The sequence below is a fragment of the Procambarus clarkii genome, chromosome 69, assembly GCF_040958095.1.
Source record: "Procambarus clarkii isolate CNS0578487 chromosome 69, FALCON_Pclarkii_2.0, whole genome shotgun sequence".
NCBI lineage: Eukaryota > Metazoa > Arthropoda > Malacostraca > Decapoda > Cambaridae > Procambarus > Procambarus clarkii.
In genome coordinates, this window is record NC_091218.1 from 23401599 (window position 1) to 23545777 (window position 144179).

General features: G+C 40.4%; 6 protein-coding genes and 1 long non-coding RNA gene across 10 annotated transcripts in view; 3 read left to right on the plus strand and 4 right to left on the minus strand.

Moving 5' to 3' along the window:
• Positions 1 to 10268, plus strand: part of LOC123772136 (uncharacterized) — a 29996-nt gene extending 19728 nt beyond the window's left edge. The window contains exon 2 of the mRNA XM_045765138.2: positions 6300 to 10268. Within this exon, the coding sequence (XP_045621094.1) occupies positions 6300 to 6374 (75 nt within the window). The 3' untranslated portion in view covers positions 6375 to 10268. The remainder of the gene's footprint in view (positions 1 to 6299) is intronic.
• Positions 1 to 14156, minus strand: part of LOC138355769 (uncharacterized) — a 98418-nt gene extending 84262 nt beyond the window's left edge. The window contains exon 1 of the long non-coding RNA XR_011224042.1: positions 13957 to 14156. This is a non-coding gene — a long non-coding RNA (uncharacterized lncRNA). The remainder of the gene's footprint in view (positions 1 to 13956) is intronic.
• A 9445-nt stretch (positions 14157 to 23601) lies between these two features.
• Positions 23602 to 24096, plus strand: LOC138355889 (mucin-1-like). The gene has a single exon (XM_069311440.1). It carries the CDS (start codon positions 23602 to 23604, stop codon positions 24094 to 24096), a length of 495 nt encoding a protein of 164 aa, XP_069167541.1.
• A 9241-nt stretch (positions 24097 to 33337) lies between these two features.
• Positions 33338 to 41023, minus strand: THG (tRNA-histidine guanylyltransferase). Of its 2 annotated transcripts, none has more exons than XM_045765140.2 (2): positions 40738 to 41023; positions 33338 to 35262 (listed from the first exon to the last, which is right to left on the minus strand). In XM_045765140.2, the coding sequence occupies exon 2, from the start codon at positions 35254 to 35256 to the stop codon at positions 33514 to 33516; it is 1743 nt and encodes a 580-aa protein (XP_045621096.2). In that variant the 5' UTR covers positions 35257 to 35262; positions 40738 to 41023; the 3' UTR covers positions 33338 to 33513. The 2 variants fall into 2 exon arrangements, with proteins under 2 accessions (XP_045621096.2, XP_045621095.2); XM_045765139.2 differs by having other exon boundaries at positions 40613 to 41022.
• Positions 41024 to 42962: 1939 nt separating this feature from the next.
• On the minus strand, positions 42963 to 43610 carry LOC138355890 (uncharacterized). The gene has a single exon (XM_069311441.1). It carries the CDS (start codon positions 43608 to 43610, stop codon positions 42963 to 42965), a length of 648 nt encoding a protein of 215 aa, XP_069167542.1.
• A 1713-nt stretch (positions 43611 to 45323) lies between these two features.
• On the plus strand, positions 45324 to 59001 carry LOC123772138 (uncharacterized). 2 transcript variants are annotated; one of them, XM_045765143.2, is made up of 6 exons: positions 45324 to 45463; positions 46910 to 46966; positions 47807 to 48130; positions 50387 to 54293; positions 54477 to 54730; positions 58070 to 59001. In XM_045765143.2, the coding sequence occupies exons 2-6, from the start codon at positions 46958 to 46960 to the stop codon at positions 58943 to 58945; spliced, it is 5370 nt and encodes a 1789-aa protein (XP_045621099.2). In that variant the 5' UTR covers positions 45324 to 45463; positions 46910 to 46957; the 3' UTR covers positions 58946 to 59001. The 2 variants fall into 2 exon arrangements, with proteins under 2 accessions (XP_045621099.2, XP_045621098.2); XM_045765142.2 differs by having other exon boundaries at positions 45332 to 45497.
• Positions 59002 to 59818: 817 nt separating this feature from the next.
• Positions 59819 to 98063, minus strand: LOC123772139 (damage-control phosphatase ARMT1). Of its 2 annotated transcripts, XM_045765145.2 has the most exons (10): positions 97915 to 98063; positions 94794 to 94899; positions 94524 to 94641; positions 89772 to 89907; positions 84288 to 84453; positions 80650 to 80821; positions 70074 to 70242; positions 67303 to 67480; positions 65245 to 65283; positions 64181 to 64314 (listed from the first exon to the last, which is right to left on the minus strand). In XM_045765145.2, the coding sequence occupies exons 1-9, from the start codon at positions 97950 to 97952 to the stop codon at positions 65272 to 65274; spliced, it is 1095 nt and encodes a 364-aa protein (XP_045621101.2). In that variant the 5' UTR covers positions 97953 to 98063; the 3' UTR covers positions 64181 to 64314; positions 65245 to 65271. The 2 variants fall into 2 exon arrangements, with proteins under 2 accessions (XP_045621100.2, XP_045621101.2); XM_045765144.2 differs by lacking the exon at positions 65245 to 65283 and having other exon boundaries at positions 59819 to 64314.
• Positions 98064 to 144179: the final 46116 nt, after the last annotated feature.

Here is a 144179-nt window from a genome sequence, read left to right on the forward strand (position 1 = left end):
ACACACACACACACACACACACGCACACGCACACGCACACGCACACGCACACACACACGCACACGCACACGCGCACGCGCACGCACACACACGCGCACGCACACACACGCGCACGCACACACACACTAGGCAGTGATGTGGTGGAGGCCGACTCCATACACAGTTTTAAATGTAGATATGATAGAGCCCAGTAGGCTCAGGAATCTGTACACCAGTTGATTGACAGTTGAGAGGCGGGACCAAACAACCAAAGCTCAACCCCCACAAGCACAGCCATGTGGGTACAACACACACACACACACACACACACTACCTAACAGGAAGGAGCCAAAGAGTTACGGTAAGGGGCGAGAAGTCGGACTGGCGAACAGTAACAAGTGGAGTACCACAAGGATCGGTGCTGGGACCAATTCTATTTCTTGTATATGTTAACGACATGTTTACAGGCGTAGAGTCCTACATGTCGATGTTTGCGGATGATGCAAAGTTGATGAGAAGAGTTGTGACAGATGAAGATTGCAGGATCCTCCAAGAGGACCTGAACAGATTGCAGAGATGGTCAGAGAAATGGCTACTAGAATTCAACACGAGCAAATGTAAAGTTATGGAAATGGGACTAGGAGATAGGAGACCAAAGGGACAGTACACAATGAAGGGGAACAGCCTACCTGTAACGACGCGTGAAAGAGACCTGGGGGTGGACGTAACACCTAATCTATCTCCTGAGGCACATATTAATAGGATAACGACAGCAGCGTACTCTACACTGGCAAAAGTTAGAACATCATTCAGAAACCTAAGTAAGGAGGCATTTAGGGCGCTTTACACTGCCTACGTAAGGCCAGTCTTAGAGTATGCCGCCTCATCATGGAGTCCCCATCTGAAGAAGCATATAATGAAACTGGAAAGGGTTCAGAGGTTTGCAACGAGACTCGTCCCAGAGCTACGAGGGATGGGGTATGAAGAGCGCCTGAGGGAACTGTGCCTTACGACACTAGAAAGAAGAAGGGAGAGGGGGGACATGATAGGAACGTATAAGATACTCAGAGGAATTGACAGAGTGGACATAGACGAAATGTTCACACGGAATAGTAACAGAACGAGAGGACATGGATGGAAGCTTGAAACTCAGATGAGTCACAGAGATGTTAGGAAGTTTTCTTTTAGCGTGAGAGTAGTGGGGAAATGGAATGCACTTCAGGAACAGGTTGTGGAAGCAAATACTATTCATAATTTTAAAACCAGGTATGATAGGGAAATAGGACAGGAGTCATTGCTGTAAACAACCGATGCTCGAAAGGCGGGATCCAAGAGTCAATGCTCGATCCTGCAGACACAACTAGGTGAGTACAACTAGGTGAGTACACACACGGGCGTCTGGTGGCTGAGTGGACAACACTCTAGATTTGCGTTCCTGTGGACCGGGGATCGATCCCCGGCGATGGCGAAAACAAATAGCAGAGTTTCTTTCAATCTGATGCCCCCTGTTACCTAGCAGTAAATAGGTACCTGTGAGTTGCTGTTATGGGCTGCTTCCTGTATGTGGGGGGGGTGTATTTATTGTTGTGATTTTATATACATTTTATTAATGCGGTTCTCAGTGCAGCGTTGAAGTACATCTGGTAACAACAGAGCCAATGATGCCACATATATTTGTTCATGCATTACTGGTGTGCGGATTTGTTCACGTCGCTATCTTGTTTGCTGAACGTTATTTTTGTTCAACTGAAATAACGCTACAATGATTTTGTGGGGGAGGGAGGAGAGGGAGGGGGTGTGAGGGAGGAGAGGGAGGGGGTGTGAGGGAGGAGAGGGAGGGGGTGTGAGGGAGGAGAGGGAGGGGGTGTGAGGGAGGAGAGGGAGGGGGGTGAGGGAGGAGAGGGAGCGAGTGTGAGGGAGTGAGAGGGAGCGAGTGTGAGGGAGGGGAGGGAGGGGGTGTGAGGGAGGAGAGGGAGCGAGTGTGAGGGAGGAGAGAGAGCGAGCGTGAGGGAGGAGAGGGAGCGAGTGTGAGGGAGGAGAGGGAGCGAGCGTGAGGGAGGAGAGGGAGGGGGTGTGAGGGAGGAGAGGGAGCGAGTGTGAGGGAGTGAGAGGGAGCGAGTGTGAGGGAGGGGAGGGAGGGGGTGTGAGGGAGGAGAGGGAGCGAGTGTGAGGGAGGAGAGAGAGCGAGCGTGAGGGAGGAGAGGGAGCGAGTGTGAGGGAGGAGAGGGAGCGAGTGTGAGGGAGGAGAGAGAGCGAGCGTGAGGGAGGAGAGGGAGCGAGTGTGAGGGAGTGAGTGTGAGGGAGTGAGAGGGAGCGAGTGTGAGGGAGTGAGAGGGAGCGAGCGTGAGGGAGTGAGAGGGGGGAAGAGTGAGAGGGGGGAAGAGTGAGAGGGGGAAGAGTGAGAGGGAGCGAGTGTGAGGGAGTGAGAGGGGGGGAGTGAGAAGGGGAGAGTGAAAGGGGGAGAGTGAGAGGGAGCGAGTGTGAGGGAGTGAGAGGGGGGAGTGAGAGGGGGGGAGAGTGAGGGAGTGAGTGCATCACAGCTGGGGACCGCTCTTACCATGATTACTGGGACACGTGGTACCAGAAGGGGGGGGGCAGCCACACATGGGGCGGGAAGACACACAGGCTGATAACTAAAGAGGAGACGTCACGGTGGAAAAGATACAGAAAGAGAATAAGAGACGAGAGATAAACAAGGAAAGAGAATAACGTGTGGATGACACACACTCAGATTAATAAGATGAGAGACACGAGTATAAAAAAATGGGAAGGATTGAAAGAGAGAGAGAGAGAGAGAGAGAGAGAGAGAGAGAGAGAGAGAGAGAGAGAGAGAGAGAGAGAGAGAGAGAGAGAGAGAGAGAGAGAGACAAAGGCTAGGGAGAGGACAGCATCTGGCTGGACGGTAACAGGTGGAGTGAGAGACCTTCTGCCTCCTCCTCCCCCCCCCCCCCCAACACACACATGGCTCAGCCACACACCTGGGTCCACCCCCCCCCTTCCACACACCTGGAACATGTTACCTAAGGCCAAAAACTGATATACAAAAAAATGGTAGCGGCTCGCGAAATTGACATAATAGCCCGTTTTCTGTTGGTGGGTCGTCTGGTTGGTTAGGTTAGGACACTTGAGTGCGGCAGTTCCTTGACGCTGGGAACGCTAGCGAGAACGGCGAGAGTCATCACCCGTTCCCACCCCTGAACCCGCCAACCTCTCAACCCCGAGGCCATTTTATTACCCCAAACAACTTAATTAACCTTTCAACGTAATACAAAATGAACAGTGTGCTGTCTGCCGTTATATTTTCTCCGGGGACTCAAGGATGACGTAAAACAACGTTAAATCGACGTACGATACACGTTTATCTTCACCATATTGTTCCTGTTGATATATGATGATTCGGATATAGGTTGGCAAGGTTTGGTTAACTATATGATTGCTATATCCAACTTGGATAACTCCTGGCTATCCTGTTTTCACTTGTATATAATTTACCTTGAGGCTACCTTGAGGCTACCTTGAGGTGCTTCCGGGGCTTAGTGTCCCCGCGGCCCGGTCGTCGACCAGGCCTCCTGGTTGCTGGACTGATCAACCAGGCTGTTAGACGCGGCTGCTCGCAGCCTGACGTATGACAAGACTTTTTTTTTGGGGGGGGGGAGGAGGGATTATGTCCAGGGGAGGGCGTAAATGATTTACATCTCGATCGCCATTAACAGCAGAGTCGTCTGGGCAGACAGAGTCGCCTCTCCCTTTTAATCTTCCTCATTTTGATACAGTTATGAAAACTGCAATAAGAAAATGAGCGGCTGAATTATTATTTTGGTACACAGAATAGGAGAGTTCCGACGGAGTAAGAGAGCACCGGAAGTGGAAGAGAGCGCCGGAACCGAGTGTAAAAGAGTAAGAGAGCGCCAGGAGAGCGGAAGAGAGCGCCAGGAGAGCGGAAGAGAGCACCAGGAGAGCGGAAGAGAGCACCGGAACCGAGTGTAAAAGAGTAAGAGAGCGCCAGGAGAGCGGAAGAGAGCACCAGGAGAGCGGAAGAGAGCACCGGAACCGAGTGTAAAAGAGTAAGAGAGCGCCAGGAGAGCGGAAGAGAGCACCGGAAGCGAGGGTAAAAGAGTGAGAGAGCGTAAGAGCGGCGGCAAGTGCGGAGCGTCCTGGGTCAACTATTGATCGGCATGGCTTCAGGCGACATTTTTCTGCCATCAACAACTTACTCGCGAAGTGAGAACTCACAATGCACCAGCTCGCAGGCGAGTTTCGTGTGGCGGCCAGCCTGTCAATGGCGTACAAACAACAAAATACCAGTAGGCAACAATGAAAATATTGCCTGTGAAATTAGCGACCGACTTGTTGAGAGACGTCAATACCATTTACTTTTGTAGTTCTGTAATTAACTTTGTATGAAAGTGTGAAACAAGTGGTGGCAGAGGGGAGGGGGGTGTAGGCAGTAGCGGAAGGCCGCCCCCCCCCCCCTCCTGTACCATCTGGTTGAAACAGCAGTTCGTCCACCACCCAAATGTTGGCTGTGTACCCAACATGTCAACCACACCCCAACACTTCTGCCAACCACTTCCCTCGACCAGCCCTCCTCGCAGTTAGCGTCAATTACCGCTCCAGACGTATCAGCATCATATTATCTTGACCATAAACGCCATTTTTGGTTGACAACTGTAATGGTTAGCCATGTGTGTGGTTGGATCAGTGGGCAGAGAAGGGTTGACAATTGTCGGGTTGGTAGGCTTGACTTTGCCAGGGGAGGTACGCGCCCGCCGCTATCCAGCACAGATGACTGACCACGCTGCAACGTGAGTTCCCACAGTCTCTAAAGTTTAGGGAACTCGTTAGTAGTGGCCACGTGTCCCTTCCCCCTCCCCTACCCACTACCTTGAGGTAGTGGGTAGGGGAATGCACAATCAGTGCAAACATCAGGTACTGGGTGAGGAACAACTGTTCAGTGCCAGTGTTGAAATGAGGCACTGGGTGAGGAACAACTGTTCAGTACCGGTATAGACATGAGAGAGCCACAAATCCACAAGAGCCGTGACGAGGATTCGAACCTGCGTCCGGGAGCATCCCAGACACTGCCTTAATCGACTGAGCTACGACAGGGTAAAATGAGTTGAAACCGAAGTTCTACTGAACTTATTTGTTCATTTGATGCATCACGTTAGTGTGATTACTGTGTGTAATGAGAGAGCCACCTACAGCGTGAGGCACAATTAATTTAATGCAGGTACAGACACGAGGTAACGAAATGTATTCACATTTAACCCTATTTTTTCCAAGCCTGTAGCCTATTCTCTCTCGTCAATTATTCCTGAATGTGATCCAGCTCTGGCAGTTTTCAAACCAGCGCCAGTATGACGACAGGCTACTTAGTAACGACATAATAACACCTTATTTACACCTGTACTCAGAATGTGTTACAAATTCGAAATTTATGAATGGTGGGCGTGTTTGCGTAGCCCGGAATTACCAACCATTCATCATGTGTGTACCAAGTGTTGCTTGTGGCTTCAGTTAGATAATTCTGAGCAATTTTTATATATAAAAATTAACTTGTTTAACTACTTACAACTAGAATGAATAAGCGCTAGCAATGGCACCTTTTAACAAAATAACTCATGTTGGCAAGCTTGGTGGGGGGGGGGGGGGGTAACTGTTCCCATTATCTGAGAGAATACCCATCCCAGTGTTGCCAAATTTACTTCCGCCGAAACAAAATGTTGTCACGGGTGACTGGTAATGCTGTGCGCCATATCGAGAGCAACCACTGACAGAAATGAACCAAATTAGGTTCATTGCATTATTGTAACGTGATGCGGATATAACCGCAGTCACAAGCTAAATTTATACCTATTGGGGCAATTATGGTTGATTGTCATGCAATTTGTATCAGTAACATTGAGTAAACCTATGTAGAGCTGTAGCAGAGATGCCAAGTCGGTGTTTAGCTCTTCCTGTACGGCTGCTTGTTATTGCTACTCTCACAAACGAACGCTATTTTTAGCGTAATATGTATTTCACAATACATAGTTCAATGATAGATATTAATTTGCGTATTGGACTCTTCGAACTAATTTATAATACATTAAGTGTTAGTCTAGCCAGTAGTTTCTGTTGTAGTTCACATGTCTTTGTGAAAATTAAGTAATATGTTATGTATCACAAGTAAATAAAGCGCTGTGGCTAGTTGCTACAGCTAAGATTTAACACCCTTTTACTTTTGTATATAACTGTACACAGCTATCTGCTTTTGTATACCTAACACCTGTTTTCCTTTGCATGATTAACATCAGTTTTCTTTTGCACTTTGACAGATGCGACGAGACGTGACCAAAACCAGCAGCAGAATGAACGGACCAATATCGCATACGCTGCCGGGGAGCACGTGAGTCCCGCAGCCTGCCTTGCTTACCTCAAGCCCTCGCCGCCCCCTGCACCACCGTCTGCCGCCTCGCCTCACCTCCCCCACGGGCGCCAGGGCCTCCCCCACGGGCGCCAGGGCCTCCCCCACGGGCGCCAGGGCCTCCCTGGGGCCCAGCAGCAACCATCTGGCAGAAGCGTCAGGGTACACGCCTCACCTGGCTTCGAGTACTACATACACAAATTCTGCCCTGCTGGTGGCGTGTTTGCCGAGGAAATTCCACAAAGTAGCCAGCATTGGGAGTGCAGTCATTTGGTTGACCATCCTCTCAATTGCCGTTTTAATGAACAATTCCAAGTTGTAAAGATATATTTTTACTTTTACGGTGTTACAAATATCCCCCCACCACCCCAAAATAAAGACAATGGATGATCTGGTCCTGGGAGGTGCAGAGCGACACAATCTCGTCTCGCCTGTTAATATATTGTTGTTAGACTTTTATGTTAGTAGCAATACGACACGGGCCGTGTGGGGACGCACTAAACCTGTCATCAATCTTGTATGTTCCTGTACTTCATTATTCCTGTTTCTTCATAATCTTGTACGCTTGTGTGCCACGATGATCTTTAAATACACACCATGAACCAAAATGTAATACACACAACCAAAACATGACTAAACAGGTTGTGTGCGAGTGGGTGGGTGAATGAGTGAGATGTATGAGGGTCCGTTTATTTGTTTCAACTTGGCAGAGCAGCTGACATGTCCTTTTGGAGGGAGGGAGGCATTCCACACTCTGAAAAATTCGCATTTCAGCAATGAAGATTAGCGACTGCCTTTCCGGTGTTGTTTTGTAAACTATCCAATCGAGAGAAGAAGCCTTGCTACACGGAAGTGTTAAGTGGCGAGGACATCTCTACCATGACTTTCTCAACATGATCAGGTCATGTGGGATAAGCCCCTTCTCCGTGCCTCCCTCCCCCAGGTCGTCTGGCTCTCCCCGGCCACATGGCCCACAACTGTCTCTTGCTGGTGCGAGGCAAAACAAGACTACAGTTGGGTGGACGGTGACACATGGATGCCGTCTGCTTCACCTACCGTTGGGGCCACATGGCCGGCTTCTACTTTTGTCTACATAGACACCTGCTGGTTCGCCTCTCTCGGCGTAAGAGGCACCCCCCGCTTCTTGCCCCTTCCTCGCTCCCTCTACAACATACGACAGTCATACATCAAACTTTAATCATTTTCCTTGATATTCTAGTGTATAGAACCAATCTTGTCACATCGATACCTGTTTTTCCTTTGTGTCAGCTTTTTCTGTCTATCAAGTCCCAACAGCTAAATAGCATAAGGTGGACCTGTTTCCATCGTCCACGTTATATATGGGAACTTGCTTTTCTTATCCCTCCAAGTACGACACATGGGGGACTAATAAACCATTGGGGAAGCCAGAGCCAGGAGGCCATATGGTTGCCAACTGGCGGACGCGAGGTGCTGCTGCCGCGGACCGGACAGATGGCTCTCCAGGGCGTCAGGTCCACAGGGAGGAGGTTCACTAAGGCGCTGCATGTGGCTCTCCTACCAACCCCCCTCTCCACCCTTCTGCCCTCAACCACCATCATCATACATCCCTAAAATAAAGTTCTCCACCCCTTAATTAAAAAACAATAACCGTAAAACGAATATTTTTATATGGAAGTTCTTGTAATTTGTTAATAGTGAACATATTGCCTCGCTACTAGCCATGACAGCACCAAATGACAATTCCGCCTCGCACTAACAGTTAGGGTGAACACATGGCCCAAGTCCACGTCTCATGCTATAACTGCAATGTGTGTATTTAAAGATCATTGTTTCCTAATTCTTTATGTCTTATATTACACCAAAGAACTCTATTGTAATGTTTTGTATTTAGACTTTTTTTTTACTTTTGCATTGTAAGGTATTATACAGTATCATATAAATGCAATGTGTGTATAGAGTGTATGATAACGTCAAAGACAGCTTTGACAGAGAGGTGTGTGTGCTGTTGATGTGCTGGCAGCGGTGTTGTTGCCTCTCCCAGCATCGTCAGCTGTTTGCAAGTGTTTAGGTCAGGTGTTCGGTAACGTCACAGCTGCCCCGTAAGGTGACACCTGTGAACCACAGCTGCGTCTCACAGCTTACAACACCACAATACCACTAAGTCTTGGGAACTTAGATTCGCCGAGTGTGATGTTTTTATTCAACAAACCGCATGTGACTTCGACATCAATGTTCATGATTCCCTCTCACAATCTCCCCTTACCAAGCCTTATAATATGGTTAAAATCATGACGATAATGGACATGATGGTTTAAAATCATGACGATAATGGACATGATGGTACACGATGACGGAGCTGCAGCAGCTCCGTCACCGTGTACCAGCCTTCATCATCCCCAAGCCTGACGGTGACTCTCGACGGTGACCCCAGCAGCTGTCGCCTATAACCCCCCTCAGTATAATCCTAGAATACCTGTGCACTGTACTAGTCTACCCGAGTGTCAGAAGGTCACGTATAGTTAGGTGACCCCTTCGTCGCCTCGTGAGGAGTGTTAATAAGCCACACAGGTGACCCGGTAACTTTAGGTCACCTTCAGTAAGTTGAAGGTGACGGGAAATTACAATTTAATTTACAATTAGCGCACGGCTAACATCACCCCCACCCCCTCTCCTACCCCCCTACCAACACCCCCCCCCCCCCCCCAACAGTAGTGATTAAGTGCACTAGGCATAATGCCTTTTATATAATATACATATACACAAACACATACACACCCACACTTATATCTATACATGTGTGTGTGGGTGTATACCGAATGAGGGCAAAGATGTGGCAGTCTTATGTATACTTATGACTGTACTACCATTAGACTGGTCAAACGTCGCAAGTGATAACACCATTAGCTCCTATGGACGGTAACACAATATATGAACTGTTGCCAAAGAGGGGTCCAAGTTTTGTACTTATTAATCTAGTAGAGGGCCCGAAAAAGATGGTAAACAACCAAACCTATCATTTCCTAGGCCTCATTATTTAGGCCTATGACAGCAGGTTCATGGTTAGTTTATTTCACTTTTGAAATTCTAAAGGTTAATACAATAGTACAAAACTAACTTGTTCAAGGTACAACAGTACATAATACAGGAACGTAGCATCATAAGAATTATGGAGACTGCAGAAGGCCTATATTGACCCGTAAAAGGCAGTTCTTATTTATATCCAATCAAACTCATTCATATATATGTCTAATGAACTAATCAGATGATACTATGTCAACGTAGGATTACCTACGTCAATTATAACAATAATTGTTATAACTGACGATAATCTGTTCCACAAACTTTGTATATTCCATCCAGAGCACTTGGATTGGTTGGTACAGCGACGGCCTTGCTTCATGCAGGTCGGCGTTTGATCCCCGATACTCCAAGTAGCTGGACACCGTTCATTCCCTCCATCCTATCACAGCTCCTTGGCCTCCTATCCCTTCCAAGAGCGATATAATCGTAAAGGCTAAGCGCTTTCTCCTGATAATTACCACCCATAGCAGCTATATGTTCTATCACTTCTAGATGATGGGTTGAACCATTCACCCCAACCACTGCTGATAACGTATAACGGCTCGTTGTCAAAACCCACCAATTATTTGACCCTTAAACGTGAATGAGTTTTAATGCTTTATTTAAACACTGTTTTACAAATTTCTCGTTAGGTGTTGCACTTTAAATCAACTATGTTTATTAAACAAATACGAAGTTATGCTTTTGTATATATATCCTTTATCTGTTTGAGGACTCTGTTGGTTATAATGTAAATATCTAAAGTTAGGAGCCACACCTCACGAGGCGTTAGTCTCTCATTAGTATATCATGTCTTGTAATAAAAGGTCTTTTTTAATTACCTAGTCTAATTTACCTTCTTATCACCACCTGCTTTTATTATAATTTCCCAAATTTTACGCATGAATTCAGTATTAGGTTTGGTGTTGGGCTTAAAAGCCTATCAACCTCCGTAGGCTTGTTCAGGCTATCATAATAACTTACTGACCCACTATAAAGTTTAATTTAGTTCTGAACATGATCCAGGATTAAAGTAAACTCAATGTGTATTTATATATACACAAAGAAATGTTTTGAGAAATACAACACTAGCCCCTGGAGTTAGTGTGGTATTGAATGAATCTATAACAATTGAATTATGCATAAATAGGTTTGCTGTACTCTATTAGAGATTTGAAACCAAAAACCTTACTAAGATCAGACCAGGAAGGTAACAATAGAATTCCTATGTTTATACCATGCCTGAAGTTGCAACATTGCGTTGCTGACATTGCAGGAATCCTAAATAAAAGCACTGTCCAGAAATAAAAGTTCGTCCCTAATACGGTGTTTAACTCCCTGAGGCAAACATGCTAGCGTGTGAACAGCAGTGCCAAAACAGACCTCGGATGAAGACATGACAGCCACCTTCAACATTCCAGAAAAATGCAAGTCAGACAATACATATTTTTTGTTTATACTTTTGTACGAACTAAAAAATTCTTATTGGCACAGATTTGATGCTTTGTTTAATGAAATATGTTTGCAGTTATTCCTGACACGAGTTAATGTTTTCCGCATGAGGATGATAGCAAGAGCCTTGAGCTGTAAATGATTTATCAAACAAAAATGCATTCAGAGACAAAAGTTCCGCTCAAATATAAATTGTATATAATAATTATACCACCAGCAAGTGCTAATTGCGCACTCTTAAATCTTGCTTAAAAAATGGTCTGCACACATTGTCACAAGTTAACGATTTTGTCTTTTTAGCGACGCGTATAGATAAACGATACATCTATAATGAACCTAAAACTATATCAGACAATCCAGTGCACAATAGGTCTGTGCCTAATAAGCCTGAATCCCAACAGTCCCATGCCAAATGGGCCTGTATCTAAAAGGTTAGTGCCCAATAAGCCTGTATCTGAAAGGTTAGTGCCCAATAAGCCTGTATCTGAAAGGTTAGTGCCCAATAGGCCTGTATCTAAAAGGTTAGTGCCTAATAGGCCTGTATCTAAAAGGTAGTGCCCAATAGGCCTGAATCTAAAAGGTTAGTGCCCAATAGGCCTGTATCTAAAAGGTAGTGCCCAATAGGCCTGTATCTAAAAGGTTAGTGCCCAATAGGCTTGTATCTAAAAGGTTAGTGCCCAATAGCCTTGTATCTAAAAGCATAGTGCCCAATAGGCTTGTATCTAAAAGGTTAGTGCCCAATAGCCCTGTATCTAAAAGCTTAGTGCCCAATAGGCCTGTATCTAAAAGGTTAGTGCCCAATAGGCCTGTATCTAAAAGGTTAGTGCTCAATAGGTCTGTATTTAAAAGGTTAGTGCCCTATAGGCCTGTATCTAAAAGGTTAGTACCCAATAGGCCTGTATCTAAAAGGTTAGTACCCAATAGGCCTGTATCTAAAAGGTTAGTGCCCAATAGCCCTGTATCTAAAAGGTTAGTACCCAATAGGCCTGCATCTAAAAGGTTAGTGCCCAATAGGCCTGTATCTAAAAGGTTAGTGCCCAATAGGCCTGCATTCAAACAATTCCGCGCCCAATAGGCCTGCATCCAAACAGTTCAGCGCCCAATACCCTCTATATATAATATCGCTATAATCCTTTGGTTTGTTTAGGATTCACTGGGAGAGATGTAAAAGAGGTGATTGTTAATGACAGTTTCAGGTCGTTTCTTTCTCCAAATCAGATTTAATTGAAAATAACTATACTATTCTAGCATATCCTAACTTGCCTAAACATATCAGCTAACATTCTAACCTATCCATATTAATCTAACCTAACCATACTAGCCTAGCATGATCTGACTTAACAAAGTCACTCGTATCCTTGCCAAACCTTCACATAACCAGATATAGTCTAACCTAATGTGGCCAGAAAGTCTAATCTATGACTTTAGTTCGTAAGTCTGCATTCCACAATAGCCGCCCAACTAGCAAGTATATATTTACCGCTATGTGAATGGAGACGCCAGATGTAAGAAAACGCTCCCAATATCCTGGGAATCATACAATAGAATTTTTGGTTTTCAAACCACTGCATTTCCACGCCGCAGAACGTAACTTAGAACGCAAGAAACCAAATAATCAATTTAAAAACCATGAACAAATACACGCAATGCTGATGATGCTTACAAGAAGATTAATAACAAACAGTCATACTGAAAACAATAAAATTATATATCCTAATAATAACTAATGAGTTCATCGGCGTCTAGAGAATTAAAATGAACATAAAATGTCAAAATATACATATAATGGTGCAAGTATTAATGACTAGTGCAGTGATCACGAGAATACTGATGCCTAGTGCAGTGATCACAAGAGTATTGATGCCTAGTGCAGTGATCTCGAGATTATTGATGCCTAGTGCAGTGATCACGAGAGTATTGATGCCTAGTGCAGTGATCACGACAACACTGATCCCTAGTGCAGTGATCACGAGAATACTGATGCCTAGTGCAGTGGTCACGAGAATACTGATGCCTAGTGCAGTGATCACGAGAATACTGATGCCTAGTGTAGTGATCACGAGAATACTGATCCCTAGTGTAGTGATCACGAGAATACTGATCCCTAGTGTAGTGATCACGAGAATACTGATCCCTAGTGTAGTGATCACGAGAATACCGATCCCTAGTGCAGTGATCACGAGAATACTGATCCCTAGTGCAGTGATCACGAGAGTATTGATGCCTAGTGTAGTGATCACGAGAATACTGATGCCTAGTGCAGTGATCACGAGAATACTGATGCCTAGTGCAGTGATCACGAGAATACTGATGCCTAGTCCAGTGATCAGGAGAATACTGATGCCTAGTGCAGTGATCAGGAGAATACTGATGCCTAGTGTAGTGATCACGAGAATACTGATGCCTAGTGCAATGATCACGAGAATAATGATGCCTAGTGCAGTGATCACGAGAATAATGATGCCTAGAGCAGTGATCACGAGAATACTGATGCCTAGTGCAATGATCACGAGAATAATGATGCCTAGTGCAGTAATCACGAGAATACTGATGCCTAGTGCAGTGATCACGAGAATAATGATGCCTAGTGCAGTAATCACGAGAATACTGATGCCTAGTGCAGTGATCTCGAGAATAATGATGCCTAGAGCAGTGATCACGAGAATACTGATGCCTAGTGCAGTGATCACGAGAGTATTGATGCCTAGTGCAGTGATCACGAGAATAATGATGCCTAGTGCAGTGATCACGAGAGTATTGATGACACACACAGGGTGTCAACACCCCCCCACCTCTCCCCCATCAGCTAGGGGTGTTGTAGCGGAAACAGTAATGACAGTGTATGGGGGCCGGACGAGAGGCCCAGCCCAGGACAGGTGATAATTACCTCTCAAAACATGGACACGGGTTCCAGGCCACCACGCCTCCCTTTATGGTAGCCAGTAATGATGACAGTCTAGGTGTTGACCTTATCATCACTGCGGATACATATATATACTAACAATTGTAACGAGGGAGAGCGTCCTCAGCATCCCTATCTGGTTACAATTCCGAAAACGTCAGTTTGCACTTACCTCATGGCCGTCTGACTTTGACACAACAGCAACGTTTCCTCGTGAAAATAGTCCTTTATTTATAATTGACTTGTACAATATGTTTTCTCGTATGTCCACAATACCGTCAAAAGTGTTTTTTGTAGGAAGTACATGCTTATATTCATTTACTGGTCACTGGAAGGGCTAAAATAAGAGGACCGCGATCACTATCCGCACCACACGACAAGAAAGTCAAAAAACAAGGCGCGCGACACATTATTGGAACTCTGTAGTGCTCACCTCTCCGTTTGAATTCCAACTCTCTTTAAGTAGTATTCTAGACCTCCAAAGGCGTTTTCATCAATTTTAACGTACTTTGTAATCAAAATCATAATTTTATCAAATATAAACTATTGCGTGTGAAGTTTAGCTAGATTAAGTTAGCTGCTTCTTTCTGTGGGCAAATAATTGTAGTATGTTCAACCTGTCCTCAAAGACACATTCATCAATGTTCACGTATTGTATATTAAAAAAAATATTTATTAGTATTGTTATATTAGAGCTCTGTGTTAAAACGTGTAAAATGTATATCTGTGTAAAATCCTGGTTTGTGCCTCGGAGAGGCTACGGGATCCAGTAAGTTCAATAGAACTTCGGTTTTAACTCTTTTTACCTTGTCGTAGCTCAGTCGATTAAGGCAGTGTCTGGGATGCTCCCGGACGCAGGTTCGAATCCTCGTCACGGCCCTTGTGGATTTGTTATATATACATGTACACATACTCATACATACATGTACATACATACACACACACATATATATATATTATATATTATATATATTATATTATATATATATATATATATATATATATATATATATATATATATATATATATATATATATATATATATATATACATATTAACACCATTTGAGGCATGTCATCAGCTGTTAAGCCTTCAACTCTCCCCATGCCCTGTGGTTGGGAGGACGGGGATCTATGAAAACCTGCCTCCCCCGAAGTGGCCCAGGGGAAGGGACAAAATAACATTAAATTCTGGCAAAATAACATGAAATATCTATATTAGAAAAGATTAGAAAAATAATAATAGGTAAAAAAAGGTTTAAACAAAAATAAACTCATTTCTGTTTGCGCCAGGGTTGCTAACATTAGTTTCTGGGTTGCGCTAAGTTGCCAACACTAGACGCTGGACTGCGCCAGGGCTGCCAACACTTGACTGCACCAAGGCTGCCAACACTCGACTGCACCAAGGCTGCCAACACTGGACTGCACCAAGGCTGCCAACACTCGACTGCACCAAGGCTGCCAACACTCGACTGCACCAAGGCTGCCAACACTGGACTGCACCAAGGCTGCCAACACTCGACTGCGCCAAGGCTGCCAACGGCTGACTGTAAAAGTGTAAGCATGTCCAAGTGTGAACATAAGTCAGTGGAAGTTGTGGAGCCTGATACCTGCAACTTAATAAATAACATTGATAAGGAGTTTCAGTGTTCATGAAAGCAAAGCGATGCACATTGGATGAACATAGTGCCAATGAAAATAAGTTGAGAAAATGGCCGTTAATGATTTGAAGTGAAGAAAGCGGTGTACTGACGTAATGAAACAACACTTCCAACAGAGTGACCATCTTTCATTGAGAGATTTAATTCGTTGGCGAGTCATATTATACAGAATATTACAAATGTTATGGTCACCATAGTTGAGGAATCATTCTGACAAACTAGGTTTTCGGATCTTCGATCAAGATAAGATACATTAGCTTATTCATTCTTAAAAGTAGAACATATCAAATTAAATATTATAAAATGGTTTAAGAAACTTGATTCATAAATAAATTTAAATATTATCCAATAAAACGTAGAGCGCAACCATGTGATTTTGAATGGTTTGTGATTTCGGCTGAATAAAGGGAAATATTTGTTCGTTAGCTGAGTGTAAATATATGGGATGGTTTACACGAAGAAGCACTTGAAAGTAAAGTTGTATATTCTGAAAACAGTTTTAACAAATATTTATCTTCAAATTGTGCCACTATAAAACCATCAGCAGCCTCATTTGGATCCAATGATTTTTTTTACTTCTTTTATAATCCAGATCTCTTCTGCTCCACATTTTCTCTGCTCCACACCCATGATCAACATTGTTATCTACACCTCCTTTGTTGACCAGACCACATACTAGAAAGTGAAGGGACGACGACGTTTCGGTCCGTCCTGGACCATTCTCAAGTCGATTGTTATTGTGCCATTTACAATCGACTTGAGAATGGCCCAGGACGGACCGAAACGTCGTCGTCCCTTCACTTTCTAGTGTGTGGTCTGGTCAACATACTTCAGCCACATTATTGTGACTCATCGCTTGCATACACCTCCTTTGCTGTACACTTCTGCTCCACAACTCTTCTCGATCTTACTCCGCCGTAGTCACTGATAGGTAAGCACTATATTTCTGCTTCACACATCTCTTCCCAACACCTCACATGTTACACGGGGGAAGTGGCTAATAACCTCAGGGAATACTACGTATTTAAATGCTGGAAACCCTCTCAATAGCTTACGGGCTCACCATAGCCCGTGCTACTTGGAACTTGTTCTGAGTAGCTTAATCTATAACAACAACTCTCAATAGCAGTTACAGCCCCGCTCCTGTGCCAGGTAAGTCCACTACGGGCTCACCATAGCCCGTGCTACTTTGTAACTTTTGTTGTAAGTAGCTGAATCTAAAACAACGACGACAACTCTCAATAGTTTTACGGGATATTCATGCCCGTGCCACTTCTTGGGGGTGGCTTAATCTGTATAAATCAATCAATCTCAATAGTCTAGAGTTTAATAGAACTCCTCCCTGGAAGGCACAGAAAGTGGCAGTGAGACTGTGCCTTCTCAAGATGAATTAAAAAGCCTCTGCACGACTCGAGACAACTACAGTGTTTGTATGGAGGAATGATATCTCGTTTACCAAGAGACAATCATTTACATGTATATTGTGACGAGTCTGTGGCGGAAGATGGCTAGGCAGGTGTGGTGTCCTGATAAGGGAATACAACTGCGTATGGAACTGTGAACAGGAAAATTGAATACAAACTTAGTAATTATACTTCTTACACGCGAGCTGAAATGAAGACCAGGCTGGTTGGAATGAAGTAACTCAAGGCGAAAAAGGTGTTTTCATGTGTCGATGGCCGAGGAGTACTTTATTCATTAAACAGTCGAAATCCAGTCTTCATATCCATAGTTGAGAATTGTAAGAAAAGGATGTAAGATCCTAAAAGGACACAAAGTGAAATTCATTTGGATTCCATCTCATGTTGGAATAACTAAGTGGCTAATAAGCTAGCCAAATGCACTACAACGAGACCACATATTGATACTAAATGTTTTAATCATAAAACAAATCAAAATCAAAATAAGAAATGCATTTATACTTATAGAATAATTTGTATATATGTTCTAGTGTTCTTGTTTTCTCATTCTTACTATCCCGTTTATTACACCTTACCTTCCCTACCTTTACCTTACCTTCTCTTCCTCTAAGATTTTCTCTTCACCTCTCTTCTGCCTGTTTATTGCCTTCTCCTGATTCATTCATCACAATGAACTCGAGAATGGTCCAGGACGGACCGAAACGTCGTCGTTCCTTCATTTTCTAGTGTGTGGTCTGGTCAACAAAATAAGAAATATGTAGGGGCGGGTGGAAGTGACTAGAAAAGGTATAATAAGAAAAGTCAAGCCATGAAACACTACATGTATGCGAGTCAAAACACCAATTTCACTAATGGAATAATGAAAAAATGCTTGGAGTGACTTTACACACGCGACTCATGCTTGGGTACAAATATTATTTTGATTATGGATCAGGTGCTAGTGATAATGAAACTAAGAGTAAATTTTGAGTTATGTTAGATTCTCGCAACCTCACTCATTATGTTCTTGATTGTCCGTTGATTATGAATATAGAAATAATGAGACAAGGACTGTTCCTAAACAGGAAATGTTCACAAAGATTCTAAAATTTTGTTGATGTGCCTGTCAGTTTGTAGCCTCTTTATTATTATTTATGTCATGCATTTATACTTAGTTATAGAATAATTTGTAGGTATTTGTGTGTACGTTTAGTATAATAGTTCATGTGTGCAGGAGAAAATTAATAAGTTTATCAACCAAAATGCTAAACTATATATTGATTGTTTATGTTATATATATATATATATATATATATATATATATATATATATATATATATATATATATATATATATATATATATATATATATATATATACACGTTGTACTGAACGGATTGAGAATAGCTTGAGCTACCTCATCCCTTTCTCTGTGCTTGCGGGGATTGAGCTCTGCTCTTTCGGCCCGCCTCTCAACTGTCAATCAATCAGCTGTTACTAATTACTAACTTTTTTTTCTCACACACACCCAGGAAGCAGCCCGTAACAGCTGTTTAGCTCCCAGGTACCTATTTACAGCTACGTAACAGGGGTATCAGGGTGAAAGAAACTCTGCCCATTTTTGTTTCCGCCGGCGCCGGGAATCGAACCCCAGATCACAAGATTACGTATCCAGCTTGCTATCCACTCAACCACCAGCACCCTTACCCACCATACCCACTGTGTGTACCGCAGTAAGATTTAAATTTCTTGCTCTACATCTCTGCGTCACGAGGCATCACACTCCTGCTCAATATCCTCACACCTCTGCACCACACAAGTTTGGCAACTAAACAACAAATTATATTTCGCACCCATAGTGTGCAGAAGACTTGGTAAGTTCTTGTCATGGCGAGCCTGGCCAAGTCCAACATTGCTACTAAGTACCACATGCAAGCCGGGTGGATTAGGAAGATATACCCCGCTTCTCGGTGTCTATACTGAGAGTTTAGTACACTTACTGGTGGGTCAGTATAGCTGGCGTGATGGACTCGATAACCCTTCCGCGGTTGATGGACCCAAAGGCAAATATCAAGCCAATGAGCCCCGAGAACACGGATGACCGCGTAGGTTAATATTTGCATTTTAGATATTCGAACTGGTCCTCACGGCGTGTTAAAACAGCGCAATATGTGTTATGGGAGATGTAGTGTTAGTACAGCTTGGTATGTGCTGATTCACGATAAGGCATGTTGACTTACTGTGAGTATATGGTGTACACACAGGGATGTCTGCACACAATGAAACAGCCTGACCAAACAATTTAATCTAGATTTGTACTGGTTTTAGAACTTTATATGGGTTCCACGCTCTGACTTTATACAAAATGCGCAGGCACATTGAGGGTGTGTGTGAGAATGCGTACGAACCTACGCAGTACCGGGCATAGCTGAAATAACGCTGTCCGGATGGTCACAGTCATGTCAAGATACTTCGCCATTGAATTATAATAATTCCATTGTATGCTTGCTTTAATTCAGTTATACTCGCGTATATGTGATAGTACTGGGAATTTGCTGCTGGTTTGTGATCATAACCTCGTTTAAATAAATGTCCTCTAGCGTATAATAGCCTCATCTAATTGCAGAAAGTTTGACTAGCCTAAACTCCCACTTGATCAGACTTGATCAGGTTCCCACGCTACCTGGCCATTCTGCTAATATATAACCCTGCAGCAGTTATTTCCTGGCCATCTCGAGGGTGTTGTCACGGTCAACCATGCTGGGGTGGGCGGTCAACCATAGAGAATGAGCGGTCAAGCGGTCACTCCACCAGCGTCCTCTCCCGCCATTACTGCCCTTGCAACGAAAATATAAATATTTGCTCCAACAACACCCACGGAAATTATATTTTTCCTACAACAGCCACACAGATCATTTTTGATGTTGTTAGTCCCACTTATTGCTTACGGCATACAACAAAAGGAGTATATTTCAAATATTCATGAAAATGGCGCCGAAGAAGGATATTGTAAGGATTAGAAGTTGAGAAGGGCTACCATCATCGGTCACCTGGGCAGCTGAATGAGAGTGAATCACTACCTCTACATTCTAGACTTTCATTGTGTATTCTACCATTGTTGAATCATTGTATCCTCAGGTGGGTTGTCCCATAAACTTTCGTCCACGGAGAGGCCACATTCAGGTAGCAAGAACGATAACATATGAATCGTGAGGTAAAATTATGGGCGGAAGCGTCACAGTGAAAGATTTTAGGCCCGCACCCGCCCTCGGACGCACCTGTCGCTATATGTTCATTTGTTGCTCCTCACTGTACACTTTCCTACTGCCAGCATCACATTTAAATCCTTGCTACTGAGGATGATAGCCAGGATATTGGCGATACTGTATTACTAATTCGAGTTCCACACATATTTTACACACTTGTTTGTTTATTTTTTTTTTTTTTATATTTTTTAAGGGTTATGATTTTACGGTTTCATTGTACACAGTCTTAATTGTTTGGCCCCAAGGCCGCATCAGCTCTTTGCATAACTCGACAAAAGCTTTTCATTCAGTATTTTTCATATGAATGAAGTTGCCTGATAATGCCAATCCGGAAACTGTACAATGGATTATGTTGGAGTCCAAAACATTTATATTTGCAGCACAGAGCCCACTTTAGCCTAACAAATGAAGACAAGTAAACAGATCAACTGGAACTTGAAAGGGCACTTTTCTAGATAATACATTAGTTTATCTCCTGAGCAACTATTTTTTTTTATTATTATTATTTTCTACCACAGACGTGGCCACACATTTACAATGCTAACTAGCATATATACATTTTCTTCTGTCCTCCATGGACAGGGTTAGAGATGTGTTAAACATATAGTTCAAGGGTTTATTGAACAATCAACCACAGAAGGTGATGTAAGAGTAGCGAGACAACAGCTACACAGGACGTAATTTCCATAAATAAACAAATTAGTAACAATACAGAAACGAGGAACCTAAGTTCCCATTTTTGCACAATGAAAATGGCAGCACAAATGTAAACACTAACGTGTAGTTAATTGTAAAAGCACGCCAATCACATTATGTGGTGGAGTACTCAATAACCCTATGGAGTGTAACTTCTCTAATCCCATCCATGGAGGGAATGCATAACTGTTGGATGACATTGTAACTAAATAACCACGTCTAAGTTAGAACTACTACATAAATTAATCAGTCATTAGCCTAATGATGTCATTTTTGTGGCCGGAAAGCCTGTGCGTGATTAGTGGCTTTTTACAAAAATATAAATACAGTCCATATACATAAAATTTATATTTTATACCCTCAAATATTTTTAAATCAAATATTATTACTGAGAAATCATTTGAGACAATGAGATGACTTGAACCAGCATTCAGGCGATTTTCAGACGCTTGTCATAACCCACTCGACCACACTAGGACAACAAATTAACAACCAGAACTACCTAATTCACTGGGAAGGTCTGGAGGCCCCAAACTAGCGCCACAACCCCGATTTATTGATTGATGAAGATTAAGCCACCCAAAAAGTGACACGGGCATGAATAGCCCGTGTCTATTCAACCACGGTTTTACATTTGTTTATTAGGCCCGGCTACACTTGCCTGTGGGTAATGGTGTTCACAACTTTACGCCCCCTCCTTCACAACACAAAGAAATCACAATGGCGTGATATACAAAGCCATTGTGATTTCTTTATTATTATTACTATTATCATTATTAGTAGTAGTAGTAGTAGTAATGGTAATGTATTCTCACAGACATAATAACATCGGATAAAAACCCGCACTTGTGTCTTTGTGAAATTTAAATAAGGAATTTAAACAAAGTCTTTCGCAATCTCCCGAGTGCTTTGTCAAGGTCTGAGAGTGTGATTAGGACGAGACTTACATCTCAACGACTAATGCCAATTTATTTTCACAAATATATAAGTGTGGGCTTTTATTATTGTCTGCGAGAAGACAGCACCATTACTTATTATTATTATTATTATTATTGAGAAACTGCCAATAATTGTTAGAAACTATTTATTATTGAGTGGTAGAGAAACTACCACTCACAGTATGGCGTGCACAATAAATATATTACCTCTGGTGCAAGTGTAAAGACTCATAGCCTCGGAGAAGAAAAGAGTACTCAGAGAAGACCTTGTGGATCCTCACTGAACACTGATATTTTCTTCTCCTACCACCCCCTATTCTTTTAGTGTGTGTGTATATATATCTAACTTTATTTTAAAATTTCATTACACAAAAAACGTTACAACATTGGTTACATGCAAGGTACAAGGCTACTTGTCACAAGTTGTAGAGCTCCTCCAGCTCCTCAGATGGTGGGCAGGAACCATGGATGCAGTGAGCATTTCCTCTCTGGGTCGCCACACTAAGGCGCTTATGCAAGGCCCGATTTGCCTAATAAGCCAGGTTTTCATGAATTTATATATTTTTCGATTTTTTTCTTGTGAAATGATAAAGCTATCTATTTCATTATGTATGAGTTAAGTTCTTTTGAGTTAAAACTTATGTAGATATATGACCGAACCTAACCAACCCTACCTAACGTAACCAACCCTACCTAACCTAACCTATCTTAACCTAACCCAAACTAACATAACTAAGTTAATAATTTATGTTCTTAATATAATAATAATATTTCAAACCAATTGGAAACAAAATTTTGAAAAGAAAGAAAAATCACTCGGCCTATTAAGCAAATCGGGCCTTGCATAGTAGGCCGAGAAGTGCGTTCTGGCTACTTGGTACGACATTATATATATAAATATATATATGTACGATGGTGTACACAGTTACAACAAGTACTATCTAAACAGGACGATGGATTGTTTAATGAGGTCAAATAGATACAATTGTTAACTGCTTTAGTGAGATCGAATAGGTCCAGTACGTTATTTTCTTACTGCTATATTGACGTCCAACCCCCCCAGCCCCCCATGTCACGCTGCCAGATGTGTGAGAACTGCACACATGGCGGTATTTACGGAGAGGCGCCAGGCGACCGTTCCAACTGCCCGCTGGCGTTGTCTCACGATTGTGTATTCCATCCCTGCCTCGTTACTCACATGGGATAACCAACGTTGCCATGGGATACCCGACGCTGCCATGGGACAACCAGCGTTCCAATGTTCCCCTGTGATAACTAGGGGAGCATTGGAACGCCTTGGCAGAGCCCAAGCGCCTTGATACACAACATGAAATTTTAATTTTTTTTATGTAAAGGCGGGAAACCGAGCTACATACCTGACACCTTGAGCCATCTCAAAACTCATTAGTTCTAATAAACCTTGTAAATAAGCTTATTCAGAGTTCAGTTGTTCTTTACAAACTTTGCGAGTTAAAACCTTAAATATCGATATCTGGATTTTTTATATATCTTATATACGATAGCCAACGCCAGCAAGACCAAGTCAAACAAGAGTTACATATATATTTTCGTAACATGCGTCCTTCGTGAGAATTATTGAGATATAATGGCAACCAAGAATTCCGTACAGGTGTTTACATAACCCATATGTGTAACTAGGCGTCCTCTACGAGCCACATATGTAACCAGACGTCCTCTACGAGCCACATATGTAACCAGACGTCCTCTACGAGCCACATATGTAACCAGACGTCCTCTACGAGCCACATATGTAACCAGACGTCCTCTACGAGCCACATATGTAACCAGACGTCCTCTACGAGCCACATATGTAACCAGACGTCCTCTGCGAGCCACATGCGCAACCAGACGTCCTCTGCGAGCCACATGCGCAACCAGGCGTCCTCTACGAGCCACATGCGCAACCAGGCGTCCTCTACGAGCCACATGCGCAACCAGGCGTCCTCTACGAGCCACATGCGCAACCAGGCGTCCTCTACGAGCCACATGCGCAACCAGGCGTCCTCTACGAGCCACATGCGCAACCAGGCGTCCTCTACGAGCCACATGCGCAACCAGGCGTCCTCTACGAGCCACATGCGCAACCAGGCGTCCTCTACGAGCCACATGCGCAACCAGGCGTCCTCTACGAGCCACATGCGCAACCAGGCGTCCTCTACGAGCCACATGCGCAACCAGGCGTCCTCTACGAGCCACATGCGCAACCAGACGTCCTCTACGAGCCACATGCGCAACCAGGCGTCCTCTACGAGCCACATGCGCAACCAGGCGTCCTCTACGAGCCACATGCGCAACCAGGCGTCCTCTACGAGCCACATGCGCAGCCAGTAGTCACACTGCCACTGAGGTGTTTCCGCAGCCAAGGTAAACAAAGCGTCTCCTTGTAACCAATACCACGTGACCTTGGTAAACACAGCTTACCTCTGGCTGTTGAGGTAAAGATTTGTTTTCGTTAGGCACAAATGTTTTAGACTCTGGGGAGGAGTTTTAGACTCTGGGGAGGAGGAGGAGGACGTATTGGGCAGTTGTGCTTGGTGGAATAGGCTCTCAAGAGCGTGGGAATGTGAGGAGCCCAGTGGGCGGCTGCATTGAAAAGCACACACCTGTCGTTGAGAGGCGGGTAATGTCCCCAGCACCACTGCACTGCCTGGCACCACAACACGGGGATATTGCTGCGTTCGTTTGTATGGAGACGAAGCAGATGAGGTTAGAAATACAGGTAATTACCTAAGTGTAGTTACAGGATGAGAGCTACGCTCGTGGTGTCCCGTCTTCCCAGCACTCTTTGTCATATAACGCTTTGAAACTACTGACGGTCTTGGCCTCCACCACCTTCTCACCTAACTTGTTCCAACCGTCTACCACTCTGTTTGCGAAAGTGAATTTTCTTATATTTCTTCGGCATATGTGTTTAGCTAGTTTAAATTTATGACCTCTGGTTCTTGAAGTTCCAGGTCTCAGGAAATCTTCCCTATCGATTTTATCAATTCTTGTTACTATTTTGTATGTAGTGATCATATCACCTCTTTTTCTTCTATCTTCTAGGCGTGCAGAGTTAGAGTACAAGTGTGAGTGTTGGTAGTATCAGCTGTTGATGAAGTTGTAGTAGTGAATGATGTGTGATTGTGTTGATGAGCACTCCGTGGTGGTGTCATGGTGGCTCCTTTGGGCATGCTAATTGTGGAACAGTTCGGGTATTATGGTTATTATGCGTCACTTTTGTATATATTAGCCTGTTCTTTATGTAATTGTTTGTATCACTCTGTAAACACACACACACACACACACACACACACACACACACACACACACACACACACACACAGGAGGAACTTCCGAAATAACAGAACACCAAAAAGCAGAGAAAGAGAGATACCAGAGAACCAGGAACGAGAGTGTGAGAAGAGAAGCTGAGAAAAAGTATGAAAACGATATAGCTAATAAAGCCAAGACTAAACTAAAGCTACTCCACAGTCACATCAGGAGGAAAACTACACACTTGGGCTGGTCGGTAGAGCGACGGTCTCGCACCATGCAGATCGGCGTTCAATCCCCGACCGTCCAAGTGGTTGGGCACCATTCCTCCCCTTCCCTGTCCCATCCCAAATCCTCATCCTGACCCCTACCAAGTGCTAGATAGTCGTAATGGCTTGGCGCTTTCCCTGATAATTCCTTCCTTTCTCTCAGAGGGTATAGACTCATTCCTCTCAATGTTTGCTGACGACGCCAAAATTATGAGAAGGATTAAGACAGAGGAGGACTGCTTGAGGCTTCAAGAAGACCTAGACAAGCTGAAGGAATGGTCGAACAAATGGTTGTTAGAGTTTAACCCAAGCAAATGCAATGTAATGAAGATAGGTGTAGGGAGCAGGAGACCAGATACAAAGTATCATTTGGGAGACGAAATACTTCAGGAGTCAGAGAGAAAGACCTGGGGGTTGATATCACGCCAGACCTGTCTCCCGAAGCCCATATCAAGAGGATAACATCAGCGGCATATGCCAGGTTGGCTAACTTAAGAACGGCATTTAGAAACTTGTGTAAGGAATCTTTCAGAACTTTGTATACCACATATGTCAGACCAATCCTGGAGTATGCGGCTCCAGCATGGAGTCCATATCTAAGCAAGCATAAGACTAAACTGGAAAAGGTTCAAAAGTTTGCCACCAGACTAGTACCCGAGCTCAGGGATATGAGTTATGAGGAGAGACTACGGGAATTAAATCTCACGTCACTGGAAGCAGAAGAGTTAGAGAGGACATAATCACCACATACAAGATTCTCAGAGGAATTGATAGAGTAGATAAAGACAGACTATTTAACACAAGGGGCACACGCACTAGGAGACACAGGTGGAAATTGAGTGCCCAAATGAGCCATAGAGATGTTAGAAAGAATTTTTTCAGTGTCAGAGTAGTAGACAAATGGAATGCATTAGGAAGTGATGTGGTGGAGGCTGACTCAATCAACACCAGTTGATTGACAATTGAGAGGCGGGACCAAAGAGCAGAGCTCAACCCCCGAAAGCACAACTAGGTAAACTGGGTAAATACACACACACACGAGGAGAGACTACGGGAACTAAACCCCACGTCGCTAGAAGAAAGAAGAGTTATGGAAGACATGATTAGTACATGCAAGATTCTCAGAGGAATTGATAGGGTAGAAAAAGACGGTTTATTTAACACAGGTGGTACACACACAAGGGGAACACAGGTGGAAATTGAGTAGTCAGATGAGCCATAGAGACATTAGAAAGAACTTTTTTTTTTTTAGTGCCAGAGTAGTTAACAAATGGAATGCACTAGGTAGTGATTTGGTGGAGGCTGACTCCATACACAGATTCAAATGTAAATATGATAGCGTCTAATAGGCTCAGAAATCTGTACACCAGTTGATTGATGGTTCCGCAACTTCCGCAAGCACAATTAGGTACGTACATACACGGCCGACCGGACAGCGCTCGGGGTTCGTAGTCCATATAACCTGGGTTCGATTCCCGGCCGATGCAAAAGCAAATGGGCAGAGTTTCTTTCACCTAATGTTCCTGTTCCCCCTAGCAGTCAGTAGGTACCGGGGAATTAGACAGCTGCTACGGGCTGCCTCCAGAGGTTGTGTGTGTGTATCTCTTGAGATGATTTGATTGATTGTATAAGAGAGAAATATATGTAGTAGATATGATAGAGGAAAATAAGCCTGGAGTCAGCACATTCAGACGTCCGAGGGTTAGAATGGTGGGGTCCAAGAGCTAACAGCTCAATCCTACAGGCGCAAAGAGTAAGCAAATAGTAAATAAAAATGATAGATTCGTACACGCGCATCCAAATAATAAATTAAAAGCCAAAGGGGAATCCGTGATTCAGTCAGGTATGTAAGGAAGAAAGGCTAATAAGTACAATGGTATGGAGAAACTATAGAAATAACAGAACACCAGAGAACATAGGGAGATACCAGAGGGCCAGAAAGGAGTACCTCAGTGTGAGAAGAGAAGCGGAGATACAATATGAAAACAACAGCAAATAAAGCCAACCACAACTGCTCCACATCCACACCAGGAGGAAAACACGAGTGAAAGAACAAATGATGCAACTGAGAAAGGGAGAAGACGGGTACAAGGAAGTGTGTGAAGAACTCAACAAGAGTTTCCGGGTCTTCGAAGTAAAGCAAGAAGATCCTGAACGAAGAGAGGTGGCCATAAACCAAGCAACTGTTGTGTTGTTGTTTAAGATTCAGCTACTGGGAACAACAAGTTCCAAGTAGCACGGGCTATGGTGAGCCCGTAGTGGATTTACCTGGCACAAGAGCGGGGTTGTGACAAACCAAGCAGCCTTGGAACGTTGTGAAATTGCCAGAGGTGAGGTGAGGCATATATGGTTCAATTGATTAAATTTACCCAGGGGCTACTATCACTTTACGGGCTCACCATAGCCCGTGCTACATGGACACTTCGTTCCGAGTAGTTAAATCTACAACAACAACGACACTATCACTCTAGTGTCCTTAACGAGGACAGGAAGCCGGCCGCTTGTCAAAAATCCCCCCCCCCATTTTTCCTTAGGATTTTTTCCAGCTGGATTTTGAAGTGCAGCAGCCGAGATTTTGTTCCTAACTAGATTTTGAAGTTTTAGATTTATAGCTTTGTCGGATAAACGGTTCTATGGGTATGTAACCCTACGGCTGAAAAAGCTTCTATTTTCTCACGGGAGACATCTCCCGTCACGCAGGGTGCAGTCGCACCTCCACAGATCTCCAGTATCATCTATTGATACTGGAAATGGCTCAAAAGGGCCACCACTTACGGGCTATTCATGCCCATGCCACCTTTTGGGTGGCTTAATCTTCTCTCTCTCTCTTCTATTTTCTGTCCTACATTGTGGCGTGTTGATCTTTAAGCTGTTTCCCCTTGTTTCTCGTTGTCCGGTACAGGACGCGTATAGTGTACTTTTAGAATTATATCGACGTTCCGCTGTAGGACAACGACTGAATCTTCCCAGGAGGCAACCAACCCACTTGCCTAAATGCTGCCCGAAACGCTTTACGTATTAGTGCCCTTATTAATTATACAAGAAATGTATATGTTTATCACTCGGAATGTTCGGTAATATGTTTATTGTTTGTAATGTGTGTCTATATATATATATATATATATATATATATATATATATATATATATATATATATATATATATATATATATATATATATATATATATATATTGAAGACGTCATAAAAAGAAAGGTGAAACGCCATGCAAACTCTGAAGAGTCAACTAAACCTATCAGACTGTTTTACAAGAACTTCCTTTCGGCGGCTCATAAAACGGAGGAAAGTGTCCTGAAAGATATTAATAGGAACGTAATCCCTACAGACAAAAATCAGAAGATACAATTGACAATTTACTACAAAAACAAGAAAACGGCCAACCTCCTCATGAAAAACTCTCCAGACACCAAACAGAACGCCCTGAAGGAGACCAACGTCGTCTATGCCTTCACATGCCCACTTGGGGACTGTCAGCCCGAAAGATCTCAGTATATAGGCAAGACAACAACGTCTCTTTCTAGGCGATTAACAGTGCACAAACAACAGGGCTCCGTCAAGGAACATATAATCTCCTCTCACAACAAGACCATCACCAGAGAAATCTTAACAAGCAACACAGAAATCATCGATAGATACAGTGATAGCATGCGACTCGACATCAGCGAGGCACTACACATCAAAAAGTCAACACCAGCAATCAACAGCCAATTAACACATAACTATATTCTACCCACTTCAAGACCCCGAACCAACATAGAAGCAGAAGAGAAAATACGGGCCAATAGGCCTTCTGTAGACTGTGTGTGTGTGTAATACACACAGTCATCCCTTTGCGTGCATTTTATACATCAATAAACATATTTAAATTTAATTAAATATGCATTGTAACAATTATTAAACAATGTATATTACTCTATTGCATATTTGTAAATAAAATAATAATAATAATAATTATTAATATTATTAAGTATGCTAACATATATCACGTTCATGGTGGGGGGGGGGGGGGTTGTAGAAATAGCCTAAGCTACTCTACCCCCTTTAAGATGTATTTTTTCTTGTCTCAATAAACATACTTGAACTTGACGTTCATTAAATAAATCAAATGATATACACTATTCAGGTGACAATGATGAAAGGCATAAGTATACACAATTTAGTATTAAATATAATAATTATATTCTATAGTTCATTTATTAACGAACTAATGAATCAATTATTATTATGTAACTCATACCCATATTGTAGGCGATAATGGAAAAGGTTACAGAGGCATAATTAATGAGTTCAGGAACTGAACCCCAATTTTTATCTATTTAAGCAAGATACAGTCTTGATACACTAGTCGCCCGAAACGCTATGCGTACTAGTGACTTTAGGTATTGTATGTACTACCTCTATCTTTAAATCAAACAGAATGTTTGTACTGTAACTCTGCAACTATGTACTTTTCCTAAATAAATTATTATTAGTTACACATTTTAATGAATATTTTAGTATAATGTTAACATTGGGTTCGAGAACGACAACAATAAGCCTCCAAGTTAAAGCAGGACGCAGTTTACATAGGCGGTGAGCTAGTTTATATTTCGGTTTATCATGCTCCCTCCCCCTTCCAATACACCGCAGTGGTATTAGATAATTTTGAATTAAATATTTACAAACACAAACATGTCTTGTGTTTGATGAGTGCGATGTATTATATATGTTAATTAGATATTTCTTATTTCTTGGTTTTTCTTTTAACTGGTGTAGAGAAGTACAGCTCTTATAATCTCCCTGGAAGGTTATTCCATAATTTAAGACACTTAATTAGCATAGTATATTACTCTGATTTGGTTGCGTCTCGCTCCGGAAACATCAAATATATTTGTTTCTCTCGTGGTTTCCCGTGGAGCCACTAGAGATGGTACCCCTCAGATCACTTAGTTCTGTGGTCCAGTGATATTCAAGGAGATAACAGCTGACTATATTGGAGATCATTAAGTAAATCATACAAATTTGTGTTACTTGATATACTTGCATTTTTTCAAGAATATTAATTTCTTCAAAAGGTCATACAAATCAAACAAGTAACAACGGTTTTAAGCTCAACAACCTACAATGTACGACTGAAAACAGGAGATACTTATTCGCCTTGTTTGTGATGTGTGTCTATGTATGTATTAACACGATGTACTGAACGGGGTGAGAATAGCTTGAGCTACCTCATCCCTTTGTGTGTATTTTACCTCAATAAACTTATTTCAATTTCAATTTCTTATTCGCCCACAGGGTTATGAACCCACGGAACCGCCTACCTGCCGAAACCGTAAATGCCAAAACCCTGCTAAACTTTAAAATTCAGCTAGACTAATTATCAAGACAAATTGGGAGACTTTTGACAAGCCGCCAAATTCCTATCCTCGTCGAGGCCACCGGAATGTTAGTGGCCCACAGGTAAATTTCAAGTAAATTTAGGGAAATATTGCCTTCAATTATGTTTACCATAAAATATTTCGACATCAACTTTCTAAAATATTATTAAAGAAAATAAATAATAGGGGATACTTAAATGTTTGTAGTGGCATGAAATGGTAATGGTCTTTATATTACCTGAGAGCCACTAACACTAGTACCATCGACGAGGACAGAAAGCCGGCGGCTTGTCGAAGGTATCTTCATTTGCCTTGATATTTACCTGAATTTATCTGGTCTGGACCCAACGTATCCCGATCTTCCATCACATTCCGACTCGGGGCATGGCCGCCCACCTCACAAGCCTGTAATGGAGAAGTCGTTTCATTTACCATGCATCATTGTTTTTTAAATTTTAGGCTCATACCACTTACCAGGGAAGCAAGGGAGGCCGAGCGCTGACCAGGGCAGAAAAGGGTGTGCCTTATGTTCGTTTCATTTTGCATTTCCAACGCCTGGAGAGGGGGGGGGGAGGCAACCCCCACCAGTTCCAAGGAATCCCACGTAAGCAACCTCATCACATGGCGAAACTCACGGGAGACGTCTCCCGTCACGCAGGGTGCAGTTGCACCTCCACAGATCTCCAGTATCAGCTCTTGATACTGGTAATGGCTCAAAAGGGCCACCACTTACGGGCTGTTCATGCCCGTGCCACCTTTTGGGTGGCTTAATCTTCATTAATCATGGCGAAACTCTTGAAGGGAATCACACACGTGGATTGCCTAAGATAGAGACAGGAGCGACCCCAGGGAGTTGAACGCAAGTCTCTCTTGAGGGGTGTAATGAAGCGAATTCCAGTCATTTACATATTTGAATCTGTCCTCTGTCAATATCAATATAACTAGATTTGAATTTATTTCATGTTATTTATTTATATACAAAAGGTACATTGGGTTTGTGAGAGTACAGTACAGGTTGGGCACATCTGATCCCTCGATTGTCGTTGCAACCAACAACAGTACAGGTTCAAAAAATTATTTCACTTAGTTAATTCAGCACTTCAAAGTGTGTCATCATTGTCTGGTGTAGTTTTGCTCATTTTGGGTGGCTGTTCCTGTTCATAAATTCTTATCCAGTACAAAATGCTGTCAAATACATTTACCTCACACCTCTCATCTAAACTTGTTTCTGGCCTAACTGATGAATTACCTAACATTGTTCTGCTGCTTCTCCAACTCTGTATTCCTCCGCTTCACTTATGTTTAATGTTAGTACCGCAGCAGCTTTTTATTTGATTTTATTTCCAAATGTTGTAGACAAGAGGTCTCCTTAGGCCTAGTTCTTTGTACCTTCTTAGAATACAACCCATAGCAGATGAACAAATCCACAAAGGCTGTGATGAGGGTTTGAACCTACGTCTGAGAGGATACCAGACACGCCTTAATCGACTGAGCTACAACATGGTAATAAGAATTGCAACCGGGAAATCAACTTGACCCATCACGGATCCTGCAGTCTCTCCGAGACACAAACCAGGGTTTTACACAATTCCCCCAGGCACCCAAGCTCTGCCAATAAGCTATTCTACCTCTTCGCCCTTATTTCATTGAACGATCCGTGGTAGGTCAAGTTGATTTCCCAGTTGCAATTCTTATTACCATGTCGTAGCTCAGTCGATTAAGGCGCATCTGGGATCTTCTTGGACGTAGATTCAAACCCTCGTCACGGCCCTTGTGGATGTGTTCATTTGATACATCACACTATTGTGATTTCTGTGTGTACAACCCATAACAATTGACTAACTTCTGGGTAAAAATTTAATGCTAGATGAAACATGCAAAAAATTGTCCTGCTTCAAGAACTGAACATTGGATCTTTTGGTTCCAATAGCTACAATGGCAATGTCCCTGCAGACCCTTTGTGTCTACTGCTAACTGACAACTGAACTCTACTCTCTCATTTCTCTGTTCCACAGATACATTGTGGAATAATGCCCTTAGATCTTCTCCACCATTACTTTACTGAATTACAGTGGGGCTATCATCTCTAGAGGTCTTGATGGGGGCAGGAAGCTGGCAGTTTGTTAAATGTTCACACCATTATTCCCAAGGATTTTATATATATATATATATATATATATATATATATATATATATATATATATATATATATATATATATATATATATATATATATATATATATATATATATATATATACATATACATACATACATACATACACAAGAGTTCTTACATTCTATATACTTGTACAACCACTAGCATGCATAGCGTTTCGGGCAAGTCCTTAATCGTATGTTCACCGGAATACGATCCCGCCAAATCGTTTAACAACCAGGTATCCATTTTACTGCTGGGTGAAAAAGAGGCTACAGTTAAGGATTTGCGCCCAGTAAATCTTCCCCGGCCAGGATACGAACCCAGGACAAAGCGCTCGTGAAACACTAGGTGGCGTCTACCACTACGCCACAGGGACTGTGGTGCATACCATAGTCTTTGTCTGAGGTGCATACAGATGAATGCACTTCATGTGTAATTTACCTAAACTGATTGCATTTGAAATTACTGTACAGTACTAAGTATTTATAAATAAGGGAAATAAGCAAAGCTATTCTTGGAGTTGTATTTACTGAGGTGATATATAAAAGCTAAAATTGCATGAAACATTCTTTGTACAGGTAACAACTGAAATATGGTATAAATCCTAATTTTAGTTAAAATTGGAATTAGTGTACCCCTGTATAATTCTTTTGTTTTATTTAGAAACAAAAAATACAGCCCTGATTATTAATTATCAAGATCATCCACAGTTTTGGTACAGCGCTCTGTACCCAGGATCCATGGCCGTTCTGTCCAAAACTGATCTCCAATTATATCTATGTGATCTCTAGAAACAGAACCTATGTCACTAATAGAATTTACTCTCTCCACCTCATCAGAGGAAGCTTGGGAAGATATTCTCATGTTACCATCAGCACTGGTGTGCCTTGTATTGTTTGTGGCCAGGTGATCTGATGTGGTGTCTCTTGCAAACTCCTGTCTAAACATTATGGTTCCTTTTCGGTAGAGTGAATCCTCTAAATCATACTCTTGCTTAAATTCATCCAGAAGAATGGCCCTCTTATCTTTAGAGAATGTACCTCGTAATCTCTCTTCTGCTTCCTGACGAGAATATTTACCATTCTGCACCAACATCCAAAAGCATGTGTTGTACATATTATTAATATGACAATCTGCCTGCCGCCAACTCAAGTAATCACGTAAACACGAATTATTTGGATACAGCACTACACGGGCATCAAATGCTGGGCTGTATTCTAATATAACATTTCCAAAGACACTATGCCAATTGTACACATACATAGCTGCAAACAAACTAACAATGCTGGACATTATTTTGTTTCCATTTCGCTCCATCATCTTTGAATATCTATCAATGACAAAAGAATATTCATCACTTTGGCCATACGACAAAATAACATCTGGGAATTGCTGCATTATTTCCAAAGCGGCTCTGTTCATTAGCTCTATTGATCTATTATCATTGGGCTTCACAAAATTATGCCGCTCTGAAAATTTGTGGAAACCTTTTCCATCAATTCGTACAACTATCCAAGTGTGTGGTAGCAATTTTTCTTTCTTTTCAAAGGCTTTCAAATAATTTGTTTTTGCATTTGTCTTTGTAGGCTGTTCAAGAATAAATATTTCTTTCCAAAAATTGTCCTTACTGAAATCTGTGTATGTATTGACAATGCAACTTTGGTTGCGAATATTTACCAGACCATCTGGAGCCGTTACTGGTGTTTGTTTCCAAGTGCGCAAAACAATAGATCCTTTTTTAAACACATCATTCTCATTATTGTAATTCATTTTGCACTTTGAGAAAAGTATTTCATTTTGCTCCCCTTCATTTGTTCCTTTCAGTGTGTTAGTTGCATCCTCGGGAGAGAGTCCAACTTTCAACACTAATGCCCAAAATACAGTATTATACAGGTTGTTATAATGACACGCAAGCTGACGCTGTGTCATGTAATCCCGTAATACCTGATCATCTGGAAGCAAATGAATTGTACCCTCAATTACTGGTGAAAAACGAAGTGATACAGATCCCAAATAATTTGTCCATTTGTGTACTAAAGATGATGCCATTAAACTGCACAAATTGGTTAAAAGTTTGGGACCTCTTCTTTTATACAATGTTGTATTTTTTGGAAATACAAAGCTAAACTCTCCTGCAAAACCATATCCCAACACCAGCTCCTTGAAATCTTCCATTACTGATTTTGCTGAAGCTTCCATGAGATGAATAAAGCGAAGATCATTAGGGTGTTCAAAGCCATGTTCTTCAGAAAGTCTATCATAGTTCTGACACTGTAGAGCAACAACAATCCAGTGTCTGGGATCAAGTTTATCTTCTGTTTCAAAGGACTTGACATACTCAAACTTGCTCTTTGCCATTTTTGATACACTAATTGGAAATGTTCTTGATAGGAGTCTTCTATGTAGGATTCGTCTCAGTGTGTAAATCATGTGAACCTGCAAAACAGACAAACAATATAAATATCATGTGCTTTTTTTAGCTTAACTACTACAAAATCATTATACAGCACAACAAATAAAATTAAGTATAGAGTATAAACATTGCACATTATTTTCAAATAAGCCTACACATATAATATTTTACAGTATGTAATAATCCTATTAACTTTTTAAACTAATACAAAATTTTGTGCAGTACAGTACTATACTTCAGTTATATCCAAAACTTCTGACATTAAGTCTCAAACATCTTGTGTTGATTAGCAAGATTGTATTTCTATGGCTGGGCAACATTACAGCAGCAAATTACATTCCTAGCAAAATAAAAAATGTGAAATATTTAATATTCAGTATTCAAAAGAAGTATCAAGAAACAACCTGTCTCATTATGATCTTCAATTTTTTTCTCTCATTGCATATATTACTGTACAGTATATACAGGATCTATCTTAGCCAAATGGCTGGCCAAAATGCTTTGCATGGTAGTGGCTTCATTTATGTGTAACTCCTCTCCCTACAATTGTCCCTTCCTCTTATGTTCTTCATAAGAACATTCTTAAGAGCAAAAAATATTTATTATTTATTTATAAATAAACTGCACTATTTATTTATAAATAAATAAATGGAATGCAATTTAGTAATAAATGTGAATGCACTGGTAATGAATGCATAGTGAATGCACTGGTAATAAATGATTTATAAATAAATAAACTGCATTTTATTGTCTTAAAATTACTACAGGTATTTGCTCTTTAAATTAATTTTGTCCAACAACTAAATGTTTTAACTGTAACTAATCAAGAGAGGTATACCTAGGCAAGCATATCTAAGGATATGTACAGAGTAGTTAATAAATACCGGGGATGCATTGATCACATGAAATATGATGAGTTTAACCCTTAAACTGCTGTCATTGTCAAATGATAGACTCATGGTGCTCCTACCATCTGTGAATAATTTAATGTGCCTCTGAATATTGAAAGTTTCTAAATAACAAAAAACTTATGGGGCAAGAAGATATTTCTAAATATCTTCCTTCCCCTGTAATAGAAATCTATTACAAATAGTTTACTTGAAAATACATTTTCAGAACATGATGTCATCAACACTTTTTCCTCTCACTATGGCCAAAACAGTCTCCGTGGTGTAGTGGTAAGACACTCGCCTGGCGTTCCGCGAGCGCTATGTCATGGGTTCGTATCCTGGCCGGGGAGGATTTACTGGGCGCAATTCCTTAACTGTAGCCTCTGTTTAACGCAACAGTAAAATGTGTACTTGGATGAAAAAACGATTCTTCGCGCTAGGGGATCGTATTCCAGGGACTTGCCCGAAACGCTACGCGTACTAGTGGCTGTACAAGAATGTAACAACTCTTGTATATATCTAAAAAAAAAAAAAAAAAAAAAAAAAAAAAAAAAAATTATTTTTTTGTTTATTTTTCCCAACATCAGAAATAAATGTTTTATGATATAAAAAGGAGAAAGAATAAAAAAAAATGATGCACACCTAGAAAGACACCTAAAATACAAAGTGCAGTTCAAGGATTAAGCTGGAATAATGAGGGCAGGCTGGTGTAAAGGTGTAGGAGGATGAGCAGGTAGAGGTAGGTGGTAGTGGTACTAAAGTATAATGACCTGCCAGACATTACAACTATGACTGTTCCTTGCCAATATCCACCCATCACAATGCCTAGAATGAACAGACACTGTGGTAATTCTTATTGGTCTATGGCCTTCCAATACCAAAGATTCCTAAAATTGACTAGGGTTAGCCAATATGGGTGAAATTAATAAACAGGCTTTATATCAGCATCAGGAGAAAATCTACTCCTCTCCTCCCTGAGTACCCTAGTGCCTCATGCCCAGCTATGGCTTCATCTCAAATTTCTTACCACTCCATAATTTATTAAGAATATATTGTACTGTAATATGTGTTGTTGAATACCATGCCTTCTAGTACAGTATTTATTTATATACAAGAAGGTACATTGGGGGTTAAGAGAGTACATAGCAATTATGATTTTACATTCTTGTAAAGCCACTAGCATGCGTAACATTTCAGGCATGTCCTTAACCCCCTCAACTGCGCCGGCCAACAAATGTCGTTTTCAGAGTTGTAAATTTTTTTAATTAGGCTATATTTTAATGTTTTTTAATGTATTCATTACTCTTTGTGTTTTGAAATGAAAATAGTTTAGTTTGGAAACATTTTGACATCAACTTTACCTGAACATTTATAAAAACAACAAAAATATGTCCTTAACAATTGCACTTTGAAGTTTTTGCCAAAAACAGGTGCTCAGTGCAATGGTTTATCTAATAGATAATTTTATGTAGGTAATTTCCAGAAAAATTTACAAAAATGTTTACAAGTACATTGTAAGAATATTTGACACAATACACAAAGATCAGATTTATACACAATAATGACAATACACAATACAGTAATGACAAAGATTAGTAGGTACATTAGGGTAAAATTTGAATGTGATCAACTGGTTCATTGTAGCACAATTTGAGGATCATTTCAAGGAATAATGCAGTAAAATATGCACTCAATATAACAACCATGATATACAATGATAGCAATGATGACAAAGGTAAAGATTGTATGGCTTAGGTACATATACAGTATTGGGGAATTGGGATGCAATAGATACAGTGTGAGTATAAAGCACTAGGTAGGAAACTATGAAATGAAATTATTGGTTTTATATTTGAATGAGACAAAAGTTGGACAGCTTTTAAATTTGTTAGGGAGTGAGTTTCACAGACAAGGGCCCTCTATTTGTATAGTGTTTACACAAATTAAGTTTGACTCTGGGGATATCAAAGAGGTATTTATTTCTGGTATGGTGATAATGGTTCTATTACATGTGTCCAGGAAGTTTTAGAACAGGGTTTTGAAAATGAAAGAGATACAAATGTAAATGAAGATGTAATGAGGTGCAAATTTATAAATGAAAGAAAGAGGATTGAGTATCCTCTCAATCACATACACACAATTACTAAAAGTGGTATAATAATGTTAAAAGTAGTAGTTTATCTAGTGCTAGTATTGGTAATGATGCTGGTAAGTAGCATTCATCATTGGCAATGATGAATGCATTGGTATTGGTAGGAGTGTTTACCTATCAGTGACTAAAGGAAAGCGTGGTCTAGCTTTTTATGCCCTGCTTTTTATCCTTTTGTACCTGATGTGTTATCAAAATTCCTGCTTTTGAGTTGTCATTTTTCCTGTTGAGAAACATGACAACATTACTAGGTTAGTAATGTATAGATTATACATTACTAACTATTGGGTACCAATTTGCTGTTAGGTGAGCAGGCCCATTAGGTGATAGGAAAAGCTCCTAATCATTTCTGTCCCACAGGATTCAAACTCAGAATTCCTAATTGCAACTCAAGGACAAACCCGACAGGGACTTTTAAAGACTTTTTGGGACTTTTAGAGACTAATGAATACATCACACATTCTTAATGTATTCATAGTTATCTTTATAGTATGGGTATACAAAACTGTTAAAAATATTAAATATACCACTTTTAAATTCACATTTAAGAATGAAACTATGAAGATATGCCTGTGTGATGATTGATGGTAGCAACATATATCTGACAGTTCACACAGGGATTTTCAGACCTACCTTACCTTGAGGTTACCTTGAGGTGCTTCCGGGGCTTAGCGTCCCCGTGGCCCGGTCGTCGACCAGGCCTCCTGGTTGCGGGACTGATCAACCAGGCTGCTGGACGTGGCTGCTCGCAGCCTGACGTACAGCCTAACTCAAGATATAAATTACAAATCTATAAACTATATTGTGTAGTGTCATACTGATAACAGATGCAAAATACACAGGTAGTACAGTACTGTATAATGAAATTCATATATATACCATGTACAAAATTCTCTACTCCATGTGTTTAATGTAATAGGGTTAAAAAAAGGACCAAGAATTGTCACGATCTCAACACTACTCATTAAACATCTAAAATTAAAATCTTATCTTGATCTTATCTTAACCTACTGGGTAACAAAAATTAATTATTTTTGTTATTATACAGTGTTTTATTATATAGGTTACCAACATAGTTCAGTTACATCCTGGGAATCGGCTTTGCTCTCAACTTACAATTGGGAATCCAGGGTTTCCCAATTGAACAGAAATAGTTGGGCACATTTCCCTTCACCTAATGCCTCAGTTCATCTAGCAGTAAATAGGTACCTGGGAATTTAGCAATTGTTGTAGAGTTGCATTTTAAGTAAGGGCCAGTAGTTTGATCTTGGGGGCGACCTTGATACAAGCCTAATATACCAGTATATAAATACACATGCTACCTGTCCTCTGACAAAACAAATTATTATTTATTTTTTTTAGATATACAGTATACAAGAGTTCTTACATTCTTGTACAGCCACTAGTACGCGTAGCGTTTCGGGCAGGTTCCTGGAATATGATCCCTGCCGCGAAGAATCGTTTTTTCATCCAAGTACACATTTTACTGTTGAGTTAAACAGAGGCTACAGTTAAGGATTTGCGCCCAGTAAATCCTCCCTGGCCAGGATACGAACTCATGACAAAGTGCTCGCGGAACGCCAGGCAAGTGTCTTACCAATACACCACGGAGACTGCTTAAAGTTGACTTTAAGTATTATTTATTTATATACAAGTAAGTACATTGGGTTCATTAGAGTACAGAGACCGGTCCGTCTAATTACCGCAAGCTACCACAAGCTACACAAGCTTCACAAAGCTTCCTGGCAATACGTTAGTAATGAATAAATATGATATATTTACTCATTATAATGTTGGTGCTGAATGTACAACAAGAAAAAACAATTTTAATCTGAAACAATATCTTTTAATAAAGAAATTAGATGAAAATAAAAAGCTGGTGACGCCAAATCAAGTCGACGATCCAAGCGTCGGTTAGGTTAGGTTAGGTCAGCCTAACCTATCATATTTATTCATTACTAACGTATTGTCAGGAAGCTTTGTGAAGCTTGTGTAGCTTGTGGTATCTTGCGGTAATTAGATGGACCCACAGAGACCTGACGTTTTACATTCTTGTAAAGCCATTAGAACTTTATATATTAAATGTGGGTCATATTCCGAGGAAAATTAGGATTAAGGACCTGCCCGAAACGCTATGCGTGCAAGTGACTTTACAAGAATATAAGAACTCTTGTACAGTATATATAAATAACATAAATGTGGGTGATTATTGTTGAGAACCATTTATTAGCTATTTTTGTAAATTCTTTTCATTTACCACATCTAGGAAATCTTGAGGCATATATATTAGCATAAATATTTACATATCATTAACATAATATAAGGGAGACTTACTTTGAAAGAAAAAGTAAATGTTGTTGCTGATTTAGGGATGTAAAAAGTAAATAAAAGGACGTCTGGTCCAAGATGTTTGTTGTTGTTGATAAGTTAGGGGCAGCTAGAGCACTGACTATATGTACCCTGTCAATCCAAGCGTAGCTGGAGACTCCCGATGCTTCAGCTGGGAGTCTTATGGACCCCAGTTGTACTATTTACACACGTGTATGTGCTGGCTGCATGAAGAGGAATATCAGAAGCAGGGCGTCTTAACGCGAGACCTCGTGCAGGTCATGGTGGCCGTTGATGAGAATGGGAAGCTTGTGGCGGGAATTTTGGATGTGGAACCTCGCAGCGGAGACATGTCTGAACGGCGCGGGACAGTGGACAGCGCTGCACGAAATGTTCCACTATTTCTTCCTGACCCGGACACCATTGGCTGTCCGGTGAGTTCAGAAGATCTCTGCAGGCGGTGAAGATGAGCAGCGAGTCTTATATACACCAACTAATAGGGGTCTGACGGCTGGTTACACAGCGCTCGGGGTTCGTAGTCCTAAGGGTCCGGGTTCGATTCCCGGGCGAGGCGAAAACAAGTGGGCAGTTTCTTTCACATCAGGGACTTTCACCCTGATGCCCTTGTTCATCTAGCAGTAAATACAGGAACCTGGAAGCTTGACAGCTGCTACGGGCTGCTTCCTGGGGATGTGTGTAATTACCTAAGTAATTATACCTAAGTGTTGTTACAGGATGAAAGCTACGCTCGTGGTGTCCCGTCTTCCCAGCACTTTTTGTTATATAACGAAAGGAAGTCTTGATTAATCTGGGCTGAAGCTGGAGACAGACCGTCAGGACTCCGGCGGTCGTCCCCACAACCTGGCCATGACTTCCTGATGTGAAGGAACGATGCCCAATCATTAGACTATTCAGGATCGAACATCGACCTGTAGGAAGGCATGGCTCCAATGTACCTACCAGCCTAAGTGAACACCTTTAAATGAAGATTTACCAACTTCAGTGGAATTGACCTGGAGACCGTCATGACTCGGGCGGTCGTCTCCACAATCTGGCCATGACCCTATCTATAAAAAAAAGCGCCAAGCCATTACGACTTTATAGCACTTGGAAGGAGGGGGGGGGGGTGGCAGGATAAGGATTTGGGATGGGACGACGGGGAAGGAATGGTGCTCAACTATATGGACGGTCGGGGATTTAACGCTGACCTGCATGAAAGGAGACTGTCGTTCTACCGTCCAGTCAAAGTGACTGGCTTTGTATGTGTGTGTGTGAAAATTAGGATTAAAGACTTGCCCGAAACTCTATGCTTGTTAGTGGCTGTACAAAAAATGCAAGAACTTTTTATATATAAAAATAATAACTCAACAGCCAAATGAAACCCGAAACGCTTTGCGTAATAGTGGCTTTAGGCATTGTATGTACTAGCTCTACCTATAAGTCGACCAATCTTTGTAAAAAATTATTGTATGTATGTACCTTACCTAAATAAACATTTTATTTTATTTTTATTTTTATGATGCGAGAATCGTGACAGCTTACTTTACTGCCTTTGTCATACATCTAGTTCTTTTTCGTTTTCTTCCCCTTATTGTCACGTGATTTTGAATACGTGGCAATAAGGAGATCAAGGAAACTATAAACTGCTGTCTTTATCTCCTAACCACTTCCACGATGGATTTTGAATTTCCTTTCTCGCCGTTTTGATGTTACAACAACAACAACAACAACAACAATAATAATAATAATAATAATAATAATAATAATAATAATAATAATAATAATAATAATAATAATAATAATAATAATAATTTTTATTCAAAAGAAGGTGCAATAGAATTGTGAGATTACATAAGATTGATATTTTTACATTCTTCCAAAGCCACTAAAACGCAACTAATTGTATTCCATAGTGGTCACATGAAGGCGTGAGCTTCTCTCCTACCTGGATGTGATCGATCATGCCCACTTCTGATGTTAGCACAATGTCTAGAATGCTGTTATCTCGGGCGGGCTGTCACGTGCTGGATGAGAAATGAGTCCTGTACTAGGTCAAAAAAGTGTTTTTCCAATTGTGATGTTAGATTCACTCAATCTATTGTCTTGTGGTTAAAATCCTTTGTTATAAAAGATGGGCTTCAGCTACAAGTTTCCTCTGCTGTTGCTATGCCTGCCCTGTAGCATTCTCCCACTGACAGTTTGCTACCATTTTATAGTTCGTTTTGTTGGGGGACAGGCAGCCTGTGTATATATTTACCTGAGAGCCACTAACCTTAATGGCCTCGACGAGGACAGGAAGCCGGCGGGTTATCGAAGGTCTCCCCATTTGCCTAGCTTGATCTTTTCTAGGTATATTTTAACTCAACACAGTTTTGGATGTTACGGCTTCGTCGGGTAGGCGGTTCCATGAGTTAATAACCCTGTGGATGTAAAAGCATCTGTTCTCAGTCCTACTTTGTGGCTGGTTGAGCTTGAAACCGTTGCTCCATGTTTGTGTTACATCTGAACTGAAGAAAATATCCGGATCAACATCTTCAAACTTGTTCAGTATTTTAAAAGTTTCAGTGAGATATGCCCTGTCATGCCTGGTTTTCAGTATTAATAGCCCTGTGGTCTTCAAGCGTTCCTGATACGGGAGATGACTTAGCTCTGGAATGATTTTTGTTGCCCGGTGTTGCACCTTCTCCAGAGCAGCTATGTCCTTCTGGAAATGAAGTCTCCATTCATGTATACAGTAATCCATATAGGGTCGCACCAGAGATTTATACAGTTGAACCTTCTTTTCCTTATAGTCACAAGTACACTTGAGTATTCCAAGGAGTTGGTTAGCTTGTTTGACTGCTGCCCCTACCTGCTGTGCAACTTTCATTGGGTGGTGGATTTTGACGCCAAGGTCCTGTTCTTCATCAATCTGCTGTACTGTAATGTTATTGATTTGATAGTTGTGGCGTGGGTTGTTATGCCCCACATGCAGGGTCTTGCAGTTGTCAACATTAAAAAGCATTTGCCAGTCATCTGACCATTTGTGGAGTTCTTGTAGATCTCTTTATAAGGCTTCAACATCCTTATCATTTCCTACTTTACCATCTTGAGGTTATCTTGAGATGATTTCGGGGCTTAGCGTCCCCGCGGCCCGGTCCTCGTCCAGGCCTCCTTTTTGTTATACACCCCCAGGAAGCAGCCCGTAGCAGCTGTCTAACTCCCATGTACTTATTTACTGTTAGGTAACAGGGGCATCAGGGTGAAAGAAACTTTGCCCATTTGTTTTCGAATCCACCGGGGATCGAACCCAGAACTATGAACCCTGAGCGCTGTCTACTCAGCTGTCAGGCTCCCTTACAGCTGACCATAAATGAAGGAGTTATACAAGTTGGTCGGTAATCATTAATGTTTGTTAATAGAAAGACATAGCGCAGTCTTTGACCTCATTGGGAAGGTCATTTCACATTTTGGGACACTTGATTTGCAGAGCATTAATTTCTAGTCGCACTCTTGGAATATCAAATATATATTTGTTTCTAGTGTGGTGCGCATAGGGGTCTGGGCATATTCAAAGATTAAGTAGGGGAGCCGAGTGCTGTCTGGGGCCAGAGTTTGTTACTGTTCTAATAGCTAATTTGTGTTGATTAATTAGAGGACGCAGATGATTTTGGGAAGAACCCTCCCAAGCACAGATACCATAATTGAGATAAGGATAGATGAGAGTAATAGAACGTTATCAGGGCATGGCGAGGTATATAATATCTGATTTTAGAAAGAATGCCAACTGTTTTAGAGTGTTTTTTTTAGCTATATTTTGAATGCGGCCATTTTTCACAAACTGGGATTCTCGATTGTGAATCGAGAAAGAACCCATCTGTAGTACAGAATCTGTACCATACACATTCTGAGAATCCCACTTATATGAGCATTTATAGCTTTAAAACATTATAAATCATTTAATCACTTTAATATCGAAAAATCCAACACCTTGCATGTGGGGCATAATAATGTGCATCACAACTACCAAGTTAACAACATTGCCCTGCACCAGATTGACAAAGAAAAGTACCTTGGAGTCAGAATCCAAAATTCACTCAAACTGCAGTAAAAAAGAAAGTTTACTAATCTAGGAATAGTCTAACGAATCTTCGACTTCTAGGAAAATAAAGTAGTTAAACAACTTTATAAATCTCTGGTGTTCCCCAACTTGGACTATTATATTGAAGTATGGAGACCGTATCTTCAGAAAGACATACCTACTTTGGAGGAAGTTCCACACAGGACGACTCAAATCATTTCAGAACTTAAGTCTTCTCTCATACCAAGAACAGTTGAGGGTCACAGGGTTAACAATACTGTAAACCAGACATGATAGGTTTTACTGATGTCATTAGAACCGCCTACCCGCCGAAGCCATGAATACAAAAACACCACTGAATTTCAGCTCAATAAAATCATGAGGACAATTGGAGGGATCTTTGATAAGCCATCGGCTTCCTATCCTCGTCATGGTAACTAGAAAGATAAATTCGCCTTCAGGTAAATTCAGATAAATATGTATAAATTGCATTCGATTTTGAAATTGAATAAAACTCGTTCTTATTGATGCTTACCTTGACACATTCGCTTAGTATTATTATATTCACAAAAATTTAAATAAGAAACTGAAATAAAGTGAAGTGACAAAGAGATACCAGTTTAATTTTAACAATTCTGTCAGCATCAAACGCCGTGTGTTTACCTAAGGTCGGGTTGGTGGTCAATGAGTCGGTGGTGAGGCCTAGTGGTGTGGCGTGAGCACTCATCTAATAAGGAAAACATTTATGAAAACTGCTGATATTGTAGAATTTATTTGACCCTGGCAACCATGTTGATGTGAGTTGACCTGTATCCTGCCGACCATGTTGCTGTAAGTTAACCTGTAAGCTAACCTGTAAGTTAACCTGTAGCCCTGTACTTGAGGGCTACCATTTTTAGTGGACTTGACAGGGACAGGAAGCCAGTGGCTTACCAAGGGTGTTCTAATTATTCCTTAGGAATATTTTTACATGAACTAAAACTGGAATAGTGTCTTGGCATATACAGCTTCAGCGAATAGACTACACAATAGGTTCATTACCCTATGGATGAAACAGCATCACCTGTTGTGTACTACATAATGACCTGACCCTGGCAGTTATGTTGCTGTAAAAGACAGGTCACTACATAACACATGATTCACATTCGGAATGTAAAAGTTGCCTTCCCTAATCCATCCCAGCATAACCTATATATGTATACTGTGTATGGTTAGAACAGGTTAAAATTGAGGCTTGTTGAAATGCTTGTCTCATTGGACTGTATCTCTTACTGTGAGATGACGTGAGGCTGAGAATCATGTTGCTGTGAGTTGACCTATATATATGACCCTGGTGATCATTGCTGCTTTAAGTTAACGTGTTGATTATCGCTGGCAAGTTAAATATTCTCTGTAAAGGTATGATTTTATTGGACTAGCTAAGGGTTAGAATATTTGATGCCTTTTCATGTGGGTTTTACTGGAAGAGGCTAGGTAGTTCAAGGTTTTTTGGCTTTTAAGGATTTGGAAAATACCCGGTTCATTCCAGTATCAGATGTTCCTTCTTTTACAACTTCCCCTTTTAATCAACAGTTATATTCTAGGGTTTTTGTATGTATTAAGTTAGTCACTTTTTGTTATGTGACAGTTAGGTTAGGTTAGGTTGGTATGGGTTATTTTAGGTCAAGGAAAAGAGGCGATTGGACAAAGTCTTTCCAGTTGCCCATTGCAATTAAAATTATGCAAATAAAGCCCAAATGAAACTTGTTACTGATACTAATAATCAAAAATGAAATCACAAGAATGTTATGTACAGTATTTGAGTTGCCATATGTTATCACAATTCACATTTTAAAAGATACCTGCCCACACTTGGGTGTTGGTAATATTAAAGACTTCAGTAAAAGTATAGTGTTATTACTAGTATAGAATAAGGTTTGAATTTTTAGTTTGTGATTACTGTAATCACATTAGATTAATATAAGTGCAAGGCACATGTATATAAAATGATTTATCAAATACTTTTTCATGTATGTAGCAACATTTCCTGAAAACTAAAAAAAAAAATACGTAACCTGAAAGGAATAGAATTCTATTAGTAGAGCTAGTTTAAATGATCCTACTTGTGGAATCCCACCATACAATCACTTTGTAACCTACATTAGAGTTGTGGAACAGAGTTGCAGCAGTTTAAATGTTCAAAATATTGTAATCATTATTCTATCTCGAACATGACAAATAATATAATTTCTTTCCATTTCCAGTGAACCCCACCGTACATGCCTTTGTAGCCCACAACAGAGTTGTAGAAAATGAAACCGGTAAGATTTTTTTTATCAGATTTTGTTTAGATGACTTGTCCAACTTTCCTACACCTTCTTTATACAAAATTTAATGTGTCTTTATAATTGGGATTTATTTTCTTAATACAACCCTACATAAAATATAAAATTTGTATAATTGTTTTATAATATAACCCCACTTATAATTATAAATGGGGTTTGTTTTGTTATGCCTACCTTTCTGGGTGCCAACCCCGGTCAATGGCAGATATGGAATGCCCCCAACCACATGGGGTGTCTATAGGCCATTGCTCCCTTTGCCTCTCTGAGGGGACCAGGTTCTGGCTCATTGTCCCTAGTAGGCTGAACTTCAATTGATTGTTGCCCCAGACTAATATAACATATATCAGCCTGATAGCTCAAGGGAGTCTGCGCAGCTCGCCCAAAAAATGGCATTATATTACAATCAACGCTGGTTTTATTCAGTGAATGTCGCCTTTTATTGGTTTTAGTTGATAAGATTGGATTATGGCATGTTGTGAAAAGTGAAAACACCTAATGATGTTTTTGGGGACTAATGTACTGTATATATTTTTTTCCTGGTTGAACTCTTCAGAGTAGTCCCCCCCCCATAATATCTCCACTTGAGATTGTGTCCATGTCAGTGTCAGTCTCTCCCATAACTGCATTGTTCTTTTGTCTGCATTTATATGGGCATGTACACATCCATTCATGAATTATGCTTGTATTTTTTATTGTTAGACTTAAATCATTTTTTTTAAAAGTACCGGTAACTATTTTAATTCTGTATGGTTAAAGTATACAGTACTGTAATCATATTTACCAGTAAATTCTACTAAAATAAATAAATAATTTCAGATTCTTCCTAAAAGCTCGGTGACTGGTGTAGGTTACCCACAAATTCACAGTATTGTAGCATCACCTGGCACTACAATAATCTTGGCAACAACTATGGCCCCAACCAACTTTGCTAACTTTGCTATTGGAACCCAGGGAGCTGCTCAGCCCACTCCCATTATTCTGCCCTCTCCATCCACTCCTACCATCACACTGTCCACCCACAGTGTGCCACAGCCTACTCCTGTCATACTACCATTGACAAATACGAAGCAAGGAACATCCAGAAACCTTCAATCACGATGTCCACCTTTGCTGGCACCCAAGAGTATCTTGCCAAGATCAGTAAGTTTCTGAAAGCTGAACCTTGGTGTTATTGGTTTGCAAGTATGATAGATTATTGCCAATTCAAACAAGTTTTATATAGTGTATGAGGCTCTTGCTATATAAAATGAATATGGGAATATTTGACAAGATATGTGTTTAGGTTCTGATCAAATGGAGCACATTATATAAATACAGTAAATAAATAAATTTTATATACTCATATTCCTGTTCTGTACATACTGTATATGCATACATATATACACACAGTATAATATATTATATTATAATTTGCAACCAAATGTTTGATTAAATCTTTAGGAAGGTGTTTGGAAAATCTACTGCAGCTATGGCTGACAGTGTAATGAGAATAGAGAACTTATTGCCTAAGTTATAGCCATAGTCCTGTCTAACACCTTGCATTAAATGCAGAACAAGATTTCTTGGTGAGCCTCTAGTATTGCTATAGCTTATATGCTGTATAACCAAGCTTTAAACTCTATCTACATCAGGCTTCTTGAAATGCATCTTTTATTTATTGGAACTCAAAACTAGACTCTAATATACAGTATAGTACTGTAATTCATTTTGTTGGGGACAAGCAGCCTGTCTAAATGTGTGTGTGTGTGTAGCTTATATCAAAGTGCCCCAAGATTGAGCTGCTGACCATACGCAGGATGCAACCCTGCAACAGTTGACTAGCTTTTGGGTACCTGTTTACTGCTAGTTGAACAGATACTTTAGGAAGCATAGGATAGGAAACTTGCTCAACCATTTCTTTCCCACCCAGAATTAGAACCAAGGATTCCTGATTGTGAGTCAGTAATGAACCTAATTGTACTGCTGAGCAAACCAAGTCCAGGGTAAAACCAGCAGAAAGCATAAGTGCCCCCCCCCAAAAAAAAAGGTCTTGATCCAAAAATTAATTCCCCAGTAAACAAGGCAAATGATCCTTGCAGTGTGGAAATTGTCCTAACTGTAATGAGCCTGCCACCAGGCAGCAGCTCTGATCACCCACTGTCCCAGCCTCCCCCCTTCCCCCTCACTATCCCTTCACTGGTTCTGATGTGAAGGGATCCCCATCACTTGGTTTCTGCTAGGTTCTATATAGTTTTTCACTTAAGTGAGGTTGTGTTTATGCTACCCACATTTCGAGTGTCCATAGTCTCTATTTCACTCCAACCTTTTTCTAGGGTCCTCTTCCCTGGTTCAGCTTTGCATTTTCCTCTACCTCACCATAAAGGTCTGTCTGCACTGATGGGTTGAGGGCTTCCTCCTGAGTTTAACTCTTCTTCAGTCACTTTGCTCTTGGGCAGTGCAGATTTATTTTTCCCTACAGGGCATGTTGATGGAGAAGGCAGTCACTTTGTTTTGATATACTATACTATATTTTTCTTGTCTCTTTATTTTGCACTTGACATTGCAGTTTATAGATTGTATACCAAAACATGTTAAACAACCAGTCTATTATTTTTGGCCCAGCTCCTGGAGTGTTGAGACCTTGCCCTTCAGCTATGGGCACTCTTGGGGTCATGTACATACTGACTGCAAACATGGTGACCTTCGACCTTCCTTACTAGGATTTTCAGTTGGGTTTAGAATCTGCCTTTCAAAGATGCTTCCCTTTCATTCGGCTCTCCTACCCCTTTCATGTCCAATTATATACCAGTGCTTGACACGGGTTTGCAATCCATGAGCACTCTTTGACTTTTGGTGGCATTACCTTCCTGGGCCAGAGGGCCTGCATGGACATGTCTTATTTCCCATCCCTATATGAGATTGATTCCTCCTTTCCTGTGGTTGCACTTCAGTTTACCCTTCCTTAAGTCAAGATATGGTTTTCCTTGCTAAGGTTTCAAAGTTTGTCTTACTTTGACTCGGCAGGATTTACTTTGGTATCATTTGCGGAATGGTATTCCATTTAATGCTATTTACTCAAGCATTAAGGTATGCTCGACATGAATTGATGCTTGATGCAGCCCAAAGGTTGTCACACTGATTAATATTTTATTGAATATCCACAACTAATGACTAATTTCCAGTTTTAATTTCCAGAAAGACAGTATTGGAACAAAATTTCTTCACATTCTTTGAAAATGCTTCATTGACTATATCATGTCACCATTTCACCACTTTAATTAAATTAAGCAAATAGATTTTTTACTGAAGTAGATTAGGTCTTTTTTAAAAAGATATAACTCCCCAAAATTTGTGTAAAGTTACTATTTAAAAAGTATCTTGTATGAGCTACACAACTTTTATTACTTCTCATTGCAGGAACTTGTAAACCAACAGAGGTCAATAAAGTCTGTTAAAGGGACAAACTCCAGTTCCAAAAAACATGCCAGTAATGTTAAAGGAATAAAGATAATGCAGAATGTGCAGCTAAAAGCAAGCCTTAACAGAGATGCAAAAAAATCTGTTGATCAGGAACTTTTTGTGAAATCAATTTTGCCTAAAGCACCTCAAAGGGATGCACAAACACTAATTATTGTACCTGTTCCAGCACCAACACAAAAGTCATCAGTGGTCTCTTCACTTTTATTTGCTCCAAATAGTTCTGTGGTTGATGTCAGAACTCATTTGGATCATCCTAGAAAAGTTACAAAAAAGAAAAAAATTGAAAATTCCATTGCCAAAGAAAACAAGAAAAGTTTGCCACTTAAGGTGAAACATGAAATTAAGGTAGCGCATAACACAAAGCTAACAAATAGAGTTAAATCTGATCCTGAAGATGTAGTCAAAAATAAATTTGCACGACAAACAAAAAATAAATCTAAGCTGATCCCTGTAACTGTATCTAAAAATGACCATGCAAAATTAAGTGAAACAGATCAAGATGTGCAGTGTAAGCAAAGTGACAAATCTCCTGTAGTACCCCATGAAAATATGCCAACAGTGTCTTCTCACTCTCAGTTATCAGTGCCTTCAAGAAATGCATCTCTACATTTAGCTGACCGGCTTTCTCCTCAACATGGTGCTCCTCACGACCTTCCTCCACCTTATCCACAATATTCAAATATACAAGAATCTGACTTGAACTTGCATCATACCGAGTTGCTGCATGGGTGTGAGACTGGTAAAACAGAGAAAGAAATTCAGTTCTCTAAGACATCAAACCAGAAATTATCTGAAATTACTAAAAAGCTTAGTGATTGTAAATGCAAAAAGGGGCAAGGTATTTCTGAATGCCCAGCCTCAATACCTGATCAAACAGCTTCACCTGAAAAATTCTTAACAAATGCAGTGTGTGCCAGGAATAAAGTAGATGGATTGCAGGCAACTTTGCCTTGTTTATCATCCCAATCATCTCGGAGTATCTCTTCAAGTGCCTTACATCCTCCTTATACTTCATCTACAGTATCAAAATTAGAATTATCACAGAAAAATGTTCATTCTAATACAATAACTGGAACTTCTTCCTGTTTCTCCATAGTTTCACCTATATATTCCCCATCCTCATCACTCTTAAAGTTACATTCAAAAGATCCTTCTACATACATTATACCTTCATCATTTCATGCAACAAATCCTACCATAGAAGGGGCTTTGGATTCGCCCTTCTCATGTGTGAAGAATCACAGTTATTCCTCCATATATTCTTCTCTACCATGTACTCATTCTTCAGCTGGTTCTTCATGCAGCCCTCTTCCAAGTTGTTGTTCTGCTTCCAGTGGCTTTCTGCATTCTTCTCCATCTACCTGCCAGTCACAGAATTCAGGTGATGTATCTGCAGCATCCCCTGTTCTCTCTTCAGCAGTATCAGATATAGGTACATGTGTTGCTACTCCTGGTAGCCAGTTGTGCCATCAAGTGTCTTACTCCCACCATCCAAAGTCAATACATCATGCCTTATCTTCTGAAACACCTCACTTAACCCAGAGCTCAGAATTATCATCCACTTCCCATCCTTCAAAACTTTCTACATGCAGTTCTCATTCCTATACAGCATTTTATAACCAATCTTCACAGCCAAATCAGTCTAATAAAGTACCACAAAAGTCACTGCATACTTATCCCTTATGCTCAGCCTCTCAAATACTTTCCTCACACCCAGTGTCCTACACTCGTTCCCATCAGTCATTTCAACAAGCCTCACATATACAGTCTTCTCAGTCACCATCATACATGCATTCTACTCGGCCAACTTTGTGTGTGCAGTCTCCTCGACCAACTTCATATTCACCTTCTCAGTTAATTCCACACACACTGTCTCCTAAATCAACCTCTCATATGCAGTCTCCTCAACATGCATCACATACTCAGACTCTTCATCTCATTTCAGGTACACAGTCTCCTCAGCCAACCTCGTACACACAGTCCCCTCAGCCAACCTCGTACACACAGTCCCCTCAGCCAACCTCGTACACACAGTCCCCTCAGCCAACCTCGTACACACAGTCCCCTCAGCCAACCTCGTACACACAGTCCCCTCAGCCAACCTCGTACACACAGTCCCCTCAGCCAACCTCCTATACACAGTCCTCTCAGCCAACCTCCTATACACAGTCCTCTCAGCCAACTTCCTGTACACAGTCATCACGGCTACCTTATATACAATCCTCTCAGCCAACCTATTCAAAATCCCCCCAATCACCTCTATACACCCAGTCCTCACAACCAGTGTCATTTACTCAGTCACCTCTGCGGCATTCGCATACACACGTCCTTCAGTCTACCTTGCACACACAGTCCACTCAGTCAGTTGTATACACACAGTCTGCCCAGCAAACCTGTTATACACAATCATCTCAGTCAAACTCTGACAGACAGCCCTGTGAATCTGCTTCAAACATAGATTCGCCACATCCAGCTACGTACATACCTACTCATCACTCGGCTTCATATGCTCAGTCTCCTCGGCCCTCCCTATATACTTACTCGCCACAGTCGGGTTCTTTTGTCCAGTCTCGGCATCCAAATTCCTTCGCCACACCTGAGCATCCTACAACGTGCAGTCAATCACCACAACCTGAGGGATATTTTTTGCATACACAGCATATTAATGATGCTGATCCTCCTTCTCCTCAGGCTCTCTCATTTGTTAATGAACATATTCCATCATATTGTCAATCCCCACAACAAGAAACTTACAGCCAGTCCCCTCATGCCACACCAACACCAATTAAAGCATCGTCCACCAACACTGATGACTCTCGATTGTCCCACCTCCCACCATTTTCAATTCCCCAAATTTCATCAGCATTTCACCATACTAACCCTGCAAGTATCTCTCACGATAATGTTTATGATTCGCACCAGCTTAGTGATACTAATTATTCACAATATTATGGTTCTAATAAAGGATTGCCTTTATCATCTTCATATCCTACAGATGAAATAAATTCATCATTTGTATCGATCGAAAAGTCATTAAGTCCGCCATCATATGAAGCTCATTTACAAAACACTGCATCGTACCCATCTTCTAGCCCTCAAACTTCAGCCTCTCATCACATGTCAATTACACATCAACAAATAACACCAACCAATTATTCATTATCAAACCATACCACAAGCCTTGAAGAGGAGGATTCATCCATACACTCGGACAACAGGAAAAGTGTTAGATCCCCACCTGCATATCCTTCCTCTCCAGCTTTGCTTCCACCTCCAAGGTACACACCCTACTCAGAAGCAACTCCTGTCACCCATCTTTCAGACCATGCAATTGTATTGGATAAGAGCAAAGGATCATATGGGTATAGTTCAAAAGAATTGCCACATGCCTTTTTTCAAAACAATCCATCAATGCCACAACCACCTGTCACATCTCCACATACTGATGCTCGACGAGGTGTACTTCTTCCTAACTGTCAAGATTACAGCACAAGCCAGTGCCCTAGTTCTGCCTCTAATGCAGCATTCCCAAATAAAATTTACCACTCTCTTCATGATGTCCAGCACAGCTCTGATAATGAAGTGGAATTCCAAGGGGTACACAATAGAACCAATAAGTCAACTGATCAACAAACACTATTTAAGCATTATAACCAGGAAATGGACGTGTCTTTGGCCGAATGGAGGAATTCCAAAAGAGGAGCTGGGATTCATAACAATGAAAACTTTAAAGTACATAGTCTAATAGAGCGAGCAGAGAGACTATGGTTTATTCCTCAACAAGAACAAAATAGAGTGTATATGAAGAGAAAAGAGATGGCAAGAGACTTCCTCAATCATCCTGGTTAGTATTTTAATGTATTAAACTCATGATGTGGAAGGTGGTGACATTCCAACAGGGTGATATTAAATTAATGCTGAAATGTAATGTTTAAAATTTAAGCAAAATCATATTTATTTGAGAAATGCATCATATTTGTTGCTTATTGAAGTATGATATTAAAAAAAATTTACTTACCTTTTGCAGATTTACACTTGAGCAGAGATATGATGTTAAAAGAAAAGTTTTGGATTGAGGAAGATGAGCCAATTGCTGAAGAAATCCTTTTGACAAGCAACACTGAAAATGAGCAGGAGCAGCAGCAGGAGCACCCAAAGGAGGAAGTAACTGTAAGTGAATATTCTACTTCTGCTGCTGTTGTTGATGTTGGACCAGACTATGAAGCTGCAAGTGATAGACTCAGTTCAAAGAAAAAGCACACCAGGGAAATGCTATGTCAGGTAAAAACCTTGCCATATAGTTTTGTAATTTTGTATTTTGTCCTTTCTTGTGTCCACTTTCCTATGTCTTGAAATACCTTGTCATATTAACTTGAAACAGTTTTATTTGAGGAAAAAAGTGTGGCTGTTATTGAAATAAATTAGTTTAATGCCAATGCAACTATTATTTTTTGAGCTAATGATTAAACCAAATGAAGAAAATTTCAACATTGTTTTACCATTTACTGTATGATTGGCTGGATTGGCTTCAATGATTGGGTTCCCAGTCAGTTCATGTGTCTGCTAGCCAGGAATCTGGTTCTTTTCCAGCTCGCCAGGTTGGAGTTCCTAGTGAACTGAAGAAGTTCCAGGTGGTTCCATCCCAGATTCAGACTTGGCTGGATGTTGTGTGGGACTCGTGGTCAGCTTCACTTACCTTTTCTTCAGCACCCTTGACCCGGCTGTAGTGCCACCATCTATTGGTGTCAAGTTGACCCGGTGACTCAATGGTTGCTAAATTGATTGTACAGGAGCCTGAATTTTGCTTGCACAGATTCTCCTCTGGGCAAAGTGTTGCTTCAGCGACTGTTTTGGTATCTGGTTCAGTCCCTTTCATTGCTGCTACTGTGATCTACTGTGATGCAGAGCTCATTCGCCTTTCGCTGGCTGCTGTGTCGCCAGCTTCCTGTTTTGGGTTTTTGGGGTTTAGTTCCCTTGCAACTTCCTCCGCCCTTGCTTGATGTCTTCATGAATGAGCCCCAAAATTTATTTTGCTAAGCAAATTAGTCTTCATAATCTAGTTACAAATTTTTTTTTATAGTGTTCTATCAACAATTACTGGGTTAGACTGATCACAAGTACAGTTTCCATACTTAGCAACTTACATTATGTGATGTGCTAGTTTCATAATTATGTTTATACTGTACTACATACCATCCTCCATCCAGTGCATAGTGGTGGAAAGTTTATAATCGCCCACATTTACTACCTACAGTTAGCTAACTGAGGATATTTGGTTAAAAATTTGCTCTCTTTTGAGGAGGAGATTTGAGGAGATTGAGAATTGAATAATCTCGTCTCATATCGTGACAGAGCCACTGCAGCTTACATTAGGTATTAATACTGCCTCGGCTCCATTTCGCATACTGTCTGGCACTTTGCTTCACCTCAGGCCTGATCATCTGCTGCCTGAGCCTATGTGGTCATTGGACAGTGTTCTTGCCCTTCTTTTCTCTCTTCGTTTTATGGTGTTCCCGTTGGTCCATGAATGTTTCTCCAAGGTTTTGGGTTTTGTATCTCTTGCCTCCAGTTGTTGGGTTGGGGTACTTCATGCTCTTCTCAGAAGGTGCAATTTCTGTACTTTTGGCCCAGTTGCCATTTTGTTTGCAGCCGCCTTTTTTTCTGGCGAAGAATGAGTTGGTTGGCTTCTGGAGGTGTCCTTTGGTTATTGACACTTGGTTGTTTCAATTGGGGGTGCATCATGTTCTGTGTCCGGTGGCGGCTCTTCGCCACGACCTTTGTGCACCGATTCTGCTTCGGTGAATGCTTTATGGGTTGACCCTGTTTCCTTGGTTCCCTGTTCCAAGGCTCATGTTTTTCAGGTCATTGCAATGTCATCAGATCTGGCCAGTCTGCAGTCTTTCCTTGTGAGGTTCAGAAGTATACTGCTCTCCTGGCTGTGTTTACTAATGTGTCCTATGCCAGTATTCAGCCACCAGGGTTTTGGAGATCTAACAGGGTTCTAACAGCCTGGTATATGGTGAATATTCCCATACCTCTGCATCCTTGTGTGGCCATGGGTTATGTCTCTTGTCCAGGGGTCTCTTCTTTGTTCTGATTCTTGTGGTTCTTTCCCCCCTTCTCCCTGGCAAATTCCTTTGTGTTCTTCCTTCTCCATTGGTAGGTAAGTTCAGGGAGCCACAAGGAACCCCCTCCCCCTAGAAAACCAGCATTGAATATAATAAAATGAGATTTTCTGGGTAAGCCTTGGTTGCTCCCTGATACCCCTCTTTTCCTCCAGGTTATCAGGTAGGTGTTCTTTGACCGTCTGCTCCAGAATTGAACTTACAGCTCAGATTCCAGGAGGTGGTGAATGCTTTCCGTCCTACCCTCAAACGAGTGAAGGAGGTGGAACGAACGAGCTCATACTAGTTTTGAGAGATTAGATAGTTTGTTTACATAAGGGGGAGTTCATTAGGTGGGTTTCGAGGCTTCTGTCTCTATTTGAACCCAGCAATGGTTTGCTTGCAGCCCATCCTCATAAACAAAGGCCAAAGTCCATTCCATACAGCCGCCAAACCATCTGTTTATGAATGAAAAACGGTTTACACATGCAACCCATCCTCAGATCAAGTCCACTCTATCCAGCAGTTGACCCCAAAGATGCATTCATCAATTTTAACATGCTGTTCATTCAAAACAACTTTTCTCAAATATAAATTATTATTATATATTAGCATATTGTGCATATTTAGGCACTGGTTAGGTTAGGTGTTTAGGTTCTGTTGGCGATTATTTGAAGTACTGTATGTGGGTGAAGCATTTACAGCATTGTAGTTCGAACAAAAATCGTCAGCAGTTTGAACAAAAGTTGTTCTGGAAGTGTTCGAATGTCATTAGTTGTGAGTTGTGTGTAAACCGTTTTTTCATTGATAAGCAGGGGGTTTGCCGGGTGCATGGAATGGACATTGGGTCTTTGTTTAGAGGACGGGCTGATGCGTGACTCGACTGATGACATTTAAATACTTCTCGAACAATGCTTCGCTGACAATTTTTTGTTCGAACCACAATGCTGTAAATGCTTCATCCACATACTACAAATAATCGCCAACAGAACCTAAACACCTAACCAAATGCACAATATGCTAATATATAATGATAGTAATTTATATTTGAGACAATTCCTATTTTGAATGAACAATTTGTTAAAATTTATAAATGCATCTTTGGGGTCAACCACTGGATGGAGTGAACAAAGACTGAGGATGGGTTGTTGTTTGACTCGCTGACTTTCTGGATGCCTTCCTTAGTGAGGTGGCAAAATGTCATCCCTCTCTGCACCTTTATGAGGGGGAAGCCAGGTTTAGGCTCTAGTCTCTGGCAGGCCTAAAGAACTCCATGGATGATGCAATCTGGTAGATGGGAACCATCTTGGTGCCTAGCTTTAGGGAACCACTGAGCTTGCCCAGAAATTGGCATTTCATTATATTCAATGCTAGTTTTTTATTTATCACAGCAATAACACAGAAAACTCTTGAAAAACACATTGGGTGTCATACTTGCAAATCAGAGATCATTCTACAGTTAAAATTGTTTAATGAAGCTATTATTTTAAGATAAATTTTTTTTTTTTCTTAACAGGTGTGTGGGAAGATGCTTAAAGGCCGCAGCAGTCTCAAATCTCATTTGAACAGCCACCACAGAATTAAGCCCCACGCTTGCCCTTTCTGCCACAAAAGTTTTACAAACCGCGGTGTTCTTGTAGCACATCTTCGTATTCACACTGGTGAGATGCCATATGTGTGTCGCATTTGCGATACATCTTTTCGGACACAATCAGGCCTTACGCGTCATAAAAGTTTACATACTAATGCGAGGCCTTACGAGTGTTCCATGTGTTCTAAGGCATTTAAAACAAAGCTGGTCTTACAGCAGCACTTAAAACTTCATTTAACAGGTTTATTCACCTGCTCTGAATGTGGTAAGACCTTTGAAAGACATAAATCATTAGCAGTACACAAAGCATCTCATAACCATAAGTCTCAAAGGTTTCCCTGCCCACATTGCCATAAAGCATACCAGTTCCGCAGTCTTCTAAACATTCACATGCAGGTTCACTCTAATATCCGAAAACATGTCTGTTCAGTTTGTAATGAGTCTTTTGTTTGGCGTAGTGGTTTAGCTGCTCATTTGAAAATCCACTCTACTTCCCGTCCAAAGTGTGACATATGTGGGATGCACTTTGCCTCGGAGAAAAGATTGAGCACTCATTATCGTCGCCACAGTAATCCACAACCTCATCGGTGTGAAGTGTGTGGCCGAAGTTTCTCTCACGCCTATCGTTTGGTTTCTCATTCTCTTGTACACCAAGAGCATAAGGAATATACCTGTCCAAAGTGTGGTGTTGTGTTTACTTCAGCAAAGAAGATACGGAAACATCTTGTCAGCCATAGGAAAGAGGTGCCAAGAATTTGCCAACTTTCTGGTACAATAGAAATACCAAAGTCTACCACATGATACAGTATATATACATTGTATAGTACAGGTATATCTAAATATAAGTAATGAAAGTATCATGGTTTTTGTACACACAAAAAAATTGTTCATAATTCAAGAGTCAAAGCTTTAATATTCTAATCAATTACACTGCTCCTCTATTATTATTGATATTTAAAACTTTTTTACTTCACAGATGGTGGTAGGTGTTTGGATGTTTTGGCATCTAATCATTTACAGTGTTCACATTAGTGTGATCTCTGTGTGTAAAAATCAATGTGTTTGGGAACTAGGAATAATGTACTAGGGGGCATACCCGGTAGATCCTACAATCAGACTACTAAAGGAAGCATTTTCAATGCAGTAGTATTAATTGTTACTTGTCTATTTACAAGTCAGGGGTGAAGTTTTTTTTGGGGGGAAGGGGGGGGGGCCAGTCTGAACGGTGACTGATGTATTAAAGTGACCCATAACAATAAAGATCTACAGTATTTTGTTATTTGTGTATGCACTCTTTTGTATTTTTGAGTGTTGGGAGACCACTCTGAGGGTGGAATGAATGAGTGAGCACGAGAAAATGCAAAACTCACAACTGCAAGCGGTATGTGAAAGCTCAATTTTGGCTGCTGGGTATGTTTAACCAATTAAAATGGACTGGTTTATGAAGGTCTTCTGCTGTTGATTATTGTGAATACAAATAGTGTACAAAAAAAAAAAAAAACAAGAAAAAGAAACAAGCTACATGTGATGGATTGAACCCAGGTATTATTGTATGTCATTAATGTTCACTGGTGGAAAAAAACACCAGTGCATTGCAGCCTAAATTGTAGACACAATTTAACACTGCACTTTGTTCTGGAATATCCTTTAAAGGAGTTAAAATAAACTAATGAGTAAAAATTTATATACATTTGCAGTACAAAGTTTTACAAATGAAAATTGTAATGAAAATGAACAATATCAGAAGTTAACACTCCATTTATTCTTTTAAATTTTTCAGCATTTCAGCATCTCTTAATCTGATACTTGCAAATGCTTGAAATATCTCAGATTCTAAATAAAATGACATCACTCTAGGCAAGTTCCCACAGGGATCAAAGATATAAAGAAAAAATTATTATAAACTTCTTTAATGAGATGCCCTACAGACACATTTGAAAATAAAGGAAGTGACGCTTCAGTCTGACTAGATAATGGCCCAGGACAGTTTGAAACGTTATCACCTTTTATTTTCAGATCTCGGGGATCAAGTAATTTTCAGCCACATTACTGTGACAGTCTTTAAAGGTTACTCAATATAAAGGTACCTTAATTACATGCAAGTAACTATTTAAATCACAGTAATACATTCAGAAATGGCTTCTAATGTTATGTGAGAAACCAGTCATAATTTGCTTTCTCAATAATAAAAGCTGCTGCTTCCTCTGTCATTTCTAATAAACAATGGCCTGCAACCAGTTGCTTATAGGTTCCAGCATCTTATGTATGCAAATGTGCCTGCCCTCTTCACTTAAATATTTGTAGCATCAATTTACAAAACAAATTACATATTTATTCACCTTTACATACTCCTAGGTCAAGCACTTCATTCTTATTCAATATGTCCACCCATTTCATACTTAATATTCCCTCTAGACAAGGTGTCAATGCATTAGCATATCAACTATTGTAATGTTTGGAGGGAGTCCCTTGTGGCTCCCAGAAGCTATGTTTCTGAGAATGCTTCATACTAAGAAGTCCCATCAGTTGTGGATACTGTAGTTCCATTTGGTCTTTTGGAGACCAGAGCCAGAATCTGCACCCCCCCAACCCCCCTTCACATAGGTGCAATGAGCAATAACAATTTGCCACCTCACCAGTAAAAAAGAAGCCTCCAGAAAGTTACTGCAGTTTTACATGCAACTGGAAGGTTTACAGAAAATTAAGTCTCAAACTTCCAAACAACTGCAAATGAGTTACAATAAAATAAAGGATCCACTGAAGTGAGCTCGAAACTCTAGTACAGTACTGATTAGCACCACCAACCAGCCCAGACACCAGCTTCCAAAGTCAGTCCTGTTCCTGATGTTGGTGTCTTTGCAACCAGCCTGTAGTGTTTTTGGTCATACCAGCTTGTGGGCAAGCCCTGAAGCTTCAAGCTAAGTGCTTGCCATCTTTGGATTTGGTTGTCCTGTGTGGGCCATTTGCTTTGTGTATTGTTTTCCATTTTAGTGTAGGTTTCATTCACATGTTTTTATCCTGGCTTGTTGAATGGGCTTGGCTCATTTGGTGTTTCAAGCTGCATGTGCTTGGGGTTCTTTTCCCCTATGTACCCGCTAATGTTTCCTTTGCACAGCCAGAGTTTCCCTTCTCTGGAGTGTTTAGGTGTTTGTTCTAGAAATTCCCTGACCACTGGGGGGGTGGGGATCCTTGCCTTAGGCCCATAGTTAAGGATATACTTTGGTTGTGTTGGGTGCACTGGGGGGGGTGGGGGGTGGTTTGTACACCTGTTTACATGGGATGTCACAGTCACCACACATAGCTTGATGGTTTTGGTGGCAGATGGTGTCTGTTCTTCTGGCAAGCAGCCCTGGTGCCTGGGGGTATCGTTCACGTCCTTCAGGCTATGGTAATTACCCTGCTATATTTTGGTTTGGTCTTATTGGATTGCTATGCCAAACTCTTCCCTCACTTGGTGCTAGTTTATAGGGTGCTTGTCGGTCCTACTGCCAACTGTGGGGCATAGCTGCTTGTAGGGTCTGACTCCAACAGCACAGTCCCTACTTGCATTTTATGTTCATTTGGTCTCTATGCGCTCAGCCTCCCTCTTCTCTTGAGGCTTCTCAGCAGCTGTTGTCCTAGAACATATAAGCACCAGTTTTGCCACTTATGGAGAACATTGTGGCTCATGTCTTGCTTCTTGTCTTTTCTTTGGTGGTACAGGTCCTTCCGGCCCAGCTACGCAAAGCGTCGTGTGTGTGTAATTACAGAACGAGAGCTACACTTGTGGTATATCGTCTTCCCAGTACTCTGTCATATAATGCTTTGAAACTATTGACTGTTTTGGCCTCTACCACCTTCTTACTTAACTTGTTCCAACTGTCTATCCCTCTGTTTGCAACAGAGTGCAAAGAGTGCCAGCACACACACACACACAGTGGGTGTGTATCCTATTGTTCCTGGCAAGCTGGTGATCTTTCCAGCTGGTTCCATCCCTGGTTTGAACTAGGCTGGGCCTTGTTTGTGGTTGTCAGTCTCTGTCTTCCCTACAGTGGCTTTGCTCTGCCTGCCACTTTGTTGCTGTCTGTGGGTTGGATTGGCCCCTAGTGGCTGGTTGGTTATGCTGGAGCCTGGACTTTGCCTGCAGGGTCTTTCTTTAGGCAGAGTTTCAATCTGGGCATTGTTCAGGTTTCTCTGGTTCTGCCATTTCTAGGATCAGTGGGTTTGGGCCTATCAAGGTTCTGTTCTATGGCACCATCCTCCCCGTTCGCTTATCGTGCTTATTGATGCCGTATCTCTGGGTTGGGGCTTCGTGACTGGTGAGGTGGCAGATTGTCACCAGCTCTCTACACATCTGTGAGGAAGGCCATGTTCTGACTGGTCCCTGGCAGGCCAGAAGCATTCTTGGGAAGATGGCTTCAGGGAGCCACAAGGGCTCCTCCAGAAATTAGCACTTCATTACATCTTGCTGGGTTTTTACTAATTGCATAATACATTAAATTATTCCTTGCAGAAGCTCTCATCTCACACCCATAATGGTGTTTTCCCCCTCATTAAAACCAAGCATTTTCTCAACATTACCCTAGCACACTAGTCTTGCAGGAAAGAGGACCTGGGTTCACATCTAGGGCAAGGTACCAGGAGTTGCTTCTAACACACCCCTGTACACAGTCATACTTGCATGTAAAAAGATTGACAGAACATCTTCTGATGGATAATACAGTTCTGAATAACCTAACCAGTTCCATAACCTGGGCTAAATTTCAAATAACACATAAAACTTTGAATTAAGATAATGGTTCTTAATATAAATATCACATTTCAGACATCCATTTAAAAATTATTTTTTTATTTGGCCACATTCAACTTTAAAGTTACACTATCATAACTGGAAATTCATCATTTCAATAATAAAATATAAAAGTGAATTCTATGCTATGGTATATTTTAACCAAACCTTTGGTTAGTATTAAATTTATACTTGCCAGAAACTTCATGAATTACAATAATATGGGACAAGACCACAATAACAACCACCATTGACAATACAATTTTAACAAAGTATCAAATGCAAGAATACAGCAAGAAACGTAGCAAATATTTTGACAACGGAAATACTGAAACTTCATTTCTTAACACTTTTGCTTTGTGATGACGTTCTCAATCATTAATACAATACACGTACTGTATTGTGCGACATGACGTTAATGCCGTCAACAATTAAAATATTTGTAAAAATTCCATTTATTGTCCGATTATTATGGGACTTTAAAATGAGCGCCAACGTCTTCCCATTCTCTGTATACCCCACGTGGCATCATGACACCTCTGAGTGGGTGGACACCCACACAAGAGGCTCATGGTTTTCGTGACAACGCTCTTGACTGCCACAGCATACTCTCGGTTTGAAACGTGTGCCTGTTCCGGTAGTTTTACCTTATTTATTTTTTGTTACTGCCTTTATAAACATGAAGCAACACAAAAACGAATGATATAGTGTAACAAATAATGTAGGGAATGAATAACGACTGTAAACAATAACGAAAAGCAGTTTGTTTTCACATGACGATGTACTTTTATGATATTGGTAAAGTTGTTGTTCTTTTTGACCTTATATGCATATATCCCTTTAGAGCATTCTATTGTGAACAATTTGATACCGAAATGACCAATGTAGCACAGAAATTGAGAGAGAAAATTGTAAAGAGTATAAACATTTGAGTGTGGTTATGAGCTCATGGGCAACATGCTGCCTACCGTGTGGTGCACTGCAGAGGGCCCACCGGGCCACGCAAAGTGTTAACAATAAAAGTACTATTCCTAATGACCCAAAATATGCTACCCCACTGTTATGTTTCCAAACATTTAATTACACAAAACTTGATTTAAGCATCAAATTTAAATAAACAAGCTGTAAGACAAGAACATGCTGATAACAATAACGATTAAAGGTCAACATATCATGAAGAAGTACAGAGCTGGATCATCCCATACTCTCCACTAATATTCCAGTCAGGTGCTACTGCTGCAATTCTCTCACTAATGCCAGGAGCCAGTCCAACAACTGGTCCACCTTTAGCTGTACGTAAAGCTAATACTGGGGCTGGGAAGAAACCGCGAAGAGCCTGTTCAAAGCCAGTCGTTGTTGGCCAGTTCAGATCTCCAGTGAGTTTGCGGTAATTCAAGTCTCCCTAAAAAAATTTAATGTAATGAAATTAAACTTCCTTATATTATCAGTTGCAAAAAGTTTTAAATTCTGAATCCTTGCACTATAAATACTGTATTGCCAACTCATATTTGACTGTTATAAGCATGCATATTTTTATGTACTGTACTGTAAATTAAAAGTTATGCAATATCTTGCTGTATGCTACAAATACATGTGCAAACAAGAGAGTATACCTTAAATTGTCTGAAATAATTTGGACCATATCCCTGATAAATATTTTTTTTTTAATACTACAAATGATAGAACCTACATTTCTGCACCTTTTTTGTTTATAGCAAAGCCACATTGACCAACAAATGTTTAGTAAATAAAAATCCAGCACTAAATGCAATTAAATCTCATGTTCTGGTGGATAGCTCCAAGCCAGAAGTACCCCACCAGATCCTTAATTAGTCATGGGTACCTCCTGCAAACAAGGACCATATTCTGGCTGCTTCAATAGATGCAATGGAAGTTTGGGGGATACAAGAGCAACCCAAGCTGAAAGATGAAAAAAAAGAGCACACCTAAACAAGCAACTGCATGGAAAACACTGGTAACCCTGATGTACACACTCATTGAACAAATCCACAAGGGCCGTGATGAGGGTTCGAACCTATGTCCGAGAGGATCCCACACGCGCCGTAATAGACTGTGCTACGATATGGTTAAAAGAATTGCAACCGGGAGTTCAACTGAACCGGGAGCTCAGTTGAACTCCCGGTTGCAATTCTTTTAACCATGTCGTAGCACAGTCGAGTAAGGCGTGTGTGGGCTCCTCTTGGACGTAGGTTCGAACCCTCATCACGGCCCTAATGATTTTGTTCATTTGATGCATCACGCTATTATGATTTCTGTGTGTAGTGTACACACTCATTGTCCAGAACCAACCACTAATGTTAGCAACACTCACTTGCCATCAGATGGCAGTCCTGGTGACTCAGGGTTCCAGCTAGCTTCCCCCATCAGACATGCACCACCAAAAGCCAACCCGAGGAACCATGAAAAGAGGAGACAAGTGGGAACAGGAAATCATGAATAAGACTCCAAAGAGAAGCATTTTATTACATTCAACACTTTATTTTAGAGGGGGGGGGGTTCTCTGTGGAAAAAAAAGAGTAGGTGCAGTGAGTAACCCTAAAGGAAATTGGAGTCAGGATGTCCTGACCATGCTATGCAAACTTGGTGCTGCCAAGGAACATTAACCATGAACCATGTTGCTAGTATCTGATTAGTGCTAAAAATTACTGGCCCCCATATCCACCCTATGACATACAGTATTAGCAAAGAATGCAGTGAGCCACAAACTTTGCAGACATCATAGGCCTGTGGACAGACCACTGGCCCTGGAACAGGGAACCAAAGACCGGGTTGACAAAAGGTATGCAAGTGCATCCTAAGTGGCATGCTAGTAACAGTGGACCACCTCAACAGCACAACCAGACAAAGAATGTAATGAACCCCTGGAGAAGCCAAGTCTCTAAGCTCTGCTTTGGAGGCAAGCATGAAGTTTCCCAACCTGATAACCAAAAGTGAGGGATAACAAATCAGACCCCATTAAAGGAAAAAAAATCCAGCGTTGAATGTAATGAAACGCCATTTCCTGGGTGAGACCCGGAGGCTCCCCGAAGCTATACCGGGCTGATGTGTATATATTAGACCGTGGCAACAGTCAGTCGAAGGAGTTCTAGGCCTACCGGGGACCAGAGCCAGAACCTGGCCCCCTCAAGAGAGGCACGAGGAGCAATGGCCTAAAGACACCCCCGTGTAATTGGAAGCAGTCTGTCTGCCATCTACCAGGTCAGGCACCCAGAAAGGTAAGAATTCCAAAACAAACTACTGCCGATCAAATAATTTGCAAACTGAAAGCCGAACTAGCTATAGAACTCCTCAATCAAAACCAAGGAAACACGTATGACGTCACCACAAACACCGCGCTTAGCTCTCCACAGAAAGAAGTGTTGAATGTAATGAAATGTCTTTCTGGTAGAATCCCAGTGGCTCCCTGAAGTAATCTTGCTGAGACATCTCCCTACTAAATGTTAGTTGCAAAAGTTCAGTTTGGCTTCCTTGGACCAAAGCCCTCCCTCAAGAGAGACAGGAAGCAGGTGACAATCTGCTACCCCACTGGAAAAATCGTCCAGAAAACCAGCACAGTTTTACATAAAGAGTCCACAAACTATGCAAACGATTCACACAGAACAAGGGATTCATTCAAACTAGCTAAAAATTCTTTAGTATCTAATACCGCAACCAGGAAGCCCGGCCTCAACCCTCGGCTGGCTTTCTTGATCAGTTTTGGAGCTGATGAACACCCGCATGAACCGATGAACTTGGAGAGAGGGAGGGGAATCAGGGAAACACCATAGCTCCTCCAGAAAGAAGCATTTCATTACATTCAATGCTGGGTTTCTGGGGGGGGGGGGAAGTGTTTTCTGTGACCCTTCCTGTAAAACTTTGCCGACTAATGGATTTTTTTTCCAGTGGGGTGGCAGATTGCCACAAGCTGTTTCCTGTGGCTCTATGAGGGGGCCTGGTTTTAGCTATGGTCCCTGGTAAGCCAATCAGAATTTTTGAAACTGATGTAACCTTTTAATATGGAACAATAAACTTCAGGGAGGCTACCAAGGGGTTCCCTCCAGAGATCCTGGACTAAATTTTGTTTATTTTCCTGGACAGAGAAACAAGAAAAAAAAATCCAGAAATCAAGGAGGCTCAGGAAGAGCGTTAGCAGGTCAGAGGTGAAAGAAGGCATAAGACAACTTATGAAATGGTGGTAACACTTCCTAGTCGAACTGCTATATGCTGCCCGCTATGTGATAAAACAATAATTACTGCAGGGCTCAATTATTACAAATAAATTGCATTATTGCTGGCTCCCAGCCTGAGGGATAAGGAGGAACTAAATACTAAGACTTAGAAAATAAACAATTTGCAAATGGAAAATAACAAATTACATGGAATATTTTACCTTAAAGATAATCAAAGATGCCTTGCTCAGCTGAGAATATAGTTCAGGATCAACCTCCCTCATATCAGCAAAGTCGTAAGACAAAGTCCAAAATTTATTTTCTGTGATTTTCCACCGTCCAAGGGAAATGTAATTTGTCCATTTATTAGCCATCTCTCCAGCACATTCTCCAGCTTCTCTGCATTAAACAAATAAATCAATACACAAGTGTGCAAGTACTGTATATTTTAAGCCTGGAGGAAATATTGTAAGTTGTATACAATTTTGCCGTAAATTCCTTGTACAGGGGTACCTCAGCTTACGAATTTAATCCGTTCTCAGAGACAGCTCATAACCCGAAAATTCGTAAGACGAAGCGAATTTCCTCATAAGAAATAATGGAAAATTAATTACTCCGTTTCAGACTTCCCAAAAAATTAACTTTAAAGTCAATTTTATACCTAATTCACCCAAATCTTCAATACAAAAGTATGTACAAGTTATTACTTACCTTTATTGATGACTCGTATTGGCATGTGGAAGACTGTGAGGAGAGGGGGGGAAGGAGAAGAGGTGTTACTGTTTGGAAGGGGAGTCCCCTTCCATTATAACATCAGGCAGTGATGACTTTTCTGGGGTACACACACTGGCACGTTTTGCCTGCATACCACTAGGACCTGCTTTTGGCTCACTGCTTTATTTTTTCACTAGAAATCGTTCCATTGAAGATTGTTTTTCCCTTCTTTATAACACCTCTCTGTAGTGAGACTTCACATTGTCATTAATAAGATCAATACAATGGCCTACTAAAACTTTATCTGGGCGATTCATTTCAGCAAAACTTTGCCGTTCTTCCCATACTGCACACATTTTCTTAATAAGGAAGGGACATCCTCTACTGCCTCCTCCTCCTTCCCTGAAGATTTGTTGTCTGCCTAGCTAGTTCAACAACCCCTGTACCATTTTCATGTTTATGAATGACCTTGTTTTTCTTCTATGGTCATTCTCACGTGTGTTTTCTTGGCTTGAACCTTACCACTGGCCTTCTTGGGACCCATGGCGAGTTATATAATAACAAATTTTATCTTCAAATAGCCAAAAAACTGAAAAAAACAAAATCTTTGCAAAGAATTCAGGAGTGATAATCACTAGGTAGAGATCACCATGCCACCACATGCTAGGTCGGCCCATACACGTATCAGCAAACTTGTTTCCCGAGGCAAAGTTCGTAACCAGATTCAAATTTTCCGAAAAAATTGGGCTCGTAATCCGAAAAGTTCGTAAAGAGGGGCATTCGTGAGCCGAGGTGTCACTGTAGTTCAGTATTGAAAACATACCTTACCTTGAGGTTACCTTGAGGTGCTTCCAGGGCTTAGCGTCCCCGCGGCCCGGTTGTCGACCAGGCCTCCTGGTTGCCGGACTGATCAACCAGGCTGTTGGACGCGGCTGCTCGCAGCCTGACGTATGAGTCACAGCCTGGTTGATCAGGTATCCTTTGGAGGTGCTTATCCAGTTCTCTCTTGAACACTGTGAGGGGTCGGCCAGTTATGCCCCTTATGTGTAGTGGAAGCGTGTTGAACAGTCTCGGACCTCTGATGTTGATAGAGTTCTCTCTCAGAGTACCAGTTGCACCTCTGTTTTTCAATGGGGGTATTCTGCACATCCTGCCATGTCTTCTGGTCTCATGTGATGTTATTTCTGTGTGCAGGTTTGGGACCAGCCCCTCTAATATTTTCCACGTGTAAATTATTATGTACCTCTCCCGCCTGCGCTCAAGGGAGTACAGTTTTAGGCTCTTTAGTCGGTCCCAATAGTTTAGATGTTTTACTGAGTGGATTCTAGCAGTAAAGGATCTCTGCACGCTCTCCAGGTCAGCAATTTCTCCAGCTTTGAAAGGTGCTGTCATTGTGCAGCAGTACTCTAGAGAGCACAAGCGTTTTGAAAAGTATCATCATCGGTATAGCATCTCTAGTGTGAAAAGTTCTTGTTATCCAACCTGTCATTTTTCTTGCAGTTGTGACGGCTACTTTATTGTGTTCTTTAAAGGTAAGGTCTTCCGACATGAGTACACCCAGATCCTTTACATTGCCTTTTCGTTCTATGTTATGATTTGCCCGAGTTTTGTACGTGGTTTCCGTACGTACATGTTTAAGTTTTCAACTTAAAATACAATTATTAGATTATACACAGAAGATTTTTGTTAGCAATCAATTATGCTGATATATGTATATTATGTACTTACTGCCAATATTTCACATCTATATAATGCTACCAGAAGTATAATTCTTGCAAGTAATTGTGGTAAATGCTTCCCTTTGATCAACAAAAAGTTTTGGTTTTAAAGCTTGAAATCTGAATATGGCAATATGCTGTAGAGTTATCTAATGAAATAATTTTTATTTAATTAGGCTGCTAAAAAAGAATTTGCTTATTAACTTCTCTAATAGGAAAGTGAACTTAATCAATTCAATAAGCTGGTGCAATTTTGAAAAAGCTGTGCTATCTTAAAATGTAAAACACAGGCAGGATATTATTGTGGATATATTGTGGCAGGATATTATTGTGTAGGGGTTTGAAATCATACAGATAAGATTATACATGGAGATTATTGTAGTTATCAATTACAAAACATGAAAATAATGAATGCATTTGAGATAAAATTTTATCCCTACTTCAAAGAATGTCTGTTTAGCAACTAATCCAGAAATTGTGGTTACTAAACGCCTATTAAATTATATAATTGCCTAATCTCCTAGCATTTACTTTGCCCTTAAATGTAACCAACGATATACCTTAGTGTGTCGATGGTCCAGGAAAGGTCTGTACGCAGAGTATCCGACACAAACCAGGGACGTGTCTTAGGGTGGATGGTGAGAGAGGTGGCAAGGCCTGCCTCCATTAAGAAGGTCAACAGGCACAGATCTGTGACCAGTTCAAATCCTGCATTGTCTAGTATTAGTACTGTGGACAAAGAATACATTGTAATTACTAAAATTTGGGAAATTTTCTTTTTTCTTTTCTTTTTCATTCTTGCTGAAAATGTCTAAATTTTCTTAGAGTTTAACCACTGTGATGCGCTAAGTTTATTGTGACATTTCCCCTTTGAGCATAAAATCAAGTGTTCGCAATTTTTTTTTAGCTTTGTAAAATGATAAATTCCCTTCCCTGAACACATACATGTAAAAAAAAAAAAAAAAAAACTAAAAAATTCCACTTACTTTGGCAACACGGGCTGGTCGCCCATGCATAAAGCTTCCAGAGGCAGTTGCACGCGGCATTCAAGCACCGCAAGTTGCCACAAATTTATTTCCAGTTACTGTATTTGTTCTACGTATTTCCAATGCGGTTTTATTTGTTTTGTTTATCGTATATGATGCATATTTGTGTACTTTACAATATGTATACAACAGAATGTTTATAATGTTCCATGGAACTGTGATACATATCAGTAATGTGTCCACAATAAATGTTTATTGTTGCAATATTACTTGTTAAATATTCACTAAAATTACAATATGTACAGATTCACACACAATTTACACAGTATTACACTGTATTACACACACAGTACTTCAGAAGCGAGTGATAATCAACGAAGCAGTCCATGGTACACAGCACGACTGTTCTTGTTGCACCAGGTACAGACAGATTTTTGCTTCCTGTTTCTTTGTTCTGTGTGCTTGCAAATAACACATTCATGTACACCTTTGGCTTTAGTACCTGTAGATGATATGTAGCCAAGCTTGTGAAGCATAAGGTAGTCTTGAAAAGATTATAGGAAAAGATCAATTTGTAAGTACTGTAGTCTTAAAAAGATGGCTTTGTAAGGTCCCTCACTGGAAGAGATTCAGTCATTCTGGAAGAGATTCAGTCATTCTGGAAGAGATTCAGTCATTCTGGAAGAGATTCAGTCAATCAGGAAGAGATTCAGCCATTCTAGAAGAGATTCGGCTATTCTTGAAAATATATATGGAAAACACCATGGAAGCCGCTAACACTGTTCATCTATGCTACTTGTATAAGATGCCTCATCACTGAACCCAGAAAATGATTCATCTATGTATCATCTATAAAAATTGGAGATGGCATGGGTGGGCAAGAGCTACTCAAAGCTACAACTGGATACACTCACTATATCGTCCTCATCGGTGCTGTATCACTTGCAACCGACTTGTGTGTTAGGTCCTCAATGCGCCTAGCTTCATCAATATCATGACCCTTATGTTCTTCAAACAATAAAGTTTGAATTTCACCGACAGAGAGCCATTTTTAACACCGCGTCAGACAGGTGTTTGGGAGCCAGAGATGCGTGCGCCACCCATGGTTGCTCACTCAGCACTAAGCCAGCCAGTAGCCCTAGGACATTCTGGGAATTTTTTCCAAGATAGCTGCCTCTCACTGGAGGTCCCACGAGTCCATTTTATACACAACCTACCGCGCACACATTTTGAATGGGTACGAAATATTCAAACGGTGTTTTCTCGGTTTACGCAGTTTCCCACCGACTGAGTTTTCTCGGTTGGCGTAGCACAGTGGTTAATGTATCTTGTGATGCACAATTACAAAATTTACAGGTACTGTATTGTATTTCACAGGAATGCAAAATAGTACTGTATATGGACAATTAAAAGGTAAATTGGTCAAATGTATACAAGTGAATGCACAAAAAAATTTACAACATAGTATTAAACACAATGAATGGCATGATTCTTTCTACTTTTATTACATCACTACATTGTTAGTAAATCATTTTACTGCTAAAGTACTTGCTCTATATAAAAAAAAATTCTTAACAATGCTTTAGCTCTATCTATAGTGCAGGACATAAATAATATCTAATACAATTAGAGATATTTCCCTCTTGACTCTATATACAAACTTTGGTGCAAAACATTGTCTTCATTATCAAGAATATGGTGCAAATCCAAAGCTCCTTCCAATTATCAGGTAATGTTTATTTCCAAAGAGCCATCAGGTGGATCCTACTGATCTCTAAATTACAGAATACAGTATATTGTATTATACTGTTACATCAGTATTTAAAGTTTCTTGTAAATCCACCAAGACACTTAAAATATTGTCCAGAAAACAAATACTGTACTGGAAAATCTAAATGCCAATAGAGACAGCTGGAGAAAATAACTTAAAAAAAAGCAAGGTTACTTGGAAAGATATTCAAGACTGAAGTACTGTACAGGGGGATGGCAATTTTTTTTTTTAACCCTCTAATTGTACAGGCAATTTCAGTGCAACATTATTCTATTAAAAAAAAAAAAAAAGTTTTTCTAACACACTTTTCTAGCATCCAGGAAACAAAAATTCATGTAAAAAATCAGAGTTGAATGTAATAAAATGCCAATTTCTGAGTGAGCCCTGGTAGCTCCCAAAGGCTATTAAATAAGATGGTTCCCCATCTACTAGATTGCATAAGCTGTGAAGTTCTATAGGCCTACCAGGCACTGGAATTAGAACCTGGCACCCCCTCACAGAGGTGCAGGGAGCGGTGACATTCCACTACCTCACTGGGGAAGGGAACCAGAACGTCAGCATGGCAAAACAAACAACCTCTGGATTCAAGAGACTAAAGCCTAATAACCCACCCAATGAATGCCTCCTACTATGTAAAGAAATTATCAAATTCACTTGAAATCAGTGCGAGCTCGTTTACCCCACCTCCCCCAGTCATTTGGGGAAAGAGGAAAAGCAGCTCATCGCTTGCCAGGGTCTGAGCTGTCAGTTCTAGAACAGATGCAAACACCCACTTAACGCAAATTGTTCACCCATTTAACCCTTAGACTGCGCAATACATACACATATGATTTGACAAAAAATAATCTAACATAATTTTTTAAAACTTGCACAAACACTCCAATTTTTTTTTTGCATAATCATCTAGGTAAATGCTCCAACTTTGTCTAAATGATCACAGCGTAACTTCAAAAACGAGAATCAAAATAATTTTAAAATAGAACATTGAAAACTTCAGATTTTCAATTCAGAATAAAAAAAATATGAACTATTATTAATTGTTCATTTAATGTTATTATTCTCTCAGAATAGCATATGATCTGCATTTTCATTAAAGTAGAATATAGGTTTTCAGTATACTGTAGTTTTCTGTAAAAAAATCATCAATAGGGCATTTGAAATACAGTTTGTATGCGTCTAATTTAAACCAAAAAAAAATTATAACTCCAAATGTATAAAGTTTATGAAAAATTCATTCTGATGTAATTGTAGAACATACAGCTGAGCGCACACATGTCAAAATAGTGAGAATCGGTTAAAAACTGGAATTTTAGAAGCCACTCAAAGATGAAACTCTGGTTTCAGAGATAACTGAAGTTATCAACAATGATTAAATGTAGTTTTAATAAATTTAATTGTATGTTTTAATAAACATTATTTGGCATTTGTACTTGAATATTTGAAAGTTGTAGGTCAGTATGTGTTGTAATGAAGTCAAGAAAAATACCCCCCCCCCAAAAAAAAACAAAATATAGGGATAATTACAGTATTATAATTATAATGATTTAGGGGACATATTTAGGGTATACTTTATACAAGTGAAAAAGCCCTAATATGGTCCCTAATCATCAAAACAACTTAAGAAGCCAAAGAAAATAGTTTGAAATCAGAGAAAAAATCAGCCAAAAAAATCAAGTTCTAAGTCTTGCGAGTTGTAACCGATTTATTTGTTGACCAATTTCATTCTATTTTCACATAATTATGAAAACACATGCATTTCCAGGGTGTAAAGGTTACAACAAAATCAGATAATAAGCAAAGGAGAAAAAAAAATAAAAAAATAAAAAAATTCCCATAAAAAAATATTTTTGGGACATTGATGAAAGTAACATATATTAACATTGAACAGTGTATTTATATGATATATAACAAAGATCATATTAACATAGTTATTCAATATTATTTGTGTTGTTATGTATTACTCTACAATGATATAAAGGCACCAACTGCATATCTACTTTGTGGACACTTCTCACTACAGTATTATGGTTCTTCTTTGAGCATAGGACAGGTGCTTGCATCTCTTTATCACTGCATAATCTTTCCATTCCAGTTATTAGGAGCTGTTCTTATCAATAAAACGTTTTTATTTTTCAAAAATTTGTCTAAAATCAATTTCTGAAAACATTTTGATAAAAGGTTCACAACACTGAAGCCAATAAGTTGGAGATTTGTTTAACATTTTTAAGTTATTTTTACATAATTTGAATATTTTTCGCTACTATGCTGTAATATACTATATTCGTTGTATACTATATTCTATAATATAGTATACTATATTCTACATTCTGTATAATATACTATATTCGCTGTAATATGCGGGGTCTAAGGGTTAATGACCTGGAGGGTAGGGATGGAATTGGGGAGCCACTGGGGCTTATCCAGAAATTAGTACTGTATTTCATTACATTCAACACTGGTTTTTTGGAGGGAGTTCCTTGTGGCTCCATGAAGTTAACTACCCATGGTGAAGGAAAAACACATGGTTAGCACCAGAAGACTATGGCAGGTGTTGGTGTTGAGAAGAGAGCCAGAGAGTTACTACCAGAACACAGTGGTGGGTGCTGGTGTTGAGAAGAGTGCCAGCAAGTTAGTACCAAGGAGGAGGGAGCACTGTAGGAGTCAGGATGAAGAAGGGATATCTTAAGTGAGAAAGACAACCCAAGGCCACACAACGGTGCCAAGGCCCAGGCACAGTTACAAAACATCAGGCCGCCAGAACCCTGTTTGACCTCCAAAATTCCAGTGCCGAATATCGGCCATGGACATATTCGTGTATACAGCCAAAAAGAGTGGAATACTTCCAATCATCATAAGCATGAGGTTGCTCATACTCATAGACTGTACTTGAATTGTACCTGGATGGGGTTCTGGTGGTTTTACTTCCCAAGCCTGGCCTGGGGCCAGGCTTAACTTCTGAGAGCTTGGTCCAACAGGCTGTTGCTCGGAGTGGCCTGCAGGCGCGCACATTCATTACAACCCAATTGGTTCACTACTTCTTCCAGAAGACTGTTCATTTTTTTCTTGAAGATTTCCACTTTTGTTCCGGTAATATTTCTTATAATTGCAGGGAGGATATTGAACAACTGTGGGGCATCTTATGTTCATACAGTGTTCTCTGATGATGTCTATGGCACCTCTACTCTTCATGGCTCTATTCTGCACTTCCTTCCATATCATTCACTCCAGTAGCTTGTTTTACTGTGCAAATTTGACACCTGGCCCTCCAGTATTTTCCATGTATATATTATTTGATACCTCTCCTTATCTCCTTTCTAGAGAATACTTTTTGAGAGCTTTGAGACAATCCCAATAGTTTAGGTGCACTATTGTGTCTATGTGTGCTATATATATTTTCTGTATTCCCTCCATTTCTGCAATCTCTCCTGCTCTAAAGGGGAAAGTGAGTACCGATCAGTACTCAAGACAACACAGTAAAAGTGATTTGAATAGTATGAGCAGAGTGATGGGATCCCTGGATTTGAAGGTTCTCGTAATCTGTCCTGTCATTTTCCTGGCTGATGCTAAACAGTATTTGCTTGGTTATGGTCCCTAAATGTTAGGTTGCCATACATTATTCCCAGAACCTTTACACGATGCTTCCCACTGAGGACAGATTTGATTGTGTTTTGTACCCTATATTTTGTTTAAGGTCTTCAATTTTACCTAAGGACTTGGAAATTATCAATGTTAAACATCATGTTATTTTCTGCAATCAAAAACTATCAGCTTGTAGTTTTCAATGTATTCATGCTGATTTTTGTCATCTGCAAAAGATGACATGAAGCTGTGACTTATTTTTGTCTATATCCATTAATAAGGAAAAGCACTGGTTAGACTGCGCCATACATACATATAGACGATGGGAGTAACTTTACCGAAACAGCGCAATACATATATAGACAACCGAGGTTCAAGCACACGATTTTAAATGCCCTGCGAGGGATAGGGGCAGCTATAGTCCAGCCACGACCGATAGTTAACAAACGCCACCTAGAAAAAAATCGTGGGCAACATTCCTGGGTGTGAGTGTCTCAGTGCTGAGTGACCCACCAAATATGGCGCACGCAGCATGAGCCGACAGCATCGCCTAAAAATGTCAAAATATATATGTACAGTGGAACCTCGAATAACAACTTTAATCCGTTCTGGCGCCATGGTCGTCATGTGAAACTGACGTCATTCAAAATGAACTTCCCGATTGAAAAGAATGTAAATAGAAATAATCCGTTCTACCACCGAAAAACATCAATATGATATTCAATGTTTTAAATAATGGAGCAGCCTACCTTACATACACTGAACAAAGGGAGGGGGGGGGGGTAGAAATAGCCTAAGCTACTCTATCCCTTTGAGATGTATTTCTTTCTTATCTCAATAAACATACAGTACTTGAACTGAACAAACCTTTATGACATTTTTCTTTCTTCAAATTTATTCAATTTTTTCATTTTTTGTATAGCAAAAGGTTCATTTGGTGTTTGTCAGGTAGGCTGCTCCATGTTTCTTAAAAAAAAAAAAAAAAAAATAAAAAAAAATTAAATTTTTTGAAAAACAGAACAAATGTCAAAAAAGGTTCGTTTGGTGTTTGACAGGTAGGCTTCTTCATGTTTCTTAAAAAAAAGAAAAACAGTTGACACAATTTGAAGAACGGACAAATGCCATTAAGGTTCGTTCAGTGTTTGTCGGGTAGGCTGCTCCATTATGACAATCTTTGTGTTTCAAATGTATTCCATTTGTTTTGTATTTTTCATTTATTTCTCAATAATGGAGCAGCCTACCCAACAATCACTGAACGAACCTTTATGGCATTTGTCCGTTCTTCAAATTGTTTCAACTGTTTTTCTTTATTTAAGAAACATGAAGAAGCCTACCTGTCAAACACCGAACGAACCTTTTTGACATTTGTTCTGTTTTTTAAAATTCTTCATTTTTTTTTTAAGAAATATGGAGCAGCCTATCTGACAAACACCTAACGAACCTTTTTGACATTTGTTCTTTCTTTAAAAAAATTATTTTCGTTTTTCTACAAAAAAATCAATGCTTTGCAACATCCCAGCATTAATAGCATCTTTAAACAAAGAAAAATAATTTATTTGCATCGTCGGAGGTGTCCGAGAATGTGCGAGAAGCAGCCCGCGATCCCACCATGTGGTGTTGCCGTTATTCAAATGAGAAGTCGCCTAACGAGACAAACTGTCGGGATCAGGATGTTTGTTACCCAAATTGGTCGCCATTTGAGGCGGTCGTAACTCGAGGTTCTACTGTACATGCTATTATTTTTCGATGACAGTATTACAGAAGACCCCTGACTGTGATAAAACTGACCAGGACTCTGATAATAGCAGGATTTTGGTGATATTTAATGCTGTGCTCCATGGTAGGAGGAGTAATGCTGAGGGAGAGAGGGAGGAAGGTGGCGTCGTCTTCTGACTGTGTGGGGCCACCTTTTATTGACTGGACTTACCATACCAGCTTTGTGGTTCGCTATAGTGAACACAAATGTAGATGCTTATATATAATGTGTGTATAGAATGTAATAACAGCAATAGGAGTATGTTGGGAGCTGCCATTTTGGTGAAGGAGGTATGTTGTCTGCATGACACGTCATGTGTACTGGTGACCACTATGGTTTTTGGGCACCATACCAGCTTATTTGTACAGTTATGGTGAATAAAGCATGTAGATACTTATATATAATGTGTGTATATAGTGTAATAACACCACAAACAGTATTGTTAGAGGAGAAATATTAGTGCGTCTGACCTTGAACCAGTGAGGGCGGCACTGAGACTGTGTGTGTAGCTATGTCTCTTATTGCCTGAACTCACCATACTAGCTTAGATGTACAGTTATGGTGAACAAACATGTAGATACTTATACATAATGTTTGTGTATAGTGAATAAAAGCAAAAACAGTATGGTGGGAGGAGTATGTTGGAGAGTGAGAAGGTAAGGGAGGGAGGGAGCTGTGGCGAGTGGCTGGCTGGCTGACGAATGGTGGTCACTCTTCGTTGCTTTTTGACTCGCAATACCAACTTAGTGGTTTGTTATGGTGAACAAAAATGCAGATACTTATATATAACCTGTGTATATAGTGTAATAACAGCAAAACTATGTTTATTGTTTTATGAACATAATTGAATCACTAATATGCACACCATAATTTTGAGTACAGCGATGGTTCACACATTTTATTATATAAATATATCACAATACACACTATTGAATAATATTACTGCAAAAAACAAAAAAAAATCAATCAGACATACAGTATTGAAATAATTAGGTAATAATATCTTTGTGGCAACTCCTGCCCGACAGCTGGGGCGGAGCAGACCTCGTCTGGCGCCTGCTGTGGTTGATACCTGGTTGATGGGGTTCTGGGAGTTCTACTCCCCAAGCCCAGCCCGAGGCCAGGCTTGACTTGTGAGAGTTTGGTCCACTAGGCTGTTGCTTGGAGCGGCCCGCAGGTCCACATACCCACCACAGCCCGGTTGGTCTGGCACTCCTTGGAGGAAACAATCTAGTTTCCTCTTGAAGGTGTCCACGGTTGTTCCGGCAATATTTCTTATGCTCACTGGGAGGGTGTTGAACAACCGTGGACCTCTGATGTTTAAACAGTGTTCTCTGATTGTGCCTATGGCACCCCTGCTCTTCACTGGTTCTATTCTGCATTTTCTTCCAAAGGACCCATTTGGAAACCAACTCATTCTTGACCAGAAAAAAGGAACTGCAAATAAACATGACACCCATCAGTGCCAAAAGAACAGAAACCGTGCCGCTGAAGGAGAGTATGAAGCTCCCCGACTCAACAACTGGAGGCAAGAGAAACAAAAAAACCAGCATTGAATGTAATGAAATGCCATTTTCTGCGTGAGATCCAGAGACTCCCCGGAGCTATCCAGGCTGACATGGTAACGTCAAACTTTGGCATCAGTCATGTGTATGGAGTTCTATGGACCTACTGGGGACCACTTGCCAGCCTGGCCTCCTCACAGAGGCACGAGGAGCCTATAGAAACCCTCGTGTGGTTGGAAGCATTCTATGTCTGAGGGATAATATTCAAATTAACTACTTCCAAGTACTATACAGTCATAATGGCTTAGTGCTTTCTCCTGATAATTACATTAGCTTGTTATATATTCCTCTTCATCATTAAGGTCTTCCAGGTCCTTTAGAGTCCTTACAATTTTGCATGGCATCAATGTTCTTAGCATGGCTGCCCTGCAGGTTCATTTGCTAGATGGTGATGCGCCAGACATATTCCACATCTTTTTACTAAAGTCCAGGAAGGAAACCAAGAGACTCAGGATTTTTTTTTAATATAGCAAACAATCGTAGAGTCAAATGATGTTTCTCTAGGACTACAGTCCTAGGGAAACTCTAGATTCCCTTGAGTCAAATGATGACAGGACTCTAACCATTCCTCAAAACCAATTGACAGGACTCAAATAAAATAGGGCATCTTAACTCATCTCCAGCTGATTAGAGTACATGGGTCAAGTGCTTGAAAGTGATGTAAGGGTTAAATAGGCTCAATGGTGTTTCTATCGGCCCCAATTTTTTTTTTGTGGTATTATGGCCATCTAAGAAATTCCTTAATGAGGAGATTAGAGCAGTATTAAAGAAAATACCTTTTGTATTTAAAAATACCTATGGCCTTTTCCATGGCACTGTTCAAAATAATGCCAGGAGCCTATTTCTATAATAATAATTTGCTTTTCATAATTTATCATATTAATAAACCTTAAAATTCTTGCCTGCTTACCAGTCATCAATTGATCTCATTAACCTTTATATTGCTCCAATTGCTATCTGCAATTTCCTCCTGTATTCATCAAGTTGTGCTTGCGGGGGTTGAGCTCGTCCCGCCTCTCAACTGTCAATCTATCAACTGTTACTAACTACTATTACCCTCCCCCCTTACCTAGGAAGCAGACCATAACAGCTGTCAACTCCCAGGTACCTATTTACTGCTAGGTAACAAGGACATCAGGGTGAGAGAAATTCTGCCCATTTGTCTCTGCCTAGTCCGGGAATCGAACACCCGCCACAGGATTACGACTCCTGTGCGCTGTCCACTCAGCTACCAGACCCCCCTGACCAAACTCCTGTGCTCAGATTGCCATATGCAACTGATCATCATGAGATTTCAATACTCTTTCCATGTGCACTTGGATGTAGGACTTACAAATAGCTTAGCAGATTAAGAGGTTTTACTTTGGAGCTTCTTGTTTGCTGTCTTGACAGACCAAATATTTGTGAAATAACATACCATGTACAGTATACAGTACATGAATGTTATGAAAAGAACAAACACACTGAAAACTAACTCACCAACATCCCTTTGGTCTTCTGGAAGAGCTTCTAGAAGCTGCCACAGTGAATCTGAATCATTTACAATCATGTTTGGCAGTAGTTCATTTAGAGAGAGTAATAGATCAGAGTGTTGAGATCTGTCAGCACCACCGGATATGCTGAGATCACATCTGTTTCCCCACACACTAACCTGGAAAAGTCCTTCATACAGTTATTCTAAGTACCAGCTAACATGTGAAGAGAAATATAAGATCAAATCCCAGTAAGTAAAATATACCTGAGTAATGTTAAATTAACATTATCAACATTGATTCAATATTACATCAATGTTTTTTCCCATGTTTGCCCAAGGGGGTACTGTCTATGCTAAGGTACCTGATGGAAACATTTAGATACTGTCATTATTATAAATTGTCTTGGCAGACGAGATCAGGATATCAAAAGAAGAAGGAATTATACATATTTAATTAATTTTCTAAAGATTTCTCCATCTCTTATAACTTTCCAAACAAAATTTAATGCTTATTGTTCAGAATCTCCTTTATACCCTAATGTCTTTAAATTTTCTAAAGTTTTATAATAATTTAAAATTTATTTAGTTAATACATTCACCTAACACTTTGCCTGGCACGGCGCATGAGCCCCAGGCCACCCCAAGATTGGCCTGGCGTTTCCTGTGAGCGTGCACTCGCACTAAAATGGGTACTGTACTGTATACGCTTTTCAGTTTTATCACCTCAATTTTTGTGAGCATGGTGCAGGACACAGTGCCACACCACACAACTTGCACTTATACCTGGTGTCCTTCCTTATACCAGACTTGTAGCAGAAATGACACTTCAGACCTTTCTCGATGCAAATTAGGGAATGGTTCAAATTTCTGTTGAGATGTTCGGGTTTATCCACAATATGAGGTCTTCTCCTAGCAGCAGTACCACTAGGTCTTCTGAACCTCATCTTCTGAGTCAGATGATTCTTCATTTAGAGGTGAAAAAGGGAAGAGTGGCCGCCTCACACCTGATGGTCCGGGGGCTACAACGTTGTCGCCAGTAAATCTGCTCTCATCATCATGTACATCACCAGCATGTATCATGATGTCATTTTGGAGAGGCCAATTTTTATACTCAAAGTTCAACAGTGACCAAATTATTACTTCATGGAACTGGAGCAATGAGAGTTTCTTTGTATCAGTTGTGTAGTACTTGTATAACAAAAGTACTATGGATAGCCATTTGCAGAAAGTAGAACATGATTTTCTTCGGCCACTTGTGACATTTCCATGTGAAATGATAAAACTTGAACATTTAGTTGAAGTGATCAACACCTTTCATGTGGTTATTGTAGTCACAGATTGCCTTTCGTTTCTTGTGTATCTGCATTGTGGCAAGTTGTGATGAGTGAAACAACTATCTTATCTTTCCACAGGATTATAAAAGTATTGTCCTTCTGTCTGAATATAGTTTTATCTACTGGCAGTTTCCTTATGCTTGTAGCTGAAGATATTTTGGTGCACCACGCTGCGATCTGAGAGTACCACAGGTGCAAACACCTGTTTAAGCAGCTTCTCGGCTAAAAATCCCCAGAGGAGTGCTTGGAACTGGTACAGTATTTCATCTCTAGACGTCTCTAGACGAAGTGGAAAAATGTGCGACCTCTTTGTGCCCTGTTGTTCTCTGGCATTCTTATTGTGTCTGGTTTTCTGAAGATTTCATTTTGTACAAACACTTTGGAACTGTTCATTTAATGTTTCACACATTTCTTTCTCCATGAATCTGTTCCCCATTTTTAACATCTGAATATTATCCTTTTACCTGCAATTTGCTTTTAATGAATTTATAAAATAGGCCTGGTTTTGTTTTACATTTGTCTGCTACCCCTTTCTCAATTTCTTTCTGCCTCTCTTCTCACTGCCACGTAGTTTCACGCTTCTTTGCATTGCAGATATGATTGAGGGTTCGGCCTCTTTCTATATGGATTCAATTTTTGTGTATTTTAGTCCCTGGCCCTCTTGCAGTCCTCGCAGTCTATTGAACCAGAACTGTTTTCTAGTTCTGCATCTCTGTTTTGGTATAAATTTGTTTGTGCCTTCACCATATGTTTCATGAAATCTTTCATACATCTCATTTACTTCCTTGCCTTACAGCAAGTGTTTCCAATCAAATTCATTAAAGAACTTTCTAAGTTCCTCATAATGTCCTCTCTTGAAACCATTTTTTTCAATTGCTTCAACTTCCTAATTCTCTTCTAGATTATAATGCATTGCATACTTTATTCCCAAAAGAACATGGTCACTTTTGCCTAAGGGGAGGAAGGTACTTCATGTCAATTATCTCTTCCTTTTTCCTGTTTTTTTTTTCAGGGATATTCCTGTGCAGCCTGTGCAGGAGTTCTATAATGAAATTAATAATTTGTGCTAAGCCTCTGACTGGCCCATTAAGTGTTACTTGTTTCTTGTTTCTGTTTTACTTAAAGAGTATGAGTATTCATGATTTGTATGTTCGCTTCAGTAAGATTATGCCCCATGTGTTTAACAACTTCTGCTCTGTTGAATCTTAGTTGAAATCTTATTGGGTTTGTAACTCTGCACTGTTAGATAATGTTTCAGTGGTTTGTCGGGCATTTCTCCACAATGCTGATATTTCTTCTCATCTTCTGGAACCTGTAAGCCTATTTCCCATGCACATGGGTATCCAAGCCTGATACGATGTAAATGTACTTCTGTTGTTCTACTGCTCCCTTTCATCAAAATAAGTGGTTTGTAGTTGGTTGAATTCTTGTACCAACCTGCAGATCTTGATGTTGCAACTGCTAAATCTAGCATGGAGGGAACATCATTTTCCCTCATCCTCGTAGCTTATTTAACGTGTTCATACATGAATGTATCACGAGTGCAACAATGTCTGGCGTCTGCAGCTGTATTACATCATTTCACTCCAGTATTTTTTATCTCACTCCATGCATGTTAGTGTGTATAATTTTCATGAACATGTTCCCTCTCCCCATGGGCCACGAAAGCCTGGTGGATAGCGCGCAGGACTCGTAATTCTGTGGCTCGGGTTCGATTCCCGCACGGGGCAGAAACAAATGGGCAAAGTTTCTTTCACCCTGAATGCCCCTGTTACCTAGCAGTAAATAGGTACTCGGGAGTTAGTCAGCTGTCACGGGCTGCTTCCTGGGGGTGGAGGCCTGGTCAAGGACCGGGCAGCGGGGACACTAAAAAGCCCCGAAATCATCTCAAGATAACCTCCCCTTGTTCTTTCTCTAGTGATTTTGTTGGTTTGCCTTTTTGTACGATTTCACAGGCATGCCTACCCCCTATCACCGTGTAGACAAAAGATTTGATTACTTCTTTGTTCCAAGTCGCATTTAGACATGTTGCCTCTATGAGGTTCAGTTTCAGTTTGTCTGTCTTCCATCTGTTTAGCACCATTTATGGTGATCCTCAAGGGTCGATCTTTCTCTTTTCGTACCTGCCACTTCTCCTGTAGTCGTAAACATTATCTTTGGTCGTAAGACCTTCCTCTGTACAGTACTATATATCATATTATAGATACAAACTGTTTAACTAAAGGAAACCATCCATGAACTCTCAGTTTCATAATATAGGAATTAAAAATATTTCAAGGCTAAGAATAGTAGTGTTAATTATTCCTTACCTCTACCAGCTTAATAACATGATGTTTCAACTGGTCATGTGAGAGTGTAGACATATTTCTACACAGAGCCAACACGTGTGCTGCTAGAGCCTCGGTTGCTTGCATGGAATCTCTCAAACTTTTTCTCTTCTGATCCATGAAGGGGTCAAAGTCTTTAAGAGAATTACTGAAACAAAATTTTCAGTTCATTTAAAATTATTTATATACATTTTGAATATTGTATACAGTACTTTATAGTATAAACAAATTAATTTTCAACAAAGGATTTTATGTAAGCCAAAACCTTGAGAAGTGTTTCCATAAAAAAATGGAGCATTGAGTGTAATGAAACATCCCTCACTAGGTAGCACCTATAAGGGGCTATCTACACTGGTACCTTAGAGCTACCCCCACCATCAGATTCCCAAAACTTTCTCATCCCAACGAAAGCAGACACCAATTGGTATACATATTATGTTCCTGTCATATAGATGAGGAGCACATGGTATCAAATATCAATCTATGACCAAAGTAAACTGCACAGGAAGTCAAAATATTTCACAAAATTACCCACATCTCCACGAGAAAAAAATTGAGAAATCAAGCAACTCAACCATTCATTAACCCCTGGGCTGCTCTTGCAATTTTAGCCTGCAACATGCCCAGGTGCAAGAAAACAAAAAAATCCAAAAAATTATTTCATCTTATAAAAATGTTCAATTGTGTTGCCTTAAAAAAAATTAATTTTACTTACCAATGTTGTAAATGAGCCGAGAAAATGAGCGATGACATCAAAGCAAGTGCGCACTCGAGCACCATGCATCCCGGAAGAGTTGTGCACCGCCTTCAAGCAGCCAGACTGACCTGACCCCCAGAGACCAATGCCAACAGAAACAGAGCCTTCTGGAAGCAAACTCGAACCGAAGGGGCCACCATAAACTGAGAAGGGAGAAAAAGAGAGCAACCTGGCCAAAGATCAGGATGGCTCAGACAGTGCATGAGTAGACCGGAGGTGCAACAAAGCTCGAGAAAGCTTATGGAACGCAAAGTGGAGTGCTCTGCCAGCGCTGCACAATATGAGGATAGGAAATGGGGAAAAGACCACCAAGACACCTCATACTGTCGTCGAGATGAGGACCGCAGGTGCAACACCACGAGAGAAGCCACCTTATTATCATACAATTGGTGATACACCCGCGTAAAAAAAAAAAAAAAAAAGGACACGACAAGCGGAGGAGTAGATTGAACCAGCCACATACCGGACTGGCCCGATCTGCTAAAAGAGGCGGAGCCGCGGAAAATGCCCCAGTTTGGACACCGAGCAAGCAGTGCCTGAAATCAAGGTTTGGCAGGCCACCATGGGACTACAAGGATGACTCTCCCATGAGAAGACTCCAACCCAAGCCAGAAACCAAAGCAACAGCTGGACTGGGGGGGAAGAGGTACATGGAACCGTACCACGACCAGTCCTGTGGAAGTGTCCCTAACGCAACAGCTCCGCAGTCAGGGAAGAGCACCACATACAGTATCTCGAGAGACGCCGGAACCACGCTGACGTGAAGAGTTCCACCTCTGGGGCCCGTGCGACCGGCAGAGGAGCTGAAGGAGTCTGTGTCGACCGTCTATTCCGTGGATAGGGGAAAGAGCTGGGACAGGCCGTCCGCCAGGAAGATGGACACACCCCAGTAGCGAACTGCACGGAGAGCTAAACAGGGAGAAAATAGCAGACGAGGCACTCTGAAGAAACCAGCCCCTAAGAGCCGAAGAGCAATTTCCTACCATGTGGGGCTTGTTTTGAGATGACTACCTTTCTTGGTGACTAACCCAGGTCGATGGCAGACAAGAAATAACCCCATATACAAGGGGGTTTCCTTAAGCCATTGCTCCCAGTGCCTCTCTGAGGGGGCAAGGTTCCAGCATTGGTCCCCAGTAGGCAGAACTCCACTGAACGAAGCCCAAACTAATAAAGCGTATATCAGTCCTATAGATCCAGGAAACCGAAGGGGTTCCCCACAGAAAGGTAGGCATAACAAAAAACACCCTACATGGTAAGAAAATGACAACAGAAAACCGAACCGAACATAGGGGCAGAACTCCCCCAATTTCCAAGGAAACAAGCAAACGTCACACACCGACGCCGCTTGTCCGAGCTCCCTTCCCCCCATCCCAGGACTCTCCATGCCGGCTACCCAGCAACCCCAGTTTGGAGGCTAGGCATCAAAACAATGTGAAAACCACCGACTGGAGGGAGGAGTGTGAGTGCTATAGAGTGCACTCACCTGAGTGCCCGGAGTGCTCCCTGGCACTCCCTGGGAGAGTGCCAGGGAGCCTCCGGGGCTCACCCAGAAAATGGCGTTCATTACATTCAACACTGGTTTTCTGTGGGGAGGCCCTTTGGCTCCTTGGAGCTACCTAACCAAAGATAAGGAAAAGAAGAACTTACCCAACATCATGTGAGACCAGAAGACATGGCAGGATGTGCAGAATACCCCCGTTGAAAAGCAGAGGTGCAACAGGTACTCTGAGAGAGAACTCTATCAACATCAGAGGCCAGAGACTGTTCAACATGCTTCCACTACACATAAGGGGCATAACTGGCAGACCCCTCACAGTGTTCAAGAGAGAACTTGACAAACACCTCCAAAGGATACCCGATCAACCAAGCTGTGACTCATACATCAGGCTGCGAGCAGCCGCGTCCAACAGCCTGGTTGATCAGTCCAGCAACCAGGAGGCTTGGTCGACGACCGGGCCGCGGGGATGCTAAGCCCCGGAGGCACCTCAAGGTAACCTCAAGGTAAGGTAACCCAGGAGGCAGCCACCCCTCGCTCCTCATCCCGAAGTCAAGACAACTGGCTGGAACCTACGACCAAAAGCAACACACGAATGCCCAGGACCAGGAATGTTGACTAAATAATGGCGGCCAGGACCCCGTTCGACTGCCAAAATCCCCGCGCCTGAATACCAGCCCAAGACATGTTGACGAAAACGACAGCCAAAGCAGCAACCTTCCGAACATCATGGCAAAAGGATAGACTGCAGGCTAGCTAGACTTAATAACCCTGTGGACGACCTGGGACACCCGAGCCCTGGAACAGGGAATGAGGGAAACAGGAACAACCCCAAGTACATTCCTGGCCACAGAAGCCGTGGCGCGCAGGTCACAGCGAAGAGCCGGACACAACTCATAATGCCCCTGACTAACCAAGCATCAATGACTCGAGGACTCTTCCGGAAAGCAGCCGTCTCATTCTTCATCAGAAGAGAAGGAGAAGGCTGCAAACGAACAAACCACTGACCAGGACCGAACAAGCAGAAACCCCTGCCCCGGAGGAGAGCATGAAGCTTACCAATCCGACCCCCAGAGGCCAATGCCAACAAAAAGAGAGCCTTGAAAAACAATCTTGAACCATAGGGGCCACCACAAACTGAGGAGAAGAGAGATAGAAGAGCACCCTGTCCAAGGACCAGGACAGCACACGGGCAGGTCGGAGATGAAACAAAGCACGAGAAAGAACCTGGAAATAGCTGGACTTGGAACCTAGGAAAAAGCAGAGAACTTGAGTCCAGAAAGAGCCGGGGCACAAAGAAAACCAAGGTAAAGCCGAGTCTACAGCCCGGGTAGAGCCAGGCCTACAGCTCGGAAACCTCCAGGCACACCAGGTCTTTGATTATTTTGGCTCGACATTCGATGAGCTGACATAGCATTTTAAATATCTTAAAATCAAAGGTTGTCTTGTCAATGCTTGAAAATATGTTAAGGGGCTGCTGCTCACTTGAATTAAGAGTTGATTTAGTAGCAATGGAATAAACATGGCACCGCTATCATGCCATTCTAGTGTGGTATTATTCCTGATGAAGGAATAATAGCAGTCATGCTAGTCCCTGCGGCAAAGGAGGGGATGGTTCACCGCACTCATTTATGTTATCATGCTTGATGATGTGCCTGTCTGGTGTATGGCTTTTCTTGGTTCCTGCATGTTGTTGACCATGATTTCTACATACAGTACTGTACATGCATATGGTTTCCAACAAGGAATGACAAGTTTGAGGTGTTAACAAATCAACAAGGGCCGTGATGAGGGTTCGAACCTATACACACGGGATGTTTCCAGCTGCACCTTAGTCAACTGTGCCACAACATGGTTAAAAGAATTGCAACCTGGAGTGCTACTGCCTTCACTATGATCCTGAAGCTTCTTCGAAGCTCAGTCAGGTTTTCACACAATTCCCCCATACACTCGAACTCTGTCAATCAAATGTTCTACCTATACGCCCTTACTTCAATACACAGAAATCACAATAGCCTGATATATCAAATGAACAAAGCCCTTATAAGCTTATCTTTCAAAGACAGGGCCAAGACCCTCAAATGGTACAAATGAATCAGGCCCATCAATATTTACATGCCCAAACCTTTTTCTTTAGCTCAAGATGTTCTATTAAATATTTATGGAACTCATTCCAATAAATAATTAAGGAGATATGGTTTCATAGCTATTTTCAGAATATAGTTTCTTTCATCTTTGCTGAGCCAAGTTCAAACCTTCAATGTACAAAGATTATCAAAACTCACCACTCCCAAAATGAAACGGGCCAAACAACTTTTCTAAAATGGGAATGACTTTCCCACACTTCAAACTTTTCTTAAAGTTAAGAATTTCTACAACACTTTTATTAACACAATAAAAAATATTTAAAGAGTTAGAGGCTCTTCCTATATCAGAGCTCTTCCCTTTTATATGATCTATAGCAATTTCTAGATAATACATCTCCCAGGAAGAATAAGAAGGGTCCATGGTCATTTGAAGTAAGTACTTTGGGCCCACAGGTGGCCAATTGGAAATCGGTGCACCACGAAACTACAGCCTTTTAAGAGACCGTCAACATCAAAAAGCACACACTGCACACCATTAGGAAACAACTCTTAACCTTGTTCCACATTCCAGTCACCAATACAATGTCCTGCCAACAGCCCAACATTCGATCTAGTGTCCTGACTAAACACTGGACCAGTTTGGTCTCATGTATTACTTACCAGTCTGTAATGTATCACAATATATAATGTTGGATGTTACTGTGTTTATTAATCCCTCCCCCCATCTGTCTGGTTAGTAACCTCACTTATTAGACCCTATGCATATGTAATCTAACATTTACTACTTGTCACCAATGCAGTGAGGAAAAGCCCCATGATGGAGGATATCCATCATCTTTCTCTGTCATCAAGATACAGTTTGTTTAGCTTTGCCTGTACTTTCTGGGCAGTTTTACTCAGTTATGAGGTTGATCTTGGATCCCAATGCCCCCTTACTGTTATGAACATGCCAGAGTCTGGTCCTAGTGTTCAGTAGGCCTGTACCAGTTAAGGGGATGATTAGTTTTAAAGATGTCTTTGTGATACTAGAACAAATGCACATGGGAACTACTGAAGACCAGCCTGATACTTACTATATATATAGTAGTTACATAATTTCTTCAATACATTTAAAAAGCTAAATTTACCATAGGTAGAAGGCTTCATGGATGCGCGTATACATGTAGCATTCCACAAACAACCAAGGAGCAGTAAACCATTTGGGTGGAACCCCATTGACACGAATATACTTCTCCAACTGAGCATTATATATATCCGAATCATCTGCAAAACAAACCAAAGTTATAAATTAACGCAATGTTAATACACTCAAACTGGAGAAACAGTATCTTAAAATAATTATAAAACTACTTTTTGCACGAGTACAGGCTATCCATAATAAAATTATACATTATTGATAATAAGTTTTCAAGTTATCATAACTTTAGAAGAACAGTGGGAAAAAAGATACTCAACCAGATCACCTGACCTACAGAATCTACCTTTTTATCTTAATATATATATTTTATCATCATTATAATTTCCTCAACTCCAACTTCCATGGGAGGCATCAGGAAGGCCAGAAAAGGAGAGAAATATTGGGAAAGAATGTTAAAGGCATTATAAACTAACACTTTACACACAGAGATCACACTAACGTGATGCATCAAATGAACAAATCCACAAGGGCCGTGACGAGAATTTGAACCTGCGTCCGGGAGCATCCCAGACAATGCCTTAATCGACTGAGCTACGACAGGGTTAAAAGAGTTGAAACCGAAGTTCTACTGAACCCTGATATTGTACTGCAAGCAGATTTGTAGTACATTTTTTTTTATATATAAATACTGTACCAAATAATGTTTAAAAAAATAGGATTTTGGATTTTCAGATTTTAAATGATCACATCAACTACTGTTGATAGTGCACCACATACACTATCAACAGTAGTTTCAAATCGTCATACAACAAAGAGTACAGTATGTACCGGGAAGACAGGACACCATATGCATAGTTCTCATCCTATAACTACACTTAGGTAATTACACACACACTTTGTATTATATGTTTTTTATTATATACAGTGGCACCTTGACTTACGATTGCCCCGACTTACGATAATTTTGAGTTACGATGTAAATTTGAGCAAAAAATGCGACTCGACTTACGATAGTGTCGTCGACTAACGATATTTGTTGGTACAAGTTTGGGTCGACCGAGCGCATGGTTCCCGGTCACGCAGGCCGACCTGCCTCAGTTTACTAGAGCTGCCTGCTTAGTGACGATCATGCCTATAAGAAATTCCGTTTTTATGGTGATTTTTTGCTTTTTGAACATAAAACTGATTATTATATATCATGCCATGGGTCCCAATAAAGTCAGTAGTAAGGTTCAACATATGAAAACACATGTAAGAATGACCATAGAGGAAAAACAAGAGATCATACGTAAACATGAAAATGGTACTAGTGTTGTTGAACTAACTAGGCAGTATAATAAATCTTCAGAGGAGGCATAGGCGGCATTAGAGGATGTCCCTTCACTATTAATTAAGAAAATGTGTGCAGTATGGGAAGGACTGCAAAGTTTTGCTAAAAGGAATCACCCAGATAAAGCTGTAACAGCCCGTTGTATTGACCTTTTAAAGGACAATGTGAGGCCTCACTACAGACGAGTGTTGAAAAGAAGGGAAAAACAATCTTCAATGGAACGATTTCTAGTGAGAAAATCAAGCAGTGAGCCAGAAGCAGGTCCTAGTGGTATGCAGGCAAAACATGCCAGTGTGTGTACCGCAGAGAAGGCCTTACTGCCTGATGTTATAATGGAAGGGGACTTCCCTTCCAAACAGTAACACCTCTCCTCCCCCCTCCTCCTCACCATCTCCCATACACCATCAAGAGTCCTCCATAAAGGTAAGATAAACATATGTACTGTATTCTAGTTGGAGACAAAAATTATATTCAGTATAAAATGTATTTTTAAGATAACACTTTGATGCTCTGGACGCGCATGCACCACACTACTCCGGGTGGGTTTGGGCATTCCGTGGGAGCGCGCGGTAATTCTGAAAAGTGTATAATCTTTTCAACTTTGTTACCTCAGTTCTCGTCCTAGGTTTTTCAATTTGGTATCAATGTATTCGCAATAGGACTAAAGGTATATTAAGTCCAAATGCCCAGCGTACCATCCACAACAAACAGAGAAAGTGAGAGTGTTACCCAGGAGCGCGCAAGACCGGTAAAATGTGTACACTCCTTTCATTTTGGTCACCTCAATTCTCATCCTAGGTCTTTCATTTTGGTATCAATGTGTTTGCAATAAAATTCTCTATAGGACTAAAGGCATATAAAGTCCAAATACTAGGTGTACTATCCACAACAGAGAAAGTGAGAGCGTGTTGCCTGGGAGCGTGGCTCAAGAGCGATAAAATGTTTACACTACTTTCACTTTGGTCACCTCAATTCTCGTCCTAGGTCTTTCATTTTGGTATCAGTGTGTTCACAATAGAATTCTCTACAGGACTAAAGGTATATTAAGTCCAAATGCACAGCATACCATCCACAACAAGCAGGGAAAGTGAGAGCGTGTTACCCGGGAGCGCATAAGACCGATAAAATGTGTACACTCTTTTCACTCTGGTTACCCCAATTCACGTCCTAGGTCTTTCATTTTGGCATCAATGTGTTCACAATAGAATTCCCAACAGAAGTATATGCATATAATGTCAAAAACAGCGGCGCACTCCACCCGCCGACAAGATGAAAATTACCAGAAAGAGAGCGCTGCACCACCCTAAGGCGCCTCTCTTTACAATAGAGCGTGGTCACACCGAAATGTGTATACTCTCTTCAACTTTGTCATCTTAATTCTCGTTCTAGGTTTTTCAATTTGGTATCGATGTATTCACAATAGAATTCTCTACAGGACTAAATGCATATACAGCCCAAAAGCCACGCGAGAAAGTGAGAGCGTGTTACCCAGGAGTGTGCAAGAGCAATAAAATGTGTACACTTTCATCACTTTGGACATCCTAATTCTCGTCCTAGATCTTTCATTTTGGTGTCATTGTGTTCGCAATAGAATTCCCTACAGGAGTATATGCAAATATAAAGTCCAAAAGCCCGGTGTCCCACCCACAGCAAACAGAGAACGTGATGGTGCGTTATCGCAGTGAGCACTAATAAATAGCAATAAAATGGGTATACTCTTTTCAACTTTGTTCCCTCAATTCTGGTCCTAGGTTTTTCATTTTGTTATCAATGTATTTGCAATGAAATTCCCCACAGATGTACTGTATATGCATATAATGTCCAAAACTGTGGCGCACCCCCTCCCGAAGCCGCCGGAAACGACGCAATGCTGCATTGTTACCGGACTACCCCCAAGTAAAAGAACGACGCAATGCTACGTTGTTACCAAGCCGAAATGTCAATATTTTGGAGGGTGTGGAACGGATTAATTGAATTCCCTTTATTTCTTATGGGAAAAATTGTTTCGACTTACGATTTCGACGATATTTCGACTTACGATTCGACTCTGGGAACGGATTACCATCGTAAATCGAGGCCTCACTGTCTGTATATGTATGTATGTACAGTATATTAATAAATAAATAAATAAATAAATTATATACACACACACACACACCTAAAGACCTAAAAAAGGCTTTCGACAGAGTTCCACATAAGAGGTTGTTCTGGAAACTGGAAAATATTGGAGGAGTGACAGGTACGCTTCTAACATGGATGAAAAATTTTCTGACTGATAGAAAAATGAGGGCTGTGATCAGAGGCAATGTATCGGACTGGAGAAATGTCACAAGTGGAGTACCACAGGGTTCAGTTCTGGCACCAGTGATGTTCATTGTCTACATAAATGATCTACCAGTTGGTATACAGAATTATATGAACATGTTTGCTGATGATGCTAAGATAATAGGAAGGATAAGAAACTTAGATGATTGTCATGCCCTTCAAGAAGACCTGGACAAAATAAGTACATGGAGCGCCACTTGTCAAATGGAATTTAATGTTAATAAATGCCATGTTATGGAACGTGGAATAGGAGAACATAGACCCCACACAACCTATATATTATGTGAGAAATCTTTAAAGAATTCTGATAAAGAAAGAGATCTAGGGGTGGTCCTAGATAGAAAACTATCATCTGAGGACCACTTAAAGAATATTGTGCGAGGAGCCTATGCCACGCTTTCTAACTTCAGAATTGCTTTTAAATACATGGATGGCGATATACTAAAGAAATTGTTCACGACTTTTGTTAGGCCAAAGCTAGAATATGCAGCAGTTGTGTGGTGCCCATATCTTAAGAAGCACATCAACAAACTGGAAAAGGTGCAAAGGCATGCTACTAAGTGGCTCCCAGAACTGAAGGGGCAAGAGCTACGAGGAGAGGTTAGAGGCATTAAATATGCCAAAACTAGAAGACAGAAGAAAAAGAGGTGACATGATCACTACATACAAAATAGTAACAGGAATTGATAAAATCGATAGGGAAGATTTCCCGAGACCTGGAACTTTAAGAACAAGAGGTCATAGATATAAACTAGCTAAACACAGATGCCGAAGAAATATAAGAAAATTCACTTTCGCAAACAGAGTGATAGACGGTTGGAACAAGTTAGGGGAGAAGGTGGTGGAGGCCAAGACCGTCAGTAGTTTCAAAGCGTTATATGACAAAGAGTGCTGGGAAGACGGGACACCACGAGCGTAGCTCTCATCCTGTAACTACACTTAGGTAATTACACACACACATAAATATATATATACTGTATATGTATAGTTAGTTTACACACACACGCACTATATTTTAGAAAACAGTACAATTCATAAGAATGAGAAAATTGAGAAGTAAAACAATACAATGAAAACCCACTTTACCATACGGACTAGAAGGTTCACAATGAGACTGTATTGGTATAAGTTCTTTATTCGTCTGGATTTCGTTTTTTAGTTGAGAAAAACGTCCTATAACCTCCTTACAACTCTCTTGACCAGCCTGGAATAAATCCTTGTTAGTGAGACATTTAAATTTAACAAACTACAGTACTGTACTGTATTTATAATTATATTATCATGGAATGTCAAATTTATTTTCTTAAAAACAATAGAATACAGTATCCACACTGAACAATGTACCAAAAAGCTCACCTTTCCATAACTATCACCAATAAAATCCTTCTCTCTGCAGAGATAGTCAACAACACGAGTAAGGATGACGGGCAGGCGGTCCTTCACCGTCAGATAGGCAAAACTCCTATAACAGTAGATTAACTTCATTTTCCAAAGAAATGATAATCAATCACTTACAAATTATATAGAGTGCACAGTGAAAAACCAAGGTCACATAAATAAGCCAACTGCTCAAATTCAATGGCTCCATTTTTTTTTTCACATACAGTATATTCAAAAGGTCACTAATATTTTACAAAGGGTTTATGTACTTGTATTATTTTCATTAGGGTCCTTTTTTTTATTCATATTCATTTTTTACTTATATTCAAAGGGTCACAAAGGGTTTACTTATATTATATTCATTAGGGTACCGGTAATACAGTCGGGTTCATTCTCGACTCACAATCGAGAATTCCAGGTTTGAATCCAGGACGGGACAGAAATGGTTGGATGTGTTTCCAGTCATCTTATGTCCATGTCCATCTAACAGGATATAGGTACCCAGGAGTTAGTCAGCTTTTTGTTGGGTTGCATTCTGGGGAGAGTCAGTAATTCGACCCTGGGAGGGGGGGAGGGGAACCTCGATATAAGCCTAACATGTACTGTACTGTATGTATATACATACTGGTTGCCTATCCCTCCAACACAATGAATTATTATAATTTTATTATTATTATTATTATTCACTAGTGTCACTATTCATATACAATATAGTGACCATAAGTTTCATGCAGATGACATCATTTCAGGTTCCAAGATTGTTTGCAGACATGACTACATAGGAGCAAATCCTAAGAAATAAAAAACCTTGACATGTCCCAAGCTAAAGACAGGTATTTCTTCAGAGGAACATGACAAGGGAAGAGAGAGTTGCAGCAGCTCTTCTCTTCTACACACAAGGAAGAAGGGCAAGAAGGGGTATGAGGAACCTGCAACTGCAGTTTGACACCTAGGATATTCACCACAGCAACAAAAATATGTTTACAGTTCTTCCCACCATGGCAACACACTTTGTCCTTCAACTGTAAATAGAATATGACTAGAATGTTAATAATGGACAATTTGAACCATGGTAAGATAGACTCAGAAAGGAGAGTCTTATGGAGGCACAGCTACACAGAAAATAAAATAAATGAAAATAGCAATGGAAAACTTTCTACAATAAGCATGTCAACAAATAAAAAAAATAAAGGTATAAATTACAGCCAGATTTGAGGAAATCAGATGAATCAGTCAGACATAAGGGAAATAAGATTTCAAGCCCTCTTTGAAATGAATGATAATTGTGAACTAGCATTTGAATATCTGGTGAAATGACTAGTTCAAGTGATCGGAGGCTAGAAAATTGACATATCGACGAGAAACTATCAGGTAACGGGAATATTTTAATCAGAAGTATTGTATCATGGGAGACAACTCAAAATAAAAACTACACTAGACACGATGGATTTTTTTCACCTAGATAAAAATAATTCATTGTGTTGGGGATCAATTTGCCAGTTTATACATACGGTACATGTTAGGCTTATAACAAGGTCCCTCACAGGCTTGAATTACAGTACTGTACTGTACTGACCTTTTCCAGGATGCAACCCCACAAAAAAGCTGACTAACTCCCAGGTACCTATTTACTGCTAGGTGGATAGGGGCATTAGGTGACAGGAAATGCATCCAACCATGTCTCTCCTGCCTGGTATTTGAACCTCAAATGCTCGATTACTAGTCGAGAACGAATCCGACTGTACTACCGAGACCCCACAATGCTGGATAGATACAGTATATTCGGAAACAGTGGTGTGGAGGTGGTCTTGAAAAGATAAGCAACTTTGATAAGTCTAACTGACTCCCTGTCCATATTGTATGAGAAGCACAGCCATTTTTTTCTGAATCCATAAACGGCCTGTATCTAATGTATCAACAATAACAAAATCTCTATGTTAGGTAATTCTCCAATTGCAGCTCTGAAAAAGTAATCTGATCTGAGGTGTTCTGGTTTGTTACAATAAGCAAAACAATGTTATATTTTTCTGCACCAAATAGCAATGTCCTACAGGCCTGTATACCAATAACAGGGTATACAGTCTAATCATACACACACATTGTGACAGCTCATTTACTGTTTATCAAAACTATATACATCTTTATTTTAGGATGTAATAGCTTAGGTTAGGCTAGGCTGGACTGGGTTAGGCTAGGCTGGGTTAGGCTAGGACTGGGTTAGGCTAGGCTGGGTTAGGCTAGGCTAGGCTGGGCTGGGTTAGGCTAGAATAAGTTGGGTTGGGTTAGGCTCAGTGGGTTTCAAGACCACATGTGCCCAAAAGCATATCTTATCAGGGAGTGTATAGTGGAAGGTACTCTAGTAATTAGGCAGTGAACTAGGGGGAAAAACCAGAAACTGCGAGACAAGATGTTCTGTAGCCTAATAGTCTCGCTACTATGATACTGAATAATATTTTGTAGAAATTGTATGATAATCTTGTAACTGATAATATTTAAATGTATACTATGCTGGGCCTTTAAATCAATATTAATACTATATTAAAATATTGAAATTATAAAAAATAATATTCAGACATCGTACTACCTGAATTTACCTTAAGGTCACTAACACACTAGTGGCCTCGACGAAGGTAGGAAGCCGGCGGCTTGTCAAGGGTGCTGCATTAATTTACAGGTATATACAGCACAGTAAAGCACCATTGTATCTGGCTAGAAATTGGACTGGTGACCGACCTTGGTTAGTAGGGAGTTGGGGGGGAGGGTCTTCGTTAAGCCCAATGGATTACCGTCTCCCAAAATTATATAGAAAATAACGAAGAAAATAAATATATCAAGAAACCAGATCATAACGCTGAATAAAATCTGGCACTCGGATCATTTCTTCCATTACATATATTAGACATTCATGCCTTTCCAGTCATGTTATTGAGAATCATGTTATTGTTATTTTAGATTCAGCTACTGGGAACATCACGTTCCAAGTAGCACGGGCTATGGTGAACCCGTAGTGGATTTACCTGGCACAGGAGCGGGGCTGTAACAACTGATAATCAGTTGTTTGAACTGTTATATACATTGCCAAGGCCTTCCCCCTCACCCTATATGACTGGCAGAGAGTGGCGGAGGCTGAGCCATGGTGGCACTTCCCTCCAGTGTCTCTCTACACTGGTCACTGTCCGCGATGACACTCCCGGCGGCCGCCTCTCGCACTCCTCCCCTCTACTGTCAACATTTACACTTTCTCTCTCTCTTCTTATACATTTATTTACAGTAAAAGACCAAATACAATTTGGTTGCCTATAATAAATTCATAATAGTACGGTGGATGGTTACAAATTAATTAATGTGAAAAACTTAAATATGGTTGTAAACTATTTTTGGGTTTTATTGTTATAATTATAGGTACAAAGCAGTTGTGCCGCTACCCTTATATAGTCACAGTCACATACCTCAATAAACTTATTTCAATTTCAATAGTCAATATGGGGGGGGGGGTTTAAGGAATGTAGGTAGTATATAGTTGCGCTCGTTCTCGACTCACAATCGGAAATCCCGAGTTCGAGTCCCGGGCGAGACAGAAATGATCGGGCACGTTTCCTATCACCTAATGGGCCTGATGTTCACCTAGCAGTAAATAGTTACCCTAAGAGTTAATCAACGTGTTGTGGGGTTATAACAAGGGTCAGTTGACTCTTTCCCCCCCCCCCTACTGGCCATCTTCTTCTTGAAGTTCTCTTGAGATGATTTCGGGGCTTTAGTGTCCCCGCGGCCCGGTCCTCAACCAGGCCTCCACCCCCAGGAAGCAGCCCGTGACAGCTGACTAACACCCAGGTACTTATTTTACTGCTAGGTAACAGGGGCATAGGGTGAAAGAAACTCTGCCCATTGTTTCTCGCCGGCGCCCAGGATCGAATCCGCGACCACAGGATCATAAGTCCAGTGTGTTGTCCGCTCGGCCGACCGGCTCCCATGGGGAGGGTCAGTAATTCCACCTTGGGGGAGGGGTGGGGGGAGGGTACGATATAAACCTACCGTGTGTGTGTATTTACCTGAGGGCCACTAACATTCTAGTGGCCTCGACGAGGACAGGAAGCCGGCGGCTTGTCAAAGCAGGTCCCCATATGTGTTCTAATTTTTTTTTGCAAGCTGGATTTTGATTTGTCCTCGACAAACAAAAAGAATTATCAGTTCCACCTATGATGTCCCCATCTCACAGGATGGTTGGTAAAAAATAATAACAGGATCAAGCTGCATTGGTTATTAAGTAAATACTGTATATTTTATAAAGCAACTATATATATAATTACGTGTAGCATTTCGGACAACTTTAGAAAATGAGTGAATCGAGTTTTACATTTGTGGGTTAATACATAACACTATATGGGAAGTACCCAACCACTTGGGCTGGACGGTAGAGCGCCGGTCTCGCTTCATGCAGGTCGGCGTTCAATCCCCGACCGTCCTAGTGGTTAGGCACCATTCCTTTCCCCTCTGTCCAAGCCCATAGCCTTATCCCGACCCGTTCCCAGTGCTATATAGTCGTAATAGCTTGGTGCTTTCCCCTGATAATTTCCTTCCCCTTTGCTTGCGAAAGAAGTTGAAAAATAAACTCTCTAAAGTTCATTTTACAATGTTATTGTGGCCTGACGTTAAGAGATGCGTTCCGTTGACCCTTATGAATATTATCAATGACAGTTGGAATGGTTGCAAGTTTCTATGCTGCCGATCTAGCCGGGGATGAGGTGAAGGTTAAGCACCTCATTTATGAGCCAATAGGCCCATTGCAGCTTACCAATCTCCTATGTTTCCATGATGGCTGAGGTGGTACATTGGCTTGGTTTGTATAATGTCTCGCTAAAGTCCAGTCTTCTATTGTCGTTGTGTTTGTTTATTATTGTGTTGTTTGTCAGGATGCGTGTCACCATCTCAGTTACTGTATAACCTACCATGTGGGCATCTGTCAAATCAGTGCGCTCTTAATTGTTACTTAGAACAAAGAGGAAACTCATCTGCTGGCAGATCTTTATCTGATCTGTTAATTATCTCCTTGACAGTCTATAATTAACTCCACAATTGAGTGCGGTGGAAAGGTCAGAGCAGAAGGGAAAAAAGAGTTGCCGTCAATGTGACAGTCCAGTCCGTCCTCTTAAGGTTCCCCAACGTCAACAAAACGGTCCCGCCAAACACACACCGAAACTACGACGTTGGTACAACGTTCGAACAAGTTTTAACAACTAACCAGTTATAACAACCAATATAGCAAGTTGTAACAACGTTCTAATATATCATAAACATGTTAAGCCAAGATGTAACAACTTTATTACACGTTGTAACAAGCGGAAAATAGAGACAGTTTTGGTTTGTGTTTCCAGGGGTCAAATTAGTGTCCTCTTCTAACCTACCAGAGGACCCAAAACAGAAAACGGGACGGTGCGTCACTTTCGCGAATCCCTTCCATTTTCTAGTACGACAATTTTTAGCCTTATTTAACGCATACGAGCGAAAAGCGACGTTTTTTATACGAGGACAGGTTGGACAGTCGGTATATAACTCCTCACTCATTTGTGGGTTGGTAAACAGCCTTAAACCTATGACGACCAAAAGATATATATATTATAATAAAATAAAATAAAAAAATAAAAATAGGGGTGGTAGGAGAGGAAAAAATTAAAGTGTTCAGTGAAAATCCACAAGGTCTTCTCTGAATACTCTTTATTTTCTTCTTCGAGGCTGTGGGTCCCTACAATGCACCTGAGGTGGTACCCCCTAATAAATTATATATATATATATATATATATATATATATATATATATATATATATATATATATATATATATATATATATATATATATATATTAGTATATTTTTGTAGCAGTCTTTCTTGTAAACATATGTTGTTGAATATGACCGAAAAGGTAAGACTATTAATTCTAATACGAATTTTCTCAATATTTCTTATGTTTCTCTTCACTGTCGATGGTAATTGAGAAATCAATTCTCCAAAATTAATTTTTATTTCTAGTCTGACGCGTTTCGTAAAAACTCATTACATTTTCAAAGACTTTAGTTTACACACACAACTGTAACCTGTAAACACACAAAATACATCCATACTTATACTCGCTTTGGGTGAGGTGATATGGTACAAAAGTTTTGGGTGAGGTGATTGACATTTACACATGATAGAACACGAACCAATATGGGTATAAAAACATAAGAATGGAAGTAACTGCAAAAGGCCTATTGGCCCATACTTCCTCTTGATGCTTCTAGACCCCACATGACCCATCATGTGGGGTCTTGAAGTGGGTAGAATGTAGTTGTGCAATTAATTGGCTGTTGATTGCTGGTGTTGACTTTTTTTATGTGTAGTGCCTCGCTGATGTCGAGCCTCCTGCTATCACTGTATCTATCGATGATTTCTGTGTTGTTAAGATTTCTCTGGTGATCGTCTGGTTATGAGAAGAGATTATATGTTCCTTGAAGGAACCCTGTTGTTTATGCATTTTTAATCGCCTGGAAAAAGACGTTGTTGTCTTGCCTATATACTAAGATCTTTTGGGCTAACAGTCCCCAAGTGGGCATTTGAAGGCATAGACGACGTTGGTTTCCTTCAAGGCGTTCTGTTTGGTGTCTGGAGACTTTTTCATGAGTAGGTTGGCCGGGTTTTGTTTTTTTGTTTTATAGTAAATTGTCAATTGACAGTTTACTATAAAACCAAAAAAATGCCAAACCTACTCATGAAAAACTCTCCAGACACAAAGCAGAATGCCTTGAAGGAAACCAACGTCGTCTATGTATATATATTATATATATACATAGACATATTTATACCCGGGGACTCCTTATTTATTTATTTCAAGTTCAGTATACGTACAAATGAACATTCAGGTATTAAGGCTACACACAAGCACCAGTTTAACATAGTGTGCAGGATAACAGTACATTATTACATCACTGAACACAACGTGCAATTATCTCATTCACCGTGCAGCTGACGTAGTCAGCTTCAACGTAGTCAACACGCTCGTAAGATCAACCTTCCAAGTTTTAGTCTAAAGATCCACCAGATAACTTTTGTGTATTTTTAGTTAACCAAGTAATAAATTTGAATGAAGATACGGCTACCACAGCAGGACGGTAATTTCAGCTGCTGCTTCATCATGACGTGTTATTTGGATACATTGCGTCTACCTCTGTGTGTTGTAAACGTTGCGAATTTATTTACCAAGGAGTTTGTTGAAAGATAAGTAATTGGGTACTAATATAGATGATCATTATAGTTATTAAAATACTGGTCACTAGCGATCAAGTGAGTCACAATTTTAAAGCATAATAGTTACCAAATTTAGTTTAGCTTATTTATTATGCACCTCATACCCATCCCGAGAGTGGCATTGGACTCTATAACCATCCTGTGAGCGGTAGTGCAAAACGTTACAGAGGTACAGAGTGGGCTCAGGAACTAAATCTAACACTTAGTTCAGCCAAGAAAGTTACAGCATTTATGAGCTAGTTATAGTTTTTTAACATATGCATCAACTGTCTATTTACAGTTCATCAAACATCGCCGGCGTGACCCCAAGATACCCTAACACAACGAGTGGAAATTGGAGTTAGTTAAAGGTATTACGGACCTCATACCCATCATGTGGGTGAGTGGGAGAATGGTTTCAGTGTCACACAAAGGGTCTAGGTACTGGACTCTTAATGAACTTTAAGCTAAGCAATTTACAACTGTGTTAAACTAGTTACATATAATTTTAATTTGCGTACAATGCAATGGTGTGGGAAGGGTATCACCGCATGCATGTTCTACCCACAGTAGGCAAACTTTGGATACTTGGCAAAGATTTCTCTAAGTGTATAATTTTCAATTAAATACTCACATATTTTTTAATATATTTTCATAGCATTATCTCTAAACTGGTCAATTATTTTCGCATTCCACGGCACTGTGATGCAGGGCGTGCGAATATCGCAATACATCTTTAAGAGTCTGTTGATTTTACTGGATGACCCATAGATATATGGCTATTCTTGCACGGTTGATAGACGGAACGGAATGTATGGATTTCTCTTTGCCTCAGATCTATAAGTTCTTGGATTATTATTGTTCTCGGGCTGCTTATAGGCAATCGAATGTTATAATCAACTTCTTTGTAGGCATATTCTTTGGGTTATTTATCGGCTTTATCATTCATTTGAAGACCAACATGAGGTGGAATCAATATTAAATGGGTTCTGTTACTAGGAATCGATTCTCGCGGGTGGATGGGTATCCAGGCCTGATGTGGAATAAGTGCACTTCTGTTCTCACGCCAGTTTGTGATGCAAGGATTTATTTAACTTGAAGAAACTTATAAATTCAATGGCAGCGTCGAAGGAAACATAATACTTCATCAACAAGAGCCTTCTACATCAGAGGTATCATCAGGCAACTGCACCCTAACAAGGTAAGTGAGGAAAGAAAGATTGAACAAGAAGTCAGTGAATCTGTATGCTGATACAATACAGCTGTAACCGACAATGTTAAGTCTTTTGGGGGGAAAGGGAAGTGGTCGTGGGAGAAAATCTGTACTGGGAAGAATTTGTCTTCGATACAAGTACCCATGAAGATCCGGGATGGAAACGATAGCCGAGCAGCGGAGCTGGAGAACTTGTATATCCTAGTGAAGGATACTGGCTGGATCACTACTTGAGAGAATGTGCCCACCTAAGATATTACAAATACTGGAAGTGCAGTATAATAAACCCCATATTTTTTAATTATGAAAATACTATATATTAGTTAAATATAGATGCTATTATTTCAACCCGTTCTCGCAAATTTAATAAGTCAATATTGACTTATTAAATATGTGCATAGGTGACATACTTAACATAATAGTTTCCTTTGAAAAGCTTCATAGAAAACACCGACCTTACCTAACCTACTTAGTATGTTAAGATAAGCATCTTATTGCTTCGTAATTACAATTATTACCTAACCTATACCTATAATAGGTTAAGTAACAATTGTAATTACGAAGCTATAAGATGCTTATTTTAACATACTAAGTAGGTTAGGTAAGGTCGGTGTTTTCTATGAAGCTTTTCAAGGGAAACTATTATGTTAAGGATGTCACCTATGCACGCAACTAATAAGTCAATATTGGCTTATTAAATTTGCGAGAACGGGTTGTATTATTTACACCCACTGGATAGCATAAGCTTGATGGCGGGTGAACAATCTGCTCACTCGAAATAATTTAGTGAGTTTTAATAAGCTTAGTCTATTTATTATGCACCCCATACCGATCTTGTGGGTGGTAATGGAAAGGGTTACAGAGGCATATAATGGGCTCAGGGACTCAACCCCACAATTCATTTAGCTAAGCAAGTTACAATCTTGATGAACTAGCTACGGTGAGTCAGTTGCGTCTGGGTACAGATGACAGGACAAACATCCCATCATCAACACAAGGCCTTCGGGCACACAACATATGTCAAATACTGACTTATTTGTCTTGGATAATTCCAAGACAAATAAGTCTTCTTATTCAAACTTGGATAATTCCAAAACAAATAAGTCTTTTTATTCCAAGTTCTTATTCCAACTTGGATAATTCCAAGACAAAACAAGCCTTGGCAATTCAGTATTTTACTTGAAGTCCATTTAATCACGTTTAAAGCTATAGAACTCGTAACATGTTTCGTTCACTTTCCTAACCGTGTGAAAGATTCATCCTGTCAATTACTTTTCTGCTCTATAAGTTAAATACTCTCTTATTAAAATCAGTATAACTTGCGTTGAAGGATAGGTTGCTTGATTTGACTAATGCCGCCAGCGGCGGCTACTTTATTGTGTACCCCATACTCATCCTGTGAGTGATAGTTTATTGTGCACCCCATACTCATCCTGTGAGTGGTAGTTTATTGTGCACCCCATACTCATCCTGTGAGTGATAGTTTATTGTGCACCCCATACTCATCCTGTGAGTGATAGTTTATTGTGCACCCCATACTCATCCTGTGAGTGGTAGTTTATTGTGCACCCCATACTCATTCTGTGAGTGGTAGTTTATTGTGCACCCCATACTCATCCTGTGAGTGGTAGTTTATTGTGTACCCCAACAGTATGGGGTGCAGGACAAATGACGGGATCTTTGACAAGCCGCTGGCTTCCTGTCCCAATCGAGGCCACTAGAGTGTTAGTGACCCTCATGTAAATTCAGGTAAATTTAGGCCGAGACATGTAGCTTAGAAATGGAACACTCGTCCGCGCTCGCGTACGATTTCATTTGGGTTCGAGTCTTGGATAGGGAGGATTGACTGGGTACCGGTCTTAACAGTCCTTAACTGTTCACCAGCAGTAATTGGGGACCTGGTTGCTAATCAGATGGCAGATCGTGTTCTAGGGAAAGCTAGCAGGGTAAAGCGTAACACAAACTATGTGAAGGGAATCAACGGAAAGAGTGATGATATTCTGGAGATATGAGAATTTTGCACCTGTAACTTTGTTGAATTGTTTGAATGTCTATTGTAAATTGTCCGTGTACCTAATCATAACAGTATTTGTGTGTACGTCTAGTAACATACTGCATGTGTAAAGGAAGAAATGTATATGTTTATCACTCAGAATGTTCGGTAATATGCTTATTGTTTGTGATGTGTTTCTATATATATAGACAGATATATATATATATATAGACACACATCTATATATAGATGTGTATATATTTCGTTGTACCAAACGGGGTAAGTTTGTTGTGGTAGCTTTAGCTACCCTATCCCTTTGTGCGCATTTAAACTTCAATAAACTTATTTCAATTTCAATGTGAAGGGAAAGGTCTCAGGCAGCTAATAGGAGTGAGAAGTCATGTACTCCTATACCCACCTGTCTAAAAACTAAAAAAGTCACTGAGGGAGTGGTAACGGTGGGAAGGTGGCCATGGAGGCCGTAGCCTCACTATAGCGTCTGCACAGCGAGGCGCACGACAATGTTTTCCTTGCTTCATTTTGTTCCTGGTATTGATTTCTGGCGGAGCTCAAGCAGCAAGGGTTTGAGTCTCGTTGTGTAACATTCATGACTTGGTACGCCACAATGAGTACAATACACCCTAGTGAGCATGGCTATAGACGTTATACATTATTTAATAGTTATTGTTATTATTGCAAAATATAGTAAGTATAGAGTACTTAAAATATACCGGACAGACAGTACATGTTTGGTCTTACCCATAATTTGTTGACTGGACGAACATTCCAAAAACCGGACAATATCCTGTCCAAAGCCGGGCAATATCCTGTCCAAAACCGGACGGCATCCCTCTATCTGATTAAGACCTATCATAATCGCTATACTCAACAGACAAGTTGCTGCAGGAAGTGCCGGACCAACGGGTTGTATGTAATGTGTCAAGGTTTCGTCTGGGATGTATGTAACTTTCCTCAACAAAGTCCCATCTTTTGATTTCATAAACATTTGTACATGTTAACTTCGTGTCATTTGCAAAAACTGAAGCCAAACAAAAATTATATTCGGCTAAAATAAATTCCATTAATCCATGAACCAGGTAAAAATTTGCTAATATTTGCAGAGAGTAAGTCATTATAACGCAGTTGAAACATATAACTCAACGTACATATATGAAAACAAATGAAGGTGGCGACGTTTCAGTCCTCCCTGGACCCTTATCAAGTAGTGACGACCCGCTAGAACTTTCTCATATCATGACATTTCATATCGTTCGTGTGGGTTGGGTTATTATATCTTATCTTCGTTTACATTCTTATCTCTGCAGATGATTATATGCACTTACGTCCCCAAGGGGAACTCCCTTTTTTCTCTACCGTCTTACGAGAAAATCATTTCTGATTCATACTGGTGATATAGTTTAATAATTACTTTTACGGATTCTAGAAGAGCTAGGCGAATTTTTGACAGCATATAAAGTGAAACGAAATGACAGTATGATTAATGGAGGAAAATGTGAAAACAAACATCCGGTAGAATGGGAGACAACTGTAAATTGTACTCAAATCAGATCTATTACACATAGACGATATTTTCCATGGGCAAAACTGGGTAAGCAACGTTCATGTAAGAATGAATCAACGTTAATGCAAGAGTATTGTTAATATTTGCTATGCGTATTAGTGGTTTACAAGAATGTAAAAACATCAATGCTATGTACTCTCATAAGCCCAATGTACCTTCTTGTATATAAATAAATAAATAAGAATGAATGAACGTTGATAAAAGAATGATTGATTGATTGTTGCCACCAGAGGTGGCTATTTTATTGTGCACCGTATACTCATCCTGTGAGCTGTAACGTAAAAAATGAGTCAACATTGAAACTACGTTGGTGTAGCGTTACTTGAGCATGATATGCTCGCTAGGCTGTATTGGAACATAGTCCCCGTGTAATCTTTCCTCCACCACCTAAAGGATGCGTACGGAGTGTATAATAAATTCACTAAACTACATAGGAAATTTGGCTCTCATTTAGTAAAGCGCCACCTCACCAGTGAAGACAAATATCGTTTGTGTACGACAGGAAGCGTACGATGCCAACTTTTTTCGTAACATCTTTTATATATTAATTCTTGCATACAACATGAATAATGATTCATACACTTATCTGTTAGAAAAATTTAAACAAATACTGAATATGACAATAATAATAATAATATAGGATAGAAACCCACACTTATGTATTTGTGAATTTTATGTAAAGATCTACAAGTTCAAGTTCAAGTATGTTTATTGAGATAAGAAAGAAATACATCTCAAAGGGATAGAGTAGCTTAGGCTATTTCTACCCCCCAGCACAAAGTCTTTCGCACTCTCCTAGGTGGTTTGTGGGCTGAGTGTGTGGTTAGGGCGAGACTTGTCAAAGCACTTGGGAGAGTGCGTAAGAGTTGGTGTAAATTTTTACGTAAAATTCACAAATACGTAAGTGTAGGTTTTGCCCGAAACGCTATACGCATTAGTGGCTTAAGGTATTGTATGTACTAGCTCTATCTATAAATCCAACTTTATGTTTGTAAATCAACTATGTATGTACTTTTCCTGAATAAAGAATTTGAATTTGAATTTTATCCTATGGTATTATGTCTGTGAGAAGACATTACCATTACAATAATAATAATAGCATTAGATGACTTATTTTTTACTTTAACATGAAGGTTTTAATTCTTGTACTGTAACACTAGATTGCACCATGCTAAAACAGTGTACTTGCGTCAGCGTCTCGCTCCTATCAAAGGTCGGACTGTCATTACAGGAAATCTTTGAGTTCAGAGTTACTATATAAGCCGTGATATATATATATATATATATATATATATATATATATATATATATATATATATATATATATATATATATATATATATATGTCGTACCTAGTAGCCAGAACGCACTTGTCAGCCTACTATGCAAGGCCCAATTTGCCTAATAAGCCAAGTTTTCATGAATTAATTGTTTTTCGACTACCTAACCTACCTAACCTAACCTAACCTAACTTTTTCGGGAACCTAACCTAACCTAACCCATAAAGATAGGTTAGGTTAGGTTAGGTAGGGTTGGTTAGGTTCGGTTATATATCTAAGTTAATTTTAACCCCAATTAAAAAAAATTACCTCATACATAATGAAATGGGTAGCTTTATCATTTCATAAGAAAAAAATTAGCGAAAATATATTAATTCAGGAAAACTTGGCTTATTAGGCAAATCGGGCCTTGCATAGTAGGCTGAGAAGTGCGTTCTGGCTACTAGGTACGACATATATATATATATATATATATATATATATATATATATATATATATATATATATATATATATATATATATATATATATATATATATATATCACTCCCCAAATTAGACATTCCCGAGTCACACTTGAAGAGCCTTCTCGAGGCATGTACAAAGGAAGCCCCTTTCATCAGTCCGTAAGGGGACATGTATCTACAAATAGACGGAGTAACAATGGGCTCCCCCTTAAGAGTGTTATTCGCTAATTTTTACATGGGAACCATGGAAAAAAGTGTCTTCGGTAGTAGGCAAAAAAATTGTATACTGCCGTTATGTAGATGATATATTCGTCATAGTAAAAGACCCAGATGGACAAATTGATCTATTAAGCCATTTAAAGAGAGAGAGTCAGTACTCCAATTTACCGATGAAAATAGTGAAAATAACAGTCTGCCATTTCTGGATGTACTAATAACAAAAACAGGAGCCTCTCTAAGCACCAACGTATATACTAAGCCTACAAACATAGGATAATGCCTGAACGGTAAAAGTGAGTGCCCCCAAAGATACAAAGCCAGTGTTCTCAATGCTTATATTCGTCGAGCCCTTACCCACTGCTCTGAATGGAACAACGTGAGTAGGGAGTTTGAAAGAATAACTCAGGTGTTGGTGAACAATGGATATAGCAACACAGAAATAAACCACTACTATACAACGACACCTGGACCGATGGTACAATCCTGAACCAATAACAGAAACCACAACATCTCCAATAAAATTATATTACAAATGAACCATGCACAGTGTACATAAAAAAGAAGATAGAATAATGAAAGAAATAATCCGTAAAGGAGTAAAAAGCACAACTTCTAGCCAAAACACAGACCTGATCATATTCTATAAAACAAAGAAGATTACCGACCTCCTTATCAAAAACAGCCCGAAGCCGACGGAGAACCCTCTACAGCAGTCAAGCGTTGTATACATGTACACTTGCCCCCACGAAGGATGTGACCTTCAATCTACGAACATAGGTATGACGTCGACCAAGCTGACGAGGCGTTTGACCTGTCATCTCCAATCCGGTGTCCCCAGAAATCACATGATACAAGCCCATGACATCACCCTAACAAGAGAAATGTTGAATAAAAACACTTGTATAATAGACAAAATCCAAGATGTAAGAAGATAACAAATTCTTGAAGCAATCCTCATAAAAAAAGAACAATCCATCATAAATACCCAAATTAGGGAACTATTCACTCAACCCACCATGAGAGTAAGGACAAGACCAGAACATGAAGATGCCAACATAGAAGACACAGCTCAACATGCCACGCCCACTACACTTGATTAATCTTTTTATGTGCTTCGTACCCTATTTTCGCCTTATTCTTCTTTCTATTTTTATTATTACACTTCATGCCTTCCTCGTCTCTCCTTCACGCCTTATTCTTGATCCATCTGTATTGACCGATTTGTCTACACCTGACCTCCCTAATGGTATAAATCCAATATGCCCTGTACTGTCACATTACTTGAGAATGAACCATGTAGGTACGAAACGTGTAATTTTATATTGTGTAATATATTCTATGATTATTCATTTCTTTTTCTTCACCTCGAGCGAAGATGACCTTTGGAGAAATCCTCTTCCAATTAAACGAAGATGCAAGAGCACTAGTCAGGCGGATAGAAGCCCTAAACAAGAAAATAATTATATATATATATATATATATATATATATATATATATATATATATATATATATATATATATATATAATACAAAAGAATAGGGGGTGGTAGGAGAAGACAAGATTAAAGTGTTCAGTAAGAATCCACAAGGTCTTCTCTGAACACTTTTTATTTTCTATTTCATCATCTTTACACTCAGAGTTACATATTTCTAGAGCCCTAAAAACAATGAGGAAAAAGGATCGTGGTTTGAAACAAGTATGACACTTTCTGTATGTTAGAGAAATGTGATTAATGACTTGTGCGAAAGGAAATGTAGATGTTTATCTCTCAGAATGTTTGGTAATATGTTTATTGTTTGTGATGTGTGTCTATGTATGTATTAACACGATGTACTCAACGGGGTGAGAATAGCTTGAGCTACCTCATCCCTTTGTGTGTATTTTACCTCAATAAACTTACTTCAATTTCAAAACTTGTGCGATTCTGCGCGCGCCGCCGGCTGTTGGTACATAAAGGGTCAAGTCGGGTCACGCACAAATACCTCATAAATACTGTCAAGCAGTATTCTCTTCCGCGATAGCTGCCACATAGTAAGGACTGACGATTAAGTGCAAGCTCAGCACACAGTATATCGTTTCACGACCAAAAATCAACCTCTTCCGGGCTATTCATGCCACCACTTGGGTGGCTTACGTTAATCAATCAGTCTTGGGTGGTTTAATCTTCATTAACAATCGTTACGTATACCTTTACGCATAATTTGCTTGTCCATTTTAAAGAATGATGAAAATTTTACTTATTTTATTTATGAATCTATTATGAATCCATCCCTACAAATCAGAAATTTACAAATTAGTAAATTGAAATATGTATACTGTCTAATGTAGTTGATTGTATAAACTTATATGTAGCCCGTGCTACATGAACATTTCGTTCTAATTAGCTAAATCTAAAACAACAACAACGACAGTTGATTGTAACCATGATATCTGACCTATTATCATGTGCATGATTCTCTGTCCCTTGTGACAGTGAATACAAGTACCATCCTCACTCTAATAAGAGCTAATTGAATTACTCAAATTAAGCCAAATTTTAATTAATTTTGTTAATAAAGATACGGGCTCTATTGGGTTCCATCTTCAGTGGTGTGAGTCTCATATCATTTGACAATTTACTGTGCCTTAGCTGCTCGTGGTTCGGGCAAGCCTAGCTCCCAAAGAACTCATTTATTCCACCTAAATCCATTTTTGACTACAGTTTCTTTCATTAGTGTTCTTTGTTTACAGTTAATCATCTGGACAATTAACAGTTCGGCACCACAATGTTTGGCTTCTCGCATTATGTAGTTGGGAAACTGGTTAATCGCCTATTATTCCTTGTACATTCCCTCTTTACCAATTGGCTCTATTCAGACATGCTAAGGAATTTACATTACCTTCAGGTATCACTAATTATTCTCCTGATAATCGAGGGAGTTGACTTTGTGGTAATTTATGCCCACTTACCTCGGCTATCTTTGTATTTGCTTATTTTCAGCTATATAGTCTCCCCGGCTTGTTGCCTTTTTGGCTAATTACTTACTTGCTTATTTTCAAAATAATATTCTTATTGTCTATTGGTTCTAATAGTTACTTTACTGTATTCGTTACTTGCTTTATGCATTTAACAATTATCCACCCTATTATATTTATAGTTACAATTATTTTATAATTGCATTATAATTAAAACAACATTACCATAGGGTCGTTTCTGTATTATCTGATGTGTGGTTTGGACATCAATATAACTGAAATTTAATCCATCCAAACGAGTTACTCTTCCTTGCTACAGAAAATTCAACTTTTTTTCTGTTTCGTGATGAGATGAGTAAAAGTGTGCAATAGACTCAACATTTGTTGTTTTCTATATACTTGAAATTATTTATAAATTTATATAATATATATATATATATATATATATATATATATATATATATATATATATATATATATATATATATATATATATATATATATATATATTCCATTATATTGTATATGTATGTTTTAAATTTGTTAAATTGAGTAAAAACTAACAGAAGTTTGCTGAAACCTAACATAACTAAGTCAATAATTCATGTTCTTAATATAATATAACAATATTAATTTAAATAAATCAATTCGAAAAAGAAATATTTTAAAATAACCAAAATTAATGTTAGTCAAATCGGGTCTTACATAGGCCAAGTAGTGCGTTATGGCTAATTAAGTATTTTGAACAGTCTCGCGTGTCAAAATACACACACACACACACACACACAAACTAGCTAAACACAGATGCCGAAGAAATATAAGAAAATTCACCTTCGCAAATAGAGTGGTAGACGGTTGGAACAAGTTAAGTGAGAAGGTGGTGGAGGCCAAGACCGTCAGTAGTTTCAAAGCGTTATATGACAAAGAGTGCTGGGAAGACGGGACACCAAGGCTAGAACTGTAGGCGGGGCATGCAGAACTAGACCTCACTTCCCCGTGGACACTGGCAGGTAAGTACTGATAGATAAGTGTTGGAGTCTAGAGTGTTTTGAGAGGCGGGGCGCGCATGTACATCGGGGCCTGGTAGGGACTCATAATGATGGTCTTACAGTCTTGGCACGCAGGTTGGTAACTCCTCACCTCACAATGTTGCGGTCCCAAGAGTGCTACCCCTTTACCTCTAGCTGTTGTGGTCCCAAGTCTGCTACCCCTTCACCTCTAGCTGTTGTGGTCCCAAGTCTGCTTCCCCTTCACCTCTAGCTGTTGTGGTCCCAAGTCTGCTACCCTTTTACCTCTAGCTGTTGTGGTCCCAAGTCTGCTACCCCTTCACCTCTAGCTGTTGTGGTCCCAAGTCTGCTACCCTTTTACCTCTAGCTGTTGTGGTCCCATGTCTACTACCCCTTCACCTCTAGCTGTTGTGGTCCCAAGTCTGCTACCCTTTTACCTCTAGCTGTTGTGGTCCCAAGTCTGCTACCCCTTCACCTCTAGCTGTTGTGGTCCCATGTCTGCTACCCCTTCACCTCTAGCTGTTGCGGTCCCACTGATTCGTACAGAATTGAATAAATTATAGAATTTATCACTGGGTAAGGCTTATAATATAATGAATAAAATAAAAACTTTCGTATAATTAATCAAGCCTAAATTTTGTTTTGTATTTCATATCAACTCGCTTTTTTATGACGTGACCTTGGAAGTGGAGATGTTCTGAATTACTATCAGTTTAGTTGTAGCTGTAACACACACACACACACCCGCTGTGTGAGCAACTGCCTGTGGCCATGTATGTATTCACCTAGTTGTACTTGCGGGGGTTGAGCTCTGCTCTTTCGGCCCGCCTCTCAGCTGTCAATCAATTAACTGTCACTAACTACTACTAACAATTTTTCACACACACACACACACACACACACACACACACACACACACACACACACACACACACACACACACACACACACACACACACACACACACACACACACACACACACACACACACACACACACACACACACACACACACACACACACACACACATGCACACAGGAACCTGTGTAAGGAATCATTCAGAATCTTGTACACCACATATGTAAGACTAATCCTGGAGTATGCGGCCCCAGCATGGAGCCCGTACCTTGTCAAGCACAAGACGAAGCTGGAAAAAGTCCAAAGGTATGCTACTAGACTAGTCCCAGAACTAAGAGGCATGAGTTATGAGGAAAGGCTGCGGGAAATGCACCTCACGACACTGGAAGACAGAAGAGTAAGGGGGGACATGATCACAACCTACAAAATCCTCAGGGGAATCGACCGGGTAAACAAGGACGAACTTTTCAACACTGGTGGGACGCGAACAAGGGGACACAGGTGGAAGCTGAGTACCCAAATGAGCCACAGAGACGTTAGAAAGAACTTTTTCAGTGTCAGAGTAGTTAGCAAATGGAATGCATTAGGAAGTGATGTGGTGGAGGCTGACTCCATTCACAGTTTCAAATGTAGATATGATAGAGCCCAATAGGCTCAGGAATCTGTACACCAGTTGATTGACGGTTGAGAGGCGGGACCAAAGAGCCAGAGCTCAACCCCCGCAAGCACAATTAGGTGAGTACAATTAGGTGAGTACACACACACACACACACACACACACACACACACACACACACACACACACACACACACACACACACACACACACACACATGCACACACACACACACACACACACACACATACACAGAGTTCACAGTTTTAAGTGTAGATATGATAGAGCCCAATAGGCTCAGGAACCTGTACATCAGTTGATTGACAGTTGAGAAGCGGGAGCAAAGATCCAGAGCTCAACCCCCGCAAGCACAAATAGGTGAGTACACACACAGACACACACACACACACACACACAGGAAGCAGCTCGTAACAGCTGTCTAACTCCCAGGTACCCATTTACTGCTAGGTAACAGGGGCATCAGGGTGAATATTTACTGCTAGGTAACAGGGCCACAAGGTGAAAGAAACTCTGCCCAATTTTGCTTTCGCTGGCGCCGGGAATCGAACCCCCTGACCACAAGACTACGTAGCCAGCGTACTGTCCACTCAGCCACCAGCGCCCTATATATATGTGTAGTCACGTGAGTGTGTGTGGTCACTTATGTGTAACTACGTGCTTTGTGGTCACATGTGCTCACTCAATTGTGCTTGAGGTGGGGGTATAAACCCTGCTCTTTAGTCCCGCCTCTCAACTGTCAGTCAACTGGTGTACAGGTTCCTGAGCCTACTGAGGTTTGTCATATCTACCTTTGAAACTGTGCATGGATTCTGCTTCTACCACACCACTACCTAGTGCATTACAATTATTAACTACTCTGACAATTAAAATAATTGTTTCTAATGTCTCTGTGGCTTATTTGGGTACTCGATTTCCACCCGTGTCCCTTTGTGCGAGTACCACCTGTGTTAAATACTATCTTGATCCATCCTGTCAGTTCCCCCTGAAAATTTTGTATGTGGTAATTATGTCTCCCCTAACTTTTTTGTCTTCCAAGGACTGGGTTTAATTCAGTATCCTTTCCTCGTGTGTGTATTCACCTAGTTGTATTCACCTAGTTGTGTTTGCGGGGGTTGAGCTTTGCTCTTTCGGCCCGCCTCTCAACTTTCAATGAACTGTTTACTAACGACTTTTTTTCCCCACACCACACACACACACACCCCAGGAAGCAGCCCGTGACAGCTGACAAACTCCCAGGTACCTATTTACTGCTAGGTAACAGGAGCATTCAGGGTGAAAGAAACTTTGCCCATTGTTTCTGCTTCGTGCGGGAATCGAACCCGCGCCACAGAATTACGAATCCTGCGTGCTATCTACCAGGCTACGAGGCCCCCCTGTGTGTGACTGCATGTATGTGTGGTCATGAGTGCATGGCCCCTTATGTGTGACTGTGTATGTGTAGTCACAGTATGCCGTGTAATAGTGACATACCTCGCGCAGTGGGTCTAGAAGCCCCAGTATTACCCATGATGGTGACATACCTCGCGCAGTGGGTGTAGATGCCCCAGTATTACCCATGATGGTGACATACCGCGCGCAGTGGGTCTAGATGCCCCAGTATTACCCCATGATGGTGACATACCTCGCGCAGTGGGTCTAGAAGCCCCAGTATTACCCATGATGGTGACATACCTCGCGCAGTGGGTGTAGATGCCCCAGTATTACCCATGATGGTGACATACCTTGCGCAGTGGGTGTAGATGCCCCAGTATTACCCATGATGGTGACATACCTCGCGCAGTGAGTCTAGATGCCCCAGTATTACCCATGATGGTGACATACCTCGCGCAGTGGGTCTAGAAGCCCCAGTATTACCCATGATGGTGACATACCTCGCGCAGTGGGTGTAGATGCCCCAGTATTACCCATAATGGTGACATACCTCGCGCAGTGGGTGTAGATGCCCCAGTATTACCCATGATGGTGACATACCTCGCGCAGTGGGTCTAGAAGCCCCAGTATTACCCATGATGGTGACATACCTCGCGCAGTGGGTCTAGAAGCCCCAATACGCGGCTTGGTAGTGACATTCTGCACGGAGTTGTTGTAGGTATTCTTATTAGACGCAGGTAAAATCATCAGATCTCCTTCCATGATAAACATTTGCATACAGTAGTTACCAACCGATTCCCGCGCAGGACGGAGATGTCTTTACTCACCTAGCAATAAATAATCTCTAGAACTTAGGCGTCCATTTTGGGATGCATCCTGGGAAAGGTCGCCCGTAGACTCTAGAGGGATCTCGACAAGCCTAATAGGCCTTCTGCCCCAGACAACGGGATGCCAAATTTCTCAAAATAACATCCAAGGTACTACAAGGTTAATGCTTAAAATTTTACCAGTATGAAACATCAACTTTGGCACAGTTATGTAAAATTTAACTAATTGGCTACGGCTATTTTTTAGTCATCGAAGTTGGGAAAACCTACATTCCCACAAAATTTGCAATGGAGAAACCCTTAAAACTATATTGTGGACGACGTTGACAAGATATTGCTGCTCCAGATAAACCCCACCTTATGGCTATCTAACGGAGGCACTAAATATATCGTCCTTTTATAACACCAAAGAAAACACTGATATGCTAACTCATCAATTACCACAGTATAAGTGGAGATTGCTGAAAATTTATCATTCACAAGACGTATGTGGAAAATATTGCAGCCAATTGGGCTAAGAAACGAGCTTTATTCGCAGAAGGTAACGCATCACACAGATGCTAAGATATGTATAATAATGCAACTTTAGCCTGTTCTCGCAAGCGTTCCTAACGTCAAGACACTGTCCTACTAAAGTGCCCTATCCTAACCTACCAGAGGACCCACGGACAGAAACCGGGACATTATATTAATTTCGCGAGCTGCTACCGTTTTCTAGTACAACAATTTTTGGCCTTAGGTAAAGTATGTCAAAATGCGACGTGCATTTTGCAACCAGGACGGGTTGCAACTTTCTAACAGATCTACACAGGAGAACTCGCCACTAATTTTGATACTCTTGTCCACAGTCTTACCTTAATAGTTATCAGTCAAAACTCAAGACAGGTCTGTACTTCTAGTGAGAAGGAAAGTTAATTTACCAGACCCAATATTAATCGTATATGCAGACTTTCCCACACAAAAGATGTGGCTTGTTTGTGTGTATTCTACAAGGTTCAAAAGTTGCATACCCCCAGTTAGCTTCTCTGTAAGTCATTTCTTCAAGAACAGACTACCACTCAAGAGGTGCAACATATTTCTTGGTGACTACCAGAAATATGTTCCCTTTACACGAGCTCAGCAATTCCGACGCTCTTACCACCGGAAATACACAAAACTATAAGTACAAATTTTAGCAACAGGCTGAGGACCGAGCCATACTTTCTCTTCCAACAATTCAAAAGGCTTGTAATATCCACAAAAATATTCAAAAGAAATATAGAATCCACACAGTGCTACAGGTAATATATAGAAAGAGTGAAGTTTTAGTTTGCAAACGTGAAAATAAATAATAATAATAATAATAATAATATAATAATAATAATAATAATAATAATAATAATAATAATAATAATAATAATAATAATAATAATAATAATAATAAACACTAGAAGCCTAAAAACACTAGCGAGAAGCAACTGGTGACGGAGGCGGAGCGTCAATGAGAGCAAGGAGCCACCGCCGCCAGGCTGACTCCAAGCTGTAAATTTGTCTGCTTTGTAATGATTACTCCGTCAGCAGTGTTGAACACGGGCCGTGTCCACAGGTAGCCTGGCCAAGGCTCCTCTTTATTACCACTTATGTCAATGAATAGCTTTACTGAATAATTTCTAATAATCAAGGAATATATCCTTTGAAAATATTTGCTGTTGAAATTAAATATATTAATCGTGCAGAAACGCTCTAAACTCCAACTCAGTATCATGTAGAATGCGGCCTGAAAGGCTCACAACCTAGTTGATCATGTAAGCTATACGCTGAACAACCTAATCTAGTAGAAATTCCTATAATTACAATCAGAATTTGATTACATGCCAATGCATGTTTATAAGCCATAATCGGGCGGGTTGTGTGAGAGATACTGTACACTTGTCATCGATCGCCGACGCCCATGCGACCTGTGGTTCACAGAAGGAGTTTTAGCGCGCGCACCTCGCTTCTTTGTTCCGGCTTGGTCGACCGCGTCTTGACACGCTTGCCACACTTGCCTCTCTGCTCACAATTGCCATTATATTTACTACAGTTTCCCCGAGATGTCACGTGCTACAAGCGTATAGATATGCATATCTATTCACATATATGATGATTTAGGTGTTGAGCTGTGCACTTTAAGTCAGACCAGGCGATGAATAATTCGCCGTGATTACTCGTAAAATGTCTGTGTATTTCCTACCTGTGTTTTATTGCTCTCGTCTCCTTAACCTACAACACGCATCTCTCTTGCCAGTATAGCCAATTTAACCATATAATACAGTTTGATTTTCTCTTATCAAACGATAAAATAATAGATAATTAATAATTATCAAAACGATATAATAGATATATATCTATTATTATCTAAATGTAACATCTAGATTGTGGTTTTTAATAATTTAAAACCTTCTTTGTATTAATAAATAAATGCTATTGGTGAGATATATTTGAGCATTTGTGTTGCAAATGGCGTTGGGTAAAGATGTACATGACACAAAGCTTTGACTTGGTCGAACACAACTCACACTACACGCTTCGCTGTCTTCATATGCATACTCAGTGTGACAAAACTGTTACCAACAGCCAGACGGCGGGCTGCACCAGGACTCATTAACTGTCACCACATATTTTGCTTGCGGCGGGGGGTGGGGGGGGGGAGGTTGATCTTCGGTATCTTGGTCCCGCTTCTCAACCTTCAATCGACTGGTGTACGGGTGTCCCAAGAATATTGGGTTCTATCATATCTTCATCTGAAGTTGTGTATGGAGTCTGTCTCCACCACTTCACCTATTAGTCTATTTAGTTTTTTCACTATTTTAACTCTGAATACATTATTTATAATTTTTTGTGGCTTAGTTAGGTACATTGTTTCCACCTGTGCACTATTGTTCATGCACAACCAGTTCCAAATAATATGCCTTGTCTTTCAGAGGCATGATGTTTAATTCTATTGTACGGTCTCGTAATACCATTGACTTCGTTCTTGACTCACAATTGAGAACCCTGGATTCGATTCCCGGACAGAACAAATTATTGGGCACGTTTATATTCACCTAATGCCCTGGAACTAAGCACCTAGTTCATTAATTTGCACTTAGTTAAGTTAAATTTTATTAACCATGTTGTTAGATCATTATTTTAGTGTGTCCAAGTCATCCTATTGTTTCATGCTATCTTCCAAAGTATTAATCGTCCTCGTAATTTGTTGCATTAGCATACATTGACACGAAGGGGTCTATTCCCTGTGGAAGATCATTTACATGTTTCGGGAACAAGATGTGTCTAAGTTCTGACCCTTGTGGGCATCTCGCCTCTCTGAATTCTCCTCTCCCTGTGACTGTTGTTGTTATTATAGATTCAGCTACTTGGAACAAGTTCCAAGTAGCACGGGCTATGGTGAGCCCGTAGTGGACTTACCCGGCACATGAGCGGTGTTGTCTCCCTGTGACTGTCTTCCGTTACTTAAATATTCTCCTATCCACTAGAGCACCTTTTTCGTCACTCCTGAATTTTTTCGATCTCGTGCACTAAATTAATGTATAGTACTGTGTCGAAAGATTTCCGATAATTCAAAAAGATACAGTCTGCTCACACATCTCTGTATTGTCTGTGTTCTGTCGCTGTGTGAAAGAATTCTATCAGGATTGTGAGGCAAAATTGACCACTACTGAACCTATCCTGGTGATGCATTGTAAAATCTCTTCTCTCCAGATGTTCTACCAGGCAGTCTCTTACAGTTTTCCCATCACCTTGCATGGTATGCAGGTAAGTCACACTGGCCTGGGGCCAGATTCACGAAGCAGTTACGCAAAAACTTACGAACGTGTACATCTTTTCTCAATCTTTGGCGGCTTTGTTTACATTTATTAAACAGTTTACAAGCATGAAAACTTCCCACTCAACTATTGTTATTGTAATAAACAGCCTCCTGGTGCTTCGGAGCTCATTAACTGTCTAATAATTGTAAACAAAGCAGCCGAAGATTGAGAAAAGATGTACACGTTCGTAAGTACTTGCGTAACTGCTTCGTGAATCTGCCCCCAGGTAGTTTAGTGAGCTCCAGTCGTTGTTGTTGTTATAGATTCAGCTACTCGGAACAAGTTCCAAGTAGCACGGGCTATGGTGAGCCCGTAGTGGACTTACCTGGCACAGGAGCCGAGATCCAGTCCCATCTCCCTTCCTTATATACTAGTCCCCGGCGGTGCACGCTGCGGCAAGGCGGTGTACCACTCGCCGTGTTAATCACTATGCATCCTGCGTTTCTTGTGTAATGCTGCTTGCTGGGCTTGTATTGCCTCCACCTCCCTAGGGGCCCTCTCTTATATTCACGGCTAACCTAAACAATATGAAGGGTTACATGGCTTCGCATGATGGTTAGCCGTACTGAGGTATATGATCAGTAGCCTGCATTGACAAATTTTGGATACATTATAATGACACAGTAATTTCAAAGTTCCATGTATTCTCATACATTAAACTTTGAAATTCCATGTATTCTCATACATAATGTAGTACATATGTGTGCTTGTTCGAAGCCTAGAAAAGTTTAGGTTTTTGGTTGTTAAATTGTTTATAGTGTCCTTTGCAAAACAATAGACATGATTTGTCTATTTTGGTTGCAGCAGTTCACTTGCTGCAACCAAATAACTTTTGTACTTGCCACCAATAACTGCAATAAGTACTATCATTTTAGGTGACAGGTTGATCATATTATATCAGGGCTTTCAGGTCTTTGAAAATCTATAATTTTCTCCTATTAGACAAGAATGTTTCAAACAATATAGTCTGAACAACAGAGATGGGGATACCAAGGTCTGGTTCAATGTCATTGTTGTTGCATGCAACTTTGGTTGCTATGTTTGAGTCATCATGAAGAGTCATCTTACATATTTGTGTAGGATGGTATCCATACAAAAGATATTGTAATTTCTTTATTCTTTTCAGTGAGTAGGTTATTTGTAATTCAATAACTCGAATATCTTTCCATTCTCCCTCATCCCACTTACCCACATAGCATCCCTCGATTTACACTTGTAAATCGAGGTACACTTGTAAATCGAGGATCGCATTCCACTTGTTGACCACTGGAACAGGGTACAAGTAATTCTTTACATTTCTTCAACTCATTTGCTTGTCTAGCTTCCCCTTGTGCCCTCTTTTCCTACTTTTTCTCAACTTAAAGACTGCCCTTGTCCACCTTGTCTATTCCTCTCAGTATCTTGTATTTTGTGGTCATATACCCTCGTTTTTTTCTCTCTTGGGTTGTGAAATCCAGTCCCCTTAGACTATCCTCATAGCTTACCATTCTAAATCCCGGCGCTAACCTTATTGAAAATCTCTGTACTTTCTTAAATTTTGATTCTGTGCTTCACAAGGGGACGGATTCCAGGCCGGTGTTTCGTATTCCAGTACTGGACTAACAAATGTGGCATAGACTGCTCTGAAGGAGTTCTGATTTAGGCTTCTAAGTGTTCTAATGTATGCAAGCGTTCTACATGCTGTCAACGTTAGATTGTTTCTGTGTGCCTCTTGTGTTAGTGTTGGAATTATATCCACTTCAAATATTTTTATCCTTCCGATTCCTGAAGTTGGCTTCCCCTTATGGCATAGATACCACCTCTGGTCTCCTTCCTCCCTTCATGACAATGTTATTGATGTACACCTGTTGGGATAGAATTCTAGCAACAATTTGTTTGTCTAATCCTAGAGGTTATCAAGATCTTCCTGTAACTTTCTGTAGTCGTTCTCAGTTTTTACATTCCTCATTAGCTTGCAGTCGTCTCCAAACATTGACATGTATGAACTCGCTCCATCGGGTAGGTCATTCACATAAATCTGGAACAACAGTGGTCCTAGGACCGCCACTCTGACTGCTACCCTGTGTTTTCTGTCCTTCTCGTACTTCCTTATTCAGCTCAGTGTCTGTGGTAGTGGAGGTAGAAATGCGGGGCGAGTGGTGGTAGTGAGAGACGAGTGGTGGTGACAGTGAGGGGGAGAGAGAGTCAGTGGTTGTAAAGGTAGGGTACCCACACGTTCAAGACACGAGCTGCGAGGGAACGTGTACCAACGCTCTCACAACAATGAATTTATTTTGCCCAGAAGGGAGAGTTTATTGGACAGGGTCACTATGTGAGTGACCCCTTTAGCAGCATTCACAACACAACTTTTGGAAGGCATTATTTTGTATTACAATGTACGCTGCTCCAGCCTTGCCATTAGTAGGGTTATGAAATAAATTAGTGTAGATTTCATCTAATTTCTTGCCTCCATGTTAATTACCTGGAGATATATGCCTGATTTCTTGAGGTAATACGCTGCACTTATTCGTTAACATCTATTTGAACGTTATTTTGTTATCCAAAGGTTTGTACAGAAGTAGAAGGATTCTCACTCCTGTTAGCAGGCTTAGTGCTTCCTTTCCATAGCTCATCTTAATTAAGCCTTACTCTACTTGTTTTCCTTAGAACACGATCTCCCTGTTATAGTTCAGCAGGAAGAGAAACGAAAGTTTCTTGTGGAAACGCCATGTGCGTTCCACACGGCGTTTATTACAACAAACAATGACGTCACCGGGTATATATTACATGACTTACTATTTACAATGCTTATAAAACAAAAGAGCAGTCTGCTCGAAACATTATGCACCTAACCTATGTAGTACTTAATCCTACAAAATACCTTAATCGTTCATCAAAGAAATCCTACATATGAGAAAAGAAGCACACAATCTAGGGCTGCCAATCACCCTAAATTAGATACCAAGTCACATTGGCATAGATGGTAATGAAAAGGCAGACTCACTAGCCTTTCAAAATTCAAGTTCAAAACCTGCCACTGCTCTACCTATCGTACAGGTTAAAATACCTCCAAGTTTTTCACAGATTACGAAGCAAATCAAGAAGAAAATACTCCCAACTATCAAAAGTTGCCACAGAGCCAAAGTAGCGGAAGGAAGATCCACTGCGATGTGGTAGGAACAAGCCACTGGGTACTACTCTCTCAAGCCTGGCAAAAAGATATCCAGAAACACTGCAGTAGCCTAACATCGCACTCATTGCCACAGCAAGTGGCAATGAGTGCGATGGCGGACCTTTGGGATATGAAGTCTCACCTCTCCGTCTTAGTAGCAACAATGTGCTTCTGCAGGTCTTTAGCGGAGAAACGGGTGATATACTGGAATATCAACCCTACGTGAAGCACCGTCTTAACATTCCTTAGGTAGTCACTCTGATTAAATAAAGTGAAAATCGAGGATATATGCGCACTACCTCACGATAATGCTGACACAGGTCTGTTCCCATGGAGGTGGGGAGAGAGAGCAGGCGGAGGTGCGCGGTGAGGGTTGGTACTGCTCCCGTCGACCAGCTGCTGTACAGTATCAGGGTTCACAGTGATCTGGCCTTCATTCTCCAGTCTATACGAATCCTCATCCTCCGCTCTCCTTTTAGTTTGGGAGTATTTGGGGATGTGATGGCAGTTCTGATGTGAATTGTATTGCTTACAGCCGAGTCTAAGCGGAACAGTAGTAACATTTACTACATCTAGAAGTCTGCTGATTTTATTGGATGACCCATACATGTGTGGCTCCTCTTGCATGATAGTATGAGGATACATGGAATTACTGGTGCCGATTTCACTTTGCCTCAGATCTACAAGATTTTGTTGAAGTTATTGGTGTACTGCTGCTCTCAGATTGATTGATTGTTGCCGCCAAAGGCGGCTAGTTTATTGTGCACCCCATACTCAGCCTGTAAGCGGTAGCGCAAAAAGCATTACAGAGGACATAAAAGGTATTTATTAGGGCTCAATAGAAATTATTACATAAACAATTTCATCTATCCTTCACACCTTATAATTACAATGTCAGACTGCTTGTTGACAATCCAAGGTTATACTCAATTTCTCCTTCAAAGGCAGATTCTTTGGCTAACTCATCAGCTCTACCATGCATTCGGAGGAAAACATGAGATGGAGTCCACATGAAATGGACTCTGTCACCATCATTAATAACTTTGTTGTATATGTGTCTAGCTTCAGACAAGAGCATGTTACAGTTATGTCTTAAAGAGTTAAGAGCAATTAAGGATGATAAAGAGTCACTTACAATTAATGTATCAAGTTTGAACCCAATCAATTCTTTCTTTATTATGCAGCCCATACCTATCCTGTGGGCGGTGGTGGAAAGGGGTTACAGAGGCGCATAATCGGTTCAGGAACTGAACCCCATAGTTCGTTTAGCTAAATAATTGACAATCTTTTGAAGCTAGTTACACAATTATTAATGTTACATACACATGTACACATATATACATCTACGTACATAAATACATATGCATATCAATAATCTTTGTATGATACAAGTGATTCAACAAGAGGGTCACAACAGTCACTAAACAAGGCACTTTACATCTATGGTGAGTTACACAGTTACAAGTACTGCTCCACACCCACCCAACAGGGCAGCAGCTCTGTTTACAGTCAACACCTGTACCTAGGCTTGTATCGAGGTTACCCTAGGTTGAATTACTGACCCTTCCCAAAATGCAACCCACAACAGTTGCCTAACTCCTGGGCACCTATTTACTAAGTGAACAGAGACTTCAGGTGACAGGAAACCTGTCCAAGCATTTCTATCCCTCCCGAGGACAGAAATGTCTGGGAACGTTTCGAATGCAGGATTCCCGATTGTGTGTGTGGAGAATGTCGATCACTATACTAGAGGTCATTCTCTGTTCAGACCCAACACAGTGAACACGGACTGTCTGTATCTGTAGCAACATCTTGTTCACGTGATGCAAGTGAAAATCAATTAAAAAATGGTATTATCTGTTAACATTGTTTAACTCTTTTCGTCTTGATAATAAGTCCAAGACGGGTCGGAACATCGTCTTCTCCTTCTTTTCGTGTGGTTGTTGTGTTATTTGTTTTCAGCCACGTTATTGCGACTTACTCTCTGAACACCTGCAAGTTCTGAACCCGAACTTGACCTTTCTTTCTTCCACTCCTTCATTCTCAATCTCCTCTTCCACTCTAGTGTTGCATAGCCATTATGGTTCTGACCTCTGACCTCGTAGACTAAACATGATGATACTCACATTCTGCTTTCCATTATCACTTCCCTATATCTCTCCTCTTAAAACAAACTGTTAACATCAGCCACAACTTTACCAGCCGCTCACAACACAGTACTTGTTTACTATCTTTCTTCACTCTCTCGTCCCTCCCCTTCAAACCCTCCTAACTCTGAAATTGATTTAGATGCCCAGAGGCATCTAAATCAAAGTCATTAAACATTTTGAACTTTTCCCCGGAAAGGCAGTTTAATGGTCAGTGTCACTTACCGTGTGTGTGTGTGAACATATCGCCATAGCAGCATGAACAACATCCACCATTAGGAAAAAAACCCCGCTGGGTTGTTCATCTTGTCACTTGTACCCAGACACAGTTTAGTCCAATATTGGTGTTACACCAGTTCCTTGTCCTTATATCCCGGCTTCTTGTCCTCATATACGATTTATGCTCATAATTACCTTACCTCCACCCACACCCAGCACTTCATGGTATCGACGTGAGCCTATTCCGAGACACCTTTCAACCACCTGCTAACAGTCCCTAGACATCTGTTAACCACCTACTCACAGTTACTGAGTGCACCGAAACGTCCCAGGTTCGATCCCTCGATATTCCTTATACAATTTGTTGTTTCAGGACATTATTTACTTATTAGTGCCCTGGAGTGAAGGAGCGGTAGTCTCACGTGCAGTGGTCGCTAGAGTCGGGGTTTCCTCATGACGTCAAAATTTACAGAGCATTTACGTGTCTAGTTACGAGGTCTGTACCTCGTTCATATAGAGGTACAGACGAGCTCTAAAGTTTACGAGCTCTCAAGTGCTACGAGGTCGTCTTTAACAATAACTAGGGCTCAGGACGACCATGGTGCACTTCGGAGCCCTAATCGCTTTAATAAATACAGACTAAGATGATAACAACGAGGTAAGAGCCACAGATCTCCTAAGTGGACTAGTAAGTGCTCTGTGTATTTTGGCATCAAAAGTAATATTGACTGGCTACATAACAGGGTCATTAAGGCCACAATCTGCATTAATTTCTAATCTGAACATAATTCAGGATTAAAGTAACCTTAATGTATATATACTAAGAAGTATACTACATACCTCTTGGTGGGTATTTCCCTAGTTATCATTTGTGTGATTAACTCTGTATGTCCCACCCACTAATACTTGGTAATATACTGTATGCATTATCGCCTGTTAACGATAATGTATACAGCTCGATATGTTCTAAATGCCTGCATTTCATACTGAAAGATGCGTGATGTTCTTTTGTTTGGAGTGAGCATTGCCAGGGGTAAGCATGGATCATCGAGGGACGTTCACCCGGGAGTCATGGCCGCGGGCCCCGCCCCGTCTGCGTGTGGCTGGGCACACTTAGACCGTTATGGCCTCTCACACACCGCTTCAGCGACCCGTCTGCAGCACCGGCTTGCTTCCTAACCGATAGTTTATGGTTGAAGGTGTAACCAACAGCAAGGACAGAGGTGAATGAGCTGAAGCCGCGAAGATTATTCCGCCTCTTGATTCATTAGTGGATGGAAAGTGGCGTCCTCCGATCCCTACCTACTACTCCCCCCCCCCATACTATCCAAGGACCAAGCCTGCTGCCCTCCCTCGTCCACACCTCTGCTCTGTCTCGGCCACCATCACACCTCCACTTTGTCACCGTCATCCTCACTCCAGGCCGTGTCTGCCACCATCATTCTCACCACAGGAGGTGTTTGTCACCGTGATCGGGCTGCATTCTTACACCTGGGCCTGTCTGCCACCATCACTCTCACCCCATCCCAGGTCTGTTACCGTCATCCTTACCCCGGCAGTGTCTGCCACCGTCATCTTCACAATCGTGCCTGAAAGATATAATTACCCCAGGCCGTGTCTGCCACTGTCATCACCCCACCAGCCCGTGTCTGCATATGTTAAGTGAAAATGTTATCGAGCCAGGGAAGGATAATCAAGTTACTGTGGATTCCCTCTTATGCTCTAATCTGTGGAAATGAATGAGCAGATGTGTGGGCTGCCGAGGACGCTGAAAGATATTATATTAAATACTTCGTCCCCCAAGACCTTTTACAAATGAGAAGCATCATCAAACACCATCACCAAGGAAAGTCATTGAACCTGTACGTTGGTATAGTGCAGTCGCAGCCAATCAACCTAAGTCATTATGGCCGGAAAGGAGGCCGAAATCGGTAATTGCAAGAATTCGTCTTGGAAACAAATACACATGGAGATTCAGGATGGAAACGGCAGCTGAGCAGCGAAGTTAAAAAGTTTGTAGTTTGAGTGAGGGACATTGACTGCACCACTATCCAAGAGATTGTGCCCATCTAAGATACATTATAAATGTGTATAATATAATAATCTTTATTTTATTTTATTTATTTATATACAAGAAGGTACATTGGGTTAGTGAGAATACATAGCATAGTATTTACAATCTTGTAAAGCCACTAGTACGCGCAGCGTTTCGCGCAGGTCCTTAATCTAACAGATAATTTTAAGTAGGTAAATTCTAGCAGAATTAATAAAATGATAACAAATACATTGCAAGAAATAAATGAGATGGGAGAGATTAGTAAGTATATTAAAGCACATTGGTATATTATAGCTCTGATTGACAGCTTGACAGCTTGATTGGTAATTTAAACAAGATTAATAGACACCATACAGCAGATTGACAGCACATATAAGAAGACAGCAATGATCACAATGGTAAAGATGTTCGGATTGGGTACATAAAGATTGGGAGATTGGGTAACAATAGATACAGTGCAATTTTAAAGCAAAAGGTAAAAAACTATGAAGATGAAATTAGGTACTTTTTAGTATTGTTTTTGAATGACGCAAAAGTTGGACAGCTTTTCAATTCAATAGGGAGTGAGTTATATAGACTGGGTCCCTTTATTTGCATAGAGTGTTTACACAGATTAAGTTTGACTCTGGGGATATCAAAGAGATATTTATTTCTGGTGTGGTGATAATGGGTCCTATTACATCTGTCCAGGGAAAGTTTCAGAACAGGATTTGCATTTAAGAACAGGGTTTTGTAAATGTACTTGACACAAGAGAATTTGTGGAGTGAGATTATATTTAGCATGTTTAGGGAGTTAAACAAGGGGGGCTCAGTGTTGTCTGAAAGCAGAATTTGTTATTATTAGCCACACATCTATGGATCATCCAATAAAATCAGCAGACTTCTAGATGTTACTACTGCTCGGCTTAGACTCGGTTACAAGTATCTCTGGGAATTCTCATTATCTGCTGATGTAGACCTGACCAAATGTAAACTGTGTCAACAAAATTATTCGCACACCCTACGTCACTATGTGATGGAGTGCGAAAAGATACGTGAATTTAGAGACAATTCTATAACCCAATGTTCCAGCGATGTGTAAATATTTCATTCAAAATGATCTGCTACCAGAAATTTAAGCCAAATATCCCCAGTTTGCTAACTGTAGGTAGTAATTGAGTGATTGTAACCTATCCACCGCTGCCCACTGGATGGGAGGCGGTGTGCAGGACAAACATATAAATTTTGACACTAGCTCTCCACATATGTCAGTTGCTTAATTTAGAACCTGTACTTGAGGTCGATCTCGAACCCATTGTTGATGTGACGACTTATATTGAATTTTGTAACTAGCTCATCAAGACTTGTAACTTGCTTAGCTAAATGAATTGTGGGGTTCAGTCCCTGAGCCCATTATGTGCCTCTGTAACCCTTTCCACTACCGCCCACAAGATGGGTATGGGGTGCATAATAAATGAACTAAACTAACTTTGATGGCAGATTTTTGCTGAGTGATGATGGACTTGAGGTGGTTTGCAGTGGTTGAACCCCATGCACAGATACCATAATTAAAATCCCCCACATTTGTTTGAGTTAGGAAAGCAGGTTTTCCAAAATACAGATGTTGCCCTAAAAATGTGCCCGTAAAATTCCCCCACACAATACCGTATACCTGGGGACTGTAACAACCCAGAGGGACTTCTTTTTATATGGCGGTGTGTTCACTTACAGGACGCGTGACGCTGCCCAATAAACTAGCCCTCCGGGGGAAAAATAAATTAGCTACCTTAAAACCTTAATAATTTTTTTTTACTTAATTCCAAAAAGATGGCAAGTTGTACTTTTATCGCAATCTTTTGTAAAATCTCGAGGAATGCTGGTTGGACAGGAGAAACATACACCGAGAAACATAAACGATTCTAGGTGTATATATGCTTAGTTTATTGGGGCCGTATTTTTTATATACTACCTCGCATGTTGGGGCCGCGTGAGTAACCAGGTGATTCAATGACACATCGGTCCACAAAATTGACCGCCGAGTGCTGTCGGGGTTGGGTTAAGGGTCTGATGACTTCCAATCCTTTTGAATAATCAGTGCATGCATGTGGTCTAGCAGGTTAAGTACTGGATAGGCTAAGGTGCATGGAGACCTGGCTGTCTGAGTTCGAATCCTTCAGGGGTGAGGAGTTTTTGGTTATATATTGGTTTGGGGATCATTCAAGCTTGTTCGCATATTATATATATGACATGTTTGAAGGTCCGCTTTAATGATAGTGTTAGTGGCCCTCAAAATTCAGGTACTGTAATATATCATGTAGAGTATAGATCTAAAAGTTTTGTTTTAGAACCCCAGTCGCAAATATTGTGAGTTATGGATAGATCATTGAATTTATATCCCAGCGGGCAAAATACGTTCGAATAATGTTAAATCAGTTTAGAATAGACGTTCATTCAATGTTACATGAACGTCATTTTCCCAGATTTGTTCCGGGGAACGTAGTAAGTTCAGAGTGAAATAGATTTTTGTTTCTAAGTAATATGTGCAATTTTACAAATGTCTTAAGATGCGTGATGCTAAATATGATTTTACATACAGATACCACAATGATATTATGAATGTTTAAGACAATAATCATGTTAAAACTACGATGCTAATAATAGTGAAGTCTCCCCAACAAGGAACTGAGACTCCTTTCTCTGGTACCGTTCTCTATGATTTTCCAGCAGAAGCTTTACATCAACTAGGAATTTTACTATTATTTGTCTGAATTTATGATTGACATGGTAGAAATTCAAGTAAGTAATTTTCTTCCTAGATAGGGACAGATACATGAATTTACACATTAACACTAGTCGCCTCGACGAGGACAGGAAGCCGGAGGCTTCTCGAAGGTCCCCACATTTGTCCTGTTAACGTTTTCCTGATGCATTTTAAAATTCAAGTGTTTTGGCAGTTAGACTTCAGCGGATAGACTCTTCCATTGGTTTATAAATATAGGTAAAAACGCATCTCCTGTTTCAGTCCTACATTGTGGTTGATGAGCATGTAACCGTTGATCTTGTCTGTGTTACATCTGATCTTTTGAAGAAGTCTGGATCAACAAACACTCCAAATCGTTCAGTATTTTAAAAGTTCCGATGAGAACCGCCCTGTCATGTCTGGTTTGCAGTGCTGCTAACCCCGTGGTCCTCAGCCGTTCCAGGTATGGGAGTTGATTTAGTTCTGGAATTATTATTATTACTCGGTGTTGAATTTTCTCCAAAGCAGCTATGTCTTTCCTGGAGCTGAAGTCTCTATGCTTTGACGCAATAATCCAAGCGGGGGGGGGGGGGGGCGCACCAGAGACTTATACAGTTGAATAACTGCCTTCTTTTCCTTGCCCAAGGGTTCGCTTGATTATTCTAGGGGTTTAATTAGTTGTTTTTACTGCTGCTTCCACTTTTGCAACTTTCAGTGAATAGTGGATTCTGACTCCAAGGTTCTTATCTTCATTCAATGTGCAGCAAAGTAATAGTTGTTAATTGGCAGTTGTGACGTGGGTATTAAAACCTTTTGTGTGCTCTCTGTAGTATCACATCAAGGCTAAAATATGTGACATGTATATGACAATTTGACATGTTAATAATGAAGATTCCTAAACAAAACATTGAGGAGCATTAGCCAACATAAGTCACAGGTATACCAGCGAGATCTCCCTAGCCAATGACAAAAATGACAAGGTACAGTGACCACGCGAGCACTGGTCCAATTTCTATCCAGAATTATTTGGCACTTAACCTGACGTAGTTACGGTACAATAGTTGTGTTCCTTCTCAACTCACAATCGGGAATCCCGGGTTCTAATCCTGGGCGGGACAGAAATGGTTGGGTACGTTTCCTATCACCTAATGCCTCTTTTACATAGGTACCCGGGAGTTAATCAGCTTGTTGTGGGGTTACATCCTAGGGAGGGTCAGTAGTTTGACCTTGCGACCTCCATATAAGTCTGACACGTTATAAATTACACACACGCGGCCGATCAATAGGTGCAGTGGTCACGGTACTGTGTACGTTTAGGGGTTATCCTGGACATCATGGCTTCGAATCCTAGCCGGATTAGGCCAGTTTACATTACATTACATTACATAAAATTTAAGGACTAATATTAGATACCTTAGTGCTAACGGTTGTAGAAATAACATATAGAGTTCTTAATGATCTATGGCTTGCGCGTTCATGCAGTCTTTCTCATATATATTAAATTTATATATATATATATATATATATATATATATATATATATATATATATATATATATATATATATATATATATATATATATATATAACTGAAAACTCACACTCCAGAAGTGACTCGAACCCATACTGACAGGAGCACTCTGCTGGCGTACCAGGATCCCTTAACCTGCTCGACCAACACGATCGGACAAAAGAGGATGGTAGCCGAAGCTATTTCCATCCCCCAGCCGGCACTCGGTTGGTAATCTTGGGCATGGTATTTTATCAAATCACCTCATTCTTTGGGGCACACGTGAGGAACACAAATGCGAAAGTTTTCAGTTGCATATAGTCCTGGGGACCATTCAAGCTTGTTCGCATATATATATATATATATATATATATATATATATATATATATATATATATATATATATATATATATATAACTGAAAACTCACACCCCAGAAGTGACTCGAACCCATACTCCCACAACTGGTATGTACAGGGACATCTTAATCCGCTTGACCATCACGACCGGACATAAGGAAGTGATAGCCGAGGCTATATGAACCACTTCCCCGCCGGCACTCGGATGGTAATCTTGGGCATAGCATTTTATCAAATCACCTCATTCTTTGGGGCACACGTGAGGAACACAAATGCAAACAAGCCTGAATGGTCCCCAGGACTATATACAACTGAAAACTCACACCCCAGAAGTGACTCGAACCCATACTCCCACAACTGGTATGTACAGGGACGCCTTAATCCGCTTGACCATCACGACCGGACATAAGGAAGTGATAGCCGAGGCTATATGAACCACTTCCCCGCCGGCACTCGGATGGTAATCTTGGGCATAGCATTTTATCAAATCACCTCATTCTTTGGGGCACACGTGAGGAACACAAATGCAAACAAGCCTGAATGGTCCCCAGGACTATATACAACTGAAAACTCACACCCCAGAAGTGACTCGAACCCATACTCCCACAACTGGTATGTACAGGGACGCCTTAATCCGCTTGACCATCACGACCGGACATAAGGAAGTGATAGCCGAGGCTATATGAACCACTTCCCCGCCGGCACTCGGATGGTAATCTTGGGCATAGCATTTTATCAAATCACCTCATTCTTTGGGGCACACGTGAGGAACACAAATGCATTTGTGTTCCTCACGTGTGCCCCAAAGAATGAGGTGATTTGATAAAATGCTATGCCCAAGATTACCATCCGAGTGCCGGCGGGGAAGTGGTTCATATAGCCTCGGCTATCACTTCCTTATGTCCGGTCGTGATGGTCAAGCGGATTAAGGCGTCCCTGTACATACCAGTTGTGGGAGTATGGGTTCGAGTCACTTCTGGGGTGTGAGTTTTCAGTTGTATATAGTCCTGGGGACCATTCAGGCTTGTTTGCATATATATATATATATATATATACACTGCCTGTCCCCGACAAAATTAATTTAACTGAAATCATGTCATCATTACTCTTCGTCTTTCTAGGGAATGTAAGTTAAGGTTTTCAATCTCTTCACAAGGAAGGTTTCTAATTCCTTGGATTAATTTTGGCATCCTTCTCTGTTCCAGTATAAGTCAATATGTCTATTCTGTATTACAAAGATCAAGACTGAACTGCATAATCTAAATAGGGTCTAACGTGAGAGATATAAAATTTAAGACAAATATTAAATACCTTAGTGCTAACGGTTCTAGAAATAAATTCCAGTATCTTATTTTATTTATTCCATACATTTAGCTAAAGTAATAAATAAATAAATAAATAAATAAATGTTTATTCAGGTAAGGTACATACATACATACAAGAGATTTTACAAAAATTGATCGATTTATAGATAGAGCTAGTACATACAATGCCTAAAGCCACTATTACGCAAAGCGTTTCGGGCAGCGCAAATATTATGGTTCAGTTCCTGGTGACATTATGCGCCTCTGGAACATCTACTACCATTCTCAGGATGAGTATAATGAATAACTTAAAAACTTCAAAGTGTTTGTTGTTTGCTATGAAATATCTATCATCACCGCCACTCACCAGACGGGTCACTCACCAGACGGGTGTGGGGGTATGTAACACGTTGGCCACTAATGTAAACTGATAAGCCTAAGTAATTAACAAATGAAAGCACCAATTCGGGAAGACCATCACTGTCGCTGGGTATTTAAAGGCGCTAAATAATTCACTTAAATGTCACTTGGGGTGACAATTCGTGAACAAAATATGACATAAGACGAGAGATATTAAGTGTCCGATTCACCAAGAATTTTATCCCGGACGCAGGTTCGAAGCCTCGTACGGCCCTTGTGGATTTGTTTATTGAGGAATATGTTTAGCATAAATAACATTCTGACTCAGATCTTTAACTCATTGTGAGTGCAACCTATCTGCCATTACCCACACGATGAGTACATGGGAGTCCATAAAAAAGTAATAAAACTAATATATTTGTACTCAAACTACTCCTTTTAACACTTGGTGCCTGCCTCTCTCTCTCTCTCTCTCGATTTCTTATGTACAAATAAAATGGAAAATAAATGTTATGAATGACCTTGAAACTCAGTAAATGAATCAATATATTCTCTCAGACAACTATTTGTAAACAAGATAACACTATCAGCCCTTTGACCACGCCTTTCTGGTTTGTACACACAAATGACACTGAGAGGAATTTAATGTTAGTAAGTAAAAGAAACTATTTCAACATTGAGTGGTGTTCAACACACATGAACTTAAGACTTTATTTTTACGTATAATGATGGTAAGCTAAGTTAGTGCCCTGCGACCACACTTCATCTCCTCATTATTATGTAAACATGACCCCAAGGACCGCTACTCTCATTGTACTCACCTAGTTATGCTTGTAAGGGATAATCATCAGCTTCAGAGCCCCACCGCTCTAGCTATTGCCCGAAACGCTGCGCGTACTAGTGGCTTTACAAGAATGTAATTACTATGCTATGTATCCTCAGAATCCCAATATTAAACCCCATTTGTCTCTCACCAAAGATATAACAATACTAGTAGTGTTCCCTTTTTGATGGAGAACAGGCATGAGATAGTAAAAATGAGATGAGACAGATGCATATCAATATAATCTCTTTATTTAGTGTAATATGTAAACACCTTTCGCAACCTGTCCTCCCAATTAACGCACCGCACTGTTGACGCTATCGACTACAGCGTCAAGGTAATGGTGCTTTAATCAAATAATCAAAGCACCATTAAACTAACTATGCCAGTAGATAATCCAGGTAGGATTACCCGAGTGATCCCGTAACACTGAGTAGTAAGGGGTGTTCTCAGCAGGTGTTTCGATTATAAATATTCATACAGTTACCATACGTGTTCTCCCTGACTTTATCTCTGATGTTAGCACCGGAAGGTCTGATATACTACGAGAATTCCCTAAAAATATCGGAAAATCGTATTTATGTGCATATTTTGTTTGTTGGGTGAGCGTGTACGGCACGTAAATAACGATAGTTTATTATTGCATATTTTCCCGATTTCAAACTTACCGTAATGACTAAATCTCTTCCAACCTGCTACTGACCACTTTCCCTTCCCTTACAGCTCGCGTCACAACCACGGCTCCCGCGTCACAACCCCGGCTCCCGCGTCACAACCACGGCTCCCGCGTCACAACCCCGGCTCCTGCGTCACAACCCCGGCTCCCGCGTCACATCCCCGGCTCCCGTGTCACAACGCCGCCGCCCGCGTCACAACCCCGGCTCCCACGTCACAACCCCTGGCTCCCGCGTCACAACCCCGCCGCTCGCGTCACAACCCCGGCTCCCACGTCACAACCCCGGCTCCCACGTCACAACCCCGGCTCCCGCGTCACAACCCCGCCGCTCGCGTCACAACCCCGGCTCCCACGTCACAACCCCGGCTCCCACGTCACAACCCCGGCTCCCGCGTCACAACCCCGGCGCTAGCGTCACAGTCCCATCCAAGTTACCTGTCAGTGTATATGCACAAAGATATGAGGTCCACCTCTCGGTGAAGACATCCGTTTGGTTGGTACACTTCTCAGTGTTTACGTAACAGTGTGGGAATGAGATGCAATCTCGGATCCAAACTATATTTACTGACATTATCAAACACCAGGAAATATTGACATTATCCAGCACCAATAAAGGCTAAAATTTCTACCAAGTTAATATATGCTTACCAACGCTAAGAGTCGCGGAGTACAAATAGCTGAACTTTTGTTTATTAGCATTATATTCCCTTCAAGGTTATTTGTGCTTACAATACAAAGGTGTGGCCCAAGTATTGAATGGGTTAGCATGTTTGTAAATATTAGGCTGGGCGAATGTACAAAGATTGATTAATTCAATCTGTATATTAATTCAGTCTTAAGATCATTCATGATAGGTTTACTCGTGTTATTGTTTACATAAGCAATTGATAGAGGCAAACACCAAGTTTAAAAGGGTTAATATATATAAAAACATAATTTGTTTTTGTTCTTCACACATTCCCCAGACATGGGCTACACACACACACACGTCAACAGTCATGACAAGTTTATTGGGAAGACGTACAAGTCATCACGGTAAGTTTATTCTTAAGTGTTATGAGTAGGCTTTAGGCCACGGCATAACTTTATTGGAACAACTTGAGTTTAAGTTATATACCATTGTATGCATATGTGATTAGCTGGAAAACGAATATAGCTTATTTCAAGATGTTGCTGTAGGAATGCATATGCTAATTTAATTTGGTGTTTTCATGAGAGTACCAGGCATACTTTAATTTACCAATAGGGTTTTATTTATTTTGAATATCGCCTTATATGCAATTACATAGAATCCATATTTGCATACTGTATTGCAGTAATTTTTTTAAAATTTTGCCTATCAAGGTGGATCAAGACTAGTAACTGTGTGACTCACCATAGATGTAAAGTGCCTTGTATAAGTGACTGTTGTGAGCCTCTTGTTGAATCACTTGTGATATAAAAAAAGATTATTATTATGTATATGTATTTGTGTAAATGACTGTATATATATGTACATGCGTATGTAACATTAACAATTGTATAACAAGTTCAAGTATGTTTATTGAGACAAGAAAAAAAATACATCTCAAAGGGATAGAGTAGCTTAGGCTATTTCTACCCCACATTGTATAATGAGCTTCAAAGATTGCCACTTGCCTAGCTAAATGAACTATGGGGTTTAGTTCCTAAACCCATTACAGTATGTACCACTGTAACCCTTTCCACCACCGCCCACGGGATGGGTATGGGGTACATAATAAAGAAAGAAATTGAAACTATCAAGGTAGGTTTAAGAAAACATATTTTTAGTTAATATATTGAGTAAGTTAAGTGCAAACTATGAAATATAACAAATACTATTAAATTGTTTAAGAGATTCTGACGAACGTCTTAATTAAATCGTAAAGTTTAGTTTATGTAAATTATAAAGAATTATAATATTGAGGTTAGGCTTGGTAGACAGAGATCCGTTAGTTGATACAAATAAATACGTATCGAATAAACAGTGATGTTGCCATGAATGTGTCCTGTGCTTTATTGGGGCGTGTCAAACTTTCAGGGAAGTTATTAATATGCATTTAGCTGGAAGTGTTTGTGGTAGGTTATTGATTATGAAATATAGGCTTGTATTTGTGAATTGCCAGAAAGGTAGCAGGAGAGAGAGTACTTGTCTTTATTGCTGTCCGAAACGCTATGCGTGTTAGTGGCTTTTCAATTTCATTTTTTTTCTTTATTATGCACCCCATACCTATACCGTGGGTGGTGGTGGTGTAAAGGGTTACATAGGCACATAATCGGTTCAGGAACTGAACACCCTAGTTCGTTTAGCTAAGCAAATCTTTTGACGCTAATTGCACAATTATTAATGTTATATATATACATGTACACATACTCATACAAACATGTACACACATATATATATATATATATATATATATATATATATATATATATATATATATATATATATATATATATATATATATATATATATATATATATACAGTGATGTATATGCCTGGTAGGCATATTAGGGGGCAGCTGGTAGCCATGGTGGATAGCGCGCAGCACTCGTAATTCTGTAGCGCGGGTTCGACTCCCACACCAGGCAGAAACAAATGGGCAAAGTTTCATTCACCCTGAATGCCCCTGTTACCTAGCAGTAAATAGGTACCTGGGAGTTAGTCAGCTGTCACGGGCTGCTTCCTGGTGTGTGTGGTGTGGGGAAAATAAGTAGTTAGTAAACAGTTGATTGACAGGTGAGAGGCGGGCCGAAAGAACAAAGCTCAACCCCCGCAAACACAACTAGGTGAATACATATACATACACATACATATACAATCACCCACACAAATACACATATCAATAATCTTTTGTATAACAAGTGATTCAACAAGAGGCTCACAACAATCACTATACAAGGCACTTTACATCTATGATGAGACACAGTTACTAGTCTTGCTGCACACCCACCCAAATGGGTGGCAGCTTTACAGTCATGTGCATGCATTACCTACAGTAAGTAAATTTTGGATACTTCGCTAAGATTTCGGGCAGCACATCATTATGAATGAAGTACTTACACATTTCTTGGACACCATTGATGGTGTTATCTCTGAATTCCGCTATTTTTCACATTCCAGTATATGATGGTGTTATCTCTGAATTCCGCTATTTTTTCACATTCCAGTATATAATGACGCAAAGTGTGCGAATAGTTCTGCTGACAGAGTTTACATTTAGTCAAATCTACATCAGCAGATGTTACAAACTCCCAGAGGTACTTCTAGCCGAGCCAAAGCCTAGCAGTAGTAATATCTAGAAGCATGAATGTAAATATGCCAATCTTATGTAATCTTACTAACCCATTGTACCTTCTTGCAAATAAATTATTATTATTATTATTGTTATTATTATGTTGGATTGTTAATCATATATTGATAACTTGCTAGTGCTAGGCAGCTGGGACGAACTGCTGCTGGTCTTGTAAACATTTAGTTGCAAATATCCTCTACCCTAAACAGGTAGTATTTATTATTAATTAGTTCATTCAAAAACAGTTATTTTCTCAAATCTAGATTAGTATTATTATTATATATTAACATATTACGTATATTTAGACGTGGGGTTAAGTTAGGTTAAGAGTTTAGGTTTCGTTGGCGATTATTTGTATTTGTATTACGTGCAACCCGTCCTCGACTCAAGTCCATTACATCCAGCAGTCAACCCCCATCCCGTCCTAGACTCAAATCCATTCCATCTAGCGGTCGCATTCCACAGACGCATTCATAAATTTTAACATGCTGTTTATTCAAAACAGGAATTTTCTCATATATAAATTAATATTATAATATATTAGCATATTGTACATATAGAGGCATAGGTTAGGTTAGGTGTTTAGGTTTTGTTGGCGATTATTTGTATTTGTAGTACGTGGGTGAAGCATTTACAGCGTTGTGGTTCGAATAAAATTCGTCAGTGAAGCACTTGTTCCGAACTGTTCGAACGTCATAAGTTATGAGTCGTGAGTAAACCGTTTTTCATTCATAAACAGGGGGTTTGGCGGGTGCATGTAATCACTTTTGGGTCTTTGTTTGGAAGACGGGCTGCATTCTCCTCAACAAATGCCAAATGCTCGTTAATCCAGCCAACAAACCCCCTGTTTATGAATGAAAAGCACTTTACACATAACTTACAACTGATAATATACGTATTTTGTTCGAGCAGTGCTTCATTCACTTCCTCTGCTCGAATCGTAGCTCTATAAATGCTTCATTCACGTATTGCTAATACCAATAATGGAATAATGGCCAACAGAACCTAACTTAATCTAAATTAGGCCTAACTATTCAGCACATCTTAGTATGAAATAATATTACTTTATATGAGAAATGTAAATTTTGAATACATAGCACGTTAAAACTGATGAATATGTGTCTGGATTCGACTTCAAGCCTGAGAACAGGTAGATGATCCTCATCGAACCAAGGAATGTCATACGTCGGGTAGTAACTACTCAGGTCTAACGGGCACTGTAATGCCTTGAATTACAACAGTGAACGGAGAATACACCCCGGTGTTTCCGCATTAGTTACTCAGACAAGATATTTCACGTAACTTCCTGAACAAAGATGAGATGGGAGCTTTGTTGTTTCTCTATCAGCTATCTCACCCTGTCAGAGTATAAGAGATAAATGTATGTGTATGCATGTGTGTGTGTATATGTACGTATATGTTATATGTACGTATATGTGTGTGTGTATAGTGTATGTGTTTAAAGTATATGTGGAAGCTGATCAGAATTCCATTTCACCTTTGTAAAATGCACATTAATGACACTATGTAAAAGACACATCGAACACTTTATGTAGGGCATACGTAAATCTGTGTATTTATGTATTTACGTATGTAGCTTAGCCTAGCATTTTAAAAGCACTACAATGACTCTGTGGTTGAATGTTCAATAAATTCCTGAACTGTATGTTTGACAAATCTCTAACCCTGTCCATGGAGGACAGAAGAAAATGTAAATATGCTGATTAGCACTGTTAATGTGTGGCCACGTCTGTGGTAGGAAATAATAATAAAAAATGAAAAAAAAATCCTTAAGTCGTGATAACATATCATCAGCTATTGTTTTAGTCAACCATTGATACACAGAATTTTTGAATGTTTTCTGTTTACTGTTTATAAACAACGACCCCATCACCTTTTCATTAGAAATTTGTATTGCCACTTTTGCTCTGAGAGGTGTTTAAACCCTAAAGGAACATACAATTACTACTTAGAGCATAGGATGCCATTACTGTGTATTTACAGGCATTTGCAAATTATGAGCATTACCATACATAAGGCGGATATGAACTAGGGACAAATAAACACCTGAAAACCCGTATCAGTGAAACCCTGCAGGAAATGGCCAGCTAAGTGCCCAATCTTCTATCAAAAATATTAAATTCCCCCAACACGAGAACCCGAGGAGCAGTTCCCACCGTTACCTTGGATCAGGGTAACAACATTGGTAACGCAAACATAATACCCATACCTCGTGTAAGGCGTCAAGCACCGCCGTGTTGTTGTGAGTCGCCACTAGAGTTCCTGCCAGCCACTGTCACCAGTGCCCGTTTGTGACTGTCTTCCGCCGATACCCGTCTCATCACAACAACACGCGTCACCAAGGCCTTCGAGTTGAGTTTGTTTCTTGTTGTTGAATATACGAATGCTTTAAAAGCCACTTTGGTATTGGTCTGGGCTGACATCAGCAATACACGGCCGCTCTTCGCCTAAGCCAGACCTTCAAGTGAGCTCTGGAGAGCCAGACACTGTCACGGAACTTTTTTTTTATCGATTGGTTGATTCGTTTTACTTTTCGGATATCTACAGCTAGACTTAATATAATTTGTGGGCCAGGATTCAACAAGCATTTCCGTATCTACATACCAACCTGTGCATCTTTCCTCAATCTTTGGCGGCTTTGTCAACATTTATTAAACAGTTGTAACGCACGTTTATGTTACGTTGTTGGGTAGATTAGATACACAGTGTTTAGTGAGTTTCATATTGTATTTAGTAGTCCTGGATATAGCAGTGTCGTAGACGTTGAGACGGAGCTTGGAGCAGAGCAGAGAGCTGAATGTGGCCGGAGTAGTGGAGCTCTATGTGAGAGAACGTTGTAGCTCGATGTGGTCCAAGTCTGCTGCCTGTTCTTTGTCGAAGCTGTAGCGTCTTGGAGATGATTAGAACTGCATACGCCGAGTGCTACATTCTTGACTGGAAATTGTAGATTGATTGATTGATGAAGATTAAGCCACCCAAGAGGTGGCACGGGCATGAATAGCCCGTAAGTGGTGGCCCTTTCGAGCCATTACCAGTATCAAAAGATGATACTGGAGATCTGTGGAGGCGCAACTGCACCCTGCGTGACGGGAGATGTCTCCCGGACCAAGTGGTGACCAAATGGACAGGGGAAATTGTACCGTCGTCTATTCTCATATCGCTGCCTTATATTTGGCGACTGCACCTCACCTTTCTCCACTAGGATAGGACGATGGAAGAACTGTTACCTGTAATTAGGGAAGAGATTATAGCTTCTGCAATTAGTGTTAATTAGTTACGCCATTAAGGTGATGATATAATGGAGCGAGTATAAGGCTTACTCGCTACACAGTTTACGAGCTCCAAAGCACTAGGTGACTGTTTATAAAAATAATACAGCCCGTCCTCCAAATAAAGACCCAAAATCCATTCCATGCACCCACCAAACCTCCTGTTTATGAATGAAAAACGGTTTACACACGACTCCAACAGTCCTCGATTCAAGTCCATTACATCCAGCAGTCGACTCCACAGACACATTCGTAAACATTTACATGTTGTTCAGTCAAAACGGGAATTTTCTCAAATATAAATTAATATTATAATATATTAGCATATTGTGCATATACTGTACAGGCATAGGTTAGGTTAGGTTAGGTGTTTAGGTTCTATTGGCGATTATTTGTAATTGTAGTACGTGGGTGAAGCATTTAAAGCGTTGTGGTTCGAACAAAATTCGTCAGTGAAGCACTTATCAGGTAAGATGAAAAGTTACATTGTAGCAAGGTTTTTATATCAACAAATAACTACAATATAAATTGACAGAGGTGATTACACTGGTAAAGATCAAGATCTTACCGTATGTAAGATAGGGATCACTGATTCAGATCAAGATCTTAAGTACTAATATTGTCGGTATTAGTAAGAAAGTCGGTAGTACAAGATACAGTGTGAGTTTGAAGTACAAGGTTGGAAACTATGAGGATGAAATTAGGTACTTTTTGGTTTTACTTTCAAATAGTAAAATCAATTTAAAATTTTAAATATTTAAAATACTTTTAAATAATAGGTTGGACATTTTTTAATTCATCGGGGAGTGAGTTCCAAAGACTGGGTCTTTTTATTTGTATGGAGTGTTTGCACAGATTTAGTTTGACTCTAGGGATATCAAAGAGATATTTATTTCTGATGTGGTACTCATAGGTTCTATTCCACATATCAAGGAAAAGTTTCAGATCAAGATTAGCACTTAGGAACAAGGTTTTGTTCCTAAATACAAATGGTCTTGTTCATGTAAATAGTACATGAGAATGTGTGGAGTGAGTGTATATTTAGCATGTTAAGGGACTTAAATAGAGGGGCGGTGTGTTGTCTGAATATAGAATTTGTTATAGTTCTGATAGTAAATTTTTGTTGAGTGATGATGGACTTGAGATAATTTTCAGTGGCTGAACCTCATGCACAGATACCGTATGTAAGATAGGGATAAATTAGTGTGAAGTATAATGAGAGGAGAGCAGAGTGGGGAACATAATATCTGATTTTAGAAAGTATATTGACCGTTTTTGAGACTGTTTTGCCTATGTGGGTGCTGCAGTTCATAATCTCTTGCGTATGAAGTGGCAAGAGACTGAAAGTTAGGCTAGAAACTTTCCCTCATTTTTATTGCTAATTATTTAACATTGTCTATCTGAGGTTGAATTTCCTTTGATGTTACCAACCTACCAAATACAATGTAATAGGTCGTATCTATGTTCAGTGTGTTTGTTGGTTGACATATATGAGTGGACTTTTTTAAAGTCATTATTGACAATGTTATTTAGTGTGTGGTGGTTGGGGTCAGAATAGATGAAGGTAGTATCGTCAGCAAATGCTATAGGTTTAAGAATGTTAGAAACATTTGACAAATCATTGATTTATATAAGAAATAGGAGAGGTTCTAAGATGTCCTGTTGCACTGTTACTCTTAATTTAATGGTAGAGTGAGTGAGGTTATGTTATTCATGGCTACATATTGGTGTCTGTCACTGACATAGGAATGAATATAGTTCAGAGCTAGGCCTTGGATACCATAGTGGTGAAGTTTAAGTAAACGGTAGTTATGGTTTACAGTATCAAAGGCTTTTCTCAGGTCAATGAAGAGCCCAATTGGGAACTCATTTTTGTCAAGAATTGTGTAGATTATTTTAAGCAAACTAATAATGACATCATTGGTACTCTTTTGGGAACGGGAGCCAAACTGG

What these genes read in the sequence shown, in the direction of transcription:
- LOC138355889 (XM_069311440.1), top strand. Translation starts at nt 23,602, where the DNA reads ATGCGCAACCAGACGTCCTCTGCGAGCCACATGCGCAACCAGGCGTCC.
- THG (XM_045765140.2), bottom strand. Translation starts at nt 35,256, where the DNA reads ATGATTTACACACTGAGACGAATCCTACATAGAAGACTCCTATCAAGA.
- LOC138355890 (XM_069311441.1), bottom strand. Translation starts at nt 43,610, where the DNA reads ATGCTTTTTAATGTTGACAACTGCAAGACCCTGCATGTGGGGCATAAC.
- LOC123772138 (XM_045765143.2), top strand. An exon ending in AGAGTATCTTGCCAAGATCA is followed by an intron (nt 48,131 to 50,386) that starts GTAAGTTTCTGA and finishes TTCTCATTGCAG; the next exon opens with GAACTTGTAAACCAACAGAG. An exon ending in CCAGGGAAATGCTATGTCAG is followed by an intron (nt 54,731 to 58,069) that starts GTAAAAACCTTG and finishes TTTTCTTAACAG; the next exon opens with GTGTGTGGGAAGATGCTTAA.
- LOC123772139 (XM_045765144.2), bottom strand. Translation starts at nt 97,952, where the DNA reads ATGGCTCAGCCTCCGCCACTCTCTGCCAGTCATATAGG. An exon ending in TGAACCTTCTAGTCCGTATG is followed by an intron (nt 89,908 to 94,523) that starts GTAAAGTGGGTT and finishes TTTGTTTTGCAG; the next exon opens with ATGATTCGGATATATATAAT. An exon ending in CATCTTTGATTATCTTTAAG is followed by an intron (nt 64,315 to 67,302) that starts GTAAAATATTCC and finishes AAATTTTTTTAG; the next exon opens with GGAGACTTGAATTACCGCAA.